Source organism: Macrosteles quadrilineatus, unplaced genomic scaffold (assembly GCF_028750875.1).
Source record: "Macrosteles quadrilineatus isolate MER2022 unplaced genomic scaffold, UCM_ALF_1.0 Scaffold_7__1_contigs__length_78375512, whole genome shotgun sequence".
Taxonomy (NCBI): Eukaryota; Metazoa; Arthropoda; class Insecta; order Hemiptera; family Cicadellidae; genus Macrosteles; species Macrosteles quadrilineatus.
This window is the reverse complement of record NW_026542600.1, coordinates 5,048,680-5,189,198: the sequence shown is the minus strand read 5'-3', so window position 1 is coordinate 5,189,198 and position 140,519 is coordinate 5,048,680. Positions and strand designations below refer to the sequence as shown.

At 35.5% G+C, this 140,519-nt stretch overlaps 2 protein-coding genes across 6 annotated transcripts; both read right to left on the bottom strand.

Annotated features, from left to right (window-relative positions):
- Nucleotides 1-43,449: 43,449 nt before the first annotated feature.
- On the bottom strand, nucleotides 43,450-107,089 carry LOC128997929 (TBC1 domain family member 5-like). Its single transcript, XM_054423766.1, has 16 exons — nucleotides 106,810-107,089; nucleotides 102,529-102,652; nucleotides 97,114-97,200; nucleotides 78,032-78,206; nucleotides 72,866-73,036; nucleotides 70,950-71,038; nucleotides 70,213-70,263; nucleotides 66,114-66,216; nucleotides 64,510-64,637; nucleotides 62,330-62,472; nucleotides 61,250-61,356; nucleotides 60,612-60,763; nucleotides 58,837-58,921; nucleotides 55,549-55,698; nucleotides 52,148-52,222; nucleotides 43,450-48,344 (listed from the first exon to the last, which is right to left on the bottom strand). Exons 1-16 carry the CDS (start codon nucleotides 106,835-106,837, stop codon nucleotides 48,204-48,206), a joined length of 1,809 nt encoding a protein of 602 aa, XP_054279741.1. The 5' UTR covers nucleotides 106,838-107,089; the 3' UTR covers nucleotides 43,450-48,203.
- Nucleotides 107,090-111,855: 4,766 nt separating this feature from the next.
- LOC128998546 (uncharacterized) lies at nucleotides 111,856-125,740 on the bottom strand. 5 transcript variants are annotated; one of them, XM_054424730.1, is made up of 8 exons: nucleotides 125,628-125,729; nucleotides 124,024-124,060; nucleotides 121,414-121,520; nucleotides 119,604-119,721; nucleotides 118,150-118,269; nucleotides 116,505-116,746; nucleotides 115,781-115,914; nucleotides 111,856-113,189 (listed from the first exon to the last, which is right to left on the bottom strand). In XM_054424730.1, exons 4-8 carry the CDS (start codon nucleotides 119,712-119,714, stop codon nucleotides 112,927-112,929), a joined length of 870 nt encoding a protein of 289 aa, XP_054280705.1. In that variant the 5' UTR covers nucleotides 119,715-119,721; nucleotides 121,414-121,520; nucleotides 124,024-124,060; nucleotides 125,628-125,729; the 3' UTR covers nucleotides 111,856-112,926. The 5 variants fall into 5 exon arrangements, with proteins under 5 accessions (XP_054280705.1, XP_054280704.1, XP_054280706.1 ...); XM_054424729.1 differs by lacking the exon at nucleotides 121,414-121,520; XM_054424731.1 differs by lacking the exon at nucleotides 121,414-121,520 and having other exon boundaries at nucleotides 124,047-124,060; nucleotides 125,628-125,702.
- Nucleotides 125,741-140,519: the final 14,779 nt, after the last annotated feature.

The following is a 140,519-nucleotide window of genomic DNA, read 5'->3' as shown; positions in this document are numbered from 1 at the left end:
TACACCTATACTGTTGACTCGCATGACGGCAAATGCATAAGATCGTGGTTATCGATTTCGTGTAAGTGATTTTCGGTAAGTGGTGTATTAACATTTACTGTAGGCCTAAAGATAATTTTATATAACGCCAATATAAAAATATTTTTCTCGTCATTCAATTTAACAAGCTTTTGCGTATATTTACTCTCCGTTACTGAACTACAGTAGGGTAAATATGACGTATAAGTTGGCAAATGTGAGGTCGTAATAGTACGTTTTAATCTACAATAGCTTGGTTTTATGAAAACATATCGATTCACTGCATATCCCAGGCGAATTAGACTTGTAGCACCTAAAAATTGGGGGAAAGCTGGAAATCGTTTTAATCTGCTCTGGAGATCCTAAATAAGTTAAAAACGAATTTGCGACGGATTCTGAAGTGAGCTAAGTCTATGGTAGGTAAAAAACTAGGCCAATTTTGCTCATTTTTTTATAACTCAAAAATACAGTTCATCCCACAAAAAGGCATTTAGTTGCTTTTCTAAAGAACATTAAATTCTGCGTCGAACGACGTTAAAATAATTTAAATCGGTTTAGTCGTTCTGCTACAACAGGTCATCAAAGTTCACTAATTTTAACCGAAAACTATAGCATACACTGCCATCTGGCGGAACACGCTGTAATCATAAAGAATAGGATAACAAGGAGAATTTTAAATTATTACAAAAGTTATGTACACTTGCAATGAATTACATAATAGAAAAAAACGCTTAAATATGTGAATTATAGAAACACACGGGTGAAGGAACTCTGTAACTACCCTGTGCTCCAGGGTGGGCCAAAACTAGCATATGATTAGTAGCAGCTAAAGAGATCAAAATATGTCTCAAATTTAGGATGTCTTTAACCTTATAGCACCAAACATAGCAAAAATAATATTAATTTAAAACATTTAGTTTTTATTTAGATTTTAATAGGCTTAAGTCGGATAAATAGTTATAAATTATTAGAGCTTGGATGTTTTGTTAAAAGATTAATCAATTAATTCCATTCGAATGTCTCACTGTACAGATTAACGTATAAGTTTGATGCTGATTGAATACTTTTGCAGCAAACCTTCAGATCAAGCGTAATTTATCGGCATGGTTAAATATTTTATTCAAGAATTTTGAATTTAGATTATAACCTAAGATTAATATAAAGTTAGTTCATTGAGGCATTTTTCCTTTAAGTAAAATTATGTTACCATTATCATCACATTCCTAAACTTTTCATATTTCAAAAATGGATAAAGTATCTAAATTTGCATTGAATATCTAGAATATAAGAGCAGTATCCAGCGATTTCAGTATTCTCCTTTAATTAATGTTAAATTATTGAAACGTACCACTCGCAATACCTCGGTATCCAACTGCGCTTGTGTTTGTGTATGAAGGTACTACCCAGTTCTATCCGAAACGTACCACTCGCAATACCTCGGTATCCAACTGCGCTTGTGTTTGTGTGTGAAGGTACTACCCAGTTCTATCCGAAACGTACCACTCGCAATACCTCGGTATCCAACTGCGCTTGTGTTTGTGTGTGAAGGTACTACCCAGTTCTATCCGAAACGTACCACTCGCAATACCTCGGTATCCAACTGCGCTTGTGTTTGTGTATGAAGGTACTACCCAGTTCTATCCGAAACGTACCACTCGCAATACCTTGGTATCCAACTGCGCTTGTGTTTGTGTATGAAGGAACTAACCAGTTCTATCCGAAACGTTACTCGCAATACCTCGGTATCCAACTGCACTTGTGTTTGTGTATGAAGGTACTACCCAGTTCTATCCGAAACGTACCACTCGCAATACCTTGGTATCCAACTGCGCTTGTGTTTGTGTATGAAGGTACTACCCAGTTCTATCCGAAACGCACAACTCGCAATACCTCGGTATCCAACTGCACTTGTGTTTGTGTATGAAGGTACTACCCAGTTCTATCCGAAACGTTACTCGCAATACCTCGGTATCCAACTGCACTTGTGTTTGTGTATGAAGGTACTACCCAGTTCTATCCGAAACGTACCACTCGCAATACCTTGGTATCCAACTGCGCTTGTGTTTGTGTATGAAGGTACTACCCAGTTCTATCCGAAACGTACCACTCGCAATACCTCGGTATCCAACTGCACTTGTGTTTGTGTATGAAGGTACTACCCAGTTCTATCCGAAACGTACCACTCGCAATACCTTGGTATCCAACTGCGCTTGTGTTTGTGTATGAAGGTACTACCCAGTTCTATCCGAAACGTTACTCGCAATACCTCGGTATCCAACTGCGCTTGTGTTTGTGTATGAAGGTACTACCCAGTTCTATCCGAAACGTTACTCGCAATATCTCGGTATCCAACTGCGCTTGTGTTTGTGTATGAAGGAACTAACCAGTTCTATCCGAAACGTTACTCGCAATACCTCGGTATCCAACTGCACTTGTGTTTGTATATGAAGGAACTAACCAGTTCTATCCGAAACGTTACTCGCAATACCTCGGTATCCAACTGCACTTGTGTTTGTGTATGAAGGTACTACCCAGTTCTATCCGAAACGTTACTCGCAATACCTCGGTATCCAACTGCGCTTGTGTTTGTGTATGAAGGTACTACCCAGTTCTATCCGAAACGTTACTCGCAATATCTCGGTATCCAACTGCGCTTGTGTTTGTGTATGAAGGTACTACCCAGTTCTATCCGAAACGTTACTCGCAATACCTCGGTATCCAACTGCGCTTGTGTTTGTGTATGAAGGTACTACCCAGTTCTATCCGAAACGTTACTCGCAATATCTCGGTATCCAACTGCGCTTGTGTTTGTGTATGAAGGTACTACCCAGTTCTATCCGAAACGTTACTCGCAATATCTCGGTATCCAACTGCGCTTGTGTTTGTGTATGAAGGTACTACCCAGTTCTATCCGAAACGTTACTCGCAATACCTCGGTATCCAACTGCGCTTGTGTTTGTGTATGAAGGTACTACCCAGTTCTATCCGAAACGTTACTCGCAATATCTCGGTATCCAACTGCGCTTGTGTTTGTGTATGAAGGTACTACCCAGTTCCATCTGAAACGTTTATCGTGTATAAACACAGGAGTCTTGTGAGGAAAGCTCTGCAGACTTGTGGAGCTGGTCTCACTAAGCCATTCAACTTATTTCCCGAAAAGTCTTATATTTTACAAGTAAAGTTTTCGATTATTTTAAAATTATTAACTAAAGTTCTACTTATAATGTGATTTGGTTAATGGTTGATATAAAATATCGTGAAAGGTATAAACATAACTTAACATAAACTTAAAGGTCTATACATGTTTACATCAATGTTGTATTGATCAGGTAAAGATCTGAATTCTTTATCATTGTGATAGTAAGCTTAATTTGTTGTGTCATTTGAGGACAACGTTATGTCGATGTTTTATACAAGTTTTATAATTTACATAATTTCTCACTCAATTCATGCTAGTTTATGTTGTTTTCATTGGTTAACCATTGTTTAACATATATTCGTTCATGCTAAGTTATTGTAGTTCACAGTTAAAATTACGTCGTGTTTATTACTTACTTGAAATACTTGAAATACTTGATCTCTTCATCGTTGACCAACAAATGTTGGATAGATTGCGTCATTAAAAATTTTCACTATTTCTAACATTATATTACATATATACAATTATACTGAACTGACGGATGTGACTTAATTAGGGAAAGCGAGTGGCTCGTCAAACAGTTCTTTTAAAGTGTACAAGGGCCTGCTGAGTAGGCTCTGGCGAAGTGCGGATTTGAATTGCTTTGGGTCTAGAGCTCGGATATTGGTCGGCAGTGTGTTGAATAGTTTTATCGCTATTGAGGGGTATGACTGAAGTGTGTGGCGAAGGCGACAACGAGGTAGGTCAAGGTCACCAGCCCCGCGAGTCCCATAATTGTGCTGCATGCTTCTAGTTGAGAAGTTAGTTAAGTTGCTTCTCAGAAGGACTAAGGTGTTCAGTATATACTGGCTGTAGACCGATAAGATACCAAGTTCTTGAAAAATCGGCCTGCAATGGTCGGTTGGGCCGGAAGATGTTATCAGTCTTAGAGCCCTCTTCTGTAGCAGCAGCACACCCTGAGTTGCGTGGCTATGTCCCCATACCACCAAGCCATAGCTAATGTGACTGTGGAATAGTGCGTGATACATGATGAGCAGGTAGGGGCGTGTGATCTCATTCTTTAGTCTTCTGATCAGATAGAGTACTCTGCTAAGCCTAACACATACCTTCTCAACATGATGATTCCAGTTTAGTTTGGAGTCGACCCAGAACCCTAACAGTTTCACCGCCTCATCTTCAATACCCTGTTTGAGGGTGCACGTGATGGACTGTGTCTTGTCATTGTTAATTTTGAGACGGTTTAACACAAACCATTCTTTGGCTTCATTTAATAGAAAAGCTGCCTCTGTTCGAAGGTCATTCAGGTTGCTGTGCCTGGTCAGTAACGTTGTATCGTCTGCAAAAAGCAGCGTGCGCCTGTTAAGGGACAGATCGTTAATCATTATAATGAACAGGACAGGACCCAGAATCGAGCCTTGGGGCACACCATGGTGCATTTCCTGGACGTTGGAAGAAGCTCCATGCAGCGAAACAATTTGCCTCCTGTTTTCAAGGTAGTTAGCCAGTGATTTGTGGACCACTCCAGAGATGCCATATTTGATGAGCTTGGCAAGGAGGATATCATGGGAGACCACGTCGAACGCCTTGCTTAAGTCACAGAGACTTAGATGGATAGAGTCGTTTGATTCAAAGGCGTCCGAGATATTTTTCACTAGGCTAAGTAGTGCAGATGTGGTGGATCGTCCAGCTCTAAACCCATGTTGGGAGTCATTGAACAGACTGTTGTTCTCGAAGAAGGCCACCAGCTGTTCCTTCATAACTGCCTCTAATACCTTGGAAAAAACAGGGAGAATCGATATTGGTCGAAAATTGGCTGGCTGTGCAGGATCACCCTTCTTATAGATAGGAGTAGTTTTGGCTATCTTGAGGTTGTCAGGAAATACGCCTTCCGCCAAACATCTGTTTACTAAATAGGCAAGAGGAGCGGCAATTGATTTGAAAACAGATTTTAAAATGTGAGTTGACACTCCGTTTACGTCCTGGCTGAAAGAATCTTTAAAATGGTGTACTATTGTAGCTAGTTCTATTTCACTCACCTTTTTCCAGATTTTGAAAGTGTTAGTTGGGGTTAGGTCAGGGAGATGGTCCACTGGATTGGGCTGTAACAGAGGTAGATCGGAGATTATATCATCAGCTATTTTAGAGAAGTAATTATTAAAATCGTCAGGTGATGATGGAGATGATGGTGCATGAGTGGATGGTCTATGTTGGTTAATAATATCCCAAGCGGCTTTGCATGAGTTGGGAGCATTTAAGATGATCTGAGCGTTGTAAAGTTTTTTGGCTAATTTTACTTTGGAGCTGTAATCTTTCTTAATTTTGGTATAGAGAGAGTAGTACCTAGTTTTCAGGGCAGGGTCAAGGGTCGAGTTGAAATGGTCATACACTATTACCATCAGAGACCGCAACTTGCTGAGCTCTGGGGTATACCATTTGTTGGGTTTTGGTACTTTAGGTTTAGGTTTCATAACATTAGATTTTTTCCTAATTTCTCTGATTGGAAAGACCAAGTCAAATTTTTCTTGAAAGAGATCAGAAAATGTCTTAAAAGCATCTGCCGGGTCGGTAATTGAGTATACAGTCTCCCAGTTTACACCTTCTAGCATATTACACAGGGTCGGTATGTTACTTAAGTCGATTTTCCTTTTTACAATTTTATATAGATCTAGCCAGTGAGGTTCATTGCTTACCTGCCTTAGTCCTAGTGTAAGGACTACAGCTCCGTTGTGGTCACCCACATGTGACGGAACAACTTCTGCCTTTAGGTCCCAGGAGTCGAAATTGGTTGCAGCTGTGTCAAGGCACGCTTCACCTCTGGTTGGTTCCCTGGAAGCAATGTAGAGCCCAAAGCTTCGAAAGAGATTTACAAATAAAGCCTCATCGGAAGACGGTCTTTCCAGATGCACATTAAAATCTCCACACACAATCAGTTTACTGGATTTAAATCTAGATAGATGTGTTAGGCATAGGTCCATTTGATTTAAAAAACTATCCAAGTCACCATCCGGGGATTGGTATACAGTCATTAGTATTGTATTAATATCTACTACTTCAACAGCGGTAACTTCAAAAATCATTTCAATGCAGAAGTTGTCAAGACTTATTTGATTACATTTGAAGGACTTGTTAGCAAAGATAGCTACTCCACCGTTCCTATGTACACTACGAGTAACAATATTTACAATATGGAGGTCACACAATGTATGGTAAAAATCAAACTCACCAGGTTGTAGCCAGTGTTCAGCTATGCACAGGAAATCACACTTTACTTCTCCAATGAAGTCTGTTAGGAGTTCAATTTTATTCCTTAAACACTGTACATTCAACACAGCCAATCTAACACCAGCAGGCTTGTGGCTTGATAGAGTTAGAGAGATAGGCCTGCAGTCACTGATTGAGGGGGTTAGGCCTAGGCCTATGTCTTCAAAGTCCTGTACACGGTTCTGCCTAAAAAAGGCTTTTGATTTTGATGTCTGAAACGGCCAGATGGGAGAAAGTGTCTGACTAGGACACCGCTAGGCCAGAAATTTGGGTCCAAAATGAGATTTTCTTTGTCACTTGACACTCCTACTTTGAAAGATTTGTAGGTCTGAAATCGAGTCTTGATCACTACACACTCCGTGTCCGTTACTTCTTTAGATTTTAAGAAAGTTAAAACTTCGTCACACGTTGTGTCTGGCGATACTCTAGAAACGAAGAAATGTGTTCGTCTTGAGGCCGATTTTAAATTGTTTTTAACTTCACTTGTCCCAATTACTACGTTATTTTTCCACTGGTTGCTCAAAGAGCTTGACCGGACTTCACTTTTGTTGGTCTTCGAGGGTTTTTTCACAGCGGAGGAGTAAAGTGGTTTTGGTCGTGAGGTCAACGAAATATCGTCAGTTGAATCGTCAGAGCCGCCATTATTACATTTAGTAGACTCTCGGTCACTACTTGGTTCCAGTTCCAAGTCCGTTCCGTTCCACTGTTCCTCCTTTTCGGTTTGTAAGTCTGGCGATGTCACGGCCACACTAATGTTGTTGATGTTCGATTCGTCCAATTGGGACAGGTGTAACGTCTCTTCAACTTTCTGAAGTTTCTGATTGGTTGTCACTGATGGCGGGTTTTCACTTTGGCATATTATTACGCTATTTTCAACTATGTCGACTTTTTTTTTATCTTGGTTAAAACTTTATTTAAAACAACTTTGGTTTTTAGGCCTTGATTCATTAAGATGTTGATTTTCTTTTCAAGAGCATTAATATTATTGTTGAAATTCTCCTTCAGGTTAAGAAGCTCACCTTTAAGGATACATTCTGTCTTCCTTACAGCAAGATGAGACTTGAGCTTCGTGTTGCAGTCGTCACAAAACCACTTAATAAAGTCTTCAATTTTCCGTAAATCGTTAAAATTTTTAGCCGAAAGATTCACACATTTGGCGTGATGCCAGCAACCACAATATCCGTCACACTGTAGGGTTTTTTCTTCATCAAAACAACGATTTTTACACACAGGGCAAGTCAGCGCGTCAGTCACATCCGCCATTACCACTGCCATTTCTTTAATCAACAATCTATTGTTCAACCGTTGGCCTTAAGTAACTCACCACTTTATTCTCGACTCACTTTTACTGAATACAACGTAGATAATGAATCATTTAAACGGTATTATTAAAGTATAACTTAATTGTTGTGCAATTCCCTCGCACAGTGTGACCACCCTAACTCACTTAGTGTAATCTCAGCTTAGCGTATTGCCAACTGCCAGTCCTTTATGGGTATCTTTTAAAATACATTTCCTATTGTATTCAATACGAAGACTTGAGTATTGAGTATCTAAACATATTCGATATGTAATAATAACCATACACTTTTGTGGAGCAGGGTTGCAAGGATATAAATGCAAAACATATTGAATACTCAATTTGCTGGGTGGGTGTACACAGAACTGTACACATATTAAAATAAAATAAATATAAAAACAAATATACAAGACACAGAGAAAAGCCTAGGGTGCTACAGTAAGTATAATGAATTATTGTATTTACCAGTATTATTTTTAACATACCAAGTGTTGGCTGATTAGACACTCCAGTTACTGGTGTGTATGAGATGTTTTAATGGACCAAACACATTTTCACTTTTTGTTTAGACCCAAAGTTTGAGTCAGTCGTCTCACGTAGTCTTGTAAAGTTGTGGCAGGTAGCACGTGGTTGGTTAACACAACAGCTGCTTTGTCCTCTCAGCCAATCTGAAACTCGGATATAAACTCAATAAGACAGTTGTTGTCTTCTATTTGTACATCCTATCCTTTATACACCCCCCAGTTTTAATGATAATCAAATATTCATCATTGGTTCGTCTGATAGCAGTACATGCTATAACGTATGCAGGGCACATCATGATTGAATCAATATTAAAACTTACATGTTTGGCAATTTATAGAAAAGTAAATCATTGCTGTCAAGACTGTTTATTTCAGGAAAGCCTGTTTAACTTAACTTTGTCCACTTTTACCCCTCTCAGCTTAGATAGGCATTAACGTTGAAAAGGAACTAATTTTGATGACAATTGTAACGAGAATCACGAACATTTTTACCAGTATGCTATAAAGTATACAGATACATTTGTTAGCGGCTTTCATGAAGGATCTGCAATATACCACGATTCCAGCCATTATTAATATTTTTGGAAAGTAATGTTTTGTTGATATTATCATTGAGTGTTATATAGTCAATGATATTATGTTTATATTATAAAACAATTATTCTATTACTACTTTTCAAAAAATGTAACGAATCGAGTAATTCCATGCAATACTGTGAGGAAAAAATATATATTATTATGGAAAGCATGTGTTTTTGACGAAGTAAATTATATTCTTGTTGGCACATTCCTTCCCATCTTTGAGATTCAGAGGGATCGTTCACGATAAACAAAGTTAAAAACTTTCGGTTTAAGATCACAACGCACATTGATTGTCTGCAGAACTCTGCTTAGAACAATTAAATGTTCAATCTGTTATTTTCAAGAATCTTTAAAAATTCAAATTCAAATTCAAATTCAAATTCAAATTCAAATTCAAATTGTTTATTTGGCCATTAAACATACATAATAGGCTATGTCAATACATAATTCAACAAAATAAAAATAGAACCATCGTCAGAGATTGGTTAACAATAAAATCAAACCATGCTTAGTTTAAGTCAAAAGCAGACAAAATAAAAAGTTAAATAAATCAGATTAAAACCATGCACATTTGGAGAAAAAAAAATCAAAAAGCAGTTTCATGTTCATTTATGTTTATGTTCATTCATGTTCATGTTCATGTTCATTTCATATCATTTTCTTAGTGTTCAAAACTATGGAGTTTTGAACATTAAGGCCAAATTGCAACCAGGGTCCTAATTTTTACTTTCTCGCCTATACATAGTATATTGAGAAAGTATCGTTTTCGTAAAAATTTTCGAGTTTGAGTTTTGAGTGTACATATTATCCGTTTTGGGTCCCCCTGAACCCAAAAAGTGGTTTTCGAAGTGATGTCTGTGTGTCTGGATGTGTACAGAAATACAGACAACACCTGTATCAGATTTTGATGAAATTTGGTATGTAGGTACTAATCCATGGTATCTTAAGGAGTTTTTTTTATTTCTTTTAATTTTGATTTTTAATGGGGCCGAATTTTCTCAAATATGGGCCGAACGATTTTGATACAAATTTAGTATGTTAGCCCTTTAAATTCCGAACAAAATTGTACAACCCCCATTTCTGTAAAAATTGCGGTTCAAAAGTTATTGTAACTTATGTTATTTTCCCATAAAACACCAATTTTAAAATCGGATAAATTGATTTTTTGAAACAAAAACCGATTCTGATTGAAACTCTTCTGTTATAATTCTAATAATTCTAAACAAAATAGTGCATCCCTTCATTCCTGTTAAATTACTGTTCAAAAGTTAATGAAACTTTTGTGATTTTATCTATTAAATATCATACTTACTCTCATCGTTTACCCATGATAAAGGTTGTTGACAAGCTAATGGGAGAAAGTATGTGTCAGATTGCTGATACTGTTTATTTACACTTTTATTCAATACTCTCCTTGTTGTCAGGTTCCATAACCCACCAAAATATTTGCAGGTCAACAGCTGATCTGCCTTTGTTTATGTGTCAAATATTGCTTCCATTGTGATTACATTGAAACTTTGGGACTCTGTAGGGTGGGATATTTTTTAACGCCATATAGGTTTATATGATATAGGGTTTATCGCCATTTGCCGATATGGTTTTTATAACCAAGCAAAATTTGAAAACCATTTCTTCAGCCGTCTAGTAGAAGTTTGCGTAGGCCTACTTCCTTGGTCTTCCTAGTACTTATTCCATAGCCCGTAGTATGACCAAATGCATAAGAGTTGATGTATAGGAGCTACGCTCAATCGCATTATTATGCTCAATGATATTGATCCTAATATCCTTTCTTTCATACTATATTGAGTAATTTTCTAGTATATTGTAGATGGTTTGTCATAACCATATGCTTTGAGGATTTTTTACATTTTCCTTGTCAATTCATAAAACCACCATGGCTACTTGACAACGCATAAAATCGATAAAGAATGTAAAAATTTAATTTAAAGTTTCTAACGAAATGTTCTCAGAACAGAGCCCAGCATAAACATTATTTTTAGCCCAAAACCAAGACTTAAAGGACACAATTTTGAGGAAATCGTCCGTGCGCGCAAACCTTACTCGTATAAGATAGGGATAAACATACACATAACTTACTGTAGATTCGAATCTTCAAACTCAATACGATAAGGATTTTATCTGTAAAATGCCTTTTCACCTGTCCTATAAAAGTAAAATGTTGAGAAAAGATCTGTTTTGCATATTCGAGTGTACAAATTGCCACTTTGTACTAACTGTACCATCTAAACTGTCTGTTTGCACAACTTAAGACAGAACAAGAGAAGGTAAAATAATAGATAGTATATTACAACTATATTATTGCTCTACTATTTTACGTTTGTAAGAATTTGGATAAAAAAGAATTTAGGTAAAACGAACCCAAATAAATGTTTAATAATAATTCTATTGAGGTGTAAAGTAACTTTGAACCTAGTTTTAATCATGTTTCACACCACTGTCTTCACTTCAGCTTGGGAAATTATTTGTATTCATTCGTTATTATTAAACATCCACCGTTAGTGAATATTTAAACTTAAAAGTATAAAATGCAAATCGGGAATTTCCACCGTCGGTAATAAACGCGTGGTTTGGTATTTTGTAAAAGAAGGCAAGAGAACTGTTAAAAGTTGGTTCGCAAGGCAAAAACTCTCTGAGTTATAGATTACTCCCCGGGCCTGCTGGGAGTAATTAGAAGCATAATAACTGTTACTTTATCTGAATTTAACTTAGGAAACGCCCAGTTTTCAGTTTTATCTTAATGTCGTATTAAGGTTTTATATCGTATTTTTGATAACTGGCTGTAACTCAAATTTTGATCAACATAATCATCTAAGAACGAAGGATATAAAAACTTGGAAGACAAATGTTTAAGCCTTCAAAAAAATTTTCATAGCACAGCCAACATTATATTTTTACTTTCTCCCCCATAAATATATCACACATAGTATATGGAGAAAGTATTGTTTTCGTCAAAATTTTAGAGTTTGAGTTTTGAGTGGATATAGCCGTTTTGGACCTAAATTAGTGGTTTTCGAAGTGACGTCTCTCTCTCTCTCTCTGTGTGTTTGTGTGTGTGTGTCCGTTTGTATGTGCGTGTGTCTGTATGTGTGGATGTGTACAGAGCTACAGACTACACCTGTGGTCAGATATTGATTAAATTTGGTGTACAAGTCCTAATCTATTAAATTAAAATTTCAAAAAATGAAAAAGAAAACGCTTAGAGATACCCTAAGTGCTTTTTTCATTTTTGAGATTTTAATTTTTAATGGTGGTTTTTCCATAAAAGCCCATAAAATAACAGAAAAAACGGATTTTCTTCAAAACGGACAAACGATTTTGATAGACTTATAGTGTGTTTTAGCCCTTTAAATTCTGAACAAAATGGTAGAACTCTCAATTCCTGTAATAATTACGGTTCAAAAGTTAGTTATTGTAAATTATGTTATTTTCCCGTAAAAACCCATGAAAAAAAGGAAAAATTAATTTTTCAGAAAATAAAGAAAAACTACTCTGATCGAAAGTTTTCTGTTATTGTCCTTATAAATCAAAAGAAAATTATTCAACGCCTCATTCCGGTACAAATTAAGGTTTAAAAGTTAATGCAGCTTTTGTGATTTTACCTTTTAAATATCACCCATCGCTAACCCATGATAAAGGTTGTTGACAAGCTAATGGGAGAAATTATGTGTTAGATTGCTGATACCGTTTATTTACACTTTCATTTATCCATGATAATATAATTAGTTTAAAACAAATTTTCTACATAAGTAAATTTACATTGGATATGCAAGCTATATTTTAAGAAAATAAACATGTTCTTCAAAGTCCTATTTTCACAATTGTTGAAAGCAATGCATTTACAGTATTGAAATAATATCAATGCGCATTTTAAAAATACATCAGTAATCCTTAGTAAATGATAAATACCAAACACGGGTGATAACTTTATATACTGTAAAATAAATCATGTTTCTACTCCATTTACATTAAACAGTGACATTAAATTAAACTGTTCTGTCCAAGTAAGTATCGCTTCTGCTCCGGGGAATAGGACCTAGGCAATATGTCTTGGTTCGTAATCCAGTTTGACATAATCCCAAAGGATTTGCTATGTATTGGTTGCCTTATTTCTCACAGTTTACCAAACTCCCAAACAGTATGAAAACTATGTTGCTAATTAGAATAAAATCACTTTTTACCCTTGGAACTAAAAATTGGAGATGATCCACAAATATGTTATACTTGTAATAAGTTAGGGCAAATTGTTTAGGACGTCATTTAAGGCAGAAAGCTCATCAAGGAATCGGGAATGATAAAACACTTCAACACTTCTTCAATTAGATCATAAGTACGGTCATTCACACTTAAAACTGGTATAGTGCTCTGCAATGAGTACTATGGAATTTTGGGACGCTAGGAAAGATTGGTCGATAGGTGAAACCATTGTCTTCCTTTTGCCAATAAGCATGTAAAAGGTAGCAATAATAACGTTACTGAATCATCTAGGTTGTCTGACTAAATGATACAAATATAACGTTATTGTAAACATATTTAAACAGGTTAACAGAAGAACTAACCCCTAACCCTAGTTCCACTGAGGTAAGAATTTTAAGTAGGCCTAATGTAAATATTCTAAATAAGACTAAATCTGACACACTTTCTGTCAACATTAAAGTTGCTAGCGTAAATGTTCAGTGCCTAAGGACTAAATTTGACCTACTATCCTTATTTGTACTTCAGCATAAACCTGACATTCTTTGTATCTGTGAGCACTGGCTAAACTCTTCTGAGCATGACTGGTATAAGAAACTTGAATTCTTGAGTCTTCAAAGCGTATGGTGTCGACAGCTGCACATTCATGGAGGCACGCTTATTTATGTAAATAGTGTAAATAAAGATTTTAAATGTAAAAATGTGGATCTATCTGAGTTTTGTGTAGAGATGGACCTGGAATTGGCTGCGGTGCACCTTGTTGATATGGACTGGATCATTGTTTCTATCTATCGTTCCCCCTCTGGGAATCTCGATGGCTTCTTTTCACGTTTGGACGACTGCTTAAGGTATCTTAGTAGGCTAAAAGCTAGAATCATCCTTTTAGGTGACATTAATATTCACCTAAATTACAGAAATGCCCATGAGCTTGAATTTCTAAATCTAATCCACAGTTATGGTTTATTCCTAGGAAACCGAGAACCAACACGTGGAAACAACTGTGTTGATACCGTTGTGACTGACCTACCATCCGAGTCGTACACAGTAAGTGTTGTGGACCCCCTTGTTGCCGACCACTGTGCTGTCCTAATGAATGTGTCCACTGAAATGGTAAGTCATCAACCTCAGACTCCTTCTTGGTATAAGGACTATAGTTTTAAAAAGCGTAACATAAATGATGCTAGCCTGGCACTGTTCTCAGCAATGTTAAATCATGTAAACTGGAGGAACTTTGACTTCCCTACTCTGTGCCCCGAGGAGGCTTTTACATTATTTTTCCAGACATTTATAAATAAGTTAGACATAGCCTTTCCAGTTGTGGTGAAAAGAGGCCAAAAGGTCACTACCATCTCCAAGCCTAAAAAACGTTCAAAACCCACAGACTGGTATACACATGAATTAGCTGAATTAAAAAAACGTATCTGTTTTCTTTTTGATCTTTATAAGACAACTCCAAATATTGAGCTAAAGGTTAAGTTTTATGACAAGTATCTAGCTGCTAAGAGGTTGTATAGGAAAGAGGTTACTGTCGCTAAGAAAATAGGTAATGAAAAACTAATATCTGAATCTCATAACCCTTGCAAGGCTGCTTGGGATCTGGTCAACTCCTCTAGGAAGGGTAGGAAGGATTCTCCTTTTACTAGTATATCTCCAGACGACTTTAACTCATTTTTCAAAGAGTCAGTCAATCACATAATTAAGGAAATACCCGATATGAATGTCAATCCAGCTGACATGGTAACAAATGCCAGTAATTCACACTTTAATAACTGGCAACCAACTACCACCCATAGCATTCTCAAGATAGTTAGCAGCTTTTCCAACTCGGTCAGCCAGGACATCTATGGAGTTTCTACCATAATACTCAAATCTGTGATTACTACCCTAGTTGAACCATTGACATTTTTAATCAACTACTGCCTACAGAATGGGATTTTTCCTGATGCGCTAAAGAGGGCTAAAACTGTGCCTGTCTACAAAAAAGGTGAACACTCAAGTCCTTCCAGTTACAGGCCTATATCAGTCATCCCTATACTAGGGAAAATATTTGAAACCGTAATGAAAAACCAATTGATGGACTTTTTTGAATCAAATTCCCTTTTTTCTCAGTCCCAACATGGTTTTCGCCCTTCTAAATCAACTGTGACAGCAGTGACTGAACTTGTATCCAAGATCACTGCAGCCTTTGAGGAAAGGGAGTACGTGCAGCTAACGCTTTGTGACCTTAGTAAGGCGTTTGACGTCATAAGCCACAAAATCTTGCTGGACAAGCTAAAAACATATGGCGTGGGAGGTATGGCCTATCAATCGCTTGAGAGCTATCTCAGGAATCGACGTCAAACGGTCTCTGTTAAAGGTGCCTTCTCAAGAGAACTGCATATTGAGCATGGCGTCCCACAAGGCTCTGTCCTAGGCCCTCTGCTTTTTGTCATCTACATCAATGACCTGAGATGCGATGGGAAGTCCCTCCTCTACGCAGATGACACGACCCTGATATCCAGAAATTCTCGACTGGACCTGCTCCAAAGTGACTCCGAGACTCTCATGGCAACTGCCAAGGATTGGTTTGTGCAGAATAAGCTTAAGCTGAATGGTTCTAAGACCCAAAACCTAATCTGTACCCTAAAAAGAAACATAGTTCCCATCGAAGACTCACAGTGTGTCAAATTGTTAGGTTTCTGGATGGACAGCCAGCTCTCATGGGAAGACCATATATCCCACCTTAACGACAAGCTATCCAAAACAATCTTTCTTCTTCGCAAAATCAAGCTGGAGATATCTGAGCAGTATTTACTGACAGTGTATTATGGCCTTTTCCATAGTCATCTGAACTACGGTTTGCAGTTATGGGGTCATGCACCTGGTTCTAGGAGATCCTTCAGACTCCAGAAGAAGGCACTCAGAATTGTAACTTCTAGCAAAGCTGACGCCCACTGTAGACCTCTTTTCATGCGTCTGGGAGTTATGACATTGTTCAGCCAGTATGTCTTAAACAGTATTGTACACATAAAGAAAAACTTAAATGATTTTAGCTCAAGGGGTGACCTTCATAGTTGCAATACTCGTAACCGTAGCCAACTTGACCTTCCATCCCATCGGCTCAGTAAGACTGCAAACAGTTTCCCCACTATGGCCATAAAGCTGTATAATAGTCTCAGTGTTGAGGTCAGAGGCCTGCCAGTGAAAGCGTTCATAGCGCACATGTCTAGGGAGTTGAAGACTAGGCCCCTTTACTCCATCAGGGAATTTTTTGAAACCCCTGACTCAGTTTGGACATCATGATCCACCGCCTTGTATATAGTGTATATAGACAAAGTTTTAAAGTTTTAATTTTTCATTTGACGCAATCTATCCAGCTATGGCTGGTCAACGATGAAGAACCGGTAAAGGTAAAGGTAAAGGTATATTTTAATTAAATTCCTTAATTTCATTCATACTCATATTTCGTAAAATTCGTATTAGGCCCGTTTCAAACTCTTATATAAATCCAAAGTAAATCAAATATTAATGTCTAATACAAAGAGACATGTAGAATGGCACCGATGAGTCAACAAGAGGTGTCATATTCAAGGTCCCGGGCAATGAACGCACAACCTGACGTCTACAGTAAACTGCTGATCGAAGTGGCAGCCAATCACAGCATTGAGCACCAAAGGGATCATCTATGATTGGAGCACTGTAGGTGGGATTAATTACAATGATGGAAAATCTGGAAAAAGGAAGGTTCGAGGGCCTGGAAAAATCAAGTTCCAGGATCAACCACCAAGTCGTCCGACAACGGAGACAAGGGAAGGCCTGGACCTCGATGCCGGATGACGACCCTCTAAAAAATCTCTTCTCTCGGCGTGGGTTGTGTTGGTGAAGTAGTTTGGCCTAGGACGTATTCTTAGGTGGGAGATTTTACCAATCCTAAGATATTAATGGGACTTGCTCGATCCAGCCCCGTCCAAGCCTCCCAAATCTTCTTCCAGACTGATGTCATCTTGCTCCTTACATCTTACATAGGTCCTCTTCATCGCAGTCGTAGAGACTGGAGAATCGTCATTTAAGTTACTTCTTTCTCTTCTTATAATAGCCCTATGTGGTAGTTATGATCTTCATAGAACTCTTTGATGGTGTAGTATGGTCTTTGAAGGAGGTAGTTTTTTAGTGCAGCAGTGAATTTTTTTGTGTTGTTTATTGTTTTGAGATGTTGTGGAAGTAGGTTGTAGAGCTTTGCTCCCATTGCAGTGGGGGTTTTGTTGGTTTTGTTTAATCTGTTTTGTTGGGTGTTATAGTCCGATTTTGATCTGGTGTTGTGGTTGTGGCATGTTTGTCTGGTTTCAGGCGGACTTTGTTTTATGAAATTGATGGTATCAAATATGTATTGAGAGGTTAGGGTTAGGATTTGGTGTTTTATGAAAAGGGGCTTGCAGTGTTCGAGGTAGTGGGATTGGTCTATGATTCTGGCTGCTTTCTTTTAAATAATTTGTATTTCTTTTAATATGCTTTTTCTGGCACTTCCCCATGCAATTAAGCCGAATTTCAGGTGTGAAGAGAAGATTCCACGGTAAGCCATCTTAGTAGTTTCTTCGTTTGTGATTTCCCTGATTCTTCTGAGGGCATAGATAGCTGATGCCCTGATAGATAGCTCCTCCTGTCCCTTCCTTTTTCCAGATTTTCCATCATTGTAATTAACCCCACCTACAGTGCTCCAATCATAGATGATCCCTTTGGTGCTCAATGCTGTGATTGGCTGCCACTTCGATCAGCCGTTCACTGTAGACGTCAGGTTGTGCGTTCATTGCCCTAGACCTTGAATATGGCACCTCTTGTTGACTCCTCGGTGCCATTCTACATGTCTCTTTGTATTAGACATTAATATTTGATTTACTTTGGATTTATATAAAGGTTTGAAATGGGTCCAAAACAAATTTTACGATATAGGAGTATGAATGAAATTAAGGAATTTATTAAAAATATAAATATGTTTACATTATGTTGGTACATAAGTATACAGATACTATACAGTAGTATAGATTACATAATCATTGTAACCATCACCAGACTTGTGTACAATAATGACTTGTTCAAGTGTGTGCAACTGCAATATCATAACTTTCACTTTAGATCACAAACTTTGGCAATGAAACGAAATTTAGTGGAACAAAACTTCCGCAGTTGTAGTTTCTTTTATCTCATTATCCCGGAGTGAATTGTAAATGTGTTGCTCGACCTCTTTAAAGTCAATGTTTTCTGTCAGACCAGAGGTAACGTTATACAGTATGTAGATATTAGTAGTTTACTATGTTTCTACTACCTAATTTATAAAATGTCGTATTATAATCTGTATTATAATGTGTTTTCACGCACTATCCAAAATAGGATAAATATACCCACGTACCAAACAATAATTCTTTCTAAACACAATTATGTAGACTAGCCTGACATGGAACGTATCAAAGCCTTGCCTTACACAACTAGTATTGGGTTAGGGCCTATGTTTGGTAAACATTCAGTAGGCCTACTCATGGGTTACCACACTGTTATTATTGGTATTTACACTTTATAGTATTGATGTTGGATTGGTTTTTATATAGGTAAACTTGTATTGTTTCATTTTGTTAATGTCGTATGTTAGTTAGTCTATTAGTTGATCCCTCGCTAATCTATTTGACTAACAATTTATGTCTCTCGCCAGTTGTTTATAAACACTTGTATTTTTGTCACGTCCTTGTTTTGTACTTTTGTTTACTTACTGGACGAGTTACATATTATATGATAAATGTTCATTGGGTTATGGCGTTGAAAGAGTTAAAGAGAGCTGAGTCTGCTATTAGTTACTCTTGAGTTACGCACTAGTCTACTTTTAGCTCCATAATATTTCTTGTTGATAAATCATTGTTTTGAATTTATAAAACTATAGTTAGTTATATTAGAATAACAATTGAACCACAAAGAAAACCTGCGTCACTCTGTTCCGAATTTAAGTGTGGCCGGCCTAGTGTTTAAATGTCGTGTGTAGGACGACGTTTGTTGTATAAACTCTCTTCTATTTGATGTCAGAAAATGGGTTACATTAGACCCGAGACTAGTATTGCTTTGATTGTCCAAAAAAACCTAATTCGGACCAGGTTCATTGATCATCTTTACACGTTCCCATAGCACATACTATATTTTTATTTAATTTTAAACTTTTTTTTTCAATTGCAAATTAGCTCAAAATATATATATATTATTTTAACAACTCGAGTCTACGCACAGACCACTGAGGTCCATGTAGACTCTTTTCCAACATTTATTACATTAGTTATTATTCAAGCAGGAGCAAACATTCAACTAGTATTTAAGTTTTTACTATTATAACTTTATAAATTTAATTTTACTAGAATTAATTTACGTAAACAATTTATTGTAATGCTTCAAGACTATATATATATTTGTATTTTATTTTTTTAAATTGTAAATTGTTTATATATTGTGGAAATAAAACTGATTTGATTTGATTTGATTCATTTATCAGTCTCAATGGCAAGAACGTATTAATTATATTTCCAACACTCTTACAAATTCCTTAATTTCTAAACCAAAATTTCCATTAAATGATAGTAACTTTATTGACGTTGCTGAATTACTGATTTATTGAGACGAGTTCTGACTAGGTTGGATTGAGGAGACGTATCCCTTGCCTAAGTTAAGTTACTCGTATTGTTGTTTTCACCAAAGGATAGGCCTACATGAATACTATTAAATATTTTTTTCAATATTTTTTAGAATCTTCGTTAGAAGAAGAATACAAAATTGTTTTCCATTTCATTGCCTTTCCATTGCATCAGTATATATTGTGAAAGTTTGCGGTTGCGAATTGAGTTTCATGCAAAGGACGAATTTAATCAAAACTTTGCCGCTTGCTGCAAGGTGATTTCCATGATGTTAATAACAGATATTCCACACATTTACCGTGTTTTATCTACATCTACAAGTATAAACTACTCATATTACATGTCTAGATATATTTATATCTAAGTATGTTAGAAAGTGGGAAAACAATTTGCTTTATTTTCTCATTTTATAATTTTCAAGTGGGTTACACGAAGAAAACAACTCAATAAGGTAAAGTCGAAAATGTACTCTATTAGTTTTTACTTGGAGGTAGTATCTAGATGTCCATTTACCTAGCGTATACACTTACTGGCCTACAGTGTACAATCAATGTTTGAATCACTTCTCACATGTTAACACTAAACTTGTCCAAGAAATGCCTCTGTCGCATCAAATGTGCATAAGCTTGTTTCCAAAACTTCAAGATACAAGAGTATTTGAATACTGAGAAGCGTATTTAGATTTGCTGCGGTATGAGATGCTGATCGATGTTTAAGTAAATGTGTGAAGAACGGGGGATATGTGGTGAAATCATTCCCTATTTTAGCGAATTTCCCATATAGGGAGTAAGCTATTACCGTAGTACTCATGGTAAGACCTGGACCCGGGACCGATTTACTTTTTTCGTTTTGAGGTCCCTGAGGCCAATAACACCCTCCGTTCAAATACATATATACATGTGTCCGTTAGCGCGATAACTAGTTCAAAAATAATGCGATTTTCATGAAATTTGGTAGTAACGTGTAAGCCTATGTTTGTTCGAACGAGTTCGCGAACCTGCATGATCGGGCTATGGGAACGGGGGTTTATGGGGGAATTTATGGGGTAAAAATTTGCTTTTCCCATTTTTGACTCTAGAAACATAAAATTTCACAATTTATTTCCAGACTATTTTGTATAGCTTAAAAAAATTTGTATATTGGAGCGTTGTTGTATGCCTAACGGTCACGGAGATAATTTAAAAAACTTTAAATTTAAAATTCCCATGTTTTTCTTATTGAGAATAACTATTGTAGTTTTGTTTGTTTATGGATAAATTTTAATCAAATTTGGCAATTTTGTTTATTTAATACTAAGCTATCAACATTTCAACAAAAAACACACCTTCCCTGTAGCAGCAAACCTAGGTACTCACTAAAATTTATGATATTTAAATAGGACATAAATCTGACAATTTTCAGGGAATATTTTAATAGAAATCCAGAGCCCGGTTAATGGAAATTCGCTAGTCTGCAGGTTCGAGGTCTCTTTCTGGGACAAATATGACTTTAAACATACTACGTAGCATCCTTCTCTAATCATTCACTTTTGGGAGGCATTCTAGTTACCACTTTTACTGTACAAGACCCTTACCATCCTATCACACGTATTAAATGTATTATTAAGTCAGTTGTTATATTGAATATTGTACCTAAAATATATCATTAGTCAAACACACATATGTCACAGACTGGTAATGAAATATAATAAAATTATACAATTAAGAGTTAAAACAAATAAGACATTGCATGTTTTATCCCTACTATTAATGTTAATGTAGAGTTAAATGCTGCTTTACACGTTAGGTAGTCTTTACACTACATGAGATTGTACGATCAAACTGACACTGTTGTGAATACTACAATGTAGATTAATAATAAATATTTATTTGTCGTAGGAATACAGACGTGTCATTTATAATGTCGTTTGATGGAGTAATTGCCAGGTCATGCTAGTTATTTTAGGAGCTCTGTTAAAAATACAGGGTGTGGCAAAACACCCGATTTATTTTCTGCAGCCCACGTTCAGTTTCACGTTGTCTGAGGGTGGTGGGTTTAAGTTCGTTGCAAAGCCTACACACTACCATTATCTGTAGTCATAGAACACTCGCGTTTGAAAACGAGTCGTATTTAAGAGTACTGATTCAGTCATTACAACTCAGCGGCAGTCCCATGCATTCTTCTAATTAGGTTAGGTTAGGTTAGGTTAGGTTAGGTTAGGTTAACATGGAGAGGTTCAGTCGAGTAGCACAATGAAATGAAATGAGGCGAACTTAGGACCTCATGGTTAAACATTTCGATAGTTATAGTGAAACTTACGTTAACTAATGCATTCATACAAGACCAAAACAGATAAGTATGGTTAGTTTTCCAATTTCTTATATCTAACTAATTGTCAGAGTTTTGTACAATATTTTAAAAGTTATTAGCAGACATTTTTATGAGTAAAAAATCGTTTCTATCAGAATCTTTAATAAATAAAGCATTCTATTTGGTTTTTTATACATGTATTAAGTTACAGACAGTCATCGATTTTGAATAAGTTTAACAGTTTAAATAACGCCTTGGGCTTTGAGCTTCTACTATCACCATTTAGCACGGAAATTACACAACTTTGAGCATAACGACAGAACATAATATTTGGGGCTTACTGAAACTGCCCTTTACTTAAGGGCAGCAACTGTGCCAAATATAACCATTGAATACTCAATGATTTAACACAACTTGCAAAAATATCCATACAACTTTGACCTAAATCCCAGTTTAACTTATATTTCAATATACAAGTTTCAGTTGATTCATTTGGGAAATGTTTAGTTAAAATTATCTCATACGATATGTTTAATTTACTGGATATTAAACATAACGTATAACCGAACACAAAATGCGCTATTGTACTGCTGTATGCCTGTTTTATATTTTTTATATTACACAACATTAAATAACTTCTTGATCAGCATTGTACGTGTTATTAAATTTACGGAAAGTAAATAAAAGAAACGTCTTATAACACTTTAAACATATATTTACGCTTATACTACTACTCACAAGACGGTAAATATACAAAACAGATGGTAAGTGGTGATCGATTTCGATTGGACACTCCAATCATCATCAGACCCAATAGGCGAATCTATTCTAATCAGCTAATCTAAATCTATCTAATCATTCGCCTATTGGGTCTGATGATGATTGGAGTGTCCAATCGAAATCGATCACCACTTACCATCTGTTTTGTATATTTACCGTCTTGTGAGTAGCAGTATAAGCGTAAATATATGTTTAAAGTGTTATAAGACGTTTCTTTTATTTACTTTCCGTACACAATATTCTCACCTAAAACGTAAATGTTGTTAACATAAAATGTTTTTCGTAAAATTAAAAGCATTGACACGATTGGCTTGTAGATTTTTCTTTATTTCGTATCATGATATATTTAAGTTTTAAATAGGTACACTGATTTTTTATTTTAGTGTCTGCCATAACGTTTTAACATACATATTTTGAACAGGAAAGTTGGATGTCAGAATATAATATACAAAGATGCAAATCCCAATAGCTCTGTAACACAAAGTTTCCATACAGAGAGCCAGGCAGGATTATAAACGCCGAGCCGGATTACTGACTTATCTATATTCACGATAGAAAAGTCGGTATATTCGTGTATGAATAACTGTGCGTCATATGGTCATACAAGTTTTGTTCCCCTAATATGGATACTCGAAACTACTGAATTATTTACTAAATATTCCCACTTATAAATAAAACTAATATCCGACGGTTCCTTTCGTTACTTGTGAATGGTGATTATCTATATTATGAGTTTCGATGTTGCCGCCTTGGCGTTTTGTGGAGGAAGATCTCTGATAAAAATAAAATCCTCCAGTCCAAGAGAGCTGTCTGGAGGTGGACTTTGCATAATCGTATCACAACACTAATATGTAGTAGATAATAGTCATTATTGATTGGCGGTATTTGAACACGGAACGTCAGAGCGGAATTCCCATCCCCCTAATATTCCGTTGAATATTTATTTTCACCGTTACTGTAATCGCTCAGTTACTGACGTAAGATGGTTCAAAAACAGATTCATTAGCATTTAACGTGTTGACATCGTTACAATAGTATAATAAAATTAAATACGTCTTCCAACACTTTGAACATACTGAGAGCAGAATCAAGTCGGTATATTTGACACTATGTACAAAACCAGACGTTTAGCCCATACTACGATGACGCATTCTCAGGCCAAACGTCTCGAAAGATCAAGAATTCAGTGATTTCACCGGTAGCCCACGAATAAAGACTAATAAACATATTTACTTTTATTTGATAAACATTTACTAAATAATGTATAGAATAGATATATGTAATATGTTACATTGTACATGCATTTCGAGTCATACCGGTCACCACCAGACTCAATTGGAGTCTGAAATAATCAAGTTGGCATCCATGCTTGAATAACATTGACTATCGGAATATTCAGGGATGAACAAGTGTGTGTGTAAACTTGAACCAATAGTGTTTTTGGCCTCTGTATTAAGTTTTCTTCCCTATTTAGGAAATTCGGTCACACCGGATGATTATATATTCAAAATTATTTACGTTTAAAAGTTATTCTTAAGTTGTATAGAATATTTCAATTTATAAAAAAATTATTAAACAAATTAATCGAGGTAAGGTATGACTTTTTTTAAACATTTGGGATTGAAAAGGAGAGTTCAATGATCTAGTATTGAAAATATACAGAAAATAAAGTTAAATCTAGGTTTGTATATTATTTAAATAAATTAGATGAAACGATACACGATATATATGCTTATAACGATATATAAGCACTGGAAATAGTAATTTTACAGCTTAAAGAAGAGAAATTAAAGACTACATCTAAAATGTAGATGAATTAGTCGAAAGACCCAACAGAATTATATTCTTAAACATGATTTTACGCGTAATAACTTATACATTATTAAAAGAAGGTTCAGGAATTTAAAGTGAAATAATTAACAATGAAATTGTTTCTTGAATTACATATTTCTGATGTCAATATCCATATACCTGATACTAAATTAAATGGAAATTTTCAAAGTTGTTAGACTGGAATAAATTATTTTTAGGTAAGAGTGCTGAAGAACCCGATTAACTTATTTATATAGTGATATATTTTATAGAGATCATAAAGATCAATAATCTAAAAATGAAAGTGTGGTTAAAATATTGAAAGAAAAAGTGTGGAAATTGCCAAGTTTATAAATCAGGATATCGGAGAAAGATTAATAACTGATATTCCAACAGTTGCTGCAACGTGGTTGAAATGGGCTTGGGAAATGCAAGTTGGATTAAAATGCTAACCTCTATATATGAAGAAAATAATGTTGATTTTATACTGACATTAAAAAAACAAATATTCTGATTTAAAGAATAATAGGGTAAAATTTTAATTTGAAATAAAGCAATTTAATAATGATTAAAATGTTAAGGTATATTATTAACTAAAAGACAAATCTTTTTAAATTGATTAAATTACAAACTAGATTAATCTTTAACAAGGGCACTCGTGTGCAAAAACTTGTCCAAGGCAGAACGAATAATTGATTTATGTTCTTATCAGTTATATTTAAAACAGTGATAAAGGAAGCTGGCCAGCATCATTGAATCTTTAAAAGAGAAGCCTAGAAATAAATGAAGCCCTAAGGGAAACTAACTTTTTGGTTATCAATTATCATTCGTCCAGCCGTAAAAGTCGGCTAAGTAGGGTTGCTGATGAATGGGTGTTACAGCGAAAGCCCTTGTTGTATTATTGTATTAGATATGTGAGTTTAAAGTTTATAATCCCAAATATCAAGAAAGTGGTATATAGACAATCGATTTTACCATTTCATTTAATCAAACACAATTAGTAAAAGATAGCGAGTTGTTAACAATTAATTATTAAATTCATGTTTTAGCCTCTGAGCAGTGATACTGGTTTACTTTGTCTACAGTTCAATGCGTCACGGCCGTTTCGTCATTATAATGCCATCATCAGACACCTTCAGTTAAAGCAGCGTCGTCTCATTAGAAACACACAACACGAACGATATTTTACATTTAAATAAACAGGCTTGTCGCACACACGGTACATGATCTGAACTGGATGCCGACTGGAGGTTAATCCTGCATCGTTCTTGACGAGGCGGTGTTATTCTAAATATACAAATCTTGTTGATAAGTTAGATCCTGAGTTAAGATTATGTACAAAGATCTGGATTCAACTAACACACTTTACAATACTGTATATCAAGAACAAATAGAAAAAAAGCAGTTCGACTCATATTAACATAAGGTAAGTTGGAAAACCATTATCCGTCAATTTGATGTAAAATTATGTATTTTAGTAATAAAAAAGTGTTGTTTCGACGGAAATTAAGTGTTTATTTGAGTAAATAATTTATTTGATTAGAAAAATACCTGTTATATTATTTTTTAACCTTTCATATAATAGTAAGTTTATTTCAGAATTTATTCTAGAAATGAAAAACGTCCTATCAAGCTATGTTAATACTTTTTCCACGAGTACAGGCTAGAGACAGTGGTAAAAAGACAAAGCAAGGCTCTCAACCAATCAAAGCCTCAAATATTTGCTCTTAACCGTGGTTATACAGTATACAGCTAATCTGTAACATTTTACCCTATTTTCAGTTAGTATGTGACGTAATCAAATTCCGTCAAATCTAGTTTATTCTCCCCACTTAGGATAGGTATGTTTTAGTGAATTTCCCTAGAGGCCAAAAACAACACCATCCGTTCAAATTCATATGTATATATATATTACTCATGGTATGTATGTATATACATATGTGTGCATTTTGTAGAGATTTAAAGAAAAAACAAATAGGCAATTAAGTATATTGAAGAGTCATTAACAATCATCAGCCAGTCATCAACAGTGATCAACAAACGCATCCTAATGGATGCGGTGAAAATTCCAACAATTTTAATTTTAAAATTCCCAAGTTATTCTTATAGAGAATAAGTAAACTGTTGTATTTTGCTTGTTTATAAACATATTTTGAGCAAATTTGGAAAAATGCATTTATTTCATTCTAAACTATTAATATTTTACAAAAGAACACTTTTTACCCTCCCTGTTTCAGCAAACCTTGTTAAACTAATGCTATTTAAATAGAGAATAAATGTGATATTTTTAAGGAGACATTTTAGTGTAAAACCAATGAGGCAAATGGAAATTCGCTTATTCTACAGGTTTGCTGCAACTGGGGTGTTTAATCTATAGTTTTTGTAAATATCATTTAAAACTTGTATAACATTTTAACTTAATAAATTAATACAAATTGTATAACGTTTGATTTAATATTGGCTTATAAATTACGAGGAAATTGGATCATACTCAATAAATATGAAAGCTTTGCGAGAAACACTATTGTGTTATAAAGATGCCATTTGAGATTTAAAACAAAGCTTGAATTAGAATGAAATTTATTTATAAGTACTTAAAAATACAATTTTATTGATATAAACCAAAACTTTTAATTTAATATATAACAATAAATAAAGAGTACATACACACGTGAAAAGTTGTATTCTTGATTTTTTATTTTAAGTCCCTTCTTTAGAGTGTGTTATGATTTTATAATGTCATTGCATTGGATAATAAGTTAAATCGAAACAAAAAAGTATTATTGATTGTTGGTGTTTCATTGGCATAATTCAGTATCACTTTAATAACAAAGAACTTTACCAAGTCCAATGTGTTAAGGTAAAACTAAATATAACGCTGCGCTAAAAGCTTGGAAGTCTGTCTGTAAATTGAACTTATGGTCCCCTAGAGTGATTCTGGATCTGTAAGGGTTCCATGGAAGCTTATTTGATAAAAGATAAGATACACTTTAGTCTAAAAAGCAAAAATGTATGTTGTTATCTACCATTGAAACAAAGCATTAAAAGCAACAAATCTTACACAGTATCTAAAGTTTGCATATTATTCTAATGTAATACAAATTAAAGAACCACTCTTGGCATAAGTCATATAATCGAGTGAACCTAGAATGTTTTCTATGCTAGTGTGGGGGGGGGGGAGAAGGTAAGATTCTGGGTCATACAAATTGGTTTACTGGCCTGGGGGGTAAATTTCCATGGGGGTAAAATTCCAGTCCACTCCCTCTTGGTTTTAGTGAATTTCCCATAAAGGGAATAAACTATTACCGTAGTACTCATGGTAAGACCTGAACCCGGGACCGATTTACTTTTTCGTCTGAGGTCCCTAGAGGCCAAAAACACCATCCGTTCAAATTCATATATATAAATAAATAAATATATATATATCTATTATATACATATGTGTGTGAGGCCGTTAGCGCGATAACTCGAGCAAAAATGTTCCGATTTTGATAAAATTTTGTATTTACGTGTAAACCTACATTTATTCGAACGAGTTTGCGAACTAGGATGATCGGACAATGGGAACGGGGGCTTCTGTGGGATTTTATGGGGTAAAAATAGGGGTTTCCCTTTTTTTTACCCTAAAAACACAAAATTTCACAATTTCTTTCCAATCAATTTTGTAGAGCTTAAAAAACAAATAATTTAGTATATTGAAGCGTTATTGTGCGCCTAATGGTTAAGGAGAAAATTCCCAAAAATTTAAATCTAAAATTCCCATGTTAATCTTATGGAGAATAAGTTAACTGTTGTAGTTTGCATGTTTATGAACTTTTTTTTGATCGAATTTGGGAAATACAGTAATTTCTTACTAAACTATTGACATTTTACAACAAAAACACTTTTTACCCCTCCCTGTTGCAGCAAACCTAAGTACTCATTAAACTAATTCTATTTAAATAATTAATAAATGTGGTATTTTTAAGGAGGCAGTTTAGGGTAAATCCAATTAGGCAAATGGGTATTCGCTTAGTCTACAGGTTTGCTGCGGCGGGGGTATTTTAAATTATATTTGATGTGATCAAATTCACAACCATAAAAATATTTGCCACCTTTAATTTATTCTATCATACTGTGCAATTCAAGTGTTCGCGACCGCAATTTTACCCCCCAGGCAAGACTGACATTACAGCCCAAGGGGGGTAAAATTCCGCTTACCCTAACGGACTTCCAAAATTAAGGTTGGCTTATTAAGAGATAAATGTTTACAATAGTTGTTCTGAAACGTTGGCCAATAATTAAGTGTTTAATTGTAAAGTTAGAAGTTAGAACGATTGACGTTTCTGGGCCTGTTCCTTTCTATCAATCGACCATGCGTTATACTAATATACTGTAAAAAAACAATAGGGTTCATGTTTTGTTTTTGTAATATACGACCCACGGGTGTGAATTTATTGTCGACTGAACAACGCTAAACCGGAAATGGTGATGACAATTATAGCTCTAGCCATGACGTCATCAACCGGACATCCGTTTTAATGTGTCATTCTAGAGGTTAGGTTTGGCGTTTCTATAAAATATATTATATCTTATATTGTTTACTCTTGAACGTTCATTTTCTATCCCTAAAACCCATTAGTGTGACTACTATTAATTAAATAAGTCTATAATGTTCGTGGCATTATTAAACAGTTTTTTTATAAATATAAATACCACAAAAAATGAACTGGACGTATACATTTTTGAGATGATAAAAACCTTATCATGTTAACAGACATGACACCGATTGAGAATAAGATCTGACAGTAGCCTTTTAGAAAGAAACTAATCATAATTTACTTAAACTGAGATATGTATACGTAAAACTTATATGTAACTATAAACTATATGTAAAACGTAAAACAACACATTGGATTAAACCATTATTTAACACCCACTATGTAATTTACATGAATATAATTAAAATAGTTATCACTATTAGGCTAGTTGGGAAATAACAGTTATATGCTAGTGAACCTGTGAGTTGACCTGTAGCTACCCTACTGTACTGGATTAATGGATTGGTGTTGGTGATTTCGCGAATCCCTTAATCTAACATCTGACACGTAGTAGGACCAAGCCAGAGAATAATCTAATCTAGATATAGCATGTCATTGGGATTGTTTTTGAGAACCAGATATATCAACCACTTTTTTCATTATATTTATGGCAGAGTTGCTTGCCAAATTTACTTGAGCAACAAGTCTTTCAGCTTGATGACAGCGTTGATATTGACCTCATGTTCTCCTGGTTCTGCAATCAGCTCAGGGACCTTATCAAGACTCACTCTCCCTGGAAACGCGTAGGTCACTCTCACTCGCCTATGTGGTTCTCAGTGGAACTATCTAGTCATCCTCAAGAAGACACTCCACAGGCAATACAAAACATCTCTTGATTGGCGGGACTACCAATAATTTTGCAGAATTGGTAACCATTTCAAGAGAATTTCAAGAGAATGCCGATCAAGGTTCATCGGCCACGTCAACTCAACTATCACCTCCAATGTTAAGGTCTTCTGGAGCTTTGTAAAGACCTCAATCGTTCGCCACTTATTCCTGCAACTGTCCGACTAGGTTTGTATGAGGCTTCTAAACATGTGGAGTCGTGTCAACTCTTCGCTGACTTATTTTCATCCGTCTACTCTCCCGCTCACCATGGTGAACTGCCGGTGCGTGTGTTCAACACTCCCTTCATTATCTCCTAATGCTCCGTCTCAGTTCATGATGTCGACAGGAGAGGCCGAAGCTGTTGGCTCTGGACGCAACCAAGGGAAGCGGGCAAGATGATATAACTCCAGGACTGCATAAGTTCTGCCACTCTGAATTAGCCTTTCTACTCCAATACTTGTTGAACTGTAGTCAGTCCACTGGCACTTTTCCATCGGTCCTGAAGAATGCTTTTGTCGTCACCATATTTAAGTCGGGAGAAAACCGCGACGTTATGAACTATAGGCCAATTGTCCTTTTGTCTGTTCTAAGAAAATTGTTCGAAGGCCTAATCTTAGATATAGATCGGCCCTTGATCAGACAAGTGTTGATAGACAAGCAACACTGATTCACCTCTGGCCGCTCTACTGTGACCAATCTCCTCTCGCTTCAACAGTGCTAAGTCATGGATGCCTTCAGCAAACGAAGCCAAGTTGATGCTATATACATATATTTCAGCAAAGCAAAGCTTTTGACAAGATTAGTCAAAGTCATCTTCTTGCTAAGCTGGAGGGCTATGGCGTTGTTGGCACGATGCTTTGATGGTTTGAGAGCTATCTTTCTGATCGACGTCTGGCTGTTGTCTTTCAGTCCCACGTCTCTGCTAGCTTCAAGGTTCTCATCTTGATCCACTCTTGTTCTCAATTTTTATCAACGACATTAAAGAATAAAGGTGCCTTTCTACTGTTCGCTGTTGACATAAAGCTGTTCGCGGAAGTCAGCTCTCACTCTGACCGTCAACAGGGCCGAACTTACCTAGGGGCGGACGGGGCGAGCGCCCGGGGCCCCCGGGCCTAGGGGGGCCCCGAAGGGGCCCCTTGCACAGTAGTTTTTATTAATATCTTCGAAAATTAATCAGACACTTACCGAATGATCTTCTTTTTTAACAGCTTTATTGTCGTTATCTTATATTTAAGGTTATTGTTAGATGAACTTTAAGGTATTACTAGGACCAAAATTCTTGACTCTAAGGGACTTTTCCTCAGGGTTGCACTGGGCCCCGCGCTTAGACCTAGTTTACACGAGCATAGCTGCTAGGCTGTGACGGACCAGTTTGAGTTTCAATGAAGCCGTTCACACAAACCTACGGCCGTGGTGATCAAGTTGAAGGGGGCCCCTTCGCTTGGGGCAAAAAATACAATAAATAATATGAAAACTCTTGTCCTAACGTAGAACGTAACTTGTACAATTGTGTTGGGGTTAAATGGAGATTCAATTGAGATCTAATACTTTTGAAAAATAAAAACATTGTTTGAAAAATCTGTTTTATTAGATGTTATTCTTTTACCTCTAAGTATATGCCATTCACGATTTTAAGGGGCAGAAGTATTATATTACCCATTCAATTAAAAGGTTTTATAAAATAGTAATTAAGTTATACGTCGAAATTCGGATCTTCAATTTAGTCGATCAAAATCAAAATCAAAGAGTCAAAATCATACAGCGCCAGTAGGATAAAAAATCTATATAGACATGTTATGACAACTAGGGTCGTCTGATGTTAACAAAAATTACATTATTTGGGAGCGGGCGAGCGTTGTCGACTGTAATCGTAAAAAAGCGCTCAACAAGCAGCTGCAACAATTAATGATAATGAGCTGATAAGGGATCCTGTCTAGTCTTGTATGTCTCACGCACGCGCATACACATACATACAATGCCTTATCGCCAATCCAAAACAATTTAAATCACTCCCAGTGTGTTTTTGGTTGACATTATCATACATTTGTGTTGTATTTTATTATTAATTCTGCAAACACTACAAAGAACAAATTAATGTTGTATTGAATGTTATGTTTGTGTTGTATTAATTTATATTGAATACATTTAAACATCTTTCAGTTCACTCATATAAATGGTTAGCTTGTGATTGGTTATTAGACTTGTATTGTAACATTTTACTCGTCAAGAAAAAAACTCAAACTCGTAAAAGTTCTTAATGGTACTTTTCATGCTAGGACTTTTAACATATTATACAAACGAGAATTCCATGCCAAAACCACTATGAAAATAAACATACTGTCCGCGAGAGTAAAGAAGTCCCTTGAGCCAGATCGATACGCAGCTATGTTTGGAGGGTATCGCGCACTATTTGCAGGCGCTAAGCATCTGGGCGCCTCGCCTCGATGTCTGTCTGTAAACAACTGTTGTAAACATAATTACTCATATCTTTGTTTTGGTAAGTGGTTATCATCATGTGGTCACGTCATTTGATTCAGTGCAGTCTCTTATGTTTGCGTATTGAGTTCTGTTCTGTTTTGGACGGTCCTTGCAGCTATGGATTTAAGAAAACGTGGTGCTACAATACATATAGTGGAGAGGAGGGATTTAATTAGACGGGTGATCGAGTGTTGTGACAGTGTAATGTAAAGACAAAAAGTAAGTCATAGTTTATGATTTTATAGTTTTAGTGCAGCCAAGAAATGTAGGAAAAGCAGGAGGTTTTAATTGCCATGCCAACGTGACCAACGTATCAGAGTAGGAAGTGACATTTATTTATAGGGAAAATAACTATGTTCTAAACTTTATAATGATTAATCTATAAAAAGTAAACTTTAAAATTGTTTTGACTTGTATCTTATAAACTTAGTACAGTAAAAGGTTTGTTAGTAAAATTATAGTAAGTTATAAAATATATTAAAGCTTTAAAAGTTTATGCATTATCTCTGACTTACACCACGTGTTTAAATATAACTTATTCCATTAATTAATGTTAGTTATTTTTCATTTGAGTTTTCATTCAAGCACCAAATAGAATGTGTATTACAGTAAATAAATTAAATTAAACCTTTTACAAGTACGTGTTATTTTATTTTTATTTTATCTATAGTTTTCATTATTTGTTGCAAAGGATATTACATTTTAATGTATTGCAAAAAAATGTGTAAGGTACCTGCTAGGTATATTACAATTTTATAAATACAATAATTACAACAAGAACAAATCATAAAATAACACCGTACATTGTAGCTATTTTCAGACTTAAAATATTACATACAATTAGTTTATGCAAAATACAGCATTCCAACAGGTTTACATATTAATTCACCTTGAAATTAGCTATTTGAAATTAGTGTGCATGTAAATGCGTTACATTGTGTACCGTATATGTTCTCGTATAATCATACTGGGGGCCCCATCGGCAAATTCGCCCGGGGCCTCTGAAGTCCTAAGTCCGGCCCTGACCGTCAACTACTTCAAGAAGCCCTCGACAACGTCATCAGTTGGTATTTAGCGAATGATATGTCAGCAAATCCTGCCAAAACTTGACGGGAACAGGGTGGAAAGGTGCGACACCATCAAGGACCTAGGCATTCTTATTGATGCTTCGTGAATTTGGACCACACATAAGTCATATATGTACCAGGGCGTCACGCATCCTGGGATTGATCTCTCGGACGTCAATGGGTTAATGGGTTGAGTACTAACTCTTCAACGACCCTGTTCAAGTACTTAGTTCGTCAGCTGCTCGAGTACGCCTCTGTGGTCTGGTCGCCCTATCTCCTCGGTCAAATCAATCATCTTGAATCAGTCCAGAGACGCTTCGTGAGACGTTGAGACGGTTGCCACGCTGGGTTTAATTTCATGGACGTCCCTGTCGAGACAATAACTGCAGCTTATGGTCTCCAAAGCTCGGAGTGTAGAATAAGAGTTGCTGATGTTGTCTTCCTCTCCAAGCTGCTTAACAACCAGATCAGCTGCCCTTTTCTGCCGAGAGGATCGATATACACGTTCCCAGAAGTACCAGGCATCAACGCTTGTTTGAGCTAGACCATGCGTCGACCAGCTATCTACGCTTCTGCCCCGTACCCCGTCGGATGCACTTCGGGAACGAGATCTGTTCGTCCGTTGAATTTTTAGCTTCTAGTTTGGAGGCTGAGGCGAGTGGCGGCAGAGGGACGTGACGCTCTATAATATTTCACATTGTTGGTGATGTAATTGATATATGTCGCATGTTTTCTCAAATCATTTATTATTGTTGTTCATTTAATTATTTATTATTGTTATTCATTTCATTATTTATTATTGCGACTCATTTCATTTATATTGTTATTCTTTTCATTATTTATTATTGTTAACCTAGTATAAAACACAAACATTCATCAGAAACATTCAGTTGTATCTGTCAAACTATTATCTTTGTAAATTGGTGTATTGCCGTTGGTAAATAAATAAATAAATAAACTTAATTCTTATCGGCCGTCCCCCATTGGAGACATCCAATCACTATGTACACAAAAAGGTGCCTTACTATTACCAGTAATGATGTACAAAATTTTTGTTGTGATTTATCTTTTTTTAAAGTTATAGAGTCGTCCTAAGACTTGATAATTGTCACCCTGCATAAAGAGGCTTTATTGTCTCTTAGTCAAAAAATACAGCACCAACTCGAGTTAAAAAATACAAGGATCCAACTTTTGGTATGATAATTGTATAATATTAACGCTCTATGAAACAATTTTTATTCACTTAAAACGAGCCTACTTTTTGGATTCGTAAATCAGCTCTTGGCATAGGAAGAGAAACGTTTGTAGAATGTAAATTAGATCCCTTTCAACTCGTCGAGTCCCTAAATACAAAGTTTTATTGTGTTGTTTTGTTAGGCGTTAACTTTGGGACAGGAAAGCCATTTAAATTAAACAACGCATTGTTACTTATTCATTGAGGCAACTTGCTTTCATCTTAAATTTTGGATATATGTTGTGTATCAACGTTAAACTTTTGTATTCGACCATAATCCTCAACTCATAATGCAGTGTATAAAAATTGTTTTTCTAATGTTCTAAAAGACCGAAAACACAATATTTTAGGTTAAGATATTACGTGGAACAATCTACCCAATAATAATTTGTAATTACTTTTTTCATAAAATAATGATTTGAACTATTCAATACATGGTTATTGCATATGACAAGTTACAGCATCCTATGAATACATGGTTTTCAGGGTGATTTGTACTCAGTGTGACAACATTTTTTTGGTGAAAGTACAAAGTAAATGAAGTGTGATGATGCATATCAAATGTTCCAAGTCCAAAAATTAGCTTCCCAAAAAATTATTTTATGTTTTAAAAAAATAACCATGTTTTAAACTTAATACAGCGATTTCTCGATTACCTGTAAATGGATTTGAGTAGATAATGTAATTTTCGTGTTCTACATTAAATTTTGAACAAGAATAATATAAAATGACGGAGGATCAGTTGTAACAACTCCATTGTAAATAGATTCAAAGATAAAAATTAAGATGTTTGATAAAAATTTTAAAAACAATGGTCTATTGCATTTTTTACACCCTGTATACAAGAAAGTGTCGGAATATGTTAAAAACTGCGCTATTTTATAAGCTTTCCAACGATATGCTACACTATTGAGGTTTATGTCTGCTTATGTACGCTTTAATGGTTTGAAGACTACAAAGCATGGTGTCTTTAACATTTAAAACATAGAAAGTCGGCATGTATTAAGCAAAAGTTGTATTTTTGATTCAGCTGAACAGTAAAAACAGTAAAAAAGTTCCCTGTTTTCTGGTATTCAAACCACTAAAACAAACAAAAAAATATCTAAACCTCAATAGTGTAGCATATGGTTAGAAAGCTTATAAAATGGCGCAGTTTTTAACATATTCAGACACTTTCTTGTATACAGGGTGTGAAAAATGCAATAGACCATTGTTTTTAAAATGTTTATCAAATATCTTAATTTTTATCTTTGAATCTATTTACAATGGAATTTTTACAACTGATCCTCCGTCATTTTCCATTATTCTTGTTCAAAATTTAATGTAGAACACGAAAATGACATTATCTACTCAAATCCATATACAGGTAATTGAGAAATCGCTGTATTAAGTTTAAAAGCATGGTTATTTTTTAAAAACATAAAATAATTTTTTGGGACGCTAATTTTGAGACTTGGAACATTTGATATGCATCATCACACTTCATTTACTTTGTACTTACATCAAAAAAATTTTGTCACACTGAGTACAAATCACCCTGTATAACAAAATAGATTATACACCAAACATCCTAATCTGACTACTTAAACAGGTGTGCAAGGTTAACGGATTCTGCACTATATTGCGACGGAAGCGGATTCAATTCCAGACATATTTACAAAATATTTAATGGGTGTAATGACCCTCCTTCCAAAACGCCACTAGCATATTGGCAAAATTGCCTATGGGTCAATTGGTAAAATAAATGAATTGGTTATTGGGAATCATAATTGATTTAGAGTAGGCCCTTAAAACACAAATATGTGTGTACCGTAGTATATCGATTCAATGTTTCTATAGGATAGATACTACTACTAATTTATCTATTTATTTATGTTACTCCCAATGGCCAATACACACAAAACATTAGGAGCAGTAACATGCAACTAGCACCATACATAAAATGCAACCAGCAGTAAGTACAACATAAAATAAAACCAGCAGTACAAAATAAAATAAAACTAGTAGCACAAAAAAATGCAACCAGCAATACAACATAAAATGCAACCAGCAGCATACATAAAATGCAACCATCAATACAACATAAAATGCAACCAGCAGCCTACATAAAATGCAACCAGCAGTACAACATAAAATGCAACTAGCAGCATACATAAAATGCAACCAGCAGTACAACATAAAATGCAACCAGCAATACAACATATACTGCAACTAGAAGCATACATAAAATGCAACCAGCAGTAAACATAAAATGCAACCAGCAGCATACATAAAATGTAACCAGCAATACAACATAAAATGACACTAGCAGCATACATAATATGCAACCAGCAGTACAGTACAACATAAAATGCAACCAGCAGTACAACATAAATTATAAACAACAACGAGTGATACCAATAAATATTATTAATTAGCAGAAAATAAATTAAATGAACATTGCAACTTGTGTTTGTTTAGTTCAGTTTGAAAAGACTAAAAGTCCACAAAATCACAAAGAACTAACTATCACGACAAAGACATAATGGTAGTGACTTTTGACGAAAACATGTACACTCGGAACAAAAACAAACTTTTGTAACTTTGGTCCGTCCATTTTCTCTTTTTAGTATTTCAGGCTACTGTAGAAAAGGTCCGCGTCGGCAGAAAAAGAGTTATTGCTAATAAAAAAAATACCTATCAGCCAGCGTTTCTCGTTTCTCTGACAATTTTCATAATTTTTTGTCATGAAAATACTTATCTAAAACTAAACATTTATATTTTTTAGAGTTTTTAAAATTTAATCGTAAAGGTATTGCTGGATGCAACGGTTTTTAGGCTTTCGGGTAGTCCGTTCCGTTGTACAATGGGTCCAAAACGAGAGAAACTTTTCTTTCCCATGAACACAAAAAGGCATCTTATTACTATTACAAGTAACTATATGAAAAATGTATTTTTGTTGTTTCAAGGTTATAAAGTCGTCATAAGACTTAATTGTCACCCTGTATAAACAATTATATGTTACATTTTTGTTAAAATGCCTATTTTACGTTATTTTTATGTTTTTGTTTTTGTACTATGGAAGCAAAAATGATTTACGAGTAGAAGAAACATTATTTTGGACTTTTGGAAGGCCATGACTCTTATTCAGTACGTAGGGAACGTTTTATACCATTGGAAATGATTATCTTTATAAATAGGCTCCATATTTACTATGTATTTTAATCCGATCGATTTAGCTTTTTTCTTTTTAGATTTATATTACGTAAAGAAATATGTAGTTTCACGGTGATTCGTGTTGTTGCTTATTTTTAAACACTATTTACATTGCTATTTCTAAATTCACTAGTTTAATAATCGTATCGTAATCCTTCCTCGGTCCTTCGCAAACGCACAAAGCAATGACAACACCTGAAACTGACAACATCCGGCATTCGTTTCCTGTAGAGCATTTCCTGTTCCCGGCGCACTCGATTGTTGTATTTGCATGAAGGGGTACATTCAATGTAATTTAGTAAACCCTTAACATTTACATTAAATAGTAGTAAAGTATTAAAAGCACGTGCTGTCAATGTGAAAGTTCTGTTATATGACGAAGCAATATTTGCATAGATGGTTCTTCCGCACTGTAAAGAAAGAGTTCATAATATGAAACAAAATTATATATTTTAAACAAAAAATATTAGGTATATACTTTTTCATGATATATAAATTTTTACAAATATTAAAAATTTCCGCCACTTAATTAAATAAAAGTCTTAACTAATTTTTATACTAAATATAACTGCAGTTTTAACTTCCCTAACTGACTATCCCTACATTTTTCAGATTAAATAGGCCCACACTTATTTATTATGTGAATTTTAAATGTGCTGTTAGTATCTTATTTTCTCAACTAATAAATAAATATTATATCTTGACATATTAACCACAAACAAAAACTGTGCATACCTAAAAGACAAATACAAATGTGTGTACATAGAAGACATTAGTACCAACATCATTAACTTGTGCCTACTTAACAAATGAGCTTCTACTGTCACTCACTACACATTAATTCAGATTTGGTAAATAGAAAACAAACAGTCTATATGCATTGTCGTTCTATTTGGAAGTAATTCCTACAACCAAGTATTGCTGAGAGAAATGAAAAATTCCTGAGGACCAATCGTCTACGTGATGTTGCGTAAATAGTTCCAGTGAGGCAACAACTTCGTCATAAGATTCATTGCTTGATATTGTGGCAGTTGTCATCACTATGAATATAATCCCACATATAGCCTCTTGGTTTTAATAATGGAATATTATTCCATAGCCTATTTATAATCTCTAAAGTCATAGCTGGCTTTACAATTTATTAAAAGTTTGAACAATATGTCTTCTAATAATAAATGCATACATAGTGCTCCTGATGAGCTAAATGGGAAAGTTATCCCTACACGGGAAACCACTAAAAGTAAAACTTGGGGGAAATATATATTTGATTAATAATACACCTTTTATAATATAGACCTAGATGTAGTGTATCGTTTCATATTTTCTATTTAAAATATTTTGCAAAATAGCATGTACAAATTTGTATCCAAACAATAAAATGCTTGTTAAAACTCTGTCTGGAATTAAGTCTAAAATTCACATAACTCATAAAAAAAAACACATTATATTGACATTTCATTAGGTACATATTTGTCTAATTGAGTTGCAAATTAGTACTCTCATAGAGATCGTTATTAATGAAAATTAAAAACGGATTTATTTATATTTTACATTGTATTAAAACAAGAAATATAGGGGTAAAACTGTGTTGCCTTAAAAGGCAAAGTATTGCATCTTTATACGGGAGGAATTTGTTTAAACAATATTTTATGTTCCACTGTCGGTTTTCTGGAGAGATTCCAGAGAAAGGAAAGGTTAAAATAAATGGTTTGCCATGTTGTCCCCCCCTTTCACCTTTTGCTCTTTAGACTGGAGTGTTTTAAAGTATTACCTAGAATTTTATTTTACATGTTTTTATTTTTAACTAGTGGCATGTAGGGACACAAGTTCCTAAAAAGCTCAAATGCAAAACAAATTATTGTTATATTTAAACAAACTAAAAATCAAATGACCTTAATGGACACAACAATGAAATTGTAAGTTAATCAATTTAATCCACTTTAGTGACAGCAGAATTATTCATCAAAATTTTGTAATATAACTTCACATACTCTATGAATAGAATTAAAAGTAGAATTAAATGATAATACCCCAAGTAGCAATAAAATGAGGAAAACATTGTTTTGATATCAATTTTAAACTTATAATACCCCGCCGCAGCAAACCTGCAGACTAAGCGAATTTCCATTTCCCTGAATGGATTTACATTAAAATGTCTCCTTAAAAATATCACATTTGTTCCCTATTTAAATAGAATCAGTTTAAAACATACTTAGGTTTGCTGCAACAGGGAGGGTAAAAGTGTTTTTTATGTAAAATGTTAATAGTTAGTAAGAAATAAAAACATGTTCCAAATTTGGGCTAAATATGTTAATAAACAAGCAAACTACAACAGTTTACTTATTCTCCATAAAAATAACATAGGAATTTGAAATTTACAATTTTTTGGAATTTTCTCCGTAACCATTAGGCGCATTATAACGCTTCAATATACTAAATTATTTGTTTTTTAAGCTCTACAAAATAGTTTAGAAAGAAATTGCAAAATTTTATGTTTTTTGGGCCAAAAATGGGAAAAACCCATTTTTACCCCATAAAAGCCCCCATAAACCCCCGTTCCCATGGTCCGATCATGCTGGTTCGCAAACTCGTTCGAATAAATGTAGGCTTACACGTTTATACCAAATTTCATCAAAATCGGATAATTTTTGCTCGAGTTATCGCGCTAACGGACACACATATATATATAAGAATTTGCACAGATGGTGTTTTTGGCCTCTAGGGACCTCAAAACAAAAAAAAAGTCGGTCCCGGGTCCAGGTCTTACCATGAGTACTACGGTAATAGCTTATTCCCTATATGGGAAATTCGCTATATTCCCTATATGGGAAATTCGCTAAAACTGTTATTAATATGAGTATAGTTGACAACAAGCAAATTTTTTAATAGTTCAAAAATTGTTTTACAACTATAGTGCGGTAACTTTTACAACAATTGTACAAGAATTTAAACAAATGTTTTTACAACAATTTTAAAATTGACTTTACAACAATTTTAAAATTGACTTTACAACAATTTAAAAATTGTTTTCACATAGGACCAACCATCACATGGGGATATCGTACATAAAACACAAAATAATAACGATTTTATATGAAATGCATATTTATCAGTTGAGTATTTTGACTAAATAGTTCGTAAAAACAAATAAATAAAAAAAAAAACTAGAAACAAAATATCTTCCTCGAGGGGCCCTGAACCTGAGACCTCCAGATTATGAACCCCTTACTAAACCGAGCTATCTGTGATTGTTGATATTTGATGTTTCCAATCGGTCAAACAGGAGCGACAGTTGCAATGGTTGCAATACTTGAAATATTTTTGATACTATGATTATGTTTAGGCATCATGTTGTTGAATTGTTTTCTGGGAGTTAAGGAGGATACTGGTATTCGAATATAAATTAATTAATTAACATGATTAATTAATTAGCTTATTGTGACATTTGTAATTACATGTTTAATGTAAACAAAGCAGACGTTTTTCAACCCCAACGCATTTTAAATGGAAGATATTTTTCGTTATTTCCCATTTGCTGGTGGATTTGGTCATTATCAGCTATTTTAATTTAAAAAAATTCTTACAGAATTAATAATATAGATTCTTTTATATGCAAAGTTTTTCAAACCAAAGATTGAATTTTCTATCTTGCTCAGAAAATTTTAAACGTTCTTAAAATATAAATTGGATAGTTTAAAATAAATAAATAGTTATATTTGATTAAATTGGTCTAAGTGTTTGGAAAAGCTGGCATAGAAAGAAATATTTTTATGTTGTTACGTTGTGTTGAATATTTTTCAAAATGCTAATTTCACAGTTTATTGTATTTGATAAGCAGAAATACAATAGTATATGGGCTACTAGTGACTCAATACGTAACTGAGTGATCTCGCAAAACTAATTAAATTTACCATGTTGTTGGAATATTTTCTCTATACAGGGTGGTTGAAAAGTAACTTGCACCCCCCACCCTTAACTTTTCAACCATTTGAGATATTTGAAATCTGTTTGCGGCAACCTTCTTAGATATGAGGGGCTACAATAATGATGGTCAATTTTGTCCTTAGGGGTAGTGGGGGTAGGGGGTAGCTCAAAAATTTCAAATAACAGTATAGTCTAGTTTGGTATCATTTTACAGGTCTTGAGGAAACATAAAAATTGACATAAAGAAAACCAAAATCGGCCCACTAATAACAAAATGGCGCCCTAAAACTTTTGAAATCCAAATAACCATGTTTTTGTTTAAAACCACTCATCGCCAAATAGAGTATAATCAGGTGGTTGGTGTCAGGTAAAACTCATTACAGTACAGTAGTATGTAATGAAACCCCATTTTGATTAAGCTGGCGGCAAACAGCTGTTTTTCTGGACTAAATCCTTGTGTGGGAAGTTCATCAAAATAGTGTAGTGTGGTGTAAACATATTAGCTTCAATTGTTAAGTTTATAACATTTTGTTAATAGATGATGCCATCATGTTCAGCTTATCACCATGATTTCATGTAGGAAAATGGAAAAGTTCAAGCAAAATATATTTCAGATTTGAGAGCACTGACAAGAATTATGGCTTATAACACAACCCCATGTTCAGTACCTAATACATCAGAATGAGCTATACAGGGTGTCCCAGTACTCTCTACCAACTTGTTCAGGTATTATTCCTGGACCATAAACAAGTGCCATGAAAATATTCACTCCACAATCTCATCGCCTCACTTGCATTTCCAAAAGTAGCTCCATAGAGAAATGCATATCACAATACTCAACAATACTATAGCTAGCCATTAAGAACAAACTGAACAAATTAATAAATAATAATAATTCTAGACCAGCAGGCTGATTAAAAATAAGCAAAACACACAGGAAATAATCACATTTTAACAATGTATGGTTTCAAACAGCTGATAAGTCTAAATAAGCATGATAAAACAGCTGATTGACGTGGCTCACTAGCAGTGGTTTTACATATAGTAACAGTTGGACATCTCAAAAATGAGTTTTCTCCCTTATTTATGAACCGATTTTTAAAATTTTGGTATCAAAAGATTTGTAATTGAATTCTGTAAAAAAAAACATAATAGTTGACGTTTTTTCATATGCAGTTTTTGAGATATTTCCGTTAAACATTTTTAATCGCCTGCAATTTTGAAAAACACTCTAAAAAATTGTTTTTCCTTTATTAGTTCTTAATGTAATAAGGAGATATACCAAATTTCATTTTTTTTACAACAAGCCGTTCTTGTATTAAAAATATTTTTGTAAAAAAAACTGAATAGCGGCTTTACGAGAAACTTTTGAGTTTTTGAAATTTTGAATATAATATTTTTACTTGTCTATGGTCTAGGAATAATACCTGAAAAATTTGTTAGAGTTCTCGGAAACCCTGTATAACACACAAATTAAGTTTATCGATAAGGTGAAAAAGACAATTAAACACAATTGCTTTTTATTGCATAAAGAAAATAGTTTTTACAATAATATATTAAACTTTTTACAGGTGTATATTATTTAATCACAGTCTATAATATTCAAAAGTTAGAATGAATACTTTCCAAGAAACTAGAAAAAGCAAAAGTGGAGAACACTCTTGATCCTTTCTCTTGAATATGGAATGAAAACGATCATTAGAAACTAAAACAAAATTCTTATAGTATACAATAAGTGTTGTAATATTAAAAGTGTCTCATCTTGAGAACAACTGAGAAACAAGCTAGGACCTGAAAAGACTTTTTGAATCTTGTGGTAAAGTATTTTTTTGTCACAATGGACCATTCTTTAGCTAATCAATTCACACTTCAAATACGTACACTGTTTACCTTAATTAATAAATTACATTTTAAAACAGTTTACATCTAGATTTTAAATTAAATACAAACAGATTTACCCATATTTAGATACATTAAATACTGATTCTCTAACAGAAGACTGAATTCAAATTCAAATTGCAAAAAAATCATGCATCTCATTTTGCCTAAATGTAGGAGTATTTTTATTTCAATGATATTTTAAGATAACTTATGATAAAAACAAAACATTCAATAACGGGACATGTAATATTTTTATTTATAAGGAACATTTCTTAAAAAAAGTCTGCAAAATTTACAACTACAGCAGATTGTAACTCAAACAAAGGGTAAAAAGTATTTTAAAAAATTTACCGGTACCTCACAACATACATATTAAATAAAAACTTTTGCAGCGGTAAACTATTTTTATTACTATACAATTTTTCATTTAACTACATAGGTAGTAAAAGCTCACAAACTATGGCGAAAAATGCATTAAGTACAAATTGTCATACCTAGAGGAACAACCCTGGAACTGCCAGTTAGATTTGCTAATATGCCAGCACATTTTGTTAAGTTAATTTTAAAAATGAACACAAAATATTATTGTTAACCCCTTAACCGTAAATTGGCGTGGTACGGTTTCGACGCGATCAGTGGTGCGTGTTTTAATTATGCTCGCCAATGGCCCAGCACGGGGTTTTTTGCAATTTTTTGTGGTTTTTTAGCATTCTGAGGAATTCTAGTTTAAAACGCATTTTAAAGCAATTAACTATGATAAATGTTATAATAAACATATTAATAGTATTCATGTTAACGAAAATGGTCATTTAATTTTTAAATTTTATAAATAATTAATAATAAACTAATAAATAAATAATAACATATTTTATTCATCATATTTACTTACGGGTTTTATTTAGTTTTCTGGTCACATGAGTGGATGTTTCAAGAAGTAAATATTGGAAAAAATATATATATACCGTACACTATATTCAAAGGTTACTTTTAACTTTTTAGTATTTCTTCAGGCTATGATACTCCCTGAGGCATGGCATTACGCACAAGGAGACTGCGCAGTCCTGGTACTGATACCGCGACTCCCGCCTGGCTGGTTCACGTCGCGTAGTGTGACAGCAAACATAATATTGACGTGAGGTATACTTTTTTCAGTTGAAGGAATTCATGATGGAAAATTACGCAGAGTCAATCTTAGTGGTGTATCACTCGGGGAAGGACAACCACCAGTTTTTTTTACTGTAGGTCTGAGCTTCAATGTTTTCCGCTAAAAGTTGGCGAACTAGCTCTAAATGAAATTCTGTCAGTGTTGGTTTCTTGCCAATTACACATAGGTATATTGCATGGGAATTGAGTATTGCCAGATCCACAAAATGTTAAGTAAACAGTTTTTACCACTTTTGGGTGTGCCTAAGACATGTAACATTCCTTAGCATCATATCTGTGGGTCTACAGAGCCGATTCTATAGTTATATTCTTGGACACATTTTGTCTTCATTCAGTGCCGGATTTAGGGTACTTGCGACCCTAGGCCAAATTTCTTGAGCGGCCCTCCCCCTGTGGTGGAAATTCCTTGCGATCGCCGAAATAACCGTATCTCCTATGCATCAAAGAAACATCATCATCGACACCTGTGTCATAGATGAAATCGTGGACATCTCTCCTAAACCAAGTCAAAGCCATCATAGGTATCCGTGACCATGACCGGGCAAAATCATGAACATCCCCCACGGGCTGCATCAAAGGGACATCATCCTCGACACTCGCGACCGCGGTGAAATTGTGATCATATCCTGTGAGCTGTAACCATGAGTGTATCATCGTCACTCGTGACCATAGTAAAATCGTAAACATCTCCCACGAAGCAGCAAGCACGGGGACATCATCATCAACACCTGCAATCGCGGCAAAGTCGTGTTAAAAACATCTCCCGTGGACTGCTGCGATCATGAGGACATCATCATTGTCACCCGCGGCCGTGCCGAAATTGTAAGCATCCCCATCGGAAAGCCATCACGGGGACATTTTCATCGACACTCGCAAAACATCACCATCACCCTCGGCTAAATCGGAACGTCTATCGCGGGCCGCAATCACGGGAACATCATCATTGATAGCTCGCGACAACGGCTAATTCTTGAACGTCTCCCACGGGCTGCGATCGTGAGGATACATCACCTTTGATACTGGTCTGTCAATTCTCAGGGTCAATGTACCATGGAAAGAAATTAGCAGAAGACTTGTATCAACGAAATATATCAGGTGAGAACATCAAAATGGTCTAAGCACGGGCGTCGCGTTTAAAGCCACAAGGGTGTTGCACGTGATATTCCGTGCGTCGCGACAGTGTGTACAGAATACTACTACGGAATAATGCGTGTGTCGCGATTAAGGGGTTAAGAAAGTTATACCAGGTACTACATTGTATATCAATTGAATCAGGAAGAAACAGAGAGTGTTATTATGTTATTTGTATAGTGAAAACGTAACCATAATTTTGGAAATAAATATAGGCTAATTTGTTGTAAATTTTCCATAAAATTTGAATGTTTTAAAAAACATTTTATAAAATGACTCATCAGCTGACCTTGGATTTCCAAGTCAGCAGACAATGAAAACAAGAATTCAATCAAGCTAATCTAATAAAAAATATTACAGCTGAGTTAGCAGGATAGCCAAGATCTTTATCTTTACATCCATGGATAATCTAGTCAATCAGTTAATTATGAATCAGTTAATTATGAGCTTTAATATATGTAAAATAAACTGGATCGGTCATTCTGTGACTGATGGCAGGAAACAAAGTCCCCCGATCGGCCATAAAATGACCGATCGTCAGTCCTAGAGTTATAGAAATGCAAATTTTGATTTCCAGGATATGTTGCACATTCTTTGATTTCAATCAAAGACAGCATACAATTGTTTATTAATTAAATAAACAATATTTGTAAACGTTGCCATATATTTTACTGTCATAGATATAAGTTAAATACCTATTGCATGACAAAATAACTCAACAAATTAACATAAATCAAACCAATATGGATATTTTATTCACTTTAAATATTTAAAACCTCATACATAGAAGATATTGTAAACTTATCATTTTCAGGAGGTTCTTAACTTCTTGTATCAATACTATACTTATTAGTTAATGAGAGTATCTAGGAAAGAGAATTCAAAAAGCTAATACTTTTTTTAGACTACATAGGGTACTACTAACATTACAGTAGGCCTATTAAAAATTAACCTAATCTTCGATGACAAATAATTAAGCTATTAACCTACAACAATAGAACGTACAGTAGAAGCTTGATAGTTCGACACTCCATATGGTTCGACACAGGCATCCCAGGATTCGAATACGTAACATGTCGGCAGCGGTCGATGACGGGTTTGCAAAGGTACTGACTAAATCCATCTTATTGTTTATGTGCACGCAAAAAATCTATACTTGAATCATCCCATTAATTAATACTTCTTTCAAACATCCACAGTAAAAAGTAGTTGAAAATTACAAACTATTTTATACAGCCAAAGCTATTATTATTTTTGTAGCCAAAGAACGTTTAGTAGAGATGTAAAGTCGATAAATTTGTTTATTTTTGTCCAGTTTTATACTGTTCATTAAATTTGATTGTTTTATCCTGTGAATACTCCCTTTGTTTAAAATGTCCAATGGTTTGACTCCCTATAGTTTGACATTTCGATAGTTCGATACCATTTTAGTCCACAAAGTGTCGAATATCAAGGTTCTACTGTACTTTATCATTAGGTATTCTGTTTAACCCAAAATACCAAACAACTGAAACACTAGTATTAAAATGGCTTTTAATAATGAGAGAGACAGAAAACCAAGATCGCATTCAGTCTTATAGTTTAAATTTTTGAAACAAAATTAAAACATTACACCCACCACAGCAAACCTGCAGACTAAGTGAATTTCCATTAGCCTGATTCAATTTTTACTCAAATGTTTCCTATACTTATGTTTGCTGCTACAAGGAAGTTAGATCATCTGGAAAGCCAAGAAAATTTTCTATCATTCTAACCATAATCATTACACTATTGTACGAGTTAAAAGCCTGTTTTCAGAATAATACAAAACATAAAATGTGAGAGGTTTTACACCAACACCGTGTAAAATAAATTGAGTTTTAAATATAAAAATATGTCTTGTTATTTTTATCTACTATATTCCCTAGGACACTATTGCCTTTCCAAATGAGCACAATTCCTTGATATTTCACAAGGTGAGACGACTTTTGAGTTGATGGTATAATCCTCTACTGCTTTTTATATGTGTTATTACCATATTAACACTATGAGAATATAAACAACACCTCTTAAACTAATCACAAAAATAAGTTGAGGACTTCCTGAGGATTCACAATACCAAAACAAATGTGATAAAGACAAAGACAGACAAACAAGAAAACAAATACATATAAAGTAAAGGATATTATCTCTTAACAGGAGATCGCAGTATATCTTCAGTTGTGTCTATCACAGATCCTTGAGTCTCCCGGAAGACAGTCATGTCAACGTTGGAGCATGGAGGGGGGAGGTTTGGTGGAGTAGGACTACCCACAATCTCGCCAACCTATCAAACAGAAACTTATCTATAATATTATAAAGATGAGGTGGTACTGTGTGTGTGTGTGTATTTACACAATAAACACAAACACTAATGAACCAGCTAGGCTTAAACTAATCAGAAAAAAAACTACAGCTCGGAGGATTTGTATAAATTCTCCTATTCTCTATTCTCTATTCTCGCTTCCCACTGCTTCCTAAGTTTTGAGGGGTGAGGTTCATTAAGTCCAAATTTCACAAAGTCCAAAAGTGAAATACTAAATAAACATAGTAATTCACTACCTCCAAGTTTCATTAAGTCCAAAAAAATCAAATGTTAAATAAACCTTGTTTCACAAAGTCCAAATGTATAATATTTAAATAAGCAGAGCGTTTCACTAAGTCCAAAATTAGCTTAAAGTACATTTTTGTTTACTTAGTGTTTGTGTTTTTCTACGCAACTACTTAAATTAAGCCCAAGGTAATATTTAAACCTAAGTTGTATGCAGTTGACTTTTGTTTCTAAAATCAATATTAAATGTGTTTACTGTCTTTTTCTATAATCAATGGTAAGAGGGTAAATGTAAATGCCTTGAACTATGGAATGGGTAAAGTGACACTTAGTATGCTGAGTTACCATATGATACCAGCTGTTGTGTGTTTTTGGTGATGACATTTCTGTAGTAATTAACAATAGGGGGTGTTTTATAAACAAAAGGTAATGAACAAATAAAATAATGATTTTATTTTTGCTTACTGTAAAATCCACTAAATGATCTGCAGGTTAAATGGGCCTAAGGCCGGGTCCACACTGTTTTTGAAGGAAGACGCCAACACACAGTATTAAATTGCTGCGCACACATTGTTGGGTTAACTTTTATGTGGCACTAATGATTGTTTGCTTAGCTACAGTACTCTAGGCTGTGGTGGAGTTCTAAATCCACCATCCTACCATCCACCCTCTAAAATGTTGATGGTACAAATGACAATGTTTGTTATGCATATTTCAATATTTGGTACTTATTTAACCACCAGTATTGAAATGCTGGTCAAAATCTTTGTTGCAAGAGTAGTTAAATAAACTTAACTTTCTGCAGTTTTAACATTTGTTGTTACACTTAGAAAATAAGCCGCAATGTGCCGAAACTTAGCCGTGCCTTGCAATGTGAGGGATCTTTAAATCTATTATGAAATAGTTACACATCCACCATTGATTTTAGAAATATTATTCAACTATACTGCATAGTTTGATGAAATTCTCTGTCTTTTAATTCAGATAAGTGGTAAGAAAATATCAAACTACCTAGAACGATGTAAGTGGCTCTGATACAAGTCTCAATTACCGTAAATGTATTCAAACTATTTCGACAATAAATTTGTTTCTCTAACTATAATTAAAGAGAATAGCTAAAGAAGAATACAGCATGTAACATGGTACGGTAGCAAAGCAAATACAGAATTATCAATTCCAGGAATCGCTTTAACAATTGAATGCTTGGAAAGCAGTCATAAAAGGTGTTGTTTTGAATGAGAGAACTAAATATAATATTTTTCCATCAGTTATTAGTGAAAATTAACTTTTAACTGCAACAATTTAACAACATGACATACCAACACCATCAACAAACAAAAATAAAATTATCATTAGTATGGCTCAAGCTAGAAAATAGGTGGATGGTAATTTAATCTATTTTGGTGAATAATCAAAAACCGACCGATAAAACAAAAAAAGGGCTGGAAACTGAAGAGATAAAAGTTGTAACAGACACATCACTAAAAGTTACTAAGTTATAAGACATGTATATTTAATGAACAGTAAATAAATTGGCTTGTAAGTTGCTAAACAAATACAAGCAATACAAGAGACACATTAATAACGCCAACAACACAAGCTATGTGGTAGGTATAAAGCAGAAGCAAATAACATTTTTTTAGTATTCATTTATATTTAATATGGCATATATGTATGGAACTAAAATATACCAAAGGCCACTCCCATTTACTGCTAGATAACTGGAGTAACAAAGGGGGATATTGCCCCACCATAGACAATGAGTCAAGAATATGTATCATATAAAGTCAGTCGCTAGCTTTCCTTCATTCAAGTTCTTATTTAGTCTGACAAGTTTGGGAAAGAGTCAACACAGAGTCGCTAGTGGTTTGACACAATCTATACCTGAGATTGAACCAATAGTACTCTACAGTTGACCCGTTGGAAGTTCAAACGTTGACACACACGTGGCCGTGAAGCAGAGTCTCAAACACAAGCAAATACAAGAATGAATCGTACGCTAAGCAGCAGGCTAAGTCAACTGTGACATTTACGCAAAGTCTTCTCTAATGAATGTCTTATTATCCTTTGTTTCACTTGATTATACTGTCTGGATTAGCCTCTAGGGGAAGTAACCAACATGTTGCAAAAGTTTTGAAATGGCAAAAAAGGCTGCAAGAGTAAATCTGGGCTTAAGACTCACTGTAAACCTTTATCTAATAAAATAATATTGTTACTCTTGTTCATGTGATGACTCTTCTTTGTGAAACTCAAAGATAATTTTCATCTGTTTAGTACTAAGACACAAAATTGGTTAGATTCTATTAGTGTGAAAATGTTTACAGTAGACTCCCTCTTATTCGGACAACTTTTATCATCATATCGGTTTAACCGGAAATGAAACCGACTTTCATCGTGGGAAAGATTTGACACCAGTGATCACGTGCCTCCCAAATTTAAGTTAAATATTTGGGTTAGTTTTCGAGTGATTCTTGCGGCGTGCACATGTATAATTAGTAGATGTTCCTAATTGAACGAGTTTTATGGGACGTCGGTTTAACCAGTTAACCCGTTATCCGGACTAGCTTTGGTCCTGAGGAGTCCGGATAAGAGGGGTTCTTCTGTAATAAGTTACTATTACATGTACATTAAGTGTATGTTAGTTAACTTTAAACTGTGCTGGTGTGTTGCATAGAATAGAACAGGAATTTTAGTAAGTTGACCTTTTTATGATATAGATGCATTTTTTAAAGTCGCTGCTGGTGATTTAAACACTGCATTTACAAAATGATATATTCTTATTTTAATTTTTGTTAAATTTTTATTTGTTTTCATTGTTATCATTTTATTGACCGTGAAATATTATTTAACTTATTGACTATTCAAGTCCATCGAGTGTTGATATTCATTAGACTAAATGATTTTAGACCTATCTATTGTTTTTGACGTGGTATATTATAATAATTGTAATTGTTCAATGACCAATTAATGGATCTTGAATCTTTGTTGGAAATACAGAACTCACATATGTGCGCCTGCCACCTGCTAATAAAAGAGCTCATCACTCCTAGACTGTGATTATTCATTGTTATTATTTTTGTCACAACTTTGTCAATCATTGCTCTTCAATAAAAACATAAAACAGCAGTACATTAAAGCATTGCTGTTAGATTTGGCTGCCTAAAATTCACTAATGGTTAATCTAATTCACAGTTTAAATGGTCTCTCGATGGTCCAACCTCCTCCTAAATCTGGCTTATTGCCGCCCATTTCAACTGGATTATCGAGGTTCTACGGTGTTTTGGAAAAAGGTGTACGAAATTCAGCTCTTAATATAACACATCTGAAAATTTTACTTGCACACCCACTATGGATGGTTTTTGTGATCAATTAGAGAAACCACTTGCATATCTCAAATAGAACGTGTGAAGAAGCGTTTCACATAAACTTCATGATGGGCCTCCCGCAAATGATAACCCACTTATGACCTTTTATATTGCCAGCTTATACTGGCAGTAAGAGTAGGAAGATGTAAAAGATGGTTAATTACGATGAGGTACCTCAAAGGCAGGTTCCACTTCAATTGAGACCGAAGGGGACGGACTTCCTCGATGTGGGTCCAACAATGAACAAAGCTGAAACAAACATATATAGTGATGGATTCTGAGATGATAAAATATTTAAGTTTGCCGCGTCCACACATCCTCATGTCTCCATGAAGCTAGAGGGGGTTGAGCCCTCCAATGTTGGGGAAGAATAGGGTTTGGCTTCCCAAAAACTATCATTATTCTTATAGAAGGTTTGTGGGAATCACTAAAATCACAACAGGATGGGACTTAAGTCATTTATGACCTAATTGTGGGACAAAGAATTTTGGGGGGGTTTGGGAAAAGGACAGGATCAGACAATTTCACTGAGATCACGGAAGACGATCAAAATTGTTCTATGATCGTGGGAGATGATTATTATACCCTCGGGGCTTATTTGTTTTAGTAATTTATAAAGTTATGTTATTTACTTTAACGAGAGGCCCTCCCAATAATCTTCAAAAGAAGGTGTCCATGTGTGTCTTTGTGTTGGCCTGTTTGATCATCTAGTAGAAGTGTGCGAGCCCAAGATTTTAGATCAAGCCGACCTCAAGCCGTCCTGGACATCTCTCGTGGATGTGTTGACATAATCATCATCTCCTGCAATTACGCAGATATTGTCTCCCGTGATCTCGGAAACATTAGCTTCTTCATCCTCAATATCAGTAAAAGCTAGATTTTTTGATTATGCTCTTAGAATATGCGTTCTGTTACTGTAGCTTTTGATTGTGTTCCTCATAACATTTTGCTTAGTAAACTCAAATTTTATGGCATTGAGGATGCACAGTTAGGTTTCGTTCATTCGTACTTAAGTAATAGAAAGCAGTATGTTTCAGTTGGTGGGAAGCAATCTGGCTTAAGAGACGTGGTCTCTGGTGTTCCGCAGGGCTCGGTCCTTGGACCATTTCTATTTATAATATGTATCAATGATTTACCTCAAAATGTTGGGATTGACTCTGTAATATATGCAGACGATACTACCCTAATCGCCACTCATAAAGACATTCATACTCTAAATACAATGACCAATGAAGCCATAAACCTAGCTTCTGTTTGGTTTTCAGCGAATAAGCTTAAATGTAATCAGGATAAAACGCAAAATATTTTAATTGGCCTCTCCAATGAAATTGAAAAACACTCAGTCAAATTGCTGGGTTTTTGTATAGATTCTAAATTAAATTGGAAAGAACAAATAGAAAACATCTGTAAAAAGATTTCCCGCGTTAATTGCCTAATCTGGAAACTCAAAGATTTTGTTACTTTTGATTATTTAAGAACGGCATATTTTGCTTTTTTTCAGTCACATATTTCCTATGGACAAATGCTGTGGGGGCATTCGTCTTATTCAGATGAAATTCTTATTTTACAGAAAAAAGTCATTCGGACCATTTGTGGAGCGGGTCCTGTGGATCACTGCAGACCTCTTTTCATAAGGCTTAGAATTATGACAATAATTAATTTATACATTTATCAAATTATGCAGTATACAAAAATTAACCTACATGAATTTAACATAAGACAAGATTTTCATTCTCATAATACAAGGAATAAACTACAGTTAGACATTACAGCTCATAGACTTAAAAAAAGTAGCAATAGTCATAGACTAAACTGCATTAATTTTTTTAATAAATTGCCTGATTCGGCCAGAACTGTATCCTTCAAGATATTCAAATTTAAATTATGTGAATGGTTGATAAGTAATCCTTTCTATGGCATCCATGAATTTCTAAAAACAAAAGTTGATATTGAATTTTGATGTGTATCTACATGATCCATATTCTCTAGATATGTTGTATTTTAATTAACTAAGTATTTTGTAAACCTTTGTATTTTATTTGTTAATTTGGAATATTTTGTATGTGTTTTGACTATGTCTATTCCTTTGTACAAAGAAAGGTCAATGGCAATAAAACTCTTGATTCTTGATTCTTGATTCTTGTATCACAAATTGAAATACTCGCCTTGAGCTTGATTTTTTTTACTTGGTGATTGGGAAACTTTTGGTAGATATAACAATATACACACAACAACAATATAACAATATAAATACTCATATGAAAATATTCTATGTAAAAATAATAAATATTACAAAGTAAGTAGACACATGATAATCCACGAGTGGATTAACTACAATTGCCTAGTAGGCTATGTTATACAGGTGACAACCAAGATGTTCAGCATGAGGAGACCAATCATCATTTTACAGACTGACTATATAGTTGCCATTGTTTACTTCACCATTCACCAACGGGCAATTGATTATAAAACTACATTTTGGGTGTTTTAATTTTTAGAGAATTTCCCACATATGGTAAGACCTTGACCCGGGACTGATTTACTTTTTTGTTTTGAGGTCCCTAGAGACCAAAAACACCATCCGTTCAAATTCATATATATATATATATATATATATATATATGTCCGTTAGCACGATAACTCAAGCAAAAATGATACGATTTTGATGAAATTTGGTATAAACGTGTAAACCTACAGTTATTCTAACGAGTTTGCGAACCAGCATGATCGGACTAACGGGGGTTTATGGGTGGTTTTATGTTGTTAAAAATTGGTTTTTCCCATTTTTGACCCTAAAAAAACAAAATTTCACAATTTCTTTCCAAACCATTTTGTAGAGCTTAAAAAAACAAATAATTTAGTATATTGAAGCGTTATTATGCGCCTAATGGTTAAGAAGAAAATTCCAAAAAATTGTGAATTTAAAATTCTTATGTTATTCTTATGGAGAGTAAGACAACTGTTGTAGTTTGCTTGTTTAAGAACTTTTTTTGATCAAATTTGGAAAATACATTCATTTCTTACTAAAATATTTACATTTTACTAAAAAAAAAAACCTTTTTTACCCTCCCTGTTGCAGCAAACCTAAGTACTCGTTAAACTAATTTTATTTAAATAGGGAATAAATGTGATATTCTCATGGAGGCATTTTAGTGTAAATCCAATCAGGCAAATAGAAATTCGCTTAATCTGCAGGTTTGCTGTGGTGAGGGTACTGTTATTACTAGGTCTAGGCTCTCTACTATATTTTTTTGTAAAATTTACATAGGCATAATGCAAAAGAAAGTTAAAGGATTTGAAGAGTGCATTTGAAATGTTTCATTCTTAACCTAAACTGGTATAAAAGATTCACCATACATTCAAAGTCGATGTTAATTGTTTTCTGAGCACTTTTGTTTAGGTTTGCATTATCCACAATTTCAGTTATCCACGATCATTTAGCCAATCATTATCGTGGACAATAGGAAATCAACTGTATTCGGTTTGATCCGAAAATCACTTTTTGCACATCCATATGTAAATCATAACAAAATTAGAACTTACAATAAAGAAGTAGTTAGATAAAATAAAAGTACCTCGTGGATGCCGGTGAGTGCTTGTTGTGCTGGAATGTTACTGTGAGGTACACATTGCTCTAGGACGCTGTGGTACTGAGCAAGCTTCAGTTGTACCAACGACATTACAGCCCGGCAATGCTTGAGCTCACTACGAACCACCCCAGGATCCTGCAATACGCAATACAGTGATATCTAGACCAACACAGAATTTCAGACTATTTATCACGATAATTCTCCCCAGGTTATTGTTGGTTGACAATGATTATAGCAAAAATAAACTTCTATGGCTTTGTGTCTTGGATTCAAGTTTTGAAAGGGATATATTTTGTTTTATTTAAAGACAAATTAATGCAAACAGAGGAATAACTTAAGAGGCCACAAGGCTGCTAACACTAACTTGTCTTCAGAAGGAGGTCTTATCATCGTAAAAAAAAATTGAACTTTGAGAAGTGGCCAGATGAAAGGACATGAAAACTCAAGAAAACTCACTGAATATGTGGAGTTTTACAGCATTTTGTCCAAACAAAGGAATTTTTAACAACTCAAATTATCTCGAGCATGAAAAACTTGAACGATGTATGTGTTCTTTATTGTATAATCTCCTGTCATGTGGATGTGAGCAGTGATGTGTCATTGTGAAGGGTTACAATCAAAATCCCAACCATTCAAAATGCTTCGACTACTACAGTCGCATTCAAAATGCTTCGACTACTACAGTCGCATTCAAAATGCTTCGACTACTACAGTCGCATTCAAAATGCTTCAACTAATACAGTCGCATTCAAAATGTACTTGACTGCAACTGCACAATCTCACACTTGGACAATGAACGGGAAGCTCGTTTTTATTTTGAATGATTTCATTTGTCACGGGTTATTTCTCTTCTTAAAATATCTCAGAACTTATATATACAGGGTGTCTCACAAATAGGTTTAAATGTTTAATTTTGTTGCGAATTTCCCTATGGTGAAGTAGCTATTACCATAGGTGGCACGGTAAGACCTAGGCCAGAGACTGATTTACTTTTGTCATTTTGATGTCCCCAGAAGCCAAAAACACTTTTTGTTCAAATTTATGTATACATATATAGCTGTATATGTGTCCGTGATCGCAACAACTTGAGTAATTTTTGCCCAATTTTGATTAAATTTGGTTTAAAGATGTAAGGCAGAGTAAACTTGAATGAGTTCGCGAACCAGCATGATTGGGCCATGATGGGAACGGGGTTTTACAGGGGGTTTTTATGGGGTAAAAATTGGTTTATTTAATTTTTTACAATCAAAACACAAAATTTCCCAATTTTAGGGCCGGCGCGCACTATCCCGACCACGACCACGACCACGACTCCGACTGGTCGGATACGACCAGTTTTATAATAGGAATAAATGGAACAGCGCGCACTGGTCGACTGGTCGGACCCTGGTCGGGCCCTGGTCGCACGACCAAAATTTTCCAGTTTGGTCGGGCCCGACCCGCTGGTCGTTGCAGCCAAAAATAGCACACAATGTAATGGGACGACGCGCACTACCCCCGACCCGACCAGGACACCACTCAACCCCCAGTATTCATAGACCAATCAAATGGTGAGCACTAGCTTTTTGCGCCGGTCTGTGAAGTGACTCATTTGTTAAAATGTCGCAGGATTTTGACACTTTTGAAACCTGTCTTCTTATTGACGTAGCTCTTCATAAAATGTTGCAAAATGCCCTTTCAGACCTGACAGTTAACATTGGATATACCCAGTATAGTGTCTTCTTCCGCTTAACGTACTTACAATACAAATGCACAATAACAACTACTTCTTCAACAATCATCTTGACACTGAAGTTTGTAAAACATTCGTTGCCTTGGTCGGGTCGTGCTCTGGTCGCATGATGAATGACAACCACTGGTCGGGCGTTTGGTCGTGGTCGTGGTCGTGGTCAAGATAGTGCGCGCCCGGCCTTATTTCTAGACCTTTTTAAAGACCTTAAAAAACAAATAATTTAATATGTCGAAGTGTTTTTGTACATTGGTAACGGAGAAAATTCAAAAAATTTAAAATTCCTATGTTATTCTTATGGAGAATATTGTAAAATGTAGTTTGCTTGTTTATGGATATATTTTGATCAAACCTGGCAATTTTTTTTTATACAAAGCTATTAATATTTTACTTAAAACCACACTTAATTAGTATTCTTGTCGCAGCAAACCTAGGTACTCGTTAAACCCAATGTTATTTAAATAGATTTAATTTGAAATAAATTCAGACAAATGGAAATTCACTTGGTCGGCAGGTTTGCTGCAGCGGGGGTATTGTATTATTTGCCAATTCATGCATTGAACATTTTGAAACATGACACAATTTATAAAGTAGATTCTGAAAATATTCTGGGAAAATTTCAGCTCCCTAGCCCTCGTAGAATAAAATAGTGTCATATTGAAAAATTATACTTTAAAAACTTTAAAAATGTTTTTCATGTTTAATAAAATATTTTTATTGCCACATCATAAGGGAATACAGCTTTTTAATCAGGAAACTAGAACATAGGCAAATGAAAAACCTAAAAGTAGAGTACTAAATTATTCAAAATGAGATCCATCCACAGCGACACACTGATAACAGCGATTTGAAAATTAATCGTAAACTCTCAAAAAGAAATTCTGCGGTATCCGGAGAGGTTCCTCTTCAATTGATCGTTTTAGTTCCTCGTCATTATTGAAGCTATGAGTATAAACTTGAGCCTTCAAGTAACCCCATAAAAATAAGTCACACAAAGTTAAATCTGGAGATCAGGGCTAAAAAATCACTTCCACGACCAATCTAACGGCCATGAAGGTTGTCATTTGGTTGACGATTCATTTGTTAAGCGCTGTTATTAGTGTGTCGCTATGGATGGATCACAGATGGAATAATTTTGGACTCAACTTTAAGGTTTTTTATTAGGCTTTGTTCTAGTTCCCTGATTAAAATCTTTATTCCCCTATAATGTGATAATACAAATATTTTATAAAACAAAAAACACCATTTTAATGTTTTTAACATTTTCAATGTGACACCATTTTGTTTCTACAAGGGTTAGGGAGCTGAAATTTTCAAAATTTTTTTTAAATCTACTTTATAAATTATGTAGTTTCAAAAAATTAGGTGTATGGGCTTGTAAAATGAAATCAAACGTTTAAACCTCTTTGTGGGACACCCAGTATATATTGGTGGGTTTGGCCTCTGGGGACCTCAAAACAAAAAAATGTGGTATTTTATTTTATACATTTGTGTTTTGTTAAGTCCTAATTTTTGAAAAGCTGGATAAAGAGATATTTATTTACATCAAGTGTGAAGCCATCAATTATGTTAGAGTTGTCGTGTGAGCCATCAGAGATACTGGCGTTTCTGGTTGATAGCTTCTTCAGTCTGTAAAGTAATAAAGATGTTATTAAACACTGAGTGAAGTTATGAATGCATTACACAAATAGATAAATACTAACTCTTATACTGTTTCTGTCGACATTCATTGTGGTTTAACTATTTTATAATTAAAACAAAGGACTTGGATTGACTTAAACACATTGGAATACCATTACAAACATCTTAATATCAATTGCACAGGTGTTGTTAAAAGAAAATGCATCTTTTGTCAAAAGAAAACTTAATTCCTTAATAAATATGTATCAAATGTACCGTTAGTAGTCCACTATCTTGATATTCTAGTTGGTCTGAACGTGGAATCACAGTATGCAGAAATATATTGTTACCTATGAAATACGTAATTATTAAAAAATAAAATGTTGTCTGATAGAAGTAGTCTTTTTTATCTGAATACTCAGAAATAAACATGAATATCTCGAATGAAGGTGGCTTGTTGAGGCTAACGCAAAAACACAGACATTACAATACCGGGACTACAAACACAAAATACCTAGGCATCATAATTGACTCTAAGCTGTCATGGAAACCCCACATAGACCAGCTCCGCAAAAATCTATGCTCATGTCTCTACGTCATACATAGGATCGAGCAAGCTTGCAGCCCAAAAGTAGCCAGGGTTGCCTATTTTCCTCTATTTGAGTCCCACCTCAGATATGACATTGCGACTTGGGGTGGAACATCAAAAGGCAACCTGGAAAGAGTACTCTTAAAGTAAAAAAGAGCAATTAGATTCTGGCCGACCTGAACTATAGAGACAGTTGTCGAAAAGCTTTCAAGAACCTTAAAATTCTGACATCAGTTTCACTTCACATAAGAGAAGTCATTATCCACACCACTACAACAGCGCAGCCAAGACACAGAGACATACACCAGCACAACACACGACATGCCGCCAATATTTCCCTATCTGAGTCTGTACGAGCAGAAACCATCCTATAAAGGTGCTCTCTACTTTAACAACCTACTAGAGCACCTTAAGAGAGAACAACCCAATCTGTTCAAGAAGCACCTGACAATATTTCTATCTCTGCTTATGGACCGGTCATTGTACTCAGAGGATGAATTCCTAAACAATAAGCTGTTATAAAAAAATGCTAATTGTAATAGCAAATAACTGTAATAATTGTACCTGACGCATGAATGTTCTCAAGGAATATTTCAATAAAGAATTTATCTATTGTCTATTGTATAGTTAGCTAAAATATGGTGGTTTATTCACAATTTGGGATTTTGGAATCAACACTTTATTTGAAATATAAACTTAATTGGCACTCTGAATCAAGCTGAAACCAAACAAAATCATGATGGTAACTTCAAGAAAATATAACTGTAGAAGTGTTCATAAAACTTTTAGAATAGTCAGTAAAAACACTTTGTGATGTAAAACATAAAAATATACGACACTATTTGTATTAAGTGAATGGTTCTGGTGAATAAAAATGATTAACAAAATCTTCAGTTGTCTCTGGCCAAGCGACCTGCATCGGCTGTAGAAACCTGAAATACATCAAATATAAACAGTTTACACAAGTCAGAAACACTGGTTCCTTATACAAACACAAAGCCCAAGTTAGCAATACTTTGTTTGGGGAAAGTTTTCATCATGGTACTTTACTACTTTATGCGTAAGCAGTATATATTTCAATCCTACAACTCATGAGATTCTGCAACTTACCTGGTGGTAATGTAGCTAGTCTTGTGAGTTGTGGACTCACTCAGTTTCTGAGGTCTGGGATAGTGGTTTGGAGCTCTATGCATATCTGGTCTTCCCCCCACTGTCACTGGAATGAGATTGGGGAATGCTGTCTGGGTAGGTTGTTTGTAGCTCTGCAACAAAAAAGAATCTTAATCAAACTTTGAAAAATAAAATACCCACATAGAAGATTTGATGAGAAATTCCAATATGAAATCATTTTCAATTGATCAACAAAGTCTTTACCCGTCAAAGTACAAATTTGTTCGTTTGAAATGGTGTCAAGGGGTTATAAAGTAAATAAGTAGCAGAGAAGAAAGCCATTAAGTGATACCGGTGCTACTTTTGCTGCTCTAGTGACCTTACTTGTGTCTCACTGACTGGAATGTAGATCAGTCTACGGCTTCCGCAGTAATGACCGTTTCAAGTTTATTACAACAGCTGATGATTTAGTATTCATTTTGCCATTTTAATTACCATATCATAATGTAGACTAAGACTGTTACAGTCAACTGAAAATAAATAAAAAATATACTTTTAATCATTATAATTATAAATAAATGTTTACACTTTGGGATTTTTGTATTTGAGCATTACTTATATTTTCAAGTAGGCCCTACCTGTGGGTTTTTAAGGTGCAATGCATGGTCGATGATGCAGGATATATCCATAGTTCCTGGATATCTCATGAGCATAGTAAGGCACGAGGTGTAGTCTGAAATGAGCACTGCAATAACAAACAGTAAGAGTACAATTATAATCAAACATTAATAATTTTGAGTCAGGTCAATTTAATTGCAAAACTTCTACAGTAACAAAACTGAATAATAGTGTATTTTCAAAACGATTATCTATATATTACTACTCAATGAAATGCCTAAAGATCCAGTGAGAACACTCTTCTTCTTCTCATGTGCAATCTGATGCAAAAGTAATTCTATATTTTAACTTGTCAACTGCCAAGCCAATTTATATGTATGGCACCAAATTTTGACTAACCTGGTTTCTTGCGATTTCAATGAACTAGTCATTATATTTATAAATGTGTAATTTTGCTATTAGTAAGCATTTACGATGCAAATAGTGTTACAAACCTGGCCCTGTGTTCAGCAGGGCTACCTGTCTGTTGGTCGTGGTCCAAGCAATAACTGTGGTCGAAGGCAGTTGGCGTGTGTGTGTGTATGTCTGTCAGAGAGAGAGAGAGAGAGAGAGAGCTTGTGTGTGTGGTTGTGTGTGCGTGTGCGAGGAGGTATAGTCTCATTTTGTCTGGACTTTATTAGTCCAAATTGCACTAATTGTCCAAATAAGAAAACTGTCTTACCGGTATTTTGTATATATTTTTATTTTTTATTGTAGTTGTTCCATAAATATCAGTTTTTTGTTTATTTCTAATATTTATTTCCTGATAGCAAAAATCTCTCATGCATGGGCAGTAGCCTATGTGAGAGGCATTTCATATTTAATGACTATGTTAGTATATTATTACATCACTATAGCATAACTATAAAATTTGTACTGACAAAGTATTGTAACAGTGTATTTTACTTCCTGAAAAAACATGATTTTATTTTATTTGATCAGCAAGGAAGTAGATTATCAGATTATGTTATGATTGTGATAAAAACTATTGTGCATTGTAAGACATCGGTTCTCTAACTCCGGATTGAAATAGCCTGTTGTTAACATGTAACATAACTCACACTGATGCCTAATGGCGATGAGCATAGCAACAACAATGTAGTCTACCAGTTGGAAGACGGTGCCTTCAGCAAAGATGGCATCCCATAGTACTAGAAGGTCTTGTAGAGGGAACTCCCTGCCAAACAGTAGCCTCAACCATCGACTGTGACAAAATAAATATATATATATACACTCATACTGTTGACTTTTAAGACCGTAAATACATATAAAAGATGATTAGTGGTGATCGATTTCGCACCATTTCGGCAAATGTCATTCGCCAATTGGGGATTGGAGTGTCCAATCAAAATCGATGACCACTAATAATCTTTTATATGTACAGTGGAGTCCCGATAATCCGAACTTCGGTAATCCGAAAGTCCGCTTAATCCAAAACCAAAAAAATATATTTTTTTTATAAAAAAAATTAAAATGTTAAACATTTTTTGAATTTTGTTTGAAGTTTTTTATTAAACTTTTAATACAGTTAGCTGTACCTCGTCAAAGTATTCTGTAGCGGCCGGGCGAGATGGACTTTTTTGTAGAGTATTTGAGTAAATATTTCACCATTTTTGTTATTAACATTTTTTCATTTTCGTCCGCCAAATCACAAATGGATTTTATTACTGTAAGTAATAATGCTGCAGCCAGTAGGTCTAGCCTTAAGTAATGTGAAAAACAATCCCGGGCTCGGGCCTGCGTCCTTAAGACAAAAAAAATTTTTTTTTATAACAAAAAAAAAAAAAAAATTGTTTAATCCGAAATATTTGGTAATCCGAAATGGGCCCGGTCCCAACCATTTCGGACTAACGGGACTCTACTGTATTTACAATGGATTTTTCTCTATGGAATGGTTATACTAAACCAACCCCTGTCTTTATGTCCATCCATAAACTCGTTTTGGAGTAATAGGGTGTTTTACGGTAAAGAAAAATATAGTGCACAAATGGAAAAACCCTTCTAAGCACATAAATAAATACCATATCAAAGGAAAATGAAGATAGCCTACCTGTTACAAAAAATATCAAAAAGAAAAAGTTTATTAACTAGAGGGATAACCGACCTAATATTTTCGATCGATCAATTCAAACTCGAGATGATATTTGTGATTACTCCTGCAATCAATGGGTATGCGATCACTGCAAAATTATGAAAATCTTTCTCAGTCACGGAAACATCATCACTGTTTTCTCTGGTTGCAGCAAAATCCTGAATATCGCTCAGCGGTTATAGAAGAAACATAATTATTGTCTTCCACGGTTGCGGAAAAATTATTTTCCTCTTCTGTGCTCGTGGAGATATCATCATAATTTCACACGATCGCGGCGAATCATGAACTCCATAGTCCATGGTCATGTTAACATTATAATCGTCTTCCACAATCGCGACAAAATCCTGATCTGTCTCCCACGGTCACAGCAAAATTCTGAATATCTCCTGCGGCCGTGTAAACATAAGCATTTTGTCTCCCCCGGTCATGGATTCATCACTGTTGTCAAGAGAGATTGGGTCGAAAGCGGTAATTTTACAATCGCACACTCTTTACAGACAGGTCTCGGCATCGACTTTTGACGATGAATTTTTTATATATTTTAAAACCTGGAAATGGAAACTGAATCTAAAATTGACAAAATCTGAGGTGACATGTTCAATTTAACTAACAGGCTTGTAAATCTCACAAACATTGTATTTTATGGTGCAAAGCTTAATTACAATGATTTCAAACATTGATCAGTCACTTATATGAACATTTTTGTGAATTGCACTTCTGGTTTTAGTTCATTGCCAATGTCACAGGAATTAATGATGTTCAAACCTAGTGAATTATGTTTCAATAAAGCATTTTCAATTTAATTCTCAGTGATATAATGTTATTTACAGTAAAACCTCATTAATGTGGACTCGATCAATTCATAATATGCTTAATCCGGACGGTTATTTGACAATAGTTTATAAACATTGAAAGCAGCTAAGTCAGGAATGAGGTATAGAAACCCCACAAAGTTTTATAGCATGCTGTTTAATAGTGCATGATTGCCACTGTGCATGCGGGGATAGAGGTAGGTGAGTGTACTGTTGCAATGTAACTCACAAATCTTCTGTCTTTGTAGGGATTGAACCTTAAAAGAATGTAATATTCCTTGATAAAAAGTGCTACTGACATAAAAAATTTCCAAAAATGTTTAAAATAATAACTCACATTCCAAACAAAGGAAGAGAAATGTCAAGCTGTTGGAGATGCTGATGAAGCTCTGGATCAATCGGAGCCAAGAGTTGATCTTTGATCCAGTTCAGCTGCTGCAGCACTTGGTTTTCACATAAAGGACTCTGGAAACACATTAGTTAAACTATCAAAAAACTTAAGACACAACTCTTAACCCATAGGGTCGTCCATAGCTTAAGGTCTCAAATCAGCACTCTTTTTATACTTCTATAAAATTTGTTCAATAAACACCTATCAACTAGCGATGGATCTACTCCTTCCACAGAAATATAATAATAGAACGTAAATTGGTACTTGGCGTGAGTGTCAATTTTCCCATCGGAATTGGCTACTACGAGGAGACCAACAGGAGTAGCCTAGGGGAGACCAGCTCACGATGCTGGTGTCGGATTTGGACTAGCTCACTTGGAGGCCTTAATTTACAGGCAACTCTTGTACTTACAAAATCAATCGTTGAATGACTGATGAGAGTAAGTTTCCTAGGTGCAATAAACCCATGGAAGGGTTGGAAAGCTGTATCTGCCCTGGTTGAAAATGTCTATTCCAAAAAGAAATTATGTTTTGATGGGTAACCAGACTTCTCACAGAAGACCACAAAGGAAAAATGATTTTCACGGCCATTTTTAAACTCCCTAACTGTTGATACGTATGCTATATATTTTATGCCAACGTTTACAAAAGTGTTACTCTTTGTTTATTCTCTTTTAAGTGGGATTACATCCCCAACAGAGAATTCAAGATATCGACTCAACAACTGCAGCCTGTTGCTATATTTCAGTAGACTAAATGGTATAAATGTTTAAATTTGAATAAATAGTCTTAAAACTTACCCAGTGAAAATTAAAGACAAACAACACTAACCCATTTCTGCACTATCTTAACCTTATTATTACATTAGGGCAATAAACTTTAGTCATCTTCTTATTATTATTATTATTTTATTCAATAATTTTGAAAATATTTCTTGACACACAGCAAAGTGTACACTATCAGCTATAGAGCTGCAAGCAAATGGCGCCGTAGTAAGTGGCAAGGAGCCTCGTTTTGGCATTCCTCATGAATTAAGAAGCAATAGGCATTGCAAACACGGCCCTTGCTTGAAAAACCGACTTTTGGTTTGGATAAAACTCTACTGTTTAAAATCAATTGTTTTAAGGGAAAGAGATATATTGCCTGTGGAAAGTTAACTTTCAACTCTGAAAGAATATGATGTTTTTGTAGTTATAAGTTAAGTAAAAAGTTGATGGTTTAAGTTTGTAATTGGTCAACACTTTACCAACAATTAAAAATATGAATTAACTATAATTTAACTACAAAAAACTCCAACACAGATTTGTTTAGCTTTTACTGTTTTTAAATATACATAAATAAAATAAATAAATAAATAAGGTCTTTATTATCTTTATACACAGTTTACTTACAACAAAAATGTAATTATATTGCCGAGTTCTTGAGCCAACTAAGAATGTGATTGTTATTGTATATTTGAACATATGTTGTTCTCTGATAGGGTCTTAATAGAGAAACAAAAAATTGCTAATATTTATTTGCAAACAAGTTAACCACTTTTAGATACTTACTGAGGGGGAGGAATCGGTTGGGAAATAACCAGTGCTGGACAGTTCAACATTAGTTATGTGGTAGTAACCTTGAATTGCAAACATCACTTTGAGGAACAGAGCGCTGTGAAACACATAAACAGTTAGAAAAGTTACAAAGTTCCCCTCCAGGTAACTAAGCACTAAGCAAATTTCAACTTGTCTGATTATAGTTTTGCTCAAATAAAGGGTGACCGAAAAAGGCCTATCCTAGGGTTGAAATAGGGATAACTTCACTTTTGGCAAAATCACTGTTGACTCTGTTTTTGATGTATATAAGTCATACAACGACATTGTTGTGTACGAAACAGGTGATAGACTGTTTTTGTGTAACCCCCATACCTAATAATTTATAAGCATTTGTGAAGAATGGCCAAAGGTGGTAAGCAGGCTAGGGTGGTGAATCGCGATCACGAGTATAATACCTACATAACATGTGTACACTTGGTCAAACACTGAATTTTACATATCACTGATGGAAATTATACATTTTGGAATATACCAGCAATGATAATAAAAGTTCCGCCGTATAATTTCACAGTCGACATAGGTAAACAACAACATAACCTCAACCACTAGCCGGCTGCCTTGACGTTGGGAATCCTGACAGCGCCAGGATTTGTGAACTCGTGAGTCGTGACTTCATCGATCAGCTGGGATCAAATTAGCTGTTTTCCCATCCCTAGGGGATTAGAGAGGGGGGAGGAAATGGGATCCCTCATGGGCTAGGGATGAGATGACCATTCAGATCCTGGGATTGACAGTGTAGAGAAGTGTCCTGCTTTAGTGATTTGCTAATTGCCAATTGAGTGATTTTGCCAAATAAATTTGGAGTTAAAGGTAATGGATATTGCTATCGTCAGGCCATACAGATCCTTATGCTCTTGAGTCTTGATGAAGAATTTTTTTTTTATTTCATCAAAAACTTGTAGCCGTCTTATGTTAATGTTAATAATTAAAAAAAAATTATATTTAAGGAGTTAAGAAAAAGAAAATTGAGGAGTTGTTTTGGGGAGAAAGAGAGTGCAGCTACCTTTAAGGTCCAATTCCTATGCGGCGAATGATACAGCCGCACGTCTAGAGCCGTACGGCTCGAGACGCTTGTCTTAATTCCTATGCCGCCCACGACTAGTGACTAGTGCAATTGCACTCTTGACCGTCATGGAATAAGCACGGTTGGCAGCGAATATATAACTTGGAGAAGAGGGGGAAAAGGAAATATTAATGTGCATGGTAAAAAACAATGAACAACCTAATCCATTGTTCATGGTACGGAGAAAAGAGGGGTTTCACAGTATTCTCATTCAGAGACATCTTCTTCATGTATTGGGGTTGAAAAAGTATGGGTGATGACAAACCAATTCCATCAACATTAAATCATCTATGAAGGTACACACCTCAAACTCCGTATGTACTATAAACTATAAATTTGTTACAGTCGCGCGACTGAAGCTACTGGACTCCTCACACAGCAGTCGAGTCGTGACGACTCGAGCCGCGCAGCTCTAGTGGCTCCAGTCGCGCGGCTATGGACGCTCGATATGAATGGGTTGCATTTACTTTGCATTGAAGCAGTCAATTTTTAGAGTCGTAACAGTTGCAGGATAGGAATCAGACCTTTAATGAGAAAATTACACTTCTATATAGGGACAAATGCATATACTATGATGCAGTATCAGTGATATGATCTGTCCTGATGGTAGATTATATGAGCTTTGAAGAACTATATCTCGCAAACTGTTACGCTTACTTTTAAAATAGTCATGGTTGTTGCAGTGAAAAAGTTATGCTTCAGGGTAAAAATTATCCAAACTTTAACAAAATATTTGCAGAGCATAAATCTTGGAAGCTAATCAAATCACATCAAATCAAATCAAATTATCTCTATTCACTTTATACATTTTACATACATGAATAGTGTCAACAGGCTATTAGTGCTCTTAGGTCTGTAATAACCAATTTGGTCTTAAACTATTGGTAATTTAATATAATCTACTTTTAAAATGACTATAGTTGTTTTCATGTAAAAGTGATGCTTCAGGGTAAAAATTGGACAAACGTAAAAAAAGTGCAAAATTCTGCAGATTTTTACGCTTTTTGGCAATGATCCGGAAGGTCGCCGAGGTCGATAATTTGGATTTAGCATCTCAGTACTATCACATACAACGCAAAAAAATAAACCTACTACCCCATTTCAAGAAGGGTAAAATGCACAAGGTTACTGAATTATTTATTTTGATTGAGACAAGATAAAAAAAGCAGATAAAAACGCCTGCAGAGAGTCAACGCAATACCCGCAATACAGGAGCGCGTTGTTGTTGCGTTTCCTTTGCGAAGGCGTTCTTATTAAATTAATTCTTTACATGTAAATATTCAGGGCTGTGCAAATCCAGAAATTTTGGTTCAAATCCGAATCCGAATCATAGCTGTACAGATTTTATCGAATCCGGATCGAATCCGAATATTTTAAGTCGAATCTGGGTCGAATCCGAATCTCAAATTTACAGCCATTATCGAACCTGGATCGAATCCGAATCTGAAATTTAAAGCTGTTATCGAATCCGAATATTTAAACCTGTTCAGAGTCGAATCCAAATCCGAGGAAAGTCAGCAGTACCAATTTTCACATTTTTAGACCACATTTTCTGGGGCTGAAATAACTTAGGGAATTGCTTAAAAAAATTCTTGAAATGGGCCAAATAAAAAAGTTATAAAATTTAGGCCTACCTATTTGAAGTTTTGAAACTAAAAAATTGGGCATAAGTTAGGCATACCACCTAGGCCTAAGTTACTCGCTAAAAGTGGTGGACTACCAACTTGTGTAGTCTAAAACATAGGCCCAGCCTATTATACACCTCGGTGTTAATCCTCCACACAAGCCTATGTCTGCATTACTATTACAAGTAACAACTAACACTGTGAGGTTAAGTTTACTGATAGCCAAGATAGGGTTCAAATGCGACCTACACTAATGTGCCTAAAGCCTAACACCAAGTTGGTCAGGTTCCTAACATGAACCAGTTAACAGCAAATCGGGAGTGCACAAGTAGTTTTTTAGTGTCTAAAAAATTATATTCAATCAGAATCTAGTAAATTTGAATATCGAATCCCAACTCGGATCTATTTCCAAGAAATTCGAATATCGAATCCGAACCCGGATCTCTTACCAGTAAATATGAATATCGATTCCGAATCCGAATCCAGTTTTTCGAACTATTCGCACAGCCCTGTAAATATTGCTTTAATTTTTTTATAATTTTTTGTTTTAACATTGCAAATGATGAGAAGTTTGGTTAAGTGTAAGCAGTGTGAGACATGTTTCACTACTGTAAACATAGCGAAAACAAGTCACTCCAAAATCATTCCAAATATATAACATAAGACTGAAAAACTTGATACTTAACTAGTAAGAATAATGTTTAAGACTGATCAATTTGGTACTTTTAAAATTCTACTATTGATACTTAACTAGTAAGACTGATAAATTTTATATTTATTATTTTTAAGTTTATCTGATAAAAGATAGGAATTATTAAAGAAATGGGCAGGAAAGCAGGCTTACCTTTACATATGTCCATAGAGACGTTTTTGTGTTGTGTATTTTATGTGTCTCTGTGGACGTATTCAAAGGTAAGCCTGATTTCCTGTCAATTTCCTTAGTATTTATTATTTTATTTTTCAAAATTACACAATATTCTAAACTGATATCACCATATTTCCTATGCGTACGAGTTATTTTTAATAGGGTAGGCCTTATTAATACTTGATTTTATAACTTATTTTGTTATTATTACTTTTTTTGATACTTATTTTTATATTACTGGTGTTTTTATCAGGGTTTTTATAAAAGATTTAAAATATTCTTGACTATTATTATTATTTTTATATTTAACTATGTCATCTGTCATAAATCATTAGGTGTTTCACAATGTTACAAAATCAGATTGAAATGTCAAGATCTCGTCTCAAAATTTGATGAAAAATAAAAAAATCCTGTCTTGAACTAAAAATCCAATCTCGTAATCCCTAGTATAAATTTATGCATTTCTACTTAATTATACTTATGCTTAACTACACTTACTAACTGTCTTCTTCAACATATTTTGGATCCAAAAGGTCACTGATGATTTCACTAAAAATAGAACAAAAATGATAAGAATACATTAAACAAGAAAACTTGGCAGTTCACTGTTTTTATTGGTTTTTTTATCGTAGGAAGAATTCATCCAGTTACTTCAGTATAGAATAAAGGTATACGATGTTTCTGAGATTCATTAATCATTTCTCAAACTAAATTTCAAACTCTATTTTGGACTAGCATGCAGGTCCAATATCTGCGTATTTGCATCAATTTTGAGGGCAAACAGTGTAAAAAAGAACTATGCTAAGTCACCATAAACTAACTGACCAAATAAAAAAGAAAACAAAAACCTAAACATAACATTAAGCAAATGAAAACTAACAAAATTTAATAAAACAATAGAAAGAACAGACTAATAAGCTAAAATTGGGTATTTCATTAGTCCAAAATAAATATAGGATACACAATCGAATTAGCTGGAAGAGTATCCATGGATTGGCAATAACGTAAAACATAATAAGTTGTAACTTAATGTAGGATATGCTAGAAACCTATTCAAAAGCACACTCTTCACACAACACCGAAAAATATCACCCAACTAGTTCATTTTTTAGTCTTTGGGGCATGATTTTTTTCTATCCCAAAATGTTCAAATAATGTTAAAGTTAAACATAGTAGAAGATGTACATGTACAATTTATTATCTACTGTATAAGTATATCCAAGCTATTGTCATACCTGATTTGGTCCAAGTCCCGTACATGCAAGTAGGCTTGATGATCACAATGTATCACAAATAATAGCGGGGCCAGGATTTCATGCATGCCCTGTAAATATAACCAACTATATTGTAGCACTACCTATACATATTATCATAACTATCTGACATACATAAACTGTATTCTACAACTTAACCCTTCCAATATATACGGATATGGACAGTTATATCTGCCAATCTTTGTTTACTTTCTGGGCTGAAAACAGATAGGCCTATACTGTATCCGTCCCAAGAAATTTATATTCTGGGCTATAGATGGATTTATCCGTCCAAAAAACGAATTGATATACAATGTTTATAAACATTACACTGGATTATAAATGGGTTATTTTCTTTTTTGTGGTTGGCAATAATAATTGCCGCAGCTGTTTCAGCTATTTTGCACCATAGAGTGTGCGTAAGTAAGTATTGCTGTCACTTCACACATGGTTGTTGTTGTTAGTGATGTTTACATTTTGTGTTTTGTACTATATTTTTATGTTTTAGAGCTAAAGTTACTAATGCAAACGATCTGATATTTAAAGATGTTATCGAGATGCTTAGTAAAAGTATGTCTGAGGGGGGTTTTATAAGTATAAAACCCCCCTCAGACATACCAAGTGGCACCAGTGGACATACTGCCAAGTGTTAGTGAAAATAATAGTATGGAATGTGATGGATATGATGAACCTGAAGAACAGTCTTTACGTAGAGGAAGTCTTGGCGGAGAATGGGATTGAGGACATGGGAGCGGAACTGAGTGGTTTAGATTTACTTGAGAATGATAGATACATGTTAATGGAAAAAAAATAAAACGAGGGAAGGAATAGCCTAAGGTTGACGGATATATCCGTCTGCCACCCACAAGAATACTCAAGATTATTGGTAGTGTTCATATTTCGTGGTTATCACTAAGGGTGGCAGATGGATATATCCGCCAAATCAAATTTAATTTTCTTCATAACTTTTGTACAAAAATTAATGTTGAATTAATGTGCTGCCTGCAGTACCCTCTGTCGGCAGTTAATTTTACTGAATCTGCACAATTTTACTGTAATTGTTATAGAAAGAAAACCTTAAGTAATAATTTTTTTGCCCTTTTGTTCACAGTAAAAATGTCTACAAAAAAGTGGTAATTAAATAATCAAAGTAAGTGTAGGCCTAATATAAAAATTTAAAAAATTATAAATTACAAAGATTTTATTTTTTTTTACAAATCTCTTTTCAGTCACAAGGCTTTTTCTTAAAAGCAGATAAGATGTTAAGAAAAAGTAATTTCTGCCAAATTAAAAAATACTCACAATGAAAGTTTTAGTAATACTGGTCTTTCGATTTTGGTAAAATTCCTTGCATAGCCTGCTACCCATTTTTGGGATCATCTGTATAGAGCAACAAAGAACATCCAACCTTTGCTTTGATAAAAAACAATAGTTTGAATTTGATATAATTTAAAACTTTACATTTCATCAAATAGCCAACCCCAAACAAAAGGATCTGAAGAGGAGAGAGAGAGAGAGAGAGAGAGAGAGAGAGAGAGGGGGGGGGGGAAGAATCAAGAATCAAGAATCAAGGAAGGAGTAACCTGTGATAGTTTTGACTCGCCTTTTACTGATACCGCATAATATGCTATTACTACTTGGCAGAGTTGATTTTAGTTTTGTTAAATGTCTGTTTCGTCTCTATGTTTTGGTGTTATTATATTTTGTGTCCAACTACCATGACGACTTTGACTTTTAAACCTGAAAATTTACTCATACCGAGTATGAAACAGCTGTAGTCACAGTAACTACAAAGGATCTACAATTTTTGACCATGAAAGCTTGTCTATGAATATTATTCATGGATATTGAGAGCGGGACATTTTACACGGCTTATGTAGGCTGACGTTGACACTTACCTGTCTATAGCACATGGTGGGATGGTCACGGGCGTAGCAGAATAATATATTGACCATGGATTCCTGTATTCTCTCATCCCGGAAGAAATCTACTCCAGGAAATGTCCGGATCACATCCTGTTTGATGACAAAACGCAGATCGTTGTTGCAGAAGTACTGGTGCCAGGGGCTCTAGCAGAAAAACATATGTTATTTGCGGAGGTCTTTACACTCTTAATATCTTGCGAATAGTTTGGCGAATGTGTTTAAGTCTCAAAGGAGAACCATAACTGTAACAAATTATTAGTTTTGAGTCTTTAAGGACTGTAATTAATTTTAAAAATATTTAAAGTTTGATTTTATGACATTGTTGACTTTTCATGAATCAATGTTGTAAAATTACTTTTTAATCAATTACAACTTCGAATTGATAAGAGTTATACAAAGTTGACATTTTTAACTAAATAAAAATATTCACAATACTTTTGTTGAGGGCCATTAATCTGTAAATTATAAATGTTTTTTTTCTGTTTTTTTTTATTTTTTTAAGAAATTAACTTACCGGTATCATTGACTATATATACCTACAGTAGGTATATATAGTCAATGCCGGTATGTTCTGAGATGGTTAAACTTTAATTTAAATCATTTAAAATTGTTGTGTAAAAAGATTGTTTTATAGATTATTTTTTAGATTTTAATGCAGTGTTATATTTAAATACAGGCAAATGGAAATTTGCTTAGTCCGCAAGTTTGCTGCGGAGGGAGTATTTTTATATCCATTATTTAAAGACATTTACATAAGTATTGTCTGCATTCACTTGGATAAAGCTGTCACAAAGACACATTTAAAACATGTGTGTAATTCATAGATTGTAAGTCTTTTAACTATGTCATCATGCACTAGCAGCAATTTAAAACAATTATAACACACCACATGTGGGAAACCAATTGGATATTTGACATCAGGCTGTGTAGTAAGTGTGTGTCGAGTATTATACTTGATAATGCGATATGGGCCCCAACTTCATATGATAACCTGGGATTTCACAAACTCGGCATCCGTCCAGTCCACATTACGCTGAGTTTGTGAGACTCTATTGTATCAACAATTTTATATAGCAAAAGAAACAGATCAAACAAAGTTCAGTAAATTACTGTGTATATATATATATTATATAATAAACCTAGCTATTTATTCCATTGATGAATTCTCCACCTCCCACATGTAGTAAGCAATTTAGATAAGAAATTATAATGTTGTAGATTTTATGATGGTAAAAATGGTCATGTTTTGGTCTCACTGGTAAGACCTAAAAGACCCGAGACCGATTTTTCTTCTGGTTTTGACGTCCACAGAGGCTAAAAACACAATCGGTTCAAATTTATCTGTATACAGGGTGAGTCTTCTAAGCTGTCCTAAACAGATTTCAGACGAACGGCTTGACATACAGAGATGAAAGAAAACTTTTCCCCACTAATTCATACCCAAGGAACAACGTAAAAATATTTTTACCATTTTTAAAATACAGAGTGTTCAAGAAACTGGGGGTCATGGGTTCGAATCTCAGAACTTTCAAATGTAAACATATGTCATGTTATGCATCATTTTAAAGCTTTAGACTAGACAAACAATTTAGTGAAAACAGAACTCATTTATCTTTTTCCGTTTCAAAATGGCGGCAATTTTTATAGAAAATATTGATACTTACAGAATACCCTGTATCTTGACAACCACTAAACTTATTTTCGTTCTGTTTGAAAATTCTTAATCCTCGTAGGTTCAGCTTTAATTTGATATACGACAAGTCAACATTTTAAAAACTAAATAATTTTTCTATGATTTAATTTTTTTTTAAAGTTGGTGGTAGCCTTGTAAATGAAAATTGTTAAATGGCAACATATGTAAAATTGTGTATCATTTTTAAGCTCTTGTAAATACAAACAACTTTTAAATTTAAACCTACCTCCTATCTTTGGTCGTTTTCTAGTAATTAACCAAAAACTCCAATTGCCCATATAAAACCCATGTTAAACGTGCAGTACTGAGGATTAGTGGATGCAGATACACTATTCCCATGATACATTTATTGTGTATGTCTGTACTTTGGCAAATAACTAGAGTAAAATTCATCCAATTTTGATGAAATACTAACATGTAGGCATAACCCTAATTTTATTTTTATTAACAAGTTTGGGAACCAGCATGGATGGAGTATGAAAACTGCATTTTATGGGTTAAAAATTAGTTTTTCCCTTTTACCTTCAAAATACAAAATTTTACATCTTAAACTAATCTAACTATCTATCTTTACATTTTAATCCTAACCATTTTGTAGTAGGCTACTTTGTTGTAGGCTTACCCTTAATGGTTAAACAGAAAAAATGTTTATTAAAAACTCCTATGTTATTTTTATGGAGAATATGTTAACTGTTGTAGTTTAAGTTTACTCGTTTCCTAGTTTATAGATATATTTTTATCAAATTTGCTTAAAGAACTTACTTTACTTTATAGTAAGCTATTAAAATTTCAATAAAAAATATACTTAGTTTATTACATTCCCTGTAGCTGCAAGCCTAGATGCTCAACTAACCTAATAGATAAGTAAGAAACAGAGGATAATTACATTCAATGGTACACTTATAGGGTCCGCGGAATTGGCTAACTCTGGAACTCGTTAACCCCATGTTAAACACCCTATCTTCAAATTTGGTCGGTGAGAGGAACTCTCTAACTTGTTCGGTTTCGGAATTGGCTAACTCCGGAACCCGCTAACCCGCTCTAGAGCCGGGTTAGCGAATTCCGTCCTCGTACGGAAGTCGCTAACTCGGTCCCTCGGCGGAACTCGCTAACTCCCAATCAGAAGCCTCGCGGGCCGTTCAATGGGAGCCAAGCACGAATATTTTTTGCCAGTGTTGCCGAAAGTGTAGTACCTATATCGTATCAGTACCATAATGTCGTATCCTACGATTTATTAGGAGTAAGAGCAACGTAGTCGATAAAATAAAAATATTTACAAGTATGTTTAACATTATTCTTATGATTATTAGGATGGAAAATGCATTATAGTCTTACCATAGACTAACCAACACAAGTAAACTTTACATCTCATTGTAAGCTTTGAAACTCGTTTTTCGTGTCTAGTTCATGTCCGGTGACACTGATCGCTAGTGTCGACAAAATTGTGTTTCTATTATTTTATAGTTAACTTAATGATTTGTTCTTTACTGTTTGGTTATATAACTAGGGGACGTCTTATTAGTTGTGATTAGAACGTTTTATTTGGTTAAACGAGGTTTTAAATGACTGAAAACAGGAAACAATTGTAAACAAAACACGACCTCTAAAGACAGTGCACCGGACAGAACTAACAATACAACTGTCTTCAGCTGATCCGTAAGGATGAGAAATGTACTAATATAAGGGAGTATGTTTTATGTGTGGGTTTCTTACTTAAATAGTAGGTTATTGGTATGCAAAAAGATAAAAATGCACATTTAATTTGGATTTATTACATGTTATGAAATATCTATTTTCGTAGTCCGCCATTTGTTTCTTTTATTCGAATAAATACTATTTTGTGAACTTCTGCAAATAAAATTATTGAGTTCGTATCTTATATACTGGGCTTGTTGTAACCTTGAATCATAAATCATAATAAAATTTACACGTTAAACGTCATTACAGAATTAAATTGTAGTGGTAATGTATTTTTAAATAGAGCTATTGAATTTAAATAAATAATTATCAATACATTATAAAGTGGTAGGCCTAATGTATTCATGGATTGCATTAAAAGTTAGTCTATGCATAAATACAACTTGTAAATTTCTTTTATCGTAGACTATTAGTGTAGAACCCGGGTCATCCTCTTAATTTTGTTGAATTAATATTAATTTTACGTCTTTTAGTAGGCCTACTTTTTAAAAGTCTGGAGCTTTTTTCCAGGCTGGTTCTAAATGGACCCAGGCGTTCTTGTTTGTTACCATTTTTATGAATGGTGGCCATAGCTAAAATTACTTGATCTTATCCAAAAACAAAGCTATTGTCTATTGAGTAGCTCAGTACCGGGGAACGGTGAACCGAGCAATGGCTTGGTATAGTTGATATCGATTGTGAAAGCAATATAAAGGAAACCCAACACTCAAATCAGGAAAATTCGTTTATTAAGAATCGTGAATTAAAATAACCCTGTCACGTTTTATTATATGAATATTATATCTTCTCCTATTTTTTACTAGGTGCTTAGGTGTACAATCTAAAGACGGTTTTAAAACATGCAACATTATTACTAAAAAATTAAACACATTTTAGAATTAGGCAACTATTTACTAGTAGGCCTACAATGCTTTGGTTCAAACTATTAGGCCTAGATAAAAACTTAGTCTATGTCATCATATTTGTACACGTAAGTTGGACGGTTCAACGACGAACATTTAATTTAAAATGTATGAATTAGTTATGAAAGTTACGATGGTTGATGAATGTATTGATTAATGGTTTTGGTTTATTACGACATTACGATTAAATCTGTTTTCCGTGTTTAAGAGCTTGCGTGTATTTTAGCTTAATTTCGTAGAGGTTTAATTATTTAGTACCAATTAAACAGAATTTTCAATATTTTTCATATTCTATTATTTTATTTTATAGCCTACTGATGGCATTTATATTTAAGATCGAAATCATAAACATTTAACTCGCGATTGAACAGTTTATAAAAGAACACTTTTTCATGATTTTTTAATTGTCTTTTAATTACTTTGGGCTAGTTATCTGTTAAAAGTGGAATTGATAACAAAAACAATAACATTTACTGTATCTTTATTGACACTGACATTTTGAAACACGGCAGTGTACGATTATTTTGTCGTACAAGGTTGGCAACGCTCCGTGCAGTGGGCGCGGCCGGGTTAGCGACTTCCAGAGTTAGCGAATTCCGCCGCGAGACAAAATCGAGTTAGCGGGTTCCGGAGTTAGCCAATTCCTGACTGAGACGGTTAGCCAGTTCCAGAGTTAGCCAGTTCCGACACACGACCGAGTTAGCGAGTTCCTGAGTTAGCCAATTCCTACGTCTCCACTTATATGGTGTCTAGTACCAGTCGCTGGTGTCCCCTTCCAATCTCCTTTCTCCTCTTGCCATCGCGTACTACAGCACTCACACGGTAGGTTTTACTGTAGCTACTCACCCAAGCTTCCTGAGACAGGGGGTCATCTTCTGTTTCTTCATTGTGGGGGTCCACGCTATGTTTTTCTAGCAGCTCACGATAACTCTCTCGAGCCACCCGAGTCTCTTCCACCCATCTTTCTGGATGTCCCGAACTCAAAACCCCGAGTAGCAGCCGCCAACACACACTTCGGAACCTGCCGAGTCAGACATTTATTATCAAAATAGATTCTTTTGGTGTGAATGACAAGGTGTTACACAGCTAGGCCTTGTTACAGCAATATTGTATGATTTTCAGATGGCAGAATAAGTTGCAATGATCTAGGCACTTCTCACATTATAGAAAAGTACCTGGGGACCGAGCTTTGCTCGGGGAAAATCATTAGTTTACTCTGAAAGCAGTTTTTTACTACTTCCTTCACCACGTTGTGGACCTGTTTGCCCTCCTTCCCTATACAATTTTAGAATTGCAGATACATAAATGCCACCTAGACAGTTCTCACACTCTGCACTGCTAGCCTTACTACTTCCTTCACCATTTCCTACGTCATAGACCTGTTTTCCTCCCTTCTCATAGCATTTTAGGATTGTAGATACCTTAATCTAATCCCCATTAACAGTTTCCACACTCCAGACTGCTCATCTTTACTTCTTCCTTCACCACTTCCTACGTTGCGGACCTGTTTCCCTTCCTTCCAACGGCATTTTAGGATTGCAGATACCCTAATGTAATCTTTATTAATAGTTCCCACACTCCGGACAGCACGCCTTGACTACTTCCCTCACCACTTCCTACGTCACCGACCTGTTTCCCTCCCTTCCCACGGCATTTTAGGTTTGCAGATACCTTAATCTAATCTCCATTAACAGTACCCACACTCCAGACTGCTCACCTTTACTACTTTCCTTCACCACTTCCGACGTCGCGGACCTGTTTCCCTTCCTTCCAACGGCATTTTAGGATTGCAGATATCCTAATCTAATCGTCATTAACAGTTCCTACACTCCGGACTGCTTGCCTTTACTACTTACTTCACGACTTCCTTCGTCGCGCACCTATTTCCCTCCCTTTCCATAGCATTTTGGGTTTGCAGATACCTTAATCTAATCGTCATAAACAGTTCCTACACTCCGGACTGTTTACTCTTACTACTTCCTTCACAACTTCCTACGTCGTGGACCTGTTTCCCTCCCTTCCCATAGCATTTTAGGATTGTAGATAGCTTAATGTAATAATCATTGATAGTTCCCACACTCCGGACAGCACGACTTGACTACTTCTCTCTCTACTTCCTACGTCACTGACCTGTTTCCCTTCTTTCCCACGGCATTTTAGGTTTTCAGATACCTTTATATTATCTTCATAAACAGTTCCCACACTCCAGACTGCTTGCCTTTACTACTTCCTTCAATACTTCCTACTTCGCGGACCTGTTTCCCTCCCTTCCCATAGCATTTTTGGATTGTAGATACCTTAATGTAATCTTCATTAATAGATCCCACACTCCGGCCAGCTTGCCTCGACCACTTCCTTCACCACTTCCTACGTCGCCAACCTGTTTCCCTCCCTTCCCATTGCATTTTAAGATTGCAGATACCTTAATCTAATCGTCATATACAGTTCCCACACTCCGGACTGTTTGCTTTTACTACTTCCTCACCACTTCCTACTTCGCGTACCTGTTTCCTTACCTTCCCATCGCATTTTATGATTGCAGATACCTTAATCTAATCGTCATAAACAGTTCCCACACTCCACACTGCTAGCCTTTACTACAATCATAGATAAAACATACTCCCTTAGTAGATTTCTCATCCTTATGGAACAGCTGAAGACAATTTTATTGTTAGTTCATGTACGGTTTATGTAGAGGTCGTGTTTTGTTTGCAATTTGTTTCCCGTTATCACAGCCATTTAAAAACTCGTTTAGCCAAATAATACGATCTAATCATAAACAATAACTTGTCCCCTAGTTATATAACCAAACAGTAAAGCACAAATCAAGAAATTAACCCTAAAATAATGGAAACAAAGTTTCATCGACACTAGCGCCTATGTGTCACGTACATGAACTAGACACGAAAAACGTGCTTCAAAATTTACAATGGGATGAGAAGTCTACTTGTGTTGGTTAGTCTATGCTACAATCATGGATAAAAAAAGTCCTGCTACAATGTATCGAGTAATCTTTAGTATAATCTTTGCTCAGTAGTAACAACTGGTGTTTTTCCTTTTGTACTGTATTTTGTAATTGCTAAAATACTGTGGATATAGTGCAGTAGAAATAGGGTTTGAGGTGGAACTAATTGCAACAGAAATTATTTCAGTTAGAAATGGTAGGTAATACACTTATAAAAAACATACCAAAAGTATACATTTGTACTGTTACGCAAAATACGGTTTTTTGGTCGCCATTTAAAAAAAGTTGTGATGATGTGGAGTAGTATGAGTGTAAATGAAGATACCTGGGCCCTATATATCTTCCTCTAACCACTGCCAAATCACGCACATTTCCTGTCGTAACCCAACTCTATTGCAAGAATTAATCTAACTCGTCAAAGTGCACAATATTACCTTAGCTGCCTATCACAGCCAGCTTTTATGTTCTTAATGTATCTAATTATAATATAGTGAACAGAGAAATATATATATATGAACTTATTCTAATTCGTGAAAAAGGTTACTAGACTTGAAAAAGGTTACTAGACTTAGCAAATGTGAATTCTAATTTACGATATTAATTGCCAGACCACGACCATTCCAGAATCCAATAAGTTACATAATTTAATTACTCCTGCCCTAACCTACACCCTTCCCCAACCCCTACTTCTATTAGCTAGACATCTTAGGCTACAGTTACTTATCCAGTTAGATGTACAGCTCCAGGCGCTCGACACTACACTGTACTGCTCTTGGTTCGCTGCGCGTGCCTACCCGGGTGACTGCGCGCGCATCGTAGTCATGTGACTTGCGCTATTGTAGCGATCCGCTACATCCTCCCCCCGGTGGGGTTGTTTTTTTTTTCTTTTCCTAGTTTTGGGGTGATTTTGGGGTTTGGGAAAGATGAAGGACGAAGAAATTTTTTTTTTTTTTTTTTTTTTTTTTTTTTTTATTGTGCTCGCCGTGAGATTGTGTCGTTGTGACATCGATGTCGGTGTGGAGATGTTCCAACAGTTTTCTGCACTCCTTTTGGTTTGACTCATTTGAGGTTATAATGTGTGTCGGTCTTGCTTATAAACTATTAACTATTTTTTTTTTTTTTTTATAAACTAAAGGTAACTATGGTTTTGAATGAATTTCTTATAACTATGTTTGGTGGGATTGCTTAATCTAAACCTGCTCTAAGAAATGTGGGCGGGCGTATATCAGTGATAGATTTAATTAAGTTGGGTTGAGAAGATCTGTTGGCTGATGAAGTTGGATATATGATTGATGATGAATTTGGGAATGTTGTTGAAATACTGAAGGTTGATGAAATTAGATGGATGTATTGAAGTCTGGTTATTGCTGGTAATTGCTGGTAAATATGGAAGGTTGCTGAAGTTTGATGAGTTTCTTGAAGTTGAGTAGTTGGAAGAATGAAGAATGAAGAATGAAGTTGTGTAAACTGATGAATGAAGCTGGAGTAGTGTTCTGAAGTTCTTGAAGGTATACTGTTGTGATGTGATGTGACGTAATTTCGTAATTAGCTCTTGAGCCCTTACTAAATTCGGGGCGCTAATTATATCGCTGGACGCCTCTTAATGATGGATGAAATGCGTTGGGTTTTGAAGTTGATATGAGGTTGATGATACGTTTACTCAGATGTGAATTTGGAGATTGTTTTGATTGATGATTAATTATTTTGATGTTAGTTATCACTGATATATTCCCTGGATATTCGGTAAAAATTGATCGCGACTACTCTACTTAAGTTTACTATTGATACTTATGATCTAAATGAATTTACTAATAATAAGAAATTGTTCTACCTAATAAAAAGAAATTTAATTTACTGAGGATAAAAGGGAAAAAATCTAATGTTTATCTACTTAAATGCTATGGATTTGATTGACTGGGAGATATATTACTAAATTTCTGTTGATTTACTAATAATTAATTAATTAACTAGTGTGACACACATTATACACTCTTTCAGTTTGGATGCTATTCGTGGTTGAATGGAGTTTCGAAAGTCTGTTTGTTGATGTAAGGAATGATAGTGTTATTGTAAGTGTACATTCATTCGAAGCTCCTCTAGTGCCAATTGTCAACAATTATGCACAGAGGTATTAAATAATAATTATTTATTCCACCGACGGCTTAGCACAACTTTATTTTTTTTTAAACAAATATTGTTTTAATATGTTCCTTCAATGTGAAGGATTGATCGGTGCTTGGTTTGATTATTTATATAGGGCGGAAGTAGAGGTATGAATGGAACAGATGTTTGTACTGATAACGACGGTGTTATCTCGTGCCTGGCGCTTGCTATTGTCTGTTCCCTACTAGTCCATTTCTTCTCTGTCACTCAGCAACATAAATATATTTATATATTTTTTGTATTTTATTTTAACGCATGCAAGTGTATAACACATAATAAACATTTAAATTACCCTTTATAAATATATAATACATAAACTCTTCTTCTACGCTCAGAATTCTGCTTGTTATTTACAAACATATGGATTGTCGTGTGCGCTGTTATCTACTTTGATAACGATTGTATTACGCCTAAATACCATATATCTTATTTTAATATACGTGGATGACTTTACTTACTTAATACTTTTTATGTAATGTTGTATTTACCTTTGCGATTCAATTGCTTATATTAACACAGAAATACTTAATTTTACTTAATTCTACTTAGTTCTACTTAGCCTAATTGCCATAGTTTAAGTCTAGCTTGGTCTGTAGTCAGTTGTCTGTATCGTTCCAGTGTTGTCATTTTTCAGTCCAGTACTTTTAGTGAGTGTTTGTTGTCATAAGTAAACTGTCGGCTGCACTATTCATATGACAGTTGCAATCTGTCATAAGAATGTGTTATGGCGAACGATTCCCGTCATAGCCAATTTGAGCAAATTAAAAATAAAAAATTACTTAAAAAAAATTAGTCGTTTGCTCAGATTGTAAGTTTTAAGGGGATTGAAAAAGTTGTTGATTACTGGGGTCTGGAAATGCATATATTAAGTACAAACACTATGACGTGTTTCGCTGCCAACTTGCCACGTGTTGTCGCATCCGGCTTTCCGGCCAAGCGGTGCATCGAGAGGTGTAGCCGCACCCTCTGTGAAGGTACGGCTTAGACTCAACTCCCAACACCCTATCAGCCGGGGCTGGAGTTGTATTGTGTACCGTATTGTTGAGAAGTATTGTTGCGAAGTATTGTTGTAGTCAGTTACTCGAGATTTCTTGCTAGATGTTCACTTATAACTAATTAAACTAGGCTAAGGTTCTATTGTGCACTCTGACGACGTTTATTTAATAAATTGGTTGAAAAAATCGTTTCAATTGTGAAATGTGGGCTTTTGTCACAATCTTACCTGTTGAGGGGTTTACTAGCTTTACTGACACTGGTGATGAGAAACTGTCAATCACGCACGGTTTTGACCAGGCGTATTGGAGTTTATAATTGACGTTGTCTATTGCTTTGGACTGTGGGTGCATTTTATACATTACCCAATCGCCTACTTTGTAAGGATTGGGTTGACGACCGCTGTTATAATATTGTGTGCGTTTTTCTCTTGCCTTCCGTAGGTTATCAAGTGCATGTTGCCAGCGATTGTCTGTGGTTGGTTGAGGTTCTTCCCCAATTAATTTATTTAAATCCCAGGCTAATTGTAGTGGATGGTTTATTTCTCTCCCCAAAAATAAGCTTGCAGGTGTCGAACCGGTGCTTTCATGTTGAGCGGAATTGAATGCTATTTGAAACCAATGAATGTTTTGATCCCATGTTTGGTTGTCGGAATTGTGATATATTCTCATAGCAACTTTGAGATTTTTGTTGACTCTCTCTACGTTGTTTGCGCTTGGGTTGTACGGTGATGTAAATATGTGTTTGATTCCGAAGTTTAAACACATTTCCTTCATTTGTTTTGATTTGAAAGATGGTGCGTTGTCTGATACTAAGTATTGCGGGAAACCGTAGTGTGAGAATATGTGTTTTGTGAGAAGTGTAGTTGTGGTGGCAGCTGTCGCGTTTCTAGCTGGTAAAAGAATTACAAACTTTGAAAATGCGTCCACCACAGATAGTAGGTATGAGTTGCCTGACTTTGTCCTAGGAAGTTTGCCTACGTAGTCAATGTACACTTTTTGGAATGGTTTTGTTGCTAGATCGGATGATAATTCGCCTACCCTGGTGTTCGGAGCTTGTTTGGATCTTTGGCAAGAGAGACATGTTCTGACTTTGTCGGCTATTATTTTGTTCAAATTTGGTGACCAAAAAAATTGATTTATTTTATGTATTGTTTTTTTGATTCCTAGGTGTGCTGATGTAGGTGCTAAATGGTAGTATGTAAAAATCATGTCAATTAGTTTCGTGGGGAGTACTATTCGTGGTGTCTTTTGGCCGGGTGCTAAATGCATTAACACTCCGTCCTTTACTGTATATGCCTGGTTTCTATGTGGGTCCCTAATAATTTTGATCAACGTGGGGTCATCTCTTTGATGTTCGTCGATGTTTTTGAAAGCTTCTGGAATTTTCATCAAAATGTTTACTGAATGTGTATTAGTGTCATCGTTTAGTGTTACTACTGTTGGTTGTGTGTCGGCGTCCTCGTATAACCTAGATAGACAGTCGGCGACTGGATTATCACTGCCTTTTATGTGCTCAGAATGAAATTGGAAAGAGTTAATGAATGTTATCCATCGCGCAATTTTACCTACTTGTCGTGGATGATTTAGAAGCCAAGTTAATGCTGAACAATCTGTTTGAAGTGTAAACTCCCTGTGTTCGAGGTATTGTTGGAATTTTGTCAATCCGAACACGACTGCTAGGCATTCTAATTCAACTGTGGATTTGTTTACTTCGTGTTTGCTTAGTGGTCTCGACGCGTAGGCTACTGGTAATAAACTACCTTCGTGTTCCTGTGCTAATTGCGCTCCTAGTCCTGTGCCTGAACCATCTGTTTGTAGGATGAATTTTTTATTGAAATCTGGGAGTCTTAAAACTGGTTGCGACGTTAGAGCTTTTTTAATACTTTGCAAGGCGGCTTCCTGTTCAGAGCCCCATTCAAATGGTGTATCTTTGCGTTTGAGTTTGTTTAATGGTGCCGAAATGTGTGAAAAATTCGGTATGAACCTCGCGTAATACGCTGTCATCCCGATTAGCCTAGAAATCTGTTTGACATTTTTGGGGGTTGGGAAGTTAAGAATTGGTTGAATTTTTTGTGTGTCAAATGTAACTGTGCCGTTGCGAAAAATGTGGCCTAGGAATTCGATGTGATTAGATGCTACAGTCATTTTTTCTGGGTTGATCGTAAGACCTGCGTTTTGTAATCTAGTTATTACTTCCTTTATTTGATTGAGATGGTCTGAAAATGATCCATTTGAATAAATTACCAAGTCGTCGAAAAAATTGAAAATGTATTTGTATTTTATGTCTCCAAATATTTTATCTATTAACCTTGTCAAAACCTGTGATCCTGTGGCTAATCCAAATGGTACAACGTTGAACTCAAATTCCCCAAATGGGACGACGAATGCTGTGTATTTTTTGCTTTGTTCTGTCAACGGTATTTGCATGTATGCGCTGTTCAAATCCAACAATGTATACCACTTCGCTTGACCTAGATACTGAAATGCTGATTCGACGGTTGGCATTGGCGTAGACTCTAAATTAATCAAGTCGTTGAGCTTTTTGTAATTGACTACAAATCGCGTTTTGTTTCCTTTTTTGGGGACTACAAATCCTGGACTACTGTATTCGGAGGATGATGGTCTTATCACGCCCTTTTGTAATAGGTCGTCGATTTGTTTTCGTAATGCTTCGAGCTTTGGCGGTGCGAATTGGTACGGCCTACTCCTTACAACCTGCTGAGATTTTAATTTTATGTCGTAGTGTATCAATTTTGTTTGCCCTAATCGTTTCGATACTGTGTTTGGAAATGACTGTAATAATTTGTGTATTTGTTGTATCTGGTTTGGTGTCAAATTATCGCCCAAGGTGTAAGTTTTGTCTTCCTGTAGATTACTATCGTGTTGGTCTGTGTGTAATATGGCCATGACCGGTCTTGTACCGTATGGAAATGTTACATTGTGATTCGCCACGTCGATGATTGCTTTTGTTTTTGTGAGGAAATCTAACCCTAATACAATGTTTATTGGTAATTTAGGTGCTATTAGGAAACTGAATGTCCAAGAGAAGTGTCTAATTTTAAAGTGTAGCTTTGCCATGTGTGAGAAAATTACCTTGTCGCCTGAGGCTGAAATAGCGAATTGATTGATCGGAGTGATTGATTTTGTAATTAAGTGATTATTTTTGATTGTATCGAAAAAGGATCGTGAGCAAATTGACGTCGTAGAACCTGTATCTATGAGTGCATTTGTTTCAATGTCGCCGAAAAAAATTGGTATTGTACATGTTTTTAATTTAGGAAAGTTTGGAGCATTTTTGTTTTTATGGCTATGTGTGTGTGTGTCTAGGTTGATTGTTGTGTGTGAATAGGCGCTATGACGTGTCGGAGGTGCGAGAGCGCCAATTATCGGCCTCCTCTGGAGTTTAACTGTGTATTGTGTGTAGGTGTGTGTTGGTCTGTAGTGTCGGTGGGCGGGCGGTAGTGTCTGGGGTCATTGACCTGCCTCGGTGCGCCGTGATATGCACTGTTATGCACTGGTGTCCTATAGTATGTACTTGGCTGCATGTGTGGTCGATGTGGGAATCTTGGTTGCCCATGTGGCTGTTGCATGTATTGTGGTGTGTATTGCCTATGTTGAGGTGTGAATTGCCTATTTTGAGGTGTGAATTGTCTATTTTGAGGTGTGAATTGCCTATGTTGAGGTGTGTATTGCCTATGTTGAGGTGTGAATTGCCTATTTTGAGGTGTGAATTGTCTATTTTGAGGTGTGAATTGCCTATTTTGAGGTGTGAATTGCCTATTATTTTCTGTTCTGGTTTCCCATCGGCGTGATTGCGAGTTGTTACCCTCCTCTAACTGTCTCACAACTTCTAATTTTGGGATAAGCGCTATTAAATCATCAAGTTTGGTCGGCGGCGGAAACCCTGCAAGACGTGCCCTATTTGTCGCGTTTATACCTGTCAATATTACCTCCAGTAAGTCGTATTCTGTTGGTATTAGGATTTCTGCTGATTCTTTCACCTGGATAATGAAATCTGAAAGTGACTCGAATTGACCCTGTACCCTATAGACTGTTTGAGTCAGGAGCTGTTGTTTTGCCCTTTCTGGCAGAAAGGTACTAATTATAGTAGGAATTGTTTTACCCTTGACCTCCCAGTTCTCCTGTAATGCCATGGTCCAAATATCCCTTAATTGCCCTGCTGTTTTGTGTAACAATGCTATCGTGATTGATTTGTCGTCGGCTAACTTTAATTTCTCAATTTGAATGGCCGTTTTCAAGAAGGCTAACAATTTGCTTGTGTCCGTGCCGTCGCAGTTGGGAGCTTTCGACGCTAGATCGTCGACTAATCTCGGGTTTGTGTGGGTGTGTGTTGATTGTGTTACTGGTTTGTTTTGAGATAAAGCTTGAGCGATTGAATCGCCTATGGCTTGGGCTGTGATTCTAATCATTTCCGCCGTCTGATCCGCTAAGATGGGTGTGTTTTGTTCCGTGGGTTTTGGTGTGTCTGGTACCGTTGGCACTTGCGCTGTCACCGCGTTCTTTAAAATGACCCTATTTTCTTCCAGTGTCTTGGCTGGGGTTAAGCCCCACTTCTCGCACTGTAGAATTGCGCTTTGCGCATCAAAATCTCGTATCCATGATACCCCTGTGGGTTTTGTTTCCCACTCGTAAATCTTGGACATCTTGCCTTGATCTACTATTATTTGAATAGTAAAAAAATTCAAGACCTAAAAACCTTTTTGATATCAACTATTTTACCAAACAGGTGGGAAGAGTTTGGGCTGGGCAAATTGTAATTTAATAAGACAAAGAGAGAAATTATTTAAAAAAAAGGTGTGAATTTTGCCTAATGATTGTATTTTACTGCAATTGGTGTGTCAAATGTTTGACTAAGATCTGATTCCCTATATTGTTCAAATGTATGTCGTCCCTACGATTTGAGTGCCTATATGTGTGTAAATAATACTTATTTGAATTTAATACATGTGTTAGAAAAATTGGTTGGGTATTTTGATTTGACAATGTGTGTAAAAATGTGTTGAATTGAGTAATTTTATCTATTGTGTGTGGTGTATATTCTGACCTAGGGAAATATGGTAATCCTAACAGTATCAACCTGCTGCCTAGATAACGTTTCCTGATTACCCTGAGCAATGATACATATTGCTGTGTCACCATTGTTATTGATGTATTGCTGAATATGTCATTGGTTCCTATCCACAACAATAATGGTATTTCACTGTTGAAATATGGATTTGTGATTTTAATTTGTTTCTTTAATTGTCCAATTGTTGCGCCTGAAATCCCCATACTGTATTCTAATTTTAATTTACTACCTTCTCGGTTAACAAAATATTCCAGACGTTTAGTCAGTGAATCGCCGAGTATTTGAATTTGTATCATATTACGGTATCAAGGTGGTCGAAAGAGTGTAGCAGGGTAATGGCATGTCGGTATGTCGGAATTCTTTTGTTTGGTTGTAGTGTCGGGCCTGCATGTTCAAGGTCGCTGCGAGTGAATGAAACTTTGTGAACTGTAAAATATAAAACTGTAATGCATTTTATGTCTGACATCTATTGCTGTACTGATTGTTGTGTTATTGTTGTGCGAAATTACATGATATTTTATGTAAGATAATAATATGTTGATGTGAACAATGAATTGACCCCGTGATTTTGGCCTGATTCAGAAGGAATCAACATTGTCAATTAATGGCCTAAATTGACTGAAATGTTGCGAAGTGACGATTTACTCAAGCAAATGTTGTTAACAGGCTCTTGGCTTTCTTTTGATTATGTAGTACATTTTTTTTTACATTTATTATTATTATATATTTTTTTTTTTACGTTTTAAATGTTTTTCTGTTTTTATATTTATTTTATATATTTATTTGTATTTTTGTTTAAGATGAGCCTGTAATAACTGTGTGTAATGTATATTTAAATCGTGTATGTTTGCTTGGAAATAACAAATCTGGCCTTAAATCGTCGCTTTATCTTTGAACTTCTGTTATCTAACATTCCAGTTCTGTTCTAAGTCTGTCTGGCCTATTAATGACATGGACTCTCAACTTTCACTAGCCCACCTCAAATATCAAAACTTTGCTGAACAACTTAAATTCTAAACACAACTTAAATTAAGGTGATGAGTTACAACTAAAATATGTCAGACTACGCTTTAAAATACTATTTTAATCATTAATTAATTCACTGCAGTACCCGAAAGGGTAACAAATTCGGCTGTAAAAATTATGAAATAAAAATTTTTGGGGATATTTATGACTTTTTGGGGTTGGGGAGGTGACATACAAATGAATTTAAAATTCCCCCCCATTTTGAATTTTGATTTTTTGGTCGTGGCCTGTAAACTATACTGATGTGCACTTTGACTCCTAATATTTTGCTTTCCTTAATAAAAATATTCATCAAACACTCATTCGGCCTGTCGTCGAGGTATATTTAGTTTAATTACTGCCTTTCAGACTTGATGTCGAACTCGTGAGTGATTACATAAATGCATTTAAATATATTCATCAACTTGGTTTAGTAAAATATTAATAAAAAACACCAAAGTTCTCCTAATTCTACTTTGAAATTAAAACATCCTCATTAAAATTGATTTTTAAATTTTCCTTGGAAATAAAATAAACTGAATGATATTGATTCACATTTCATGACGTGCCTAGCTATGCATGCTCGTGCATTCCAGGTCGCCACGTGGTGCCGACCTGCAGCCTGTCGATTTCCTGTCTGAACAAAGCACTTGGCTGGTCTGAGACACGTTTTAATCTATTCTATTTCTGTTAAAATTGCATTTTTGGCCGGATCTTGACGCTCTGCTACCAATATGTGATGATGTGGAGTAGTATGAGTGTAAATGAAGATACCTGGGCCCTATATATCTTCCTCTAACCACTGCCAAATCACACACATTTCCTGTCGTAACCCAACTCTATTGCAAGAATTAATCTAACTCGTCAAAGTGCACAATATTACCTTAGCTGCCTATCACAGCCAGCTTTTATGTTCTTAATGTATCTAATTATAATATAGTGAACAGAGAAATATATATATATGAACTTATTCTAATTCGTGAAAAAGGTTACTAGACTTGAAAAAGGTTACTAGACTTAGCAAATGTGAATTCTAATTTACGATATTAATTGCCAGACCACGACCATTCCAGAATCCAATAAGTTACATAATTTAATTACTCCTGCCCTAACCTACACCCTTCCCCAACCCCTACTTCTATTAGCTAGACATCTTAGGCTACAGTTATTTATCCAGTTAGATGTACAGCTCCAGGCGCTCGACACTACACTGTACTGCTCTTGGTTCGCTGCGCGTGCCTACCCGGGTGACTGCGCGCGCATCGTAGTCATGTGACTTGCGCTATTGTAGCGATCCGCTACAAAGTGTAAAATTTTAAATTATTGTTAAAAAATCTGGTTTGGCATCAAATTATAGAACATTTCATGCTGGAAAAGAATATAATGGTTGAATTTAAAATATACTGTTAACAGTGATGCACTACGGGCGAAAAAAGGTGCGTTTAAAAACGTGGCATTTGAAAAGTTTTTTATTTATAATTTTTATTTTATACTTTTAAAATTAGTTTTTTTTTTAATTTTTGACCCTTAAAACGTAAAATTACCCAATTTCTCTCTAGACCTTTTTAAAGAGCTTAAAAAACAAATAGTTAAGTATATCAAAGGGGTTTTGTACAATTATTAGTAACGGAGAAAATTTAAAAAAAAAATGGAAATTTAAAATCCCCATGTTATTCTTATGGAGAATATGGTAAAAAGTTGTATTTACCTTGTTTATGGATATATTTTGATAAAAACTTTGAAGATTTATTTATTTTATACTAAACAAATAATATTTTACTAAAAACACACTTAATTGGTTTCCTTGTAGCAGCAAACCTTGGTACTCGTTTCGTTAAACCTAATGTTATTTATTTAATAGACTAGCAACAGAGCCCATTGTGGTTAAATTAATGCAATGGTCTCTAGTAAAATAATGGTTATGAAATCCATACACCACTTTACTCACTAATATTTGGTACAGATTAAGCTCATAACATTAGAATCACACACTTAACATAAGAAAATCACTTTAAACACAAATGAAAATTGTTAACAACAATATTTAATCAAAGAAAATTTAATTAAATAACAATATAACAATAAGCTGTTAAATTATCAACTCATTTTTCGTATGGTTAGATTATGCATACTGGTAAATCAATTATTATTGCCATCTATAAAAATAATTGGTTTTTTTCCCGAGTCGGGTTAGCTCTTCTACCAGACCGATTTTCATAATTTTGGCCTTAAGCCGGGTTTACACTATGTAGCTAAACCTGCTACATTGCAGATTTGTGTAACATCTAGCAATGTTATATAACATTTGCTAGAAGTAGAAAAAGCAACTTTACAAAAGTGCTATATAACACTGCTATATGTAGCAGATCCTGCTATATATAGCTAGAATTGTGCTATCCATCGGGAGTCAGTAAATATCAAAAGAAATACGTGCTACATCTAACATTGCTATATGTAACAATGATATACATATATTTTTCGTCTAGCATCTGCTATATGTAGCGCTGAACGGTTTTTCTCAGCGATCTTTGTTTACAATGGAAGGATTGGAAACGGAAAGTGGCAGTGCCTAGGATCGGGATGATATTATTGGGGCTATTGATATTATAAACTTAATCTAACTGTTCCGTGGACAACCGGCGTTGTGATCATACGTAAAACGTTTTTGAAGTCACCGTAGCCTTATTTAGCGTTTTAATTATGGATTGTCAGAGTATTCATCATCATTAAGGTCCCGTAATAAATCTGCTACACTGTACTTATTTCTCGAAGCAAGAAGCGGTCAAATCTAAAACTTGCTAAAATCTTCGCTCCTGTCTGTCTCTCTGACTTCCAAGATCACCACGATAGCTGCCACGAACAATGTCTCTTCAGCGCACATTTCGATACGGAATGCGAATGAGGTTGTGCTACATATAACATATAGCACGAGCACCAGAATCACTAAAATTGTTTGTAAATTTTGCATACAGCAAAAGCTATAAAGCAATGTTATAAAGCAAAAGTTATATAACGGGTTTTGCTACATAGTGTAAATTCGGCTTTAAACTAAAGCTATAGACGCACCATAGATTTGCTATTAAGCATCAGCACTCATTTTGACGTATATTTTGAGCTATGCACAAACGGGGTAGCGGATTTCTACCCCCGGATATTTACCCCCATGAAAAAACGCCTACGTCATTTTGACGTCACGAGGGGCGGGGCCTATACACGTTCGAGAAACAGCCCGCGACTGGAAATCTACCCCCAGACATCTACCCCCAGACATCTACCCCCGGACATCTACCCCCGGAAATCTACCCCAGTGGTCAGCTCTTCCGCGTATCGGCCAATATTCATTGTTGTAATTGATTTTATAAATTGCTTTACCTTCTTATACCCAGTAGTAAACATGTGATATGTCGATGTCTGTTTTAACATTATCTATATTTATAATTCAATAAGTTGTAACAGTCCTTTTCAACCCGACCTGTTTCACTGATTTTTACAATTGATGTGTCTTTTATAAGCTTAAGATCTAGCTCAGCACAAGCTGGTAATTAAAAGGATATTTTGATTAGGGCTTCAAAGGTTGACTTCTAAGCCTTTGATTTATTACTAGAAGGTGCTTCCAATGGTTGACCAACTTTTACACTATACAGTAACTGTTTAAAAGTGAAATGTGAGTAGTACTAAACAGATTAATTTTTAAAGTCAGGTTGTGAAAACATGAATAGATCGTCTGAAGCTGTAAACAGTAGATGAAAAAGTTATGAAAATAATATAATATTGCGCACTTTTCACATGGTCAAGTGTTACATCGTACTGAACCATTGTTTTTACACACATTTCTTAAATAAAAATGTGAATAAACTGTGGCGAACTTCCGGTTTATTCGATGTAGGCCTAGTAGTAATAATTGTTTAGTAAACCAAAACTAAGTTGTAAACTCTTAAATTGAGAAAGAGGATCAATAAAAGTCAGGTGTATAATAGTAAATTTTTCATATCACCTAGTAGTAAAAAAAAAAATAGTTTCGAAGATTTTAAATGCGAACTAAGAGAGGATTTTAAATTATTTTCTCTTAAAGACCTAAAATAAGACAATTATTAAAATTCAAAATAATGGCCACATTCAATTTTTTAAGCATAGCCTAATATCTTTTAATATATATCAACGGTACGCCTAAATACCCCCCCCCCCCATTGCAGCACATTCGCATATTCAAAGAATGTATAATGTCTTATTGGAAAATCCTGCCTTAAAACAAAACTTGTCAACTTATGTCCATAAATAAGTGTTCAAAAGATCCATTCTTAAAAATACCATATAGGAAGTGAATAAGCAGGTTTCCTGCCAGTAAAATGTTAAAATGAGGTATTTTAAGGTAGTATACAGAACAGAATTAGGTGAAACCCGTCGACATTGACGGTTACTTTCAAGGCTTATGCTAATTCATATAACTGCGATAAATAGATTGAAGTAATAACAATTTTGAGCCTTTAGCTCTTTAGCTATTTTGATGATTAATAAGTGTTAAAGCAATAATGACTATTGCGTTAGTTATAAAATATGGTTGATAATTCAATGAACAAAATATTTCCCATACCGTACGTCATAAGAGTTATTATTATTAACTGGTTTCTCTTCTTTTGGAAGAACCTTAAAATAGTATTAAAATCGTATTGGTCAATCTTTTGTGATAAATACTTCCGATCCGCGCTCATGCATGTGCCGTTAGCTGTTACTGTATGTGAAAGTTGGTCAACCATTTAAATCACTGTCTGCAAATGAATCAAATGCTTAAGGGTCACACTTTAGAAGCCCTTTATTAACATATAGTTTTAAATGCCGTTTTGCGTTGAGCTGGATCTTAAGATTTAAAATTACACTTCAATCATAAATATCAGTGAAGTAGTTCGGGTGAAAAAGGGCTTGTTACAGCTTATTTTATTAGGAAGATAAAGATTGTTAAACAAAGCAATGACATATTACGATATCACATGCTTAATACTAGATATTAGAGGGTAATGATTAACCGAAGAGCCATTGATGAAAGTACCATTGTATAAAGCAATTGATAAAATCAATTACAACAATGAATATTGGCTGATACGCGGCAGAGCTGACCACTGGGGGTAGATTTCCGGGGGTAGATGTCCGGGGGTAGATGTCCGGGGGTAGATGTCTGGGGGTAGATGTCCGGGGTAGATTTCCAGTCGCGGGCTGTTTCTCGACCGTGTATAAGCCCCGCCCCTCGTGACGTCAAAATGACGTAGGCGTTTTTTCATGGGGGTAAATATCCGGGGGTAGAAATCCGGCGACCCGCACAAACTGCCTCCCTGTACATTACTTACTGGAGTTAAATTTGTTTTTTTCGAGTTCGTTTGGCTCTTCTACCGGACCGATTTTCAAAATTTTTTGTCTCAAAGCTATGCAAGCACATATTTGTTATCATTAATCTATCAAATGTTTAACCCTACAAAAACAATTGAATAAGTTTTTTTTTAATTTTTACTTCAATTAAAAATGTATTCCAGCAGTTGCATTATCCTATATGTTTTTATCTAAAAATCTTCAGTGAAATACCAGATTCCATTGGAATTATTGATTATTGAGATTGGACTTACCTAAAGTACACTGCTAAATTATAAACGACCCCAATTGTTTAAAAATGGAGTTATCTATCATCGATTTTTAGTTAAAAAGATCGTACTTGCAAACTCAACAGTACCTAAGCTAATTGTCGACGTTGACGGGTTTCACCTAGCAAATCTTAAAAAATCAAACTTTAATAATTATTTGAAAATCTACACGTATTCCTTTCCAATGACCCATTAGGTTATAAAATCGGTCCAGTAGAACTCTAGATTAAGTTGTACAAAGATTTTTAAAACTGAATTACTAGATTTAATTAAAAATCAATTAAGACAAATGGAAATTCGTTTAGTCTGCAGGTTTGCTGCGGCGGGGGTATTTTGTACTACGATCGTATTTCTAAATAGTGCTTATAACCACTATTATAAAATTTTTCTGCATTAAATTTCCTATAGTTTAATACCCAAAAAGTTATTTTTACGAATATTAAAATTTTGACACTTTTTTCAAGATGGCGGCCAAAAAACGTATTTTGCGCCACAGTACGGATGTATATTTTTAGTATGTTGATTAGAAGCATACTACCTACCATTCACAGCAAGAATCATTTCTGTTGCAATTAGTTCCACCTTAAGCTATATTTTCGATTATTTCTACTGCACTAATAGACTACTTACAAGTCTTTTGTTTACTTTTTCCTTGTTATTCAATTCAACCAACATGGTTACCTAGCAACCCATAAAACTAATGTTAAAAAAAATGTAATTTTCAGTTTCATTTTTCTACGTAATTAGATTTTTGTTGGCAGTTCTAACTGCAGTAAACTCGTTTTTAGACCAGAAATAAGCTATTTACAACATTTGAAGAAAATCGTTGGAGCCGTTTTCGAGATATTTCTGCAAGCAAGCAAGCAAGCAAGCAAGCATACAAGCAAACATTTCTCGTATTAGAGTATAGGATAATCAAAGTAAAGAAAAAAGAAGTACTTTCTGTAAAACTCTAGAGAAAAAAATGATTTACTAAAACCCACCCTCCTACCAGCCATTGAAACTTATGGCACAATGACCAAGCATTGAATAACTACACATTTGTCTAAGAATTGAATACCAGCATGGGCTGCCATGACCCAAAGACTAAAGAGACAGGGAAAAAACACGATACAAGAGAAACTACCACTCAGGATATCTGATGGACTTCTAGTATGTGGCATCTTTTCCTTGTCCACAATAAGACTTCTTTAAAAATAATACAAACCTCTAAAACCCCAAAATTATAAATGTTTAGTGGCTACTTAAATTTTGCTAACATTAACATTTGCTTTGCTTTGAAATCAGTTAAACACCACTGAGGTATCTCCCTGGTGATAAATGCTTAGTTGCACTATTTTAGAACCTCGCTAATAGCATATGTCTACTAATCCTCAAAGCAAAATGCCCTCAGGAACCCTCTGCAGTAAACACTCAAGCGAAATTCCATTTTCCTGATGGGATTTTCACTTCAATATTTTCTAAAAAACATGATTTTAATAATTGACTGTTATAAACGTTTAAATACCAGAATCACACCAATCTTCAGCAACTGCAGCAATACCTGCGAGCATTTCTTGGGATAATGCAACATTTACTAACCCCGTTTGATTACAGAGAGCATGCGGAAACGATCAGCCATGTAGGCTACTATCCCAGATTTCACTAGCCCATGTAAAATCACAGAAAACGTACTACTATAACCCAGAATGCCAACCGCATGGTAAAAAGCATTAAGCGGTTTGAGAGAGCTTTGCCTGTCAATCCGTAGGCAGCGCCACCAGCGTTGCTATGCTATTGCATGGCAACGCTGGTGGCGCTGCCTACGGATTGACAGGCAAAGCTCTCTCAAACCGCTTAATGCTTTTTACCATGCGGTTGGCATTCTGGGTATAGTAGTACGTTTTCTGTGGTAAAATTCAAGTACAACTCACAGACTTTATCCTGGCCATCAAAATTCACGTCTAGAAATCCCCTGTTGGTTGGTTGGACACACTGCTACACTAAAAATGACTAGCCTACTTTACTACTTGGCAAAATTACTAATTAGGGCAATAGTTTTCTCTTTTTAAAGATATACTTGTTGATGTATTTTATTTTCTTACCGAAAAGCTCTCAACCCGCCTTCTAACGCGCGTTTGCGCAGGTTTGTCAGCTGTTCATCCTCAGACTGCAGAAACCTCCATTCCAACCTAAAAACATAACGAGTTGGTCATAAAACTTACTCAATTTAAAACACATGACTGTGAAGTTGGCTTCAACTTCAATATAACAATGCTTGTTATATTGGTGGTTTCTATGTTTAATTGCACATACAATAGGATACTATTTCACTGACCACATAACTAGCTAAAGTAGTCAGTCTTTATTTCCAACAAACTAAGCTAATATAAACTGTATGGTTTATAATGGAAATAGGCTGAATTCTTTTAGATCATAATACACACAAACTATAAAAACAACTCCATGATTAGGCCTAGTGCATTTTTTGTGCTTCCTAATGGTTTACAAATAATGATTTACGTCCGACAGTAACAGTAACCATTTGAAACTGGTGTCAAGATGTCTAAGTTATTGTGAACGGCAACAACACATAAATTTGATCATAGTCTATGAGATTAAAAGGCACTCAATTAATTCACAACACTTAAACTAATGATGATGTCATTTGCTCTACCTCAGTTTAGGCTTGTGGCAAGATTAATTGCTCAATTTGTACTCCAACAATAAGCTTTGTACAACAATTTTACATTTGTTTTCTGAGGATATTCTGTTGCTTGTATTTATTTTAATTTAAACGACAAACAACTGGTAGGCTACCTAATTAAAATCCAAATCAAAGTTTATTAGTTTGTAATTTGGCAAGGGCACTATGAGCCTATATGAAAACAAAAAAATAAATACCCCCGCCGCAGCAAATCTGCCGACTAAGCGAATTTCAATTTGTCTGAATGTATTGATTTTCAATTAAATTTAAATAACATTAAGTTAAACGAGTACCTAGGTTTGCTGCTACAAGGAAATTAATAAAGTGTGTTTTTTTGTTAAATATAAAATATATATCCATAAACAAAATCTAAAACATGTAAAATTCCATGTAAAATCTAAAACATTATACAATATTCTCCATAAGAATAACATGGGAGTTTTGAATTTACAATATTTTGGATTTTCTCCATTAGCCTACCAATAACTGTAAAAAACCCTTTGATATAACTTATTAACTTATTTGGTTTTTTTATCCCTTTAAAAAGGTCTTGATAGCAATTGGGACATTTTGTATTTTGAGGGTCAAAAATGAGGAAAACCAATTTTTACTCCATAAAACCCTCCGTAAAACCCCGTTCCCATGGTCCGATCATGCTGGTTCGTGAACTCATTCAAGATTATTCCACCTTACACCTTTAAACCAAAATCAGACAAAAATTACTCAAGTTATTGTGTTCACGGACACATATATAACTCTCTCTCTCTCTCTCTCTCTCTATATATATATATATAACTCTCTCTCTCTCTCTCTCTCTCTCTCTCTCTCTATATATATATATATATATATATATATATATATATATTAACATATACATTAAAGTTTGAACAAATGGTGTTTTTGGCCTCTGGGGAGATCAATATGAATAAGTAAATCGGTCCCGTGCCTAGGTCTTACCGTGCCACCTACGGTAATAACTACTTCCCTATGGGGAAATTAGCTACAAAAAGTTTTGCCAACTGTTGTTGTGACATCACTAGGACCTACTAATTGTCATGTCCACAGAACAAGCAGCACAAACGTGCGCCAGACATTCCTGTAGCCTTTGTTGAAGGGATCAGAGGTTTAAAGTATAACTATTTTTTCCAAGACAATGTAACAAGATGTTGCAGACAATAGTTTATCTCGCTGAGGTCAGTGGCAAAATATTACATATTTGAAACAAGGAATTACCAAAATAAACATAGACTAGCTTGTTTTGGATTAGGCTAAGAACTGGGAGATTCCATTGACAATATTATTTCATACTTTATTGGGGGACTCATAGTTCCATATGTAATATTACTCAAAATAGCAAAGTGTCCTCACTCCTCAGCCTCACTACCGAGTCTGATACTAAACTTCATAAGCCTATTAACAGTAACATCGATTTTATTTAGTAGCCTAGTAAATGTACCGTATTCACCATTTTTACGGGAAGAATACAAGATTTCTGTATGACAACTAACTAATAGTCCTGTCATTTTAGGGAAAAATACCCCTCTACCTAGAAATAATTCCCTAAGTGGTGAAACTTTGCACATGTGTAGTACCCAGTAACAACATATCACAAATCAACATTCGTGCATGCTGTGCTACAGCCGCCATCTTAGAAAATGGCAGCCTCCGATCTGAAATTATTTGCTCATATTTCACTAACCGTTGAGAATACAGATTTTTTGATCAAATAACAGTACAGTTATTGAACACACAAAAATACCCTAAATATTTTACTTTTACTTTTACTTTTTTATTTTTACATATTTGCCCTATCTTTAACGGTTATTGAGAAAAATTGAAATTAATATTTTAAAAACATTAATTTTGTTTAAGTTCTGTCAGTTTAATTTTTTTCAAATAAATATTCCATTGTAGCGGCCCTGCTACAAGAAAACTCACTTAACAGCAAGGTTTATACCTATATGAAATGCATACATTATAAATATACGTAGCTACTGTAAAATACCCCCGTCGCAGTAAACCTGCAGCCTAAGCGAATTCCATTTTGCCTCATTTGACTTTACCTAATTTCCATTTAAATTACATTAGGTTTAACGATTACCTAGGTTTGCTGCTACAGGGATGGTAATAAAGTGTGTTTTTAGTAGAATAATGATAGCTTGCTATAAAAAGGCTATAAAAAGGCAAAAATTGCCTTAGTTTATCCCAAATTTAAGAAGGGTGAGAAAACCTGCATCTCAAATTACCGGCCAATATCTATCCTACCCACGCTCTCTAAATATATAGAAAAGGCAATACATAATCAGCTCATCACATACCTGGAGGACAAAGGAAAGTTTACCCAATCACAGCACGGCTTTAGACATGGCAGATCAACAAATACAGCCCTTGCAAATCTATGCGAGGACATAACATCAATCTGGGAAAAAAACTCCAAGCAACAAGCATTTTTCTAGACATAGAAAAAGCCTTTGATAGCTTGAATAGAGAAATACTAGTTGAGAAACTTCAAGAACTAAATATCACCCATAATGCTTTAATCTGGCTCCAAAATTACATGACAGACCGACAACAACTTGTAGAACTAGAATACACTAAACAAAATTATGAAATCAAATACAGATCTAAACTTCGAGAAACCTATCAAGGAATCCCGCAAGGATCTATACTTGGCCCGATCCTCTTCCTAATATATATAAATTCTTTTCCGAATGACCTATCTAGTGATAGCTCCTGCATAATATTTGCGGATGACACTACCATAATTACACCAACAAATTCCAACACCCAAAAGGAAAAAATAGAAGAAACACTTCAAACTTCAATAGCCACCTGCAACTCATTAGACCTAAAAATAAATCAACAAAAAACGACAGTTTTAAACTTCACTTCTAACAGCCAGATACAGGAAGGAAATGATAAACGAAACGCTAAATTTCTCGGAATCACACTGGACAACCGATTAACATGGCATGACCATATTGAAAATCTGGACAGTAAACTATCCCAAGTTGTATATGCTCTAAGGAGAATCAGGAAAATCACAAACAAAGAGATCTGCAAAACGGCATACCACGCTCTCTTCTCCTCACACATTAGATATGGCATAATTGCATGGGGCTCTGCCAATGAAACCGACCTGAAAAAAATACTAGTACAACAGAAAAAAGCCATCAGAATCCTGGAACAAGTTGATCGGGAAGAACACTGTAAACCTCTCTTTGTCAAAAACCAGATCCTCACCTTAACATCCTTATATCTTTACGAAACCATCCTCTTTATCAAATCAAACCCACCTCAACTCAGAATAAACTGTCACGATCACAACCTCAGAGTAAAATCAAACTTTAATCTAAACCAACACAGACTAACGAAAACCAGCAAAACACCAAATTACATGGGAATAAAACTATACAACATCTTACCCAACAAACTTAAAGACATAAACTTGCTCTCTAACTTCAAAAAACAGCTGAAACAATACCTCTTAAAGCGACCTTATTACACAATTACAGAATATCTAGAAGAACATAAATTTCCTACAAAATAACACTCATAATACAAATCACACATTCACCCACACTACAACACTACACACAATCAAGAAGCTAGCAAGAAGGATGAAAAAGAATTGACAATTCCCCGGTCTCCAAGGACTGCGGCGAAGACTTCGATGGTAATGGTGGTAAAATGGTAAATGGTTTGATCAAAATACATCCATAAACAAGCAAACTGCAACAGTTTACAATATTTTCTATAAGAATAACATAGGGATTTTAAATTTACATTTTTAAATTTTCTCCAAAACCAATAAGCTTACTAAAAACAATTTTAACCCCATAAAACCCCGTTACCATGGCCCGATCCTGCTGGTTATCTCATTCAAGGTTATCCCGCCGGAGACCTTCAGGCCATATTTCATCAAAATCGGACGAACATTACTCGAGTTATCTTGTTCACAGGGACACATATAGCTCTCTCTATATATAGGCCTACAGTATATAACTTATATCAAATGTTTCAAAATATATTAATTTCAATTTTTCTCAATAACCAAAGAGATTAGGGAAAATATGTAAATGGGGATGCGGAATACTATCCCCCGGAAAACTACCCCCCAGGTGAAACGTGACGTCACAAAATCTGCCAACTAACCAATATGGAAGCCGTGTACGCGACTGGAATACTACCCCCCCTAGACAAATCATGCTATTTAATTTTAATTTGAGTAATTCCATTGGATAATAGAAAAGTCATGTGGTGAATATAAAACAGAATTTCGAAATGTTACAGCAAGTTTGGTTGGCTAGGTTAGGTTAGATTAGAACGGTTTGACAACTAAATTTGAGTATCTGTGACTGGAAAACTGCCCCCCCCCCCCCCCCCCCGGTCTCTGACGTCAATATGGCGTAGGAACCTGTTTGGGGTGGTAGTTTTCTGAGGGGGCAGTCTTCCGGCGACCCATGTAAATGAGTAAAATATGTATTTTTGTGTGTTCTTTAACTTTTGTCCGAACGAGATTTCTGTACTTCCAACGGTTAACTTAGTAAAATATATGGGAAAAAAGTTGAAAATTGGCCGCCATTTTCCAAGATGGCGAACGTAGCAAAGCATGCACGAATGTTGATTTTTGATATGTTGTTACTGGGTACTACACATGTGCAAAGTTTCACCACTTAGAGAATTATTTCCACCTAAAACCCTAATATGACTGGACTATAACTAGTTGAGTACATCAGTAGTGAAAAAAAAACTATGGAAGCCTTGCACTATAGTGACACAATCTCACTGAACTCAATGATTTTCTACTCACTCATAGTATTTCACTTGATGTTGATTAGGGCTGCTATTGGACGAGCTGATTTCTGCGTCGTTCCCTGATTCTACCACATCTACTGTAGAATTTTGGTCAACTTCCAAACAGAGATCACCACCCACTGGGACAAAAAATATGTCAAAACCATTGTTTTGTCAGAGGTTTTCAAAAGTGGTTTGAAAGCTTTCTCACAGCTATTGCAAGAGCAAAAACAGACTTATGCATAGGTATGACTTGATAATTGGACCTTTTCTACGTTGACAGTTTTCTCTGTTAGCCAATAACCATCAAAACGGAACGATGGAGCTCCTGACTAACCGTTTCATTAAAGAGTATAATACCTAAGTAGGCCTAAACCTATGGAAACTTAAGACGGGTACAGTTCCGCAGAGATATACAATCGGATGAAATTTTAATTTGATATTTGACCTATTTTTACCTATTTAGGTATCGTTTAAAATATTTCATTCTCGATATAAATATTAATTTACTTTTTGTCCTCTTTTTATTGGTAGGCCTATATACCGAGTAGTGTATGTCAATGTGAGGTATATGTGTATGCTACCATTATGAGATTTGGTGTCATGATAATGCCCAAATCTTTGACAAAGTGAAAGATTTGGGCATTATCATGACACCAAATCTCAGCCCATTCCAGCATATAGCTCATTTAACGGCCAGGGCTCTCGGGTTTTATATATACAGATCCACAAGAAACTTCAGGTCGTCATATACACAAGTGATCCTATACAAATCCCTGGTTCGCCCCATCTTAGAATATGGATCTGTAATATGGTCTCTGTATCAGGTTGGACACATCCAAATGCTCTCAAGAACACAAGATCGCTTCATAAGGATGCTTGGACCCAGGCTTGGCTTCAGATATTGGGACACACCAATCCGGGAGCTTAAGGCACAGCTAGAGATTCAACCACTACACATTAGACGTATGATCTTTGATGCAGTCTTCCTATTCAATCTCATCAACTCCCTTATCGACTGCCCTGATCTATTGTCGAATATTGACCTTGCTGTACTTAGAGGGGCACATTCCAGAACCTCCTTCCAGCGTCGCTCCCAGCCGACACTTTTCGCCTACCTCAGCGGCCTGTCCAGATTACATCGACTAGAGAGTCAAATTGCTACGCACATCGACTTCTTCTCTGGTTCAACTGCCTCCTTCAGAAGTCGGGTCGGCTCTGTGCTGAACCAGATTATGTGAAAGTTAATTTACCTTGCTGGTGCCACTAATGGGCCAAAAAACATACAAAATTAAACAAGTGTCCTGTTTTTGCTATTGTTACTTTAAATTTCTTGCTGCTTATTATCTGTTTATGCTGTTTATTGCTGTTTAATATTTTTATTCACTGTTATTCATTATTGTTTTTGTTTTGTATTTATTGTTGGTTGTTAATTTCACGTTTTTTATTCCACCCCTTTCAGTGTTAGTCGCCACTAGAACTTGGACTCGTCCAAACCACATTTAGGTGAATAAGTTAATAAAACTGAAGCTTAATATTAATTATTAAACTGTACGCCCACTTAGGAATCTCTCCGACTAAATCTAATTGCATTTTTGGATTCACCGTGAAAAATACTGTAAGTAGACATCTAAAAATTACAAGATATCGCATTGTAGATAGGCTATATCAAATAATTACCAAATGTTTAACCCATTGGCGCCGACTTACGAGCGTTACTCGTACGGCCGCTGCAGCCCCGGCGGCCGACTTACGAGTGCCGCTCATGTCACCGCTAGGCAGCGCCATTTGTTATTTAGTTATTATAATTTTTCGCCCTTTTTGTTTCTTCTTACTATTATAATGTTTATAAATATATTGCTTCTTGATTTGAGTATTTACTCATTTATTTTAGTGAATAATAAACAATTTTGTGTTGCCATGGAAACCACATATCACCAAAAATCAGCTGCGGTAAGGTAAACAAACAATTTTTTAAACATTTTATTACTTATAAAAGTAAGTTACACAACTTTTGATTTTTCTACGTAGGGAATCGATTGAACTTTATAATAGTAGTGTTATTTGGTGTCTGGATTAATCTTGGAATTTGTATATCAAGTTTACTTTCAAAATATTGTTTTTAAAATTTTTAATTTTATAATCTTTAGGCCTAATATATATATATATATATATTTTTTTTTAGAACATTGACTATCCAGTTACCACTTTTCTGTAGACAATTTTACTGTGAACAAAATGGTGAAAGAATTATTAATTTATTACCTAAGGTTTTCTTTCTATAGCAGTTGGAGTAAAAGTCTACAAATTCGGTAAAATTAATTGCCGCCAGAGGGTGCTGCAGGTAGCGCATTAATTCCTTCCCCAATGGGTTAAGTATGAAGTATTTTTGACAATGGCAAATGCACGAATATGTGTTTGACAATTGACGACTGAAGAGAAAGAGGGTAGGCCTACTTACAGTTTCTTACAGTGGCGGTTCTAGGACCATGTCAAGGGGGGGGCTTGGGGGGAGTACCCCCCAATAAAGCAGGGGGGTCCGGGGGTCGGGAAAATTTGAAATTTTCAAAGCCGTTTGGTGACTTTCTAAGGCCATTTTTAACACCTAAAACCGTGCCCAATGGTCCATAAACTCCCATTTCACCTGTTGTTTGTCATGAGCAAATAGATATTTTAAAAATTAAACTATGACGATTGCATTAATGAATTTCAAAACACACTGTATCCTCCTAAAAGCCTTGGGTGACTTTCTACGGCCAGTTTTAACGACTAGAACTGTGTGCAAAACCTCACATTTCCCCATTTATTTGTCATGAATAAGTAGACATTTTTAAAACTAACTATGACAATTGCATTCATAAATCTCAAACATATTGTAGGCTATGGCAATATCCTCCTAAAAAAGCAGTTTACTGACTTTCTAAAGCCATTATTAATGTCTATAACTGTCCAAAAACCTCTCATTTCGCCTGTTATTTGTCTTTGTCATGAGCAAGTTGTAGACATTTTAAACTCAAACTATGACGAACTTGCATTCATGAATTTCAAAACATAAGCCTACTGTAGACTACGAATCCATCTCCTAAAAGCTGTTTGGTGACTTTATAAAGCCATTTCTAACGGCTAGAACTGTTCCCAATTGTCCTAAAACCTCCCATTTCACCTGTTATATGTCATGCAAGCAAGTAGACACGTTTTTTAACTTTACGTTTTTCTCCATTTCATAGATCTGTCACAATATGTATAGTATCGAATTCAGTAATAGCATTGACTATATAAACTTTAACACTAGTGTTTATATAGTCAATGGTAATAGGCTACTGGAGCTACCGCTGATTGCTGATTGATGCCTGTGTAAAGTTAGTGGCTAGCAGACAATTTGACAACTAACTATGGAACATCAGGAAATCAGCTGTTTCCCCGTCCTCGCTCGTACGCTCGGCGCTTGCCTTTGCCCTAGCATGTCAACAGCTGACCTGCAGCTGACTGCTGTAAAATTTGATAATGCGTACAACTTTCCATAGCGTAATATTGTTTTATTCGTTGTGCTAGTGTCCACAAAGTTTATCTATGTGGGACTTAATACTACTCCTGCCATCGCTTGTTTAATGAAAACTACATTGATGTCTGTTTTATGAGATTACGTATTTTAAGGTCGAAATGTACGTTTAAATTTATTTTTCCAGAGTCCAAGGGGGGGCTTTAGCCCCTGTAGCCCCCCCCCCTTGGAACCGCCACTGGTTTCTTAACTGGGCTACGTTAATATTGATTGAAACGATCGATTCGATTAGTAAACCTTCATGCGATTTTTTCACCATCAGCAAGTTTGGTTGGTTAGGTTAGGTTATGATAGCTTAGTTTTATAATAGATATATTTTAAAATATCGATTATTAATCAATATTTTCAATTCAATAGTTTCAATCAATATTAGCGTAGCCCAGTAAAGAAACTGTGCGCCCGAGAAAGATTTGAAAATGGGATTTTAACCCAGAATCTATAGTCATTTAAGTTACGACAAATGTAGAACTGATTGACGACAGGTTAGTAACCTTATTTTATGTCATAGCCTATGTCAGTTATAAGTTATTTCACTAATGTTTCATCCGATAATGCCGAATTCGAATTGTAACCTTAAAGACTACTTAGATTTCCATTCCAAGCTGTAAACAATTAAGCTAGTATTTGCTGGGTCTAGCCTAGATGTGTCTAACTTGACCAGAAGTGATCTTGCTTGACTAATTACTCATTACATTTTAAGCATTAAAAATATGTGTATACATAAGTGGACTTCCTTACCAGGTAGACCTAACTGAGGACTTTCCATTAACACTAATTAATTCCTCTTTAAAATATGTAGAACACAGAGATTTTGAATGGGACATGAGCAGTAACCTACTAATTATTGTGTCGACCTAACAACTCAAAACGGTAAAGCAGTGTTGAAATTTAACTTTTGGTTCCTTAACCTATCAAACACTTGCAATAGCATTAATCCAATCCAAATAATCAAAATCAAATTATCACGAACAAGGCCTGAAGACTTAGTGTTGTGTTAAGGAATAAAATTGGTACTTGGCAGTTGCTTCATATGGTTGACAGTTGACACTAAGTCAAAGCTAAGCTCTAAGCTCAAAACTAAAAGCAACAAACAAACAGCCGATGTGATGTGTTAATTTTTTTTCGTCGATACCCAAGCCCATTGAGCTTATATACGAAGTACGAAGGGGGACAGCTCACTTACACTACAAATTATAGACACTATGAGCCTCCAAATATGTAATTCCATTGACTATAATATACAATTCTTAAAACACATAGCTTACTTACTCTACAGATCATAGTCTATACGAGCCTCGTAAATAATATTGAAGGTTCACTTACTCTACAGATCATAGTGCCTATGAGCCTCGTGTCTTATATCATAGATAAAAACATACTCCCTTAGTAGATTTCTCATCCTAATGGAACAGCTGAAGACAATTTTATTGTTAGTTCTGTACGGTTTATGTAGAGGTCGTGTTTTGTTTGCAATTTGTTTCCCGTTAATACAGTCATTTAAAACCTCGTTTAACCAAATAATACGATCTAATCATAAACAATAAATTGTCCCCTAGTTATTTAACCAAACAGTAAAGCACAAATCAAGAAATTAACCCTAAAATAATAGAGACAAAATTTCGTCGACACTAGCGCCCAGTGTGGCGTACATGAACTTGACATGAAAAACGAGCTTCAAAATTTACAATGGGATGAGAAGTCTACTTGTGTTGTTTAGTCTATGCTTATATTTAAAAATACAGTAGGAGAAGGTAGAGATGAGGAAAATCCGTGCCGTTGTGAGCCTTCTATTATGTGGTGAGGATATAAGTTCTATGAATATTTAGTTTATTTGTTTAACTTTTAAAATAAATCAGTATGTATAATACATTAAAATACCTATTAAAATTTCCCCCATCTTTTAAAAAAAAAGACTTCTTAAATTTATTCTTCTAAAAATGTGTTATCATACAGTAACAAAAAAGTCATGTAAAAAATGTAACTTTGGTAGTTTATCGTAAAGTTAATTGTGTTTCATTGGTTGAAATGAATTTTTATTTTTTCAATAAAAATACTTACAGTAGCCTAAGTATAAGCCTTTTGTATGTTTCATAATTGAATACAGTACAGTATTTCAGATCCTGTATGGCGGTGCTACCATGCCTAGGATTGTTTTATACAAATTCAGATAAACTTCACAAAACATCTATTTTGCTATTCGCTCAGCTATTCCCTATATCAACTGTATGCTCTGTATTAGGGGCGGACTCTATAAATCCAGGAAATTCAAAGTTAACCATAGCTTACGATCAGCCTTAAAGTAGAATAATATATAAACATGTATATCTAACTCTAAAAATGTGTGCCTGGATTCTATACAATTCACTGAAACTTTTTTAGACTAAGTAATCTTGCGTAGATGCACCTTTGTGATAAGTAGTTTTTGTTCAGCAAACTTGGACGCCACAGGTTGGGTTGGGGGCGCAGGTCTCAAAGTAAACCTGCTCTTGTAAATATTTCTCAATTTTGGTCACAGTGAGTAACTAAAGCTTTTAGCAATATAGCATTGCATGTGAAGATGTGACTCTATGGATACCTTAGTAATGGGTTTTGTAAATTTCTTGGAATATTTTTTTGGTTTTAAATAGGATAGACACACATATTGATATAATGTTGGTGCTAAGGTCTTGAGTTGTATTTCTCTGCTAAGAAGGCTTTCAAACTATTTGGACTGTGAAACTTTAAGGGAAGTTTATTTTGGAGTGGTGTACGTATCATTAAGCTTATGGACTTGTCCTGTGGGGATCGAGGTTCTTTTCACACATACACCAAAATTTAAGAATTTTCTCATAACAGAAGAGAGCTTACGTTTGGTAGCAAAAGTTAGCCCAAGGACTTTGAGCAAAGGTATTTTTGACTTTGTACTATGTACGCAATTTAGGTACCAGGTTATGTTTGGATACATTTAGCTGCCGTTCTGGTAATTTAATTTGTAAATTGCACTGTGATATAAGCTAATATACATTATTTTATTTTAAATTACTTTGACGGGGGTTTCCATGTTAAAAACAATAAACTCATTCATTAATTCACCTTAACTTATTCATTGGGTTAATACATTACACGATTTGATCAAGCTTCATGGTCAAAACTGTAGAACAGAATTTTTTTGTAAGCCAATTAGCCAATGTAATTCTATTAACACATTTCCTGAACTTCAATTTCGGACATATGTTACGAATGCTAACAGGTAGAGCATTTAACATTAACACCTTTAAGTTTTACTGAATTGCAAGTACAGTAGGTATGTATGCCTTCATAATCCGATTTACAGGCACTGTGGCGTAGTTGGGTCGCCGGAATTTTACCCCCGCGGATTTGGAAGTCTAATGAAAATAGTCAGAGCGTGATTAATTAGATTAGCTATAAAAACCGGAATTTTACCCCCTTTCCATAACTAGCGTTTAGACAGCTGGAGATGTACGGGCCGGATTTTTACTCCCGGAATTTTGCCCCCAGATTTTTACCCCCCGGAATTTTACTCCCTGGCCGATTTAAAAAATTGAATGATTGATTTTCTTATTTCTGTTTTTAATTAATTGTAAACATTTCATTATTTAGTAGCCTATATTTGTTTATTTATTTATTTTGTCATCTCAACTAAGTAAACAGAATTCGCTGTTTTATTTTGATCATACTAACCAAAGTTCGCTTCAAAGATCGAATCCTGATACTCGAATCTCAAAATTAAAATTAAAAACCTGTTCGATTAGTTAATGTTACAAATAAATTTAGATAGGCTACTTAACAATAAAATGTTTACTATTAAATTAAAACTGAATGAAGATAATTAATCATTCTCACTAATTATATATATATCTGGCCAGGGGGTAAAATTCCGGGGGCAAAAATCCGGGGGGGTAAAATTCCGGGGGTAAAAATCCGGGGGTAAAAATCCGGGGGTAAAAATCCGGGGGTAAAAATCCGGGGGTAATAATCCAGGGGTAAAAATCCGGGGGGTAAAATTCCGGGGGTAAAAGTCCGGGCCGTACATTCTAGGTTTTTATAATTTCATGTGTTCTGATTAAATTCACAACCGCGAAAATATATGTTTAATTCAAGCTGATTTATTAATTTAACCCTCAAGATCATCAAATCCTAGATCCCATCTGAATCTTGAGATTTTTTTCATTGTTACCTGGATTTCTCCTTGACCACTGTAAGTTATCCCGAGGGATCTCATTTGAATACCCAACAGAGGTGGACACTCACACTATAAAGTGTAGTCCTCTAATTATGAAGAAAATATGAATACTATTTAAATATTGAAAGTTTTAAAATTCACTACGTTAATCATTGAATTACATTACTGGTATTTACAAATTCCTGACGTTTAACTCAGATAAATTAAAAGGGTACTCAACTACCTTTTTTAAGCTATAACTATTGATACTCTCCTTTATCCAATAGTCAATGCTTTCAAGTTTTCAATCATCTAGGCAACAAAAATGAAATAAGACATTAAATGCGGAAGAATTAAAGAAGAAGAATGCGACCGAACCCCAGCATTGGACACTGCAGCAATTGGTGCATATGCCTGAAACCTCTTCCCAAGGGCGTACCCAGGATCAAAACAAGGGGGGGGGGAAGAGCGTACTTGAAACAGGGGTCGCTAGGGCCGGGTGGACCACCGGAGGCCCTGGGAAATAGAATACCCCCCAGCTTGGAGGGGGATTCGGGGAAAATTTTAAAAACAATATACTGCAATTAGCGTTTTTTACGCTATTTGGAGACATTAATATATAAAACCTAGCTCAATAATCCAGTGTTTATAATGTCTTAGGTAGGTTATAAAGTGGCTTAGTTTATAATGGTCAATGGGGCCAGGTCAGGTTGTTTAGCTGTACAATACACATTTAACTGTATTTTTTGTGTCCATTCCAAATTTTCACATCCATTTATAACACCTTAAATGAATGGTAAACTATTTTGAAGAATGCCTGATAACTTATGCCGTAGAGCAATTTTGTTCATTACATTATATTGTTGAAAGCAAATGAAAACAAAATAATGTCACAAAAAATAGGTTTATAATTCATTATACTACACAACATTGTTGATAGTTTATACATATTGCAAGAAATTGGTCTGTTTATTAGTACTGTTGGAATTTTAATTTTATTTTAGAAATAACTCGGAAATTAATGAAAAACTGATAACATGTACAAAAAAATATCATGAAAAACTGTAAACCATTTTACTCATCTTTTCTTGTACTAATAACATTTTTCTTGGATCTCAATTTCTTATACCTTAACCTGGCTTCTAGGGGGGGGGGGGGGCAGCTGCCCCCTGCCCCTCTCTGGGTACGCCCACCCTACCACTTCCCTACTTTTCACAACGTACAAAAAAATAGACCATTGAGGAATGATTGTGTCAAACTTGAACGATCCCAATTCTTAAGTATAAGGTTAATAGAGTGGTAAATATGCATTTTAGGGTTTGCACGCGATTTTTGAAATTTTCTTTTTCATTCTACTCAAAATTCAACGCAGATTTAAAAAATGACGTTCTTTCCGTGGAAAACTACCATAACACGGAAAACTACCAAAACGACAAAAAACACTCTTATGCTTGGCCGACACACTCTTGCTCGGCCAAATGACTCTCGCTCGGCAAACATACTCTTGTTTAGCCAAATCACTCTTCCGACACCTCCCACACATTGATGCTACTTTACAATAGTTTACTGTCTGACTGTCTTTATCGTGAAAGTTAAAATTATGCCATTGTATAATGATATTCAAAAATGTTCCCTGCACAGAAAAATATGTTTCAAGATAATTTGCATAGCTAATATTCTAAGGGGACAAAAATCCGGGGAGCGCGGTCTAGTGGTTAGAGCGCAAAACTTTGGTCCAAGAAGTCCCGGGTTCAAATCCCGCCAAATCACCAATGAATTTGATCTAAGTGATAATGCTGAAACCCCTACTAGCCTGAAGTAATGTGAAAAACAATTCCAGGCTCGTGGCTAGCGTCCTAAGACAAAAAAAGGGGGACAAAGATAGAACAGAACTTTTAAAATAAGGGCTATTTAATCTGCAAGTTTAAAGTGTGAAGTACGTCACACTACTCACTGAGGTACCGACACGCCAAAACTCGATCCTCCCAAGTGAGTCTTGTCCTAATGGATACAACAACAGCAGATCTTGTCTTGAATTCAACAACTACTTGTGAAATTAACTTGACTTCAAACTAAATCTGCCAATTTTTTCAATGAGTGACAATTCATTCTCCCATAATCAATAGGACTTTGCAAAAATTTAAAACCATTATTGTGACCTAAACTTAAGTTACAGGTAATTAACCACACATTAACTCCTACACTGCTTGCGCGGATATAATTTGTTTGGTCATTAAAGTATAACAATAAAGGTCGAATGTAACTTAATTTGGTCAAGTGAAACTACCTTGAAAAAAATAAAAAGTGAACAATAAAAACATATCTTGAGTCTGTGTAACTGTGAAACTGGAAGTAATGAAGTAAAAACACTGTTTATGATTAAAAAATTAGTTATTTGTTTTTTAGTCAGTGACTAAGATTATTCCATTGCTTTTTACATGGATGACAAAACTACAAGAGTTAATTTCCATCTGTTGACCTTATAACAGATTTATTAACATTACAAAATTCAAGGTGCATAAAATAAATAGGAACTAGGAACATACTAAACAAAACACATACTAAACACGAATAATAAATATTTGGAGTAGTGTGTTTTACATAAAAAACTGAAGTTTTGTTACTCAAAACTTTCTTAACCTACACAAAAACTGCTCTGTAATAGTTCTAATGTTGTCATGACGATTTGGAGATTATCGAGCGATGAGGTAGTCAGCGAAGGAAAACTTTTCGAAACCAACATTGCGAAAGACAGCCTCGGATCTCTTGTTACCGAGGATGACTGTGCAGAAAGGAATCCATCCTCGTTTCCGGATCTCCAGGACCATTCGTTGTACCAGCTTTGAAGCATACGACCTGCCTCGGAATTCAGGATTTGTGTATAACACAAAGATCCCTCCCGCGTAGTTGCACAGAGCTGAAGATATCAGTAGGCGATCAGAGATACGGAATATTCCTGAAAATAAGAACAAAAAATAGTACCGGTACAACATTTATCCTAGAATATGTGTCCCATTGTATAACCTTACATTACAATAGATGACCACGCGGAAGAGCTGATGGAGACAGACAAGAGGAGCACAATCCTCTCCCAGCAGCTATAAAGTGTACAGTATAATTTATATATTACCATAGTATATAATACTGTGTAAAAGATTCAGCGGTTCAGGGAAGCTGTTGTGGACAAAACATTTCAAACTGATGCATTGTCTCATATAAAAATAATATTTCTAAACTACAATAGTAAATCTAGAATCGTACAAAAAATCCTGCCACAGCAAACCACAGAGCACACAATATTCAGCAAACCAGCAAACTAAGCTAATTTGCATTTTCTGATTGGATTTTCAATAAAATATTAAAAACATGTCAGATTTATTTAAACTTAAATAACATTACCTACTTAGGTTGGGTGCTAAAGGAAACACGTAAATAGTTTTTTACACTCCTACGTTAGTGTAATAGTAGGGGACAAATGCTGTTAAGAGGAAGTGTTTGGAAATGTTTGTGTGAGTAGCCTGAAAGTGAGGAAGTGTATAACAACAACTCTTAATGACCAAGAACACTGTTTTGTAGGTGTATTTGGCCTATTGTGGGTGTGTGAGGGGGGGGGGGTAAGTTTGGGCTTGGTCCAATTCTTCAGCCTTGTCTTTGGCCTTGGATCCAGGTAAGATCTTCAGGGGTTCCAAAATTTTCGGTTAAGGAGTATTTTCCCTTCCCATATCAGAGTTTCTGTTCTAAATTATTAACACTTTTGCAGTGTCCAACCATTTGGTTTTTAACGAATTTCCCATATAGGGAATATGCTATTACTGTAGTACTCATGGTAAGACCTGGACCCGGGACCGATTTATTTTATCCTTTTGAGGACCCTAGGGGCCAAAAACACCATCCGTTCAAAATCATATACCATATATTTATATATGTGCCCGTTAACTCAAACAAAAATGATCCGATTTTGATGTAATTTTGTATAAACGTGTAAGCCTACATTTATTCGAACAAGTTCGCGAACCAGCATGATCAGACTATTTGGAACTTGACCCAAAAAAACATAAAATTTACCAATTTCTTTCCAAATGCATTTTGTAGAGATTTAAAAAACAAATAACTTAGTATATTGAAGCGTTATTTGCGCCTAATGGTTACAGATAAAATTTAAAAAAATTTAAATTTAAAATTTCCATTTTATTCTAATGGAGAATAAGTAAACTGTTGTAGTTTGCTTGATTATGAACATATTGGCCAAATTTGAAATATGCATTTATTTCTTACTTAACTATAAACATTTTACAAAAAAAAAAAAAAACACTTTTACCCTTCCTGTGGCAGCAAACCAAAGTACTCGTTAAACTAATTATATTTAAATAGGGAATAAATGTGATATTTTTAAGTAGACATTTTAGTGTAAATCCAATCAGGCAAATGGAAATTCGCTTAGTCTGCAGGTTTGCTGCATTGAGGGTATTATAATCTATGTTTTCTTTGTGTGTCAAAATATAATCTATGTTTTCTTTGTGTGTCATAAATAATAAAATGATAAAAAATATCACTGTCAAAGTTTAATAGTAGTAACAAAAATGATGAACTGTAAAAATAAATAACAATAAACAAAAAGATGTACGAGGAAAATTACTGGAATAATGTTGCCATGGATGGGCAGAGCTTAAATTGGCGTTTCGGCCCATAAGTGTATATAGCAACTCGCTGCCACCCCTGCTGCCGTCAAGCTGGCTGGTTGTGTTTGTCTGATCTGACAGTTTTTATTGGCACCATTATTATAGTGTTTTTTTTTGCGATGGCAAGTGAAAGTGAACAATGTGTAACTTTTTAACTGTTAAGTTTTGTTTTATAATTGGTAAAAATAATGTTAAAGCGTTTAATGTTCAACAGCTTTAAAATATTAAGCTATGGGGAAAAACTTAAGTGTATGAGTGATTTACTTGTTAAAAAAATGTGACATTTCCATCGAAGACAAACCTCGTCCTGGACGTCCATCAACTGCCAGAAAGGACATAAATGTGGAAAAAAATTGGGATCTGGTGCTTGAAGAATGTTTACAGACAATTGATCAATTGGCAGAGATAAGTGGAATATATAAGTGGTCTAATGGAGAGTAGCCTACTTTGAAGGTGATACAGTCAATTTGTAAATAATTTGTAATTTATTTGCTTATTTTTTTAAAACTCCGGTTTTTGTGCCCCTCATAAATTAATTGCCCCCTTAAATTACAATGTAATAAAATGCGGGACTTCGGGTCCTGAGATCCTGGGTTCAAATCTCACCAATCACCAATGGATTTTATCTAAGTGATAATGCCGCAACATCCAGAACCCCTTCTAGCCTGAAGTACCGTAAAACTAGAGCCTGAAGAAATAAACTTTGTAGGCCTAACAATGTAATAAATTAAATGTGTAACACAGATTGTTATACCTACATGATTAGGATAGCTTCTCCTTAACTGAATTTATTATTCAACCATTTAATTATTACCTAGTTAGGATAGTATTACAAAATACAAGAACATTTCAGAATTTTGAGGCATACCCAATCCAAAGTTTTTTTCTATATTCTCTTTGAGAACCAACTCAGATCGTGGACTTCGATGTGGCCAGTTTTTATTCATTTCATCAGCATGAGATCCATCCAGGAAATCACAAATTGTGTCTTGGGGCAACTCTCTGAAATCAAAAAGTGAATTGACAATTATTATTATTATTGTTTTCTCTAAGTTGATTGAAATACTGAAGTAGTGCTGTGCAAGATTAGTAGGCTGTGGATGGAAAATATACCTGAAATTTAACATGAAAAAAGGAATTAAAAGGCTAAGTGCATAGTGAGAAATCTGAGTTGAGTTTTATCAATCCAATATTGCCCTGGCTTTTGGCTCTCTCATTCTCAACAGTTTTATAACATTACAGCTCCACAGGCTGCAGTGGACACAAGAGTGACATATTGGAACTTACACTTACAACTCAATAGAACATCGCACCTAGTGTAGTCTAGGCATTCCAGATTTTGCTGGGCCGATTGCTCTAAGAATTTTTGGGAACCACTGTCAGAGTTAAAAAGCAACATGATTACAACTGAATCTCTATTTCTAAGTGATTGTGAAAAGTCCTCTTCTATTCTATTTCAGTATTAGAGAGTTTGCTTCTTATTGTTGTGCCCATAATAATAATATCTGCACAATGATAACAAATCAGGGAGCCATCAAAAGATCGCTAATAGAGAACTAAATATTAGTTGACTAACCACCCTATGTACTCACGACATTCTGATTGTTTTTCCAGATGGAAACCAGAACATGTTGTTGGGAGATACATCGAAGCTGTTAGCTTTGTGAGACGCCAACACACCCTGAATGATGGTGGAGTAGTCTGAGTGTATATGGGTGAAGGTAAAAGTCTTCTCCCATGGAATAATATCAGTTTCTGACAGAGCCTTTGTCACCATGCTTGTATCTCTTGCGGTTGCATCAACATAAATCTTTATTGCTTCCTTATCCCCAAGCTGCCGACAAGTTTCAAAATAGTTAGTACAGTATTGTATTCCATTTACCATCTCTGAGATGAATAGTTGGGTGTTTCATACTGCAATAGGAACAGCTGTTTTCAATGTAAAATTCACACTTCAGCTACAATCCCAAGGGACGATGATAATGTCTGCGACCTCGGTAAATATTCAGTCCTATTTTGCTGTGATTGTGGAAGGCGATGATATTCTATACAAGACCGCAAGAGATGGTCATTATATTATACTGCTATCAATTAAACCTCCCGACAAACATATAAACTAACACAACTTACATTTAACTTCCCATTAAACACATTACCCATCGTTGAGAAAATAAAGAAGTGCTGGCGTTAAAATTAAAGGTTCCATACAAAAGTGTTCGCAAATAAAGTGTTTGATTTAATATGAAAATTTATTTTGTAATATACGAAAATATCTAATATATTTCTTGGAATACTCAATGTTATTTTAAAGTTGAAATAAATTTAAAAAATAGTTAAAAATAACTCCCTTTAAATAAATATTTTAATATAGGGAACACATTTGTAAATTTCCTCCTATTTTAAAATATTTTTGTTGATTTTGAAATATTTTCTTACATTTATTTTGATTACAACCTTTATGATAATGCATTGGTAAGTTCTTAGCTTTTCACAAATCAAGTTAACGTAATTAGCAATCTGACAAACACTTTCTCCCATTAGCTTGTCAACAACCCTTATTATGGTTAAGAGGTGGGAGTAACTATGATATTTTATAGGGAAAATCACAAAGGTAACAATAACTTTAAAGTCATAATTTTTACAGCAATGAGCATTATCTTATTTTGTTTGAACATACTTCACATAACAGTACATGCTAAATCTTAATCAAAATCTGTCAAACGGTTTTTTGAAAATCAAATGTTTCCGTTATTTTAAGTTTTTTTATGAGAGAATCAAATAAATTGTGATAGAATACATTTTTAAATGCAATGTTTAAGCAATGGGAGTTAAACTGGTTTGTTTAGAATTGAAAAGGCTATAACATACTACATTTTAATCAACACTGCTCAATCGATCAGCTGGTGCAGTGTTTTTTGTCATTCAACTTTGATTGATAGACTTATCGTAAATACCAACCACAGCGACAGAGCCTGGTACTTTAACAAGCAATATATTCACAATAGATAGCTACATTCATTCAACTCAGTCTTAGACTACTTAAATGGAAGTTCTTGAAAATTTATATTATATATTATATATTATATAATATTTATATATTTATTTATATTATATAAATACCATTTCCACATGATTGACTCTTTTCCATTATACTCTGTGAAATAAAATTTAGATCCAAATCAAGTTTCTTACCTAACTACAAGTAACTACATAAGTTACTACGTTATAAAGTCTTACCTCCATTTTTGTGATATTCAAGAACACTCCATCATGCAAGGTTCCATAGAGGTATAAGGAGTTCTTGAACTTGGTTTTCTTTTTCTGGTATTCCATAAAAACCCGAAGAAGTTGATGAAGCTGGAACAAAAATAAACCATGGGTGGTAAAATTGAATCAATTCTTAAGAGGTCAAATTATTACCAATTTATTTAAGACTAGGTCCTTGCAAAACAACTTACGTGACCAGACCAACATAGTATGTGCTGTAACTCTAGGAAGCTGTATATTTTATGTGGAATTTTTTATTTAATCACAGAATAGATGTGCACACCCTTGTTCATAGAGTCTGACAAATATGCACACTCACAATATTATTCCAAAACAAAAATAACTTTCAAGGCCCAGGCCTAGTTCAGGTGGATTTTTATTTTAAAAGAATAGGGTACCGGTATTCCTAGTTCTCCTTACCTATAGTCCATTCATTGACAAATCACTAATTCGTGCCAATTTTAAACAAGACTTGTTGAATCAATCCGGGAAGTAAAACCTTTCACTGTGGAATGTTTGTTGCAAAGACAGTTTAGCAAAACTACACAAGACAAGCTTGTTCACAGAAGGAAATAATAAAAAACATGATCAACTAAAGCTTTTTCCTCAAAATATTGTCTTACCACTATATTCCCTTGTCGTGTGAGGGGTTGTACAATAATATATTATTTACAAACAGGATTGCAGAGTATTACAAAGTAAATTACCACTGCTTAACAGGTTATCGCCCGTGGTCTGCGTGTAGGTACAGTAGAACCTCTTTAATCCGAAACCCCGTGATCCGAACATCCACTAATCCGAACACCTCATTGCTGTACTTTATACGCAGTACAGTAGTTCTATATTGTATACTGTATTTAATGTACATTACTGTTTATTCACTATGTTTACTACTGTATTAAATAAAAACTGTATTTTACTTTATATACTTTTTTACTTTTCCCGTAGCAGTTACGATCCATTGTAGCCTTGTTCTAGCTATTGTTATGTAAAGACAACAATATGTTCTGTAATCCGAACTATTCAATAGTCCGAACTACCCCCGGTCCAAATTAGTTCGGATAAAAGAGGTTCTACTGTACTGTTAACCAAGTGACAGCCAGTCTATTTGTAAGATTAAATTGTAAACCTCAGTCCGTGGCAATGATCGCGGCGTCGCATATATGCGACGCTCGGTAGCAAACGTGTTAACTCTATTTATTATTTCTTATTAACAGTATCTGTAATAGATGATACAACCACTAGTGATAGTTGGAAAGTTTATTATGAAGAGAAAAACCTCTGGGAACACAATGGAGGTGTTGAAAACATTATTTTGGAAAATCATTATCGGACAAATAGACCACAGATAAAACTGTTCTTTCATAATTTCTTATACTTTTGTGTGAAAATGGCAAAATGAAAATAGCTAAAGTATCACTTACCACAAAGTGCTTTGGCCAATCTCTATTGAGTGTTTCAAGCACTTTAGGGATTTCACTTAATACAATTTCCCTGAAATACTCAGTACACACATCAGGGGGTTCAACCTCCATCTCTCACCTGCAATGACAAAACAATCTCAGTAAGCCATTAATTCATATTTTGTATTAATTATGTAATATTTTTAATTTTTATACCATATTTCTTTAATAGGGAATACTAGCATTAGCGAATTTGGGTCTTATATGGTAAGACCTAGACCAGGACTGATTAATTTTTTTGTTTTGATGTCTCCAGAGACTAAAAAACACACCATATCCGTTCAAATTCATATATTAGCGAGTTTCCCATATACGGTATAGAACAAGCTATTACCGTAGGTCTCATGGTAAGACCTGGACCCGGGAGCCATTGACTTTTTCGTTTTAAGGACCCCAGTGACAAAAAACACCATCCGTTTGAATTCATAAATATATATTTGTGTCCGTTAGCACGATAACTCGAGCAAAAATCATCCAATTTTGATGAAATTTGCTATAAACGTGCAAACCTACATTTATTCGAACAAGTTTGCGATCCAGCATGATCGGACTATGGGAATGGGGGATTATGGGGTAAAAATGGGGATTTCCCCATTTTTCACCTCAAAACATAATATTTTGCAATTTCTTTCCAAACCATTTTGTAGACGGTGGAAATCTTTCTCTCTAGACTAAATGGTTTCAGCTGTGTTGCATCATACTGCAGAACTAACATATGTAGGAATCTGGTGTAGACCAGGCTTGACTTGTGAAGCTTTTGGATTGCACTGATTTTGTTCAAGAGAGTGTTAGTGAGCTTGCTGCAGTGTCCGTGGCAATTGATACAGTAGACTCTCTCTTATCCGGACACCTTTTAACCGGACATTGGTTTGACCGGACTTCACTCGGCGGAAATGACATCTTTTTAACCGGACAATTTTTATCAGCGCATCGGTTTAACCAGACTAGATCGGAGGGAAGTGGGCGGTACTGAAACGACTGTTCTCGTGGGAAAGATTTGAAGCCAGTGATCACATGTGTGAATACAATGCTCTCCTAAATTTTAGTCGAATATGTATACAGTATGCATCCAAACGGTCTGTTTTAACGAGATTTTGGGGACGTCGGTTTAACCAGAAAACCGTTATCCGGACTGGCCTCGGTCCCGAGGAGTACGGGTAAGAGGGAGTCTACTGTACTGATACCAAAATGTTATTACTGGCAGCTTATAGACCTCTCTCTAACCTACATGACGCGTTTCTTGACATGATCACCGAATGTCTAAATACAAATCAAAAGCAACCCAAAATAATTGTAGTTATGGGTGACATTAATATTGACCTATTTTGTGACTCCTTTATAACCCAAAAACTAGTCACAATGATGGCTTCTTTTGGACTAAAAAATATTCTTAAGGGATATACCAGAGAAGTAAATGGCACACATACTCTTTGATCATGTATTTACTAATGAGACTAATGTTGATTGTTCAGTCATAACCCCTTGTTTATCTGATCACCATGCACAGACAGCAACTTTATATTACAACCTGACCCAACCATCTCCTAAAGACCAGTTTGATCATTTAAGGACATTTTCATATAGTTATATACAATTATTTAAAAGTTTTATATCGAAAGAAAACCGGATTGACGTTTATGTTGCCTTAGACTTGGATACTAAGTTTGATATTTTCATGACTAAGATTCTTTATTCTTTTGAAGCTGTGTTTCTCCAAAAACTGAAAAAACCAATCATAAAACTTCAACCAACTATTAAACTATCCAATAACCTTTTCCGGTCCCTGAAGTTGGAATCAAACCATTCAATATTTAGAAAAGGTTTGAAAGATGATCTCATTAATTTCTCATGTTACAGCCTCAAGGAGTTTTTTTCATCCTGTAATAGAGAATAATAAGCTCAATTTGCTCTTTAAATTAGATGATAAGCTTATTTGTATATATATTATGTAAGTGTAGCCTAAGATGAGTTGTACTTTTTTTCTGACTTAGCTAATGCAATTACTTTGTTAATTTTTAGCTGAATAAAAGAATTTAAATTTTGAATTGAATTATTCGAACGAGTTCCCGAACCAGCATAATCAGACTATGGGAACGGTGGTTTATGGGGGGATTTATGGAATCAAATTGATTTCCCCATTTTTGACCCTAAAAACACAACATTTCATAATTTCTCTCCAAAACATGTTGTAGAGCTTTTAAAAAGAAATAATTTTGTATATTGAAGTGTTTGTTTTATACATAAGGGTTACAGAAAGAATTCCAAAAATGTGTAAATGTGTAAATGTAAAAATGTGTATATTGAATTTTCGTTTAACTTGTACTTGATGTGTTAAATATGTATTTTTATATTAGATTAAGAAATGTCATTGTATTTTTATTTATTTATATTTAAGTTTGTCAGGTTAAGTGTAAGAGAGGGCCATGTGGCCCTAACTTTGCCTGGTAAAATAAAGAATTTTTCATTTCATTCATTTCATTTTAAAATTTAAAATGGCCATGTTTCTTATGGAAAATAAATAAACTGTTGTAGCTTGCTTGTCTATGGACATAGTTTAATGGAATTTGGAAGAATATGTTAACCTCTTACTAAGCTATAAATTTTTCAATAAGAACACACCGGGGTTTAACAACAGAGTGCAGGACTATAATTTTATTTTGTTAGAATTTACGATGACAGGTGTTTTGAACTGAACAGTAACAAAAAGCTGTCACATGATGAGAACTGTCAAAGTAGGATTGCTTAAAGAGTCAGTTATGTTTATGTGTGTATGGATAGGGCAAATTTATTTTTTAAGTGCATAATTTTTTAACTTAATAACTTTCAATTGCAATGTTTTTATAACAATGTATTGTATTGTGTTTGTATGTTTGTTTTACTCCAAAATCATATATATGGAAGGAACTAATATTATAGATGTGAAGATTTGGAGTATGTAACATGGTCAATCAGTGAAAACTACTAAACTAATTGAGCTGATTTTATCCACGAATAGAGCCAATATATCACAAGCCTAAAAAGCATAATCATATTTTTATTTTAATACTCTCCCAGGGCTCTGCCCCGCTTCCAAATTTTCTATATTATTCTTATGAATACACTTTATATTAGGATTGCCAAATTGATTTAAACCAGGTGTTTTTGAAATGTCTTTGTTGGTGCTTTATAAAATTGTGGAAATATCTATATAACATAACATAATTATGTCTTTAGCATTCTCTTCCCGGGTATGACAGCTAGTTTTAGCACTCATCATTAAACAGGCCATGATCACATAAGTAATGATTCAATAATTAATATATATATAGATGTAGAGAATATAAATAAACAATTAAACCAGGATATGAATTAAGTTGTTCAGTGACATACATGGATAAGGCGTTTCTTTTGATTTTGTATATACAATTCTTCATAGGTTTGATTTATTTTCGAATTTGCAATGTGTTAAGAATATTGTTCAGATATTTTTTTATGATGGCTATATACCTTGTGAAATGCTTCTTTATAATAAATAATATTTCTTTATTTTGTTAAAGTTCAATTGTTATTGCTGCTACATTTTTCGGGGTCCATAAAAAAGACAGTATTGCTCATGAGCATACTACAGTATTAATTCAACTGAAAATTAACTAATTAAAACATTTAAGAATACCACTCTTTTAGAAAAGAATGCTAGATAGTGTAAATCTGGCACAAAACAAATCTTTAGATAGCTTATCTAACAGAAACATGCTTACTTGACACAATCAGAATAACCTTACAGAGTAGTCTACTTTAAACACTAAGTTGATCACATTTTGGTATTATCATAGTATTCAAGAGATTAAAAATGATTACTATTCATTTAAATATAGAAAAACTAAAGGTGTATTTCAAGAGTATAACGACCTTACAGCGATTTTGATAATTATGTGCAAATACAAACGTACAAAACATAAAATTAGCATGAGTAAATATCAACAAATTGTACATAAAGGTAAACAAAATATAATATAAACATAAATACAGAAACATGTGAAAGGAAATAGCCAGATGGATATACGTAGTAATTACTATGTACAGGAATAATTTTTTAATTAACCTCATGTTGCCATTTCTTGTAGTTTATATTATTCGGAATAATATAAAGTACAAGAAATGGCAACATTAGGTTAATTATAAAAATAAAAAGTTGAGAATGAGATGACATCATACAAGCACATGTGAATTCTAGCCATCAAAAGACTAATTGCCAAAACACTGTGATCCCTAAATGAATGACCACACACAATTGTTGGTTCAAGGACACAAACTTATATACACACAAATAAATGAAGATTTGAGTGTTTTTGGCCCCTGAAACATCAAAATAAAAGTAAATTACCTAGGGTCTAGGTCTCACCTGTCTCACCATCACCTTCTTACCATTGGGAAAATGGCTGAAACACAAATCTTTACACAGACACCATTTTTGTAAAACATCTCTTAACATCACCATCTGATAAAACATCTCTTGTTTCAGACATTAATATTTAATTACTTCCTGGGGCCTGTTCCATGATAATGTTAATTTCCATTAGATTTTCATTGGGCGGTCAGCTAATTTATTAATAATATTATTTTGTAGTTCATTCAGTGAGCACATAGACCTTTTGGTCTTATGTGATTGCTGACTTTATTATGAAACCCCCCTGGACGAAAATCATAACATTTATTATAAGCAATACAAATCTGAGATACGTGATAACATTCTGTCGGGACTTTATACTGAAATGTTGGGAACTCTTCTGGGAGATCAGAGATACAGAATCGAACTTCAGCAGCTATTCAGAATGGGGAGACTTTGGTGCTACCACTGCAGACTGTAGGCTTCTTCTTTCTTTGAGGAACACATCACCACATGGCATTATTTATGTGCCAACATACATAGGATTTTTTTGACAATTTGCAATGTACTGGTAATTGTATGGACACTGATATTTTTATTATCTAAAGTTGACCTTTAGGTCAATGGCAATTACAACATGGTCCAAAATTAGGGCTTTCAGCAGATAATAACTATAGAAATCAATCAGCTGGTGATGTATTAAGATTACGGTAACAATAAACACAATTCTTAATGAACATGATTTTTAAAATCCCTTCGCCCTATCAGAAGTGTACTGTATATATATATCTGACAACTATAATTTGTAAGACATATTATTAGAGTATCACTGTTATTTTCAAGTCGAGTCATACATGCTTATAGTAGCATGAAAGTACCCAACATAACAATTAATTAATGGTTATAATATTCCTTTTGAAAACTTTAAACACTATACAATAATACTCTAAAGCTTCCATCTATATTTTTCAGCTTCCACACTTTGATAAAGTGATCATTAAAGGTCTAGGCCGAATAACAAATAGCCAAATTCAAAAATTCTAGTAAATGTTAAATAATAGGACTGCCACTAACACATGATTGTTGATGCTGGGTTATAGTATAAACCCCCCTCTCCCTCTCACTCACTCTCTCTCTCTCTCTCTCTCTCTCTCTCTCCAAGTTTCTCTCCTCTTATCAAATCAGCTGTTTAGAGTTCAGCCTTGAACTGGAATCAAGATCCTATTGCATCACTTGTCTGTTGTCTAGCACATAGCAGTAGCACAGTGGCCAGTGTCAACGAATACTGCAGGAAATCTGCAACTGTAACTTTGTTCTAAAAGAAATGTTCCTATAACCAACGCCTATAATTCAATTGGATTTTGTTACCAATAAACCAATTAAGCAATGAGTGTTCTTTCCAAAGTGTAAGCTGTAATTAAAAACTCTCATCTAATTTAAAATTTATAGATTAAATGATCCTTTCCATGTGTATGTGAATTTCCCTTACTTTGTTTTGTTTTTAGCTTATTAGTGGATGCCAATTGCGATGTATTTGCCTAACAGAAAAACAAATATTCTCATCCTCAAATAGCTACAAAAAATAAGCCAACATTACAATAAATACACAACTAACTTACTCGCTTCAGAGGGTCGGATGATATGAAGTTGTTGACACAGTAAACTGAGAAGCGAGACTGGATCTGCCACTTGACTGGTTCACTACTGATACTGAACTGAGGCAGACACAGACTGAGACTGATACTGAACAGAAGAACCCTGAACCACTCACAACACTTAACCAGTTTGCGATTTACCGATAAAAGCAACCGAATGAGTGATTCAGAGATTCAGAAGAACAGACTGCGAATGTTTATTTCCAGTGAAACAACACAGTTATTGTATGTGGAAAAGTATAAATGTTTCATGTTGGTTTACATTTGTCAATAATGAATACATGCGAAAAAACAATAAATACAGAGGAAATAAAATATGCAGATGAGGATAGCCACAAGAGAAAAATACCCCCGCGCAGCAAACCTGAAGACGGAGCGAATTTCCATTAGCCTGATTAGATTTACACTAAAATATCTCCTTAAAAATATCACATTATTCCCTATTTCAATAGCATTAGTTTAACGATTAATTAGGTTTGCTGTAACAGGGAGGGTAAGAAATGTGTTTTTTGTAAAATGTTAATAGTTTAGTATGAAATAAATGCATTTTCCAAATTGGATAAAAATGTGCATAAACAAGCAAACAGTTTACTTATCCTCCATAAGAATAACATGCGAATTTTAATTAAACATGTTTTGGAATTTTCTCCGTAACTATTAGGATAAAAAAAAAAAAAACTCTTCAACATACTAAATTGTTTATTTTTTGAGCTCTACAAAAACGGCTCTAAATAAATTGAAAGTTTTATGTTTTTAGGATAAAAAATGGGAAAACCCAATTTTTACCCCATAAAATCCCTCATCAACCCCCGTTCCCATAGTCGGATCATGCTGGTTCGCGAACTCCTTCGAATAAATGTAGATTTACACTTTTTGACTTATTTGTATCAAATTTTATCAAAATCGGATAGTTTTTGCCGGGTAGTATTCGAGTTATCGTGCTAACGGACATATACATTTATATGTGAATTTGAACGAATGGTGTTTTTGTACTCTAGGGATCTCAAAACGAAAATAGTAATTCGGTCCCGGGTCCAGGTCTTTCCATGAGTACAACGGTAATAGCTTATTCCCTATAATTATGAGAAATTCGCTAATATATACATTATTTAATATTTAAAAGTCTAGGAAGTTCTAGAAAATGATTTAGGCTGTAAAAACTAATTTTTACCACATAAAAATCCACATAAACCCCCGTTCCCATAGCCCGATCATGCTGGTTCGCTAACTCGTTTAAATAAACGTAGGTTAAAGGTATACGTTTGAACAAACATTTAATCAAAATCGTTTAATTTTTAATGAGTTATCGCGCTAACGGACATACTGTATACCGTATATATGAATTTAAAAGGATTGTGTTTTTGGCCTCTGGGGGCCTCAAAACGAAAAAGTTATTCCATAGTCGGGAAATTCACTTAAACAAACGTAACCCCCCCCCCAAAAAAAAACAAAAAAAACCTAGCCATCAGTCTAACCGTGGATAAATAACTATTAAATACAAGATATTTAATAGTTGCACTTGCCTGAATCATCAAAACACCCTGTATTGATACCCTCTCAGTGTCATTTAGCAAAACCCTTATGTGATTACTATCACTTGTATTCTCTACATGGTGGTCCAAAACTAGTACAAGCATTAATTCAAAGACGCTTCTGGATTATTGGTGCATGAAATCGTATAAGAAAACGCTTATTTCGATGTATCACTTGCTACAATACGAAAGCTAAACCCACACAACCTCTTATGGCGGATCTTCCACCCTCACGCTTTCAACAGACCCGATGATTTATTAATGTTTAAAGGTTTATTGCAGACATTTTCCATCACGATGGTAAAAAAAAATAAAAAATGAAAAAACAATACACAACATTTACCCTACACCTTTTATGGACTGTAGTGTTTTGTGATTGGTTATTATTTGCATGTTATTGTATCATGACTTGACTGCTGTACAGTGCATATTTTTTTACTGCTACTCTATGTAGTGTATTCAAATTTAAGTTGGGCTTTTTGTGTATTGTTAGTTGTTATGTGTTAGTTAAGTTTTTCCACCTGAGGACGGGATCAAATTCCAGATCCTGAAACGTTGTGTATTGTGTTTTTCCATCGTGATGGAAAATGTTCGCAATAATCCTTTAAACAAAATATTGAAAGATATACATGTGGTAATATGTTTCTAGGTAAATCTGCGCAGATTTGGTAAAAAATAAATATATTTCTCACTATGCATTATGTAGACAAACGTGTAAAGTATAAACAATATAAATACAATTCTACCGCGTGTCCTAATGTAAAATATATTGCAGAATGTAATGTTTCACATAACATACTTTATACTAATGTATTATTACAAAAAACATAATTGAAAACAATTATTAGCTAGTTGATGTATGTTTTGTAGTCTTAATCTTGTTGCATTTAGTTTCCAATTAAAATATTACAGTTATATCTTCAATAATATCAAGTACCACAAAGTATGAATAAAACGGCAAGACCAAGTTTAGGATGATTAATGTTGAATATGTAGAATTAGGGATGGATTAAAACATAATTAGCAGGCAATACAAGGGGTTACATAGTGATTAGAGTTTAACATGACAAGCAGGCCTTGATTATCCATCGTCCCTATTGAGAGTCTGGGGACTTTACCACCAATGTTGGAAAACTAGTAGCAATTTAAAATTAATTCGTTTTATTAGCTGTTACCAGTTTTGTTAAGTCTAGATAATCTAGTCTGGTGTTGCGCTATAAAGCATAAGAAACAAAATATAAACAAAATAATCATCGCAGCAGATACATACATTACAGGATACAGCAGATACATACATTGCAGGATACATCAGATACATACATTACAGGATACAGCAGATACATACACTACAGGTCACAGCAGATACATACATTAGAGGATACAGTAGATACATACATTACAGGATACAGCAGATACATACATTACAGGATACAGCAGATACATACATTAGAGGATACAGTAGATACATACATTACAGGATACAGCAGATACATACATTAGAGGATACAGTAGATACATACATTACAGGATTCAGCAGATACATACATTGCAGGATACATCAGATACATACATTACAGGATTCAGCAGATACAAACATTGCAGGATACATCAGATACATACATTACAGGATGCAACAGATACATACATTACAGGATACAGCAGATACATACATTACAGGATACAGCAGATACATACATTAGAGGATACAGCAGATACATACATTACAGGATACAGCAGATACATACATTAGAGGATACAGTAGATACATACATTACAGGATACAGCAGATACATACATTACAGGATACATCAGATACATACATTACAGGATTCAGCAGATACAAACATTGCAGGATACATCAGATACATACATTACAGGATGCAACAGATACATACATTACAGGATACAGTATATACATACATTACAGGATACAGCAGATACATACATTAGAGGATACAGTAGATACATACATTACAGGATACAGCAGATACATACATTAGAGGATACAGCAGATACATACATTACAAGATACAGCAGATACATACGAATCACCCAATTACAGGATATTATTTTATCCCATTACATAGAAATCGTTAAAGAACATCTGTAGGGATACCTTTGAACAGACTGTTTGAACTAAATTCTGTAGGCCTAGGCTACTTATAGTTAGTTTTCCCCACGTTCGATCACCAAGTACACTTATGTTAAAATATCTACGAAGTAAAAATGGAAATGCTTCAAGAAGGTTTAACAAAAGCTGCATCTACACTCTCGCCAGTTTTCCCCAATTCAGAATTGTTGATTAAGATTGCTCTTATTTAAATAAAACCATCGCCATAAATTGGTGTCGACCCCAGTCGGTGTATTTATATGTAAAAGAAGGTGACAAAACCTAAACATCGAAATGGATAGTTGCTTAAATAGCCTATTCTATGTGTCCAAAAACTAGTATCATAGAAAAGTGTTCATCTCTTAAAACAGGCAGTTACTTACTTCCGGCTTATGAAAACTTGTGCTGACCACTTCAATCTTTTATACTACAATTTTTACTACGTTATTGCTGATAGTTTTGCAGCATAACCATTCTTGAAATCAATATTACATTTATATAGTACCATTGACTCAACATTCAAGATACGGGTTCAGGTTCAGGTTATTGCCAAATACGGTTAAGGCTCAGTAGGGTAAATAAAATTATTAAAAACAAATTTTAAAATCAAGATTATTTCTCAACATTTTAAATAAAACGGGCTTTAACGGATAAAAACGTCCTATAACTACTTATATTAAATTACCTATGATAAACGATTTGAGAGAAAATACCAAGTAAAATATGAAAACATACAAATAAATCTAATTACTGTATTTTATAATATGTATAGAAAATTGAAGAATGTACCGTAATACAACAACAATTAACCATTCTAATTAGTAGAACATATTAAAATAATACAAATGATTTCATATTTAACCACAATTCAACAAAATTTTACTGTTTAGGGTGCAGAGTGTTAACAACAGTCTAATGACAAGGGAATCTTCAAAGATGTCGTCTATCGTCTTTTACAACCCTAATGGCACAGTTATTACTATAATTACAAGCCTTTCTGTTATACTCAAGCCTTAATACACTTTAATTGGTTTCCGACAAAGGCTTATCCGTAGAGTTTCTTTCATTATTATTATTGAAAATGGAGCTTTGACTGCTGTAAACCTTTTGTAAGATTTATGAGGGGGATTAAAATACATAATTAGTTCATTTTTATTCATCAACGGCTTGTTTCAACCTTTAGGTCATAATTATGTTGTTGAAGAATAAAATTGAAGTTTTGAAAGGGATAAATAATGTTTATCTATAATATAGTAACAATAATCACGATAAGCCTGGTGTGTGGGGCTAAGACCCATAAACTATCTCCTCTACTCTAAGGACACCGGCCACTAGCCTCGGAACACTTAGCCAGCCTGGTGTGGGGCTAAGACCCATAAACTATCTCCTCTACTCTAAGGACACTGGCCACTAGCCTCGGAACACTTAGCCAGCCTGGTGTGGGGCTAAGACCCATAAACTATCTCCTCTACTCTAAGGACACTGGCCACTAGCCTCGGAACACTTAGCCAGCCTGGTGTGGGGCTAAGACCCATAGACTATCTTCTCAACTCTTATTACACCGGCTACTAGCCTCGGAACACTTAGCCAGCCTGGTGTGTGGGGCTAAGACCCATAAACTATCTCCTCTACTCTAAGGACACTGGCCACTAGCCTCGGAGCACTTAGCCAGCCTGGTGTGGGGCTAAGACCCATAAACTATCTCCTCTACTCTAAGGACACCGGCCACTAGCCTCGGAACACTTAGCCACCCTGGTGTGTGGGGCTAAGACCCATAAACTATCTTCTCAACTCTTAGGACACCGGCCACTAGCCTCGGAACACTTAGCCACCCTGGTGTATGGGGCTAAGACCCATAAACTATCTTCTCAACTCTTAGGACACCGGCCACTAGCCTCGGAACACTTAGCCACCCTGGTGTGTGGGGCTAAGACCCATAAACTATCTTCTCAACTCTTAGGACACTGGCTACTAGCCTCGGAACACTTAGCCACCCTGGTGTGTGGGGCTAAGACCCATAAACTATCTTCTCAACTCTTAGGACACCGGCTACTAGCCTCGGAACACTTAGCCAGCCTGGTGTGTGGGGCTAAGACCCATAAACTATCTTCTCAACTCTTAGGACACCGGCCACTAGCCTCGGAACACTTAGCCACCCTGGTGTGTGGGGCTAAGACCCATAAACTATCTTCTCAACTCTTAGGACACCGGCCACTAGCCTCGGAACACTTAGCCACCCTGGTGTGTGGGGCTAAGACCCATAAACTATCTTCTCAACTCTTAGGACACCGGCCACTAGCCTCGGAACACTTAGCCAGCCTGGTGTGTGGGGCTAAGACCCATAAACTATCTCCTCTACTCTAAGGACACCGGCCACTAGCCTCGGAACACTTAGCCACCCTGGTGTGTGGGGCTAAGACCCATAAACTATCTTCTCAACTCTTAGGACACCGGCCACTAGCCTCGGAACACTTAGCCACCCTGGTGTGTGGGGCTAAGACCCATAAACTATCTTCTCAACTCTTAGGACACCGGCCACTAGCCTCGGAACACTTAGCCACCCTGGTGTGTGGGGCTAAGACCCATAAACTATCTTCTCAACTCTTAGAACACCGGCCACTAGCCTCGGAACACTTAGCCAGCCTGGTGTGTGGGGCTAAGACCCATAAACTATCTCCTCTACTCTAAGGACACCGGCCACTAGCCTCGGAACACTTAGCCACCCTGGTTAGCCACCCTGGTGTGTGGGGCTAAGACCCATAAACTATCTTCTCAACTCTTAGGACACCGGCCACTAGCCTCGGAACACTTAGCAACCCTGGTGTGTGGGGCTAAGACCCATAAACTATCTTCTCAACTCTTAGGACACCGGCCACTAGCCTCGGAACACTTAGCCACCCTGGTGTGTGGGGCTAAGACCCATAAACTATCTTCTCAACTCTTAGGACACCGGCCACTAGCCTCGGAACACTTAGCCACCCTGGTGTGTGGGGCTAAGACCCATAAACTATCTTCTCAACTCTTAGGACACCGGCCACTAGCCTCGGAACACTTAGCCACCCTGGTGTGTGGGGCTAAGACCCATAAACTATCTTCTCAACTCTTAGGACACCGGCTACTAGCCTCGGAACACTTAGCCAGCCTGGTGTGTGGGGCTAAGACCCATAAACTATCTTCTCAACTCTTAGGACACCGGCCAATAGCCTCGGAACACTTAGCCACCCTGGTGTGTGGGGCTAAGACCCATAAACTATCTTCTCAACTCTTAGGACACCGGCCACTAGCCTCGGAACACTTAGCCACCCTGGTGTGTGGGGCTAAGACCCATAAACTATCTTCTCAACTCTTAGGACACCGGCTACTAGCCTCGGAACACTTAGCCAGCCTGGTGTGTGGGGCTAAGACCCATAAACTATCTTCTCAACTCTTAGGACACCGGCCACTAGCCTCGGAACACTTAGCCACCCTGGTGTGTGGGGCTAAGACCCATAAACTATCTTCTCAACTCTTAGGACACCGGCCACTAGCCTCGGAACACTTAGCCACCCTGGTGTGTGGGGCTAAGACCCATAAACTATCTTCTCAACTCTTAGGACACCGGCCACTAGCCTCGGAACACTTAGCCACCCTAGTGTGTGGGGCTAAGACCCATAAACTATCTTCTCAACTCTTAGGACACCGGCCACTAGCCTCGGAACACTTAGCCACCCTGGTGTGTGGGGCTAAGACCCATAAACTATCTTCTCAACTCTTAGGACACCGGCCACTAGCCTCGGAACACTTAGCCACCCTGGTGTGTGGGGCTAAGACCCATAAACTATCTTCTCAACTCTTAGGACACCGGCCACTAGCCTCGGAACACTTAGCCACCCTGGTGTGTGGGGCTAAGACCCATAAACTATCTTCTCAACTCTTAGGACACCGGCTACTAGCCTCGGAACACTTAGCCAGCCTGGTGTGTGGGGCTAAGACCCATAAACTATCTTCTCAACTCTTAGGACACCGGCCACTAGCCTCGGAACACTTAGCCAGCCTGGTGTGTGGGGCTAAGACCCATAAACTATCTTCTCAACCCTTAGGACACCGGCCACTAGCCTCGGAACACTTAGCCACCCTGGTGTGTGGGGCTAAGACCCATAAACTATCTTCTCAACTCTTAGGACACCGGCCACTAGCCTCGGAACACTTAGCCACCCTGGTGTGTGGGGCTAAGACCCATAAACTATCTTCTCAACTCTTAGGACACCGGCCACTAGCCTCGGAACACTTAGCCACCCTGGTGTGTGGGGCTAAGACCCATAAACTATCTTCTCAACTCTTAGGACACCGGCCACTAGCCTCGGAACACTTAGCCACCCTGGTGTGTGGGGCTAAGACCCATAAACTATCTTCTCAACTCTTAGGACACCGGCCACTAGCCTCGGAACACTTAGCCACCCTGGTGTGTGGGGCTAAGACCCATAAACTATCTTCTCAACTCTTAGGACACCGGCCACTAGCCTCGGAACACTTAGCCACCCTGGTGTGTGGGGCTAAGACCCATAAACTATCTTCTCAACTCTTAGGACACCGGCCAATAGCCTCGGAACACTTAGCCACCCTGGTGTGTGGGGCTAAGACCCATAAACTATCTTCTCAACTCTTAGGACACCGGCTACTAGCCTCGGAACACTTAGCCAGCCTGGTGTGTGGGGCTAAGACCCATAAACTATCTTCTCAACTCTTAGGACACTGGCCACTAGCCTCGGAACACTTAGCCACCCTGGTGTGTGGGGCTAAGACCCATAAACTATCTTCTCAACTCTTAGGACACTGGCCACTAGCCTCGGAACACTTAGCCACCCTGGTGTGTGGGGCTAAGACCAATAAACTATCTTCTCAACTCTTAGGACACTGGCCACTAGCCTCGGAACACTTAGCCACCCTGGTGTGTGGGGCTAAGAACCATAAACTATCATCTCAACTCTTAGGACACTGGCCACTAACCTCGGAACACTTAGCCACCCTGGTGTGTGGGGCTAAGACCCATAAACTATCTTCTCAACTCTTAGGACACCGGCTACTAGCCTCGGAACACTTAGCCAGCCTGGTGTGTGGGGCTAAGACCCATAAACTATCTTCTCAACTCTTAGGACACCGGCTACTAGCCTCGGAACACTTAGCCAGCCTGGTGTGTGGGGCTAAGACCCATAAACTATCTTCTCAACTCTTAGGACACCGGCCACTAGCCTCGGAACACTTAGCCAGCCTGGTGTGTGGGGCTAAGACCCATAAACTATCTTCTCAACTCTTAGGACACCGGCCACTAGCCTCGGAACACTTAGCCACCCTGGTGTGTGGGGCTAAGACCCATAAACTATCTTCTCAACTCTTAGGACACCGGCCACTAGCCTCGGAACACTTAGCCACCCTGGTGTGGGGCTAAGACCCATAAACTATCTTCTCAACTCTTAGGACACCGGCCACTAGCCTCGGAACACTTAGCCACCCTGGTGTGGGGCTAAGACCCATAAACTATCTTCTCAACTCTTAGGACACCGGCCAATAGCCTCGGAACACTTAGCCACCCTGGTGTGTGGGGCTAAGACCCATAAACTATCTTCTCAACTCTTAGGACACCGGCCACTAGCCTCGGAACACTTAGCCACCCTGGTGTGTGGGGCTAAGACCCATAAACTATCTTCTCAACTCTTAGGACACCGGCTACTAGCCTCGGAACACTTAGCCAGCCTGGTGTGGGGCTAAGACCCATAAACTATCTTCTCAACTCTTAGGACACCGGCCACTAGCCTCGGAACACTTAGCCACCCTGGTGTGGGGCTAAGACCCATAAACTATCTTCTCAACTCTTAGGACACCGGGTACTAGCCTCGGAACACTTAGCCACCCTGGTGTGTGGGGCTAAGACCCATAAACTATCTTCTCAACTCTTAGGACACCGGCCACTAGCCTCGGAACACTTAGCCACCCTGGTGTGGGGCTAAGACCCATAAACTATCTTCTCAACTCTTAGGACACCGGCCACTAGCCTCGGAACACTTAGCCACCCTGGTGTGTGGGGCTAAGACCCATAAACTATCTTCTCAACTCTTAGGACACCGGCCACTAGCCTCGGAACACTTAGCCACCCTGGTGTGGGGCTAAGACCCATAAACTATCTTCTCAACTCTTAGGACACCGGCCACTAGCCTCGGAACACTTAGCCACCCTGGTGTGGGGCTAAGACCCATAAACTATCTCCTCTACTCTAAGGACACTGGCCACTAGCCTCGGAACACTTAGCCAGCCTGGTGTGTGGGGCTAAGACCCATAAACTATCTTCTCGACTCTTAGGACACCGGCCACTAGCCTCGGAACACTTAGCCACCCTGGTGTGGGGCTAAGACCCATAAACTATCTTCTCGACTCTTAGGACACCGGCCACTAGCCTCGGAACACTTAGCCACCCTGGTGTGTGGGGCTAAGACCCATAAACTATCTTCTCAACTCTTAGGACACCGGCCACTAGCCTCGGAACACTTAGCCACCCTGGTGTGTGGGGCTAAGACCCATAAACTATCTTCTCAACTCTTAGGACACCGGCCACTAGCCTCGGAACACTTAGCCACCCTGGTGTGTGGGGCTAAGACCCATAAACTATCTTCTCAACTCTTAGGACACCGGCCACTAGCCTCGGAACACTTAGCCACCCTGGTGTGTGGGGCTAAGACCCATAAACTATCTTCTCAACTCTTAGGACACCGGCCACTAGCCTCGGAACACTTTGCCACCCTGGTGTGTGGGGCTAAGACCCATAAACTATCTTCTCAACTCTTAGGACACCGGCCAATAGCCTCGGAACACTTAGCCACCCTGGTGTGTGGGGCTAAGACCCATAAACTATCTTCTCAACTCTTAGGACACCGGCCACTAGCCTCGGAACACTTAGCCACCCTGGTGTGTGGGGCTAAGACCCATAAACTATCTTCTCAACTCTTAGGACACCGGCCACTAGCCTCGGAACACTTTGCCACCCTGGTGTGTGGGGCTAAGACCCATAAACTATCTTCTCAACTCTTAGGACACCGGCCAATAGCCTCGGAACACTTAGCCACCCTGGTGTGTGGGGCTAAGACCCATAAACTATCTTCTCAACTCTTAGGACACCGGCCACTAGCCTCGGAACACTTAGCCACCCTGGTGTGTGGGGCTAAGACCCATAAACTATCTTCTCAACTCTTAGGACACCGGCCACTAGCCTCGGAACACTTTGCTAAGTTGGTATACTCTCAGAGGACTCACGACCGTATGACGTATTTTCCACATTGAAATAAAAAAAAATAAAAAAAATAGTCAAATACGGTAGGATCAAGTAGACAAATACAATCACCAAATGAGTTTCAGGACCAAATCCCAATGCCATTCTGGAGGTTTAGAACCCATCTTATGACCAAAAGATGAGAAAAACAATAAAGGCAATTTTTTCAAATGGACAGAGTTAATAATAGTAGTCCTTTTACTAAATAGCAAAGACAACTACATTCAGCAGAATCACGCGTGAACCACCTACTATTAAGTGAATTTCTTTGACGACTAAGGTACAGAAATGCAACTCGTTTTAAGCCAAGCATGAAACCTTGAAGCGTTAATGATGCTAGAGGTTTTGCGAAGTTAATAGGACAATATCGAGTATGGATAACATGCCATATGGGTCCATATATCGAAGCGAGCCAGCTTATGAGATACGTGCCCAAAATACACGAGGAATTCATAAGACCTAAGCCTTTCTTTTCTACGAAAATGATAAATACATTTTTCACGTAAGAAATTCAAAAAGTAAAATTGCAGTTTTGCCTATTAAACTTGATGAAAATTGAAGTGTCCAATCAAAATCTATTACCACCGTCGATGTATTTACCATCTAATTAAATCGGTATAAGTGTATTTATATGTTTCAAGTTTTATTAGGCATATTATTCTTACTTTTGGATAATCGGTTTGAAGATTTAGTTTATTAATCCAATTAGTGAGATAAAGACAAAAATTTCATTGTCAAAATTTAAAATATATCATGAATCGTGTTTTCACAAACATGTGTTTGAAATGCAATATTCTTTCCATTTAGCTTAAATTTAGTGATCCAGAGGCTACCTCACCATAAAATATTATTTCGACTACAATAAACGGGTTATTATTATTATTTTTATTATTATTGAGGTTGTTGGATTGTAATAAAGGCTATTAAGCAAAATACATCTTTGTCAAATACCATAATAGCCCAGGCAAATTAGACATATGCTCCCCAAAAAATCGTCTAAAGCTGGAAAGTGTTTTAATACCTTTTGGCGGTCCCAAATAATAGTCCTGTGAGTTTGCGACGGATTCTGACGTCTGCTTAAGTTTTGGGAGTCGAAAAACTATGAAAATTTTGCACTTTTTTTCAGTTTTTCGCCTAAAACTCCTAAATAACGAATCCTACGGAAAATGTTGTTCAAAGGTCTCTTTTAGTGCATTAAATTCTGCGTCGATTGGTGTTAAATACGTCAAAATCGGCCGAGCCGTTTAGCCGCTGTACCCTTTTAAAGTTAGGTCATTTTCATCAACATGGTCAAAAAGTTGATTATTTTACCAGTTTTCGGCTTACAACTCCTAATCGACGCTTGCCATACAAAAATGCACCTGTAGTTAGTTTGGAAAAGACAACATTCTGCGTAATATGTTTTTTTTACTAATCAAAAATGGCAATTGATTGCTACCTACTTTGTATGGTCGCCATTTCATTGAAAAACTTTAATATTAAATATTCATTTTAGTAAAATTTTCCAACTTTAACTTAAATATTTTTTTCAATGAAATGGCGACCATACAAATTAGGTAGCAATCAATTGCCATTTTTGATTAGTAAAAAAACATATTACGCAGAATGTTGTCTTTTCCAAACTAACTACAGGTGCATTTTTGTATGGCAAGCGTCGATTAGGAGTTGTAAGCCGAAAACTGGTAAAATAATCAACTTTTTGACCATGTTGATGAAAATGACCTAACTTTAAAAGGGTACAGCGGCTTAACGGCTCCGCCGATTTTGACGTATTTAACACCAATCGACACGGAATTTAATGCACCAAAAGAGACCTTTGAACAACATTTTCCGTAGGATTCGTTATTTAGGAGTTATAAGCGAAAAACTTAAAAAAGTGCAAAATTTTCATAGTTTTTCGACTCCCAAAACTTAAGCAGACGTCAGAATCCGTCGCAAACTCACAGGACTCTTATTTGGGACCCCCAAAAGGTATTAAAACACTTTCCAGCTTTAGACGATTTTTTGGGGAGCACTCCCTATATTTGATCTAATTTGCCTGGACTATAATGTTATTTAGTTTAAAATAAATTTGTAGGCCTTCGTACAAAGTTGTTATGAAAAGACCGCTGGTAATGTAATAATAGTTACCGCAACGATCGCGTAAGGATGGTCTTAACAACACGAGTAAAATTTAAACTACGAGCCTTGAAGAGTTTCATTGCAAGACAATAGCACAAGTGTGGAAAGACTTCGCAAATTCCGTTACCAGAGTAGAGTTAGACTCAAGAAATAATCCTCCTAGTTTGGTAGTCAGTAACACAGATTTCGAGGAATTATTAAGCATGCGAATTGCGATAAAAATACGCAATTTGGATAGTTATACCTCACTCCTACTATCGGCAATAGTAGTTTTGGATTCTTCAAAATTTCTTGACGTTGCCTTGTAAAATCTCCCGTTTCCCAGCTGTTAGTCAACATAAAGATATTTTCATTAGCTTCTTTACAATCTGCTTTACGTATTCTATCAGAAAACGTATAGTTTGTTACTGCCATATCTATATAAAACCTTGTAAATTCGACTTGAAAGGCAGATTTTGGAAAAATAAATAAAAACGGTGCACAACCTTGCCTAAGAATGGTTTTTATGTTTTTTGAACTGGCAAACAGTATAAAAAGCAATTTTAGCTTAAATATTATATACAATATGTGTTATTTTATGATCACCTAAGGGGAGACGTTATACATAGAAGTAATAATTTTTGTCACTAACTGCTCTTTAATACAAGAACGCATTTAGTGAAAGTAGTGTGCACAAGGTATAATTAGTTATACTACAAATAAACTTTTAAAATATAATATTTTAATACAGCTCAAACTAGTCGTTTTGTGTCGAATATCCACATATCTACGATTTTTGTATGATTTAAATTAAATTGAATGGTGGTATCTTGTATTTTAAAATTTGTTTTGTGAGACAACTTAAATTGCAAATATGTTCGATACTTTTCCTTACAACTTACTTCTGACTTGTGTATTTATAAAATAATCTACTTTAACCTGGTATTCAATACTCCATGACTAGTTGTAGTTGTACTAAAATATTACTTTGCTTGATGCACACTTAATACAGTTACCTTTTGCACACCACCCTTCACTAATGTGTTCTTGTAATTAATGGCAGTTGATATGGACATAAAATGTCACATGTATATTATTTGGAAGTTTAAAATGGGTAGAGATTTTTATACTATATGGCAGTTTTTCAATACAACGAATCAGCAGATTTTCTTAAGCAAGTTGTGGACACTTCAGAACAAAGTGGTAAAACATCAAAATAATGTTGTGTTTTTGTTCAATTAACTTTTTTAGCAAAGCCAATTCATATTCGTGATTTTTTACAACGTTACTAAGTAAATAAAATACATGTAATTCCAGAACGTGCTAAATCTTAGATTGAATTAATTTGATTGAGTTCATAAATCACTATGATCCCTTTTTTAAATCAGGATAACAATAGTTTTTGCTGATTTTGTTACTATCTAGTTGCTCCACCTTTTTTTGATCATCGGGATATTTTTCTTTTACATTTTTATGTACTTGTTTAACTTTAGAGTTTTTTATTTGTAGCGTGTTCGATACATGTGTTATATTATTAAAACATAATAACCTCTTCGTGGGACACCCTATATATTACACATAACTAGAAAACTTTATTAAATATATTTATACATGCTTTTTAAAATATATTACAATAATCTAACTAATTAAAGCTGCCCTCTCTAAAAGCTAGAGACGTAGGCAATGTCCTGTAGTGAATTACAAAATTACGCATGCGAGACAATAAAATTAATTGAGTCGATATTCAATTATTATAAGTGAAAACAACATTAGCAAAAAAAATTCATATTTACCTAGGACTTTTACATACATATATA

What these genes read in the sequence shown, in the direction of transcription:
- LOC128998546 (XM_054424728.1), bottom strand. Translation starts at nt 119,714, where the DNA reads ATGGAGGTTGAACCCCCTGATGTGTGTACTGAGTATTTCAGGGAAATT. An exon ending in ATTGGCCAAAGCACTTTGTG is followed by an intron (nt 118,270 to 119,603) that starts GTAAGTGATACT and finishes TTTTTGTTCCAG; the next exon opens with CTTCATCAACTTCTTCGGGT. An exon ending in TGAATATCACAAAAATGGAG is followed by an intron (nt 116,747 to 118,149) that starts GTAAGACTTTAT and finishes ACTTGTCGGCAG; the next exon opens with CTTGGGGATAAGGAAGCAAT.
- LOC128997929 (XM_054423766.1), bottom strand. Translation starts at nt 106,837, where the DNA reads ATGGAAAGTCCTCAGTTAGGTCTACCTG. An exon ending in TATGTTGAAGAAGACAGTTA is followed by an intron (nt 66,217 to 70,212) that starts GTAAGTGTAGTT and finishes TGTGTTTCACAG; the next exon opens with CGCTCTGTTCCTCAAAGTGA. An exon ending in TTGATGGCTTCACACTTGAT is followed by an intron (nt 55,699 to 58,836) that starts GTAAATAAATAT and finishes TGCGTATTGCAG; the next exon opens with GATCCTGGGGTGGTTCGTAG.